At 36.6% G+C, this 134,010-nt stretch overlaps 4 protein-coding genes across 8 annotated transcripts; 2 read left to right on the top strand and 2 right to left on the bottom strand.

Moving 5' to 3' along the window:
- The first annotated feature begins 59,266 nt into the window (after nucleotides 1-59,266).
- On the top strand, nucleotides 59,267-64,974 carry LOC104611017 (cytochrome C oxidase biogenesis Cmc1-like protein). 3 transcript variants are annotated; one of them, XM_088891101.1, is made up of 2 exons: nucleotides 59,267-59,665; nucleotides 64,525-64,974. In XM_088891101.1, exon 1 carries the CDS (start codon nucleotides 59,283-59,285, stop codon nucleotides 59,604-59,606), a length of 324 nt encoding a protein of 107 aa, XP_088747227.1. In that variant the 5' UTR covers nucleotides 59,267-59,282; the 3' UTR covers nucleotides 59,607-59,665; nucleotides 64,525-64,974. The 3 variants fall into 3 exon arrangements, with proteins under 3 accessions (XP_088747227.1, XP_088747228.1, XP_019055576.2); XM_088891102.1 differs by having other exon boundaries at nucleotides 64,528-64,973; XM_019200031.2 differs by lacking the exon at nucleotides 64,525-64,974 and adding an exon at nucleotides 60,095-60,250.
- Nucleotides 64,975-67,941: 2,967 nt separating this feature from the next.
- On the bottom strand, nucleotides 67,942-71,624 carry LOC104610993 (uncharacterized). Of its 2 annotated transcripts, none has more exons than XM_010277882.3 (6): nucleotides 71,258-71,624; nucleotides 70,482-70,706; nucleotides 70,222-70,398; nucleotides 69,887-70,111; nucleotides 69,558-69,686; nucleotides 67,942-68,399 (listed from the first exon to the last, which is right to left on the bottom strand). In XM_010277882.3, the coding sequence occupies exons 1-6, from the start codon at nucleotides 71,303-71,305 to the stop codon at nucleotides 68,166-68,168; spliced, it is 1,038 nt and encodes a 345-aa protein (XP_010276184.1). In that variant the 5' UTR covers nucleotides 71,306-71,624; the 3' UTR covers nucleotides 67,942-68,165. The 2 variants fall into 2 exon arrangements, with proteins under 2 accessions (XP_010276184.1, XP_088747030.1); XM_088890904.1 differs by lacking the exon at nucleotides 71,258-71,624 and adding an exon at nucleotides 70,835-70,985.
- Nucleotides 71,625-83,224: 11,600 nt separating this feature from the next.
- On the top strand, nucleotides 83,225-84,650 carry EXL7 (EXORDIUM like 7). The gene has a single exon (XM_010277880.2). The coding sequence runs from the start codon at nucleotides 83,354-83,356 to the stop codon at nucleotides 84,350-84,352; it is 999 nt and encodes a 332-aa protein (XP_010276182.1). The 5' UTR covers nucleotides 83,225-83,353; the 3' UTR covers nucleotides 84,353-84,650.
- A 789-nt stretch (nucleotides 84,651-85,439) lies between these two features.
- LOC104610991 (alpha 1,4-glycosyltransferase family protein) lies at nucleotides 85,440-132,455 on the bottom strand. 2 transcript variants are annotated; one of them, XM_010277879.3, is made up of 5 exons: nucleotides 130,229-132,452; nucleotides 116,285-116,434; nucleotides 113,119-113,253; nucleotides 88,391-88,585; nucleotides 85,440-86,396 (listed from the first exon to the last, which is right to left on the bottom strand). In XM_010277879.3, the coding sequence occupies exons 1-5, from the start codon at nucleotides 131,800-131,802 to the stop codon at nucleotides 86,210-86,212; spliced, it is 2,241 nt and encodes a 746-aa protein (XP_010276181.1). In that variant the 5' UTR covers nucleotides 131,803-132,452; the 3' UTR covers nucleotides 85,440-86,209. The 2 variants fall into 2 exon arrangements, with proteins under 2 accessions (XP_010276181.1, XP_088747426.1); XM_088891300.1 differs by lacking the exon at nucleotides 116,285-116,434 and having other exon boundaries at nucleotides 130,229-132,455.
- Nucleotides 132,456-134,010: the final 1,555 nt, after the last annotated feature.

Genomic DNA, 134,010 nt, shown 5'->3' with positions numbered 1-134,010 from the left:
TGCTATGTCTACCTATAACATTTTGGCTTGATTAATACAAATTGGTAATGATGAGAGATATTTTTCTACCTGAAACATTTTGGGTTGATCAATTCAAATTGTTATTTTTACATGAAACTTCAATTCTATATTTCAACTATAAATGTAATGATCAATCTCACAAATGCATTTTTCTAGCTGAAATAGCTCTCAAATCATATGGCAATGCATATATCTCACCAATTTGGTATTTATCAACCCAAAACATTTTATGTAGAGAAAACATCAATGTGGTATCAAAGACCTAAGCGCTCATTAATGGATTTTTGTTTGGTAAAGTGTTCATTAATGGCCAAGCCTAGACATTTAGCATTAACCAAAATCTTATTCGGGTCATAACCAACCCTAATCCTACCCCACTTCTATGTAGGGACTAGGGATGACAATAGGTAAAGTACTTGTAAAAATTGCTCTTCCCATTCCCAAACCCACTTAAGTAGTATTGATCCCAAATTTGTTTAACTTTTTCTCCAAACTTTCCTAACCTGTTCCATCCCAAACCCATCATGACCTGTTTCACCCAATTCAAATTTAGTTACCTTAATTAATGCCCATTAAACTCATCACCCATAATTGTCTCTATTTAACACTCATGATTACCATAATTAACTCCACAACACCACTTGTAACAATATTAATTAACTCTATTAAATATTTCAATCTTGTAGTAAACTCAATTAATTTCATTTAAGTTTATCTAAAACTACTCATATAAAATTAATGCATTGTTGAAAAAAGACAAAGAAAATTTACTTCCAATTACTAAGGTTTGAACCTTAGTTATTCATTGAGAATACTAATGGTTGTGAAATGTTAAGTGCGTAGCTATATCAAATATTTCCTCAATTGAAAAAAGACTTAATAACAAACTCATTGAGATCAATGATGATCCAAGACACAAAAGAGCAACTATATGAAATGATAACTTGAACTCTCTCCAAGAAAGAAGCTATGCTACAATGGACAAATAAAAGAAGAAGAAGAAGAAGAAGAAGAAGACATCAGGCTTTAGAGTTTTTAACTTATTTTATTTCTTTTAGGACTTGATGTAAGCATTTGCAAAATGTAAAACAACAAGTTTATTATCTTGGACCTATCTCGATATTACCAAAACCTTAGAGACCAATGGTTTAGATGAAAAGATGGCTACGCTTTCCTTAGACTTTAAATTGAGCTTAATTGTGAAAATTCCAAGTGTGGAGGCCTAAATAGTTGATTCCTAAACCTTAGGAGTCGTCCACCTAATGTTTTTAATGTTGGACACAGTCATTAGTAGACTACCCATAAGGTAGTAATCGACTACTTGTAATAGGCGAAATTGGTGTCACAAAGTAGTAAACTACTTGTGACAACTAAGGTTGGTGTTACATTAGCTCTAGCCTATAGTTGACTAATGAAAAGGTAGTATTTGACTAAATCTATCAGCCAAAAACTAGGTGCATATGGAGTAGTTGACTACCAAGAGGTAGTAGTTGAATACAAGAGAAAAAAGATTCTCTATAGCATGTACTAATCGCCTATTTGAACCTAGCATCCGACTACCTACTAACAATATTGAAGCAATCGACTACTTGGTCATGCTAGTCAACTACTACACAAAGAACATGAAGATTTTTAACCATTTAAAGTATCAATGGCTCTTCCCTCTTTCGGTAATCATTCAACTATGTTAGGAATAAATTCTAAACATTTCTAAGAATAGTTTAATCCCTTCTCAATAGCTCTATAATGAAAACAAGCTCTCTAAGCATGATTCACGCTATATATACATAAGTTTGAGATGAAAATTTCAAGAAAATGTATTGTGCTAAAAAAATTCTAAGTGAAAAAGAAAGCAACAATAATAGAGCAACTTGGTTTGAAGAGATTTTGAGTTAAAAGAGTTTTATCCTCAGAGAAAAGTTCGAAAATGCTATTTTTGTCTTTTGTGTCTTATTGATTCTCTCCAAGATTCTCTAGTCTCTTCAAGTGCATTGACCCATATTTGTTTGTGCTCATTCTTGCATTTGAATAATTTTATTTGTATTTGCATATCAGCCTTTGTAAAGGCATTATATTGTGATTTACCTGCATATCTGATTAACTAGTGGGTTTCTAGTTGATACTTCTTGAGTGTTTAAGAATTGAACACTATAAAGGTTGGGATAGCACCCATGAGTCTATCTGATTAAAGGTCTTATTGGGACTTGGAAGGTCTAACCATCGTAAAGGTCTTGTTGGCACCTATAAAGTCTAAATGTTGTAAAGGTCTTGTTGGCACCTGGAAATTCAACTAGTTTAAACGTTTTGCCGGCACAAGGGAAGTCCAGGTAGTTTAGTGAAAAATCTCAAGTGGTGTGTCTAAAGAGAGGATGTAGGCCTAGGTTGGCCAATCTCTATAAATCTTGTGTGTCTTTATATTCTTTCAATTGTTCTTTTAAATTTATTGTTAATCATTCTACACACTTCTATCTTATCACACAAACATTTCACATTATTGCTCTTTGTCATCATTGTTTAGTATTTAAGTTTTAGAAGGCATTAGTTGAGAGGAATCCTTATGGCTGCAGTTGGAAACAATGTAAATACAAATTTACACCGAGGATTTTAACATCGATTAGTTTATTTGCATGTAAATGGGAACTAGATTGTTGGGCCCATTTACACTCTTCATGTTTGGTAGAAGTGATATAAATCAAACGTTACCCGACCCCTATTGAGACCAAGCAAACCAATGGCAGCGATGAATAGGCCCATCAAGAGTGATGCTGTTAATGCCCTCGAGTTGCCAAACGTTGTGGTTTCTATGGCAAAGTCACTAATGGTGTATGACCCATCTCCATATGAAACTTGGTGGATGTAGGACTTGTTTCGACAAGCTGACAACCTAGTGGAGGCATTGCTCGGAGTTGTAGGACAGAGGAGAGTACAAAGAACACAAAGATGGTTTGGTGGTGGTATGCTCTTTTGGATGAAGGATTTGAAAAGCTTCTAGGTTGAATGAGAGAAAGAGCAACGCATGTGGAAGGAATTAAAGCCCTAGTGGAGAAATCAAAATCCCTAAGAAAATCCCAATCTAGAGATCATGAAGGGCATCAAGCCACTGAAACAACTTAAGCTCTCAGTTCTTGCTAAAAAATCCCCTATCACCAACTTCCTATAAGTAACCGTGTCGATTCATCCCGCTTTACTTGATAGCTTTCTTGTAACCCCCCATCCTGTCTCTTGCTCTACCTCAACCATACTTATTTGATCACACTAAACAAATCGATTATTCTTCACTATTCTTGAAGAGCTTGATCGACAATCTATAGAGGATGCCATTCAGTGCTGTAAGTAACATGTTTCAGGACAACAATCTGTGGCTGATCTTTGAAGAAAAGGAAACTCATGTAAGTTTATTTTGATTGTTTTTGCTTGTTGCCATTTGCATTTGTGGGTGACCATCTATTGATTTTTTGTCTGCTCATTTAGGAGTCTTGATTCATCTCCTAGAAAGAGCAACATAGGAGAAGGAAGCAAAAATTAACGGGGTTGTAAGCGGTGACAAAGGGTAGGCTCACGGTGTTGCAGGTCTAAACAAGCGTTGTAAAGAAGATAGAGACGTTAACTGGTTCTGAGACTTTTTACTTCGTTTTTATTGATGTGTTTTTTCACTTCGATTATCGATGTAAAATTCCACATATGTGGATTTTTACATCAATTTGCGGTATTTATTTACACTCCATCCAAACAGTTGTAAAATCAGGCAAGAGTGTAATGTTACACCAGTCCGGTATTCACACCGCAAACAAATGCAGCCTATAGAACCCAATTCACCCCCTCTTATGTTAGGCTACCTAGGCAATAATTACATCAAATCCTTCTAAGTACAAGCTTGAGAAAATCAAGTGACAAAGACCAAATGATAGTTCTCTCAACATTACATCCAAATTTAGCCCTATGATGAGCTACAATGTTACTTGCATGTACAGTATGGGAGATCAAGGTTTGGTGAAAACCTCTTACCAGTGTCCTACAACCAGAAATGATTAAGTTCAAATGCTAAGTAACCTCATAGTGAGGATCCAAGAGGAGGTTGACAATGTGTAGCATATCTCCCTCGATAGAAACTCTTCTTATGCCCAGGACTCTAGCCATAATCAAACCAGCTCTAAATGCTTTTCCTCAACATTTTTAGTTATACATTTAAGATTTTTTTTTTTGTAGTTGGTTTCATAAGAGAACATAATTTTGCTACAATGACATGTCACCATTATTTATTAGACTTGGTATATTTTAAACTTTGTAACCTTCTATGCGATTATATTAATGAGATTAAATAATATTAGGGAAAATTCTAGATTAATACCCTGTACTTTAGGGGTATTCTTAGTTTAGTACTAGAACTTCAAAACGTGCCACTATAGTGCCTAAGGTTCCAAAAATTGCCTAGTTTAGTCCAAAAGCGGACATTAAGTGACATGTGAAACGACAAAAATGCCCTTCAAATATCATCTAATTTTCTTTATCTACCACTCTAGTATAAAACTATTGTACATAGCTTCCATCAGAGCTAGGATCAGTGGTCACCTCTCTCACCACATAACCCTCCAATGGTTCTCAAGCCAAAGGTCCGCGTCGTTTGTTGGAAAAGGTCATTGTCTATTGCACCCTTCCCCGACACTCCTGCCTTTTTCTCATGGTTTCTTAGCCACCTTCGATAGATGTTTCTTTTCAGAGGCATGTCAAATTCCAATCAATGCTTTATAGTCCCGTACATGCATGGCGTCCGCTCTCTTGGCCAGCCATAATGAAACATGTTAGGGTATGGGATGCCTTTAATTTCCACTACTGTCCCCACTCACTTAATTTCTGATTTTCATCCATCGATCTAAGAAGAGAAGCAAGACCGTTCCTTGTCATTTGTATCCTCTCTCTCTCTCTCTCTCGCTTTGTTGCTTTGTATAAAACAAAACCAGAAAAGAGAAAGGGAAAACTTCTCTTATGAGATGATGATGTCTTTTGGAGCTTCTGTTTTTAGCTATCCGGTGGATTAAAAATGAAAGATTAAGAACAAGAAGGAAGAAGTTAGAACCATATGATGATGTCTTTGGCTCTCGATTCATAATGATGTATTTCCCCTCCCACAATCTGATTTATATTTTTATGTAGCAAAGGTGCATGGGATCCTATTTCCTCAGGCATCATTTGGGGATCTACCATTGATACTTATAGCTGCTTAGAATTTTGCACAATTGAATATGATAAAGGTCTGTCACCAACAAACATACTCTCTAAGGTTGTTTCATTGGTGGAAGGAAGGACTAAGAAGGTGTTAAGCCCAGATTTAGGTAATTCGGCTGGATATCCTATTTTTTTTTTCAAAAGCCCCAAAGATGAAATTGGATCAAATTCCATATGGGTGGTTTTCATTTGATATTCAACCAACTGTAAGTCAACTTGGTCCATATCTAGAACCACGCTCCTCTTCCTCATGTAGATGTTCAATCTAAGAAGATGGTGTCCCTTGATCAACAGGTTAATTTTTAGCTCCCATGAGGTCTTTTTATCCTTGGAGTCTACTTCCCTTGATTAACAGGTGTAAAGTGGCAGTGGGATTGTAGAAATCTCCTATAGTTAGGGGTGTCCATAGTTCGGTTAACCGAACCATGGGAAATTTTTGCAAACCGAACTGGTACCATCGGTTTTTCCATTTCTCCAAACTGAATTGAACCAATACCACTAGTTAATCGATCCGTCAGTTTTGGTTTTTGACCGGTTTGGTTCTTCGTTTTTTCGGTTTTTTATATTTATAATATATTATATAAATATATGTATAATATTATATTATAAATAATAAATGATATATAATATATTATAAATATTATAAAAATATATAATATATTTATAAATAGATTATTATAAATACAATATATGTATATATTTATATATATAATGAATATACATTTATATATAATATATAGTAAATATGTGACATATATTAAAAATATATATAAAATATACATATACATATATATATTTTTTTAATATATATCGATCGGCTTGGTTAACCGCTGGTTTTTTTGTAGGTTAATCGAAAAATGAACCAGTCCTTCGGTTTTTCAAAAATACCAAACTGGAACCGAACTAATCGGTTCGGTTTTTCGGTTTTTCATGGACACCCCTACCTATAGCCCAAAACCAGAGACCTTTAAGTATTGCCTATCTCCTTCTTCCAATGCTCCTGGTTCTGCTAAATCGTCACCTAAGCCTTATTCCTTTGGCATCTACTCCCCTTGCTCTTCGGACATTAAAACGTTGAGGTCATTGAGGGACACAACAAAATGTTGAGGTCATTAAGGGATGCAGCAAACGAGATGCAACCCTTCAACAGTGTCTATTTTGGTTCAATCTTACTGTAGAAGATAATGAATAGTATTTCTTTTGAAGAGTAGTTTTGACATTTTTAAAAGTTTTAAGCCACACATGTCATCATGTGATATAGATAACTGACGGACTGTTAATGACATGGACTAAATTGATAGTTTTTTAGCGTTTAGGTACTACAGTGAGTCAGTGGCACATATTGAAGTCGGGTACTAAATTGATACTACCCCTAATATACAGGGTACTAATCTGGAATTTTCCCATAATATTACTTTGCTAACCTATGGACGTATGTTTTAATTATTCTACCATTTGCCAATGTTTGGGTATCGGGTAACCCGAAGGTTGCAAAACCCAAACCTTATAGGGTTTTGATGTTTGATTAAAAGATAAAACCTAATCAACTATAATAAGTGGGCTAATGACATTGATACGTGTCCAATAATTTTAACCCTAAGGTCACAAAACCCAAACCAATACCAAACAACCCTAAAAGATAAAACCTTATCAACTATAATAAAGGGGGTTAATAATTTTTCCATACCTTCTTCTATGTTTAGTTAAAAGATCACACCTAACCAACTATAATAAGGGGGTTAATAATCCATTTGACCTAATTCATTTTAATTTCATGCAACTTTAATCATACTTGTAATTTAAAAGAGAAATTTTAAAAGATTAGTTGGGATGGTATTTTCCATTCATGAGCCCAAATCCTAGCTCACAAGTTCTTGTTTAGAAGTTTAAGTTATAACTCAACTAATAACTCGAGATCAATTGTGTTATTTCAATAATTTTTTAGATTATATATATACATATACATACATATTGCCATTTTTTGAAACAACCAATGAGATGCAATTTCCCACAACCTAAATAATCTCTTCTCCTAAAATTTCTCCTAAACTAGCTCCCCCACTATTCCCCACTTTCTTCAAAATTAGCTCTAATTCCTATTTATCTCTAAAATTATCACTAATTTAGAAGATATTTTCTCTCCTAAATTACCTCTAATTCCTATTTATCCTCTCCCCTACTTTTTATCTATATCTATCTAAAGAAAGTTTGGCTTAAAAAATTTAAGAATTATTTAAATATTATAACAAAATTTTATAATAACTTTACAATATTTATTAAAAATACAAAAAATAATTTTAAATTTTTACAAAATATATCACGAAATTATGTACTAACAATTTAAATTATATTTTTCTGGATTATCAATTTAAAAGTTTTTCAAATATTTAATAATATGTAATAGCTTTAAATAAATTAAATTAAAATAACAAAAAAATTTAAATATTTATCATAACTAGATTTTCAATAGTCAAAATAACGGAATTATGTAATTAATTTAAAAAATTTATTTAAAGTAGAAAAACAATTATTACATAATATTGATATTACTAATAAATTAATATATTACAAAATTAATATTGAAATTATGTAATAATTGTATAAATTATGATTTCATGGATAATTAAATTCAATAAATAATTAATATTTTAAAATTTAAATATTTTACATATTATTTGAGTATTTAAATAAATAAGTATTTTACATAACAAGATATTTAACATAAATAGGTTTTAAATAGTTAGAATAAATAAATTATGCCATAAATTAAAAAAAACTGAAAAGTAGAAAAATAATTATAACTTAATGTTGAAATTAATAATAATTTAATATTTTTACATAATATTGTAAATAACTAATTTCTCTTATATCAAGTAATAATTTGAGAAAATAACTTTCAAAAAAATTAATATTTATTAATAATAATTTTAAACTCTGAATCTGTATTTATTTTTTAATTATATATACTAAAATTATTATTTATTGCATTTCAGTAATTATTTATTGTTTTTGTGATAAATTTATTTTCAATGATTATGTATAAATTTATTTTGTTTTGTTATTTAACAAAATACTTTCAATAATGATTGGAGATTAAACTACTATCATTGAATTTTTTAAATTTAATTTATTGTACTTATTGTATTTATTATATTTATTTTATTTTTTGTATAACTTATTGATTAATTAATATTTATTAGAGATTAAACTATTGTTATTTATCGGAGATAAGACTATTAATTTAGATAAAATTATGAGTGTTCAAGAGTTGGTTCGGTCCGGCCGTAGGCTATTTGGCCAACCAAATTGACTTGGTCATGTTGGGGAGTTGGTGATTGGTCAACTGAAACTGGTTGACCTTTTGTGAAAACCAACCCACTCAAGTTGTACCGGTTTGGGTCGATTTTCACAAAAAGTCAGTTGGTTCAAAAGATTTAAACTTAAAAATTAAATTTATTTTTAAAAATTATAGTGCAATAATTAAAAAATAAATTTAAAATTAGATTTATGCATGGTTAGGTTGTTTGATTTTGGTCGGTTTATAAATGGCCAAAGTGAAATTGTTACAACTTGGTCGAATTGGGAAAATTTTGAACCAAAGCCGACCTAAAATACTTGAAAACCGACCAACTCGGGTCGAGTTGATTGTGTTGGTTGGTTTCATAAGTTTGATGAATAAACCTAAGTGAAATTTATAATTATTATTTTTGTATTATAAAAAAAATTATTAAAAGTAGTATATAAAATATGAATAATTATTAATTATTTAAAAAGTTGAAAATATAAAGAAATTGTATACTCTTATTTGTTTCTATTAGGGTCATTAACTAGAACACACCTTATAGTTTTACATATTTACTTAAACCTACCTTATAGTTTTCATTTTACTAAAACATCCCATATATTTTACAACTTATGTTCTTAATCAACCTTTCATTAAGGAGTGTTTGTTTTTCCATTAGGCCCATGACTTTTTATTCCAAAAATACCCTTAACACTTTTTTATACAAAAAATAAAATTGGCCAAATATAGCTAATAGAGTGGTTGCTCGTGTCTTTTTAAGGGCAAGAATGGTATTTTTATTTCTATTTTCTTTTGATTAAATTTATTTAAAAGAACATTAGGGTCAACACTGTCATTTTCTACTATCATCTAATGGAAGATTGATTAAATCCGGTGCAAATTATAAGTGGTGTTTTAGTAAAATGCTAAGTATATGGTAGATTTTAGTAAATTCATGAAAATATAAGGTTATTTTAATAAATAATAGTTTCTATTATTTATCTTTCACTCAATAAATTTCGTGCATCGCACGGGTCCCCACTAGTTAAAAATATTAAAATCTTAAAGAGACATGAATGTCTTCAAAATTTTCATTATGCCAATCATTAGTCTTGAATTTCTCTTGAGGAAGCATTTAGTAATGAGCTTTAACATGCTAAATAGGTAATCTATCAAATATACCTACAACATATGTAAAATATCTATATTTTGTAATAGAAGCTATTACTATTTTACAATTAAATTTGGACTAGTTGAATTAGTGCCAAAACATATAGTCTAGATTATTAAAAGCATCTTATATATATATATATATATATATATATATATATATATATATATATATATATATATATATATGTATGTATGTGTGTATATATAACGTATAGTAAATGGAATCCCCACGTACAAATCATAAAGTGCGTGTGCGAATCTATGAAGTCATATTGCACGCATTACTCTATCCACTCGTGCGGCTCAAGTTTCACACAGTAACTTCTCTCTCACTCACTCTCTCTCTCTCTCTCTCTCTCTCTCCATCTTTGTCTTGGCAAAGCTTCTGTTTCGCCCCCATCTTTCTATTCTTCTCCCTCTTTTTTCTACATTTTTAGGGTTTTTTACATGGTTTAAAAAAAACCCAAAAATGGAACCATTCTGGCCACTGGTTTCTAGGTCGATGGTTCGACCAACCGGTTCGAACAGACGGCCCGTTCTGACAACAAAAATTAAAAAAAATAAAAAAAAATGACCAAAACCATTGAACAGGTAGATGATTCAACCACCGGGGTCAATGGGTCATTGATTGATTCAATAGTTTTGGGGTAAGGACCAAAATTGGGGTAAAATGGAACCGGTTGCCTGGATGATTCCCAGGCCGAATGGTCCGACTATCCAGGTCAACGACGATTAAAAAACCATGGTTTTTTATGCTTTTGGATTTTCACTATACAAAGGTTTCTTCTGCTATGGGCTTTATTCGAGCATGTGTGGTTTGATAAAGGTATGTTCCTTTTTTTTTCATATTTTGCTAATATTTTTTTGTTTGGTTTTTTTCTTCAAGATCCTCCAAAATGGTCTAGGGTTTACCACCATTTTATTTCTTCTCTTTTGTTTTTTCCTTGGGTTTTCTTGTGCAATGTTTTTTTTTAATTTTCTTACAAGGTGGTATGCTCTGTCTCTTTCTTTGATTGCATGTGTGTTTAGCTCCATCTCAAAGTGGAACTTTGGACTCGATTTTCTGATTTTTTTCCTTGGTTTTTCCAGTTTGGTGGATTTACCGCCATTTTTTTTCTGTGTTTAAGGTCATTTTGGATTTATCTTTCAAGGTTTTGGAATCCTTCGCAAAGTCAACCCTTCCATGACTATGACTACAAAGTTATTTCGTCTAATTATTGACATTTAGAAAAAACGACCCGGAAACAAAACCGTTCTAGCCACCAGTTTCTAGGTTGACGGTTCGACCGTCTGGTTCGAACGGACAACCCATTCTGACAACAAAAGTTAAAAAAATAAGAAAAAATAATTAAAAATAAAATGGCTAAAAACTGTTGAACGGGTCAATGGTTTAACCACCTGGGTCAACGGGCCATTGACCGATTCAACGGTTTTTGGCCAGGGATCAGGGTTGGGGTAAAATGGAACTGGTTACCTAGACGGTTCCTAAGCCACACGGTCCTACCGTCCCGGTCAACTAGGTGTTTTCGATGTGAAACAAATGACAACTATGAAGTAGAACTCAGAACTATCACTATATGATCGTGTTCTTTTATATGAGAAGCTTTGCTGAAACAATATAGAAAAACTGAGCACATGATGATCTCTTTTAAGTCTTTATATGAGTTTCAAGTCTTGAGTACTTATAATTGCAAGTTTCTTACTACAAAGCAGGGGCCCCTCCACTAGTTAAAAATATTAAAAGAATGGGAACATGCATTAAAGCTACATTAAACCATATAAGAAATAATTAAGGTCGATTGGTTAACTTAACTAATTATTTCTTATCAAGAATGCCATGAAGGAAGGCATTGTCAATATCTGGGAAGCCATGCAGACATGATTAGGGTATCTGGGATCAACGAACCCTTTCGGCTGATTCACATAAATATTCTCGTCAAGAATGCCATGAAGGAAGGCATTGTCAATATCTAGTTAATGAACTGGCCAGTTCTGCGCAAGAGCAATGGAGAGGATTGTTTGTACGGTTACCGGTTTGACAACTGGACTAAAGGTATCAAAGTATTCTAGACCAAGGACTTGGTTAAAGCCTTGAGCAACCAGACGGGCTTTATTGCGATCAATGGTTCGATCTACCTTCTTCTTTATTTTGTATATCCACTTAGTTCCAACTATGTTCATGAAGGGATCATAGGGAACCAAGTACCAAGTGTCATTTTTAATGAGGGCCTGGTATTCTTTTTGCATAGCCAGTTGCCAGTTAGGGGAGTTGGCAGCTTGGTTAAAATTTTTAGGTTCTTAGTCCTGTAGGAGAGTAAGAAGAGCAGACGGGATTGGATACCTTGTCGCAAGTTGGGACTAAGGAAGGGTCCTGTCAATGGACCGCGTACGCATAGAATGAGTGTGTACCGGTTGAGGAACTGGTGCTGTAGAATTTAGTAAGTCTTGCATACTTTGATACCTTTGTGGCTGATCAGAGGAGGATTGTTCCAAAGGTCCTAAGTCCGAAGAGATATTCGCTGAAGTGGAGCTGGATGATGGTGCAGATGGAGGCTGCGACGAAGGAGGTATCGACGGTGCTGCAGGTTGCAGAGGTGTAGGTCCTGAAATGATAATTCATGGGGAAGCAGGAGTTGTTCTTGGCGGTGCTTCAGAAATTCCTGGAAATAAGGTTTCATCAAATACCACATTGCGAGCTATAAAAATATGCCCTGAAGGAACATGGAGACACCTGTACCCTTTGTGAGAGGTACTGTAGCCAATAAAAATGCACTAAAGTGACCAAAATTGAAACTTATTCTTGTTGTAGGGTTGCAGAAAGGGATAACAGACACACCCAAAACAACGCAATAGAGAGTAATCATGATCTGTTTGAAAGAGTTTCTCATGAGGGGACATACCATGCAATACTTCTGTTGGCAGTCGATTTATCAAAAAAACTACAGTTTCTACCACATCAGCCTAGAAGGAGAAGGGGAGCTTGAAGGAGGCCAGTAGAGATAAAGCAAATTCAACAATATGTCTGTGCTTCCGTTCAACTGATCCGTTCTGTTCGTGTTATGGGGGCACGCCAATTGATGTACGATGCCTTGCAAATCTAAGTATCGGGAAAGAGAGCGATACTCTCCTCCCCAATCGGACTAAATGACTTTTATTTTGGCATTGAGCAGAACCTCTACATGTCTCTTAAATTTAATAAATAAATCACAACCATCTAATTTTTGAGCCATAGGATACACCCAAGAAAATTTTGAAAAATGATCCATAAAAATAAAATAATAAGAAAATCCATTATTCGACTTAACGGGAGCATGTCCCCATACATCTAAAAAAATTAAATCTAATGGACGCTTGGACTGAGAACTGGGCGACTTCAAGGGCATTCTGTGACTCTAGCCCATTTGACAGGACTCACAAACAGACTCATTAACACTAGATCTAATAAATCGAAGACCAAACTTGGAAATAACTTTCCGTACATTTCGCATAGTTGCATGACCAAGGCGATGATGCCAACCACGAAGTTAGGTACATTCTCCAAGAAGTGCTTCAGGTGTGATTGTGGATGACGCAGGAAAACTGTATAACCCATCTCTACTGTCCCCTCGAAAGAGGATTCTCCCCGTATAATCCTTCACATAGCAACAGTCACGATGAAACTCAAAAAACAAATCATTTTCCTTTGTAAATCGACTGACAGAAAGTAAATTCTTGTAGATAGAAAGAACATGATAGATATCTTTCAAAGAGAAAGCATGCCGATTAAAAATCATAGAAGAAGATCCTGTATGATGAATATTCAAACCTTGACCGTTGCCGACCTTCACTTGATCTGGTCCAGTATACTCAATATGATTTTGCAGATTATCTAAATCTGGGGTCATGTGATGAATAGCCCTAAAGTCCAGGTACCAATTGGGATCAAAATTATTTTCATATTGATTCTGGGGTGTATTTACCCCTCCATGAAATGCAAAAGGATCATTGCAAGAATTATCAGAAAAACGAAAGGCATATTTTTTTTTTCTACATTGCAAGGCACTGTGCCCAAATTTATTACAGATCTGGCAAGTGACATTATTTTTACCTCCACGTTCACCAGAAAATTGTTCAGATTGATTTTGAAAGGATTGGTGATTATATTGTGGAGCACCATGTCCACGCCCCTTACCTCTATTGTTGTTGAAGTTTGGAGAGAACTGTTGTGGGGGCTTCTGAAAATTAGTTTTCTTAGGAGGGACACCAGTCAGATTTGCACTTCGAGTGTCTGATGCAAGAGCTAGGTCTTCAAGCCAGATCTCATGGTTCGGAAGTGCTCCCATAATATCAGCAATGCTGAGATCTGCTACATCTGGGAGATTGGTAAGTGCTGTAACCACCGACTCATATTTACTCCCTAAGCCAGACAAAATGTGAAGTACCAGTTCGGACTTGAGCATTGGTTTAGATATTGTAAAAAGACTATCAGCAATGGATTTTGCTCACTGTATATAGGCAGAAATAGAAAGATACCCTTTTTAAGATTTTGCAGTTGTCTTCGCAACTACAGTACCCTGGATCGTGAGTGTGTAAAATAACTGTGAGCAAAAGAAGTCCATACCTCAGATGATGTCAATAGACCTACCACTTGCACCATAACTCCTTCAGTGAGAGAGGAAATTAGCCAACTCAACCCAAGTTGATCAATGTCTGCCCATTTTTCAAATTCAGGGTTCACAATCATCCCTGTAATGGGATTGGGTATAACTTCAGGCGGTGGCTTCTTCTTCCCTTCTACGAGTTCCAATAGATGGTGGTGTTGATGGATGGGAAGGAACTGAACACGCCACAGTAGGTAGTTGTTGCTTCCTAATTTGATAGGAAGATAATGAGTGATGTTCTGGATTGAAGGGAGCGCACTACTCGACGTTGGGACATTGTTGGACGTTGTTGGGCTGCTACCATGTGTGCCTGTCTCTGACGACATGGCTTTGATACCAAGTTAAATAAGAAAAACAGAAATAAAATAATAGAGATATTGAGAAATTGATTTGATTAACTTGTATATACTAGGGTCGGATTAACCCAATTTATAGTTACAGTGGTTGAGTTAATGTGGAACTATACAAGTATAAGAGATAAAGCTTATCTGGGTTAGTTTAGGTTTATCTAGGATAACTCTTATCTAGAGATGGTATTAGGATTATCCCAATTTATTATCTTGAGATAGGATTAAGAGAACCTAGATAGTTAGGTTTTCTTGATGGGCCTGGAGATTTACATAGACGTGCATGGGCCCATGGACGTCTAAGTTATTAGCTTTTAAGTTTGAGTATATTAACTTAGTTAAAGAGAACTATTAATATTGCTAATCCTTGGGAGGTCCGAGGTAAATTACATGGTAGCATACTTTTCACTAGATAACAATCAACAAAGGGAGCTACAAATACCTTCCCTATGGCTACTATAATGTGAATGCTCAAATCCACTAAACTCTCTCTCTCTCTCTCTGTAAAACGAAGATGTCTGCCTATCATTTTATGTGATTACAGGGTAACTTTTTTGTACCTTGTCCATCTGTTTGTATATTGATATCTTTTAAATTTGTTGAATATATTATGTTTTCATTTTCATTTGTTTAAATTTCATCTCTTAAATAAATATATATATTTTTTAATTTTAAATATTAGTTATTTTGGTCATACATGCCTGTGCATAGGAATTAACAGATTTAACAAGCTTTATTAATAGTAATATTAACAAAATTTGATTATTTAACATTGATATTAATAGTAAATTTGACACTAGGGACAGGGTAGGGATGGAGTAGAGTATCTTGACTATGGGGCAAGAAGAGGGATGGGGTGCCCCGCCTTGAACCCACCCCGTTGTCATTCCTATATAATTGTTAATTATTAGTGAAATTAATAAAAACGTTAGTTTTTTAAATTATTTTTATTTATTTAAAGTTAATCAAAATTTTCTTTAAAAATAATAGAAATAATAACAATTATTAAAATTACTACAAATTATTAATAAAACTAAAATTATTAAAAAATATTTATTCATATTAAATTAACAATAATTATTTTTTGTAAATCAACATTAAATGAAAAATACAATTATTAAAATTTTAAATATTAACAATAACTTTGAATACTTTTAATTAATTAACAACAAATTTTGATTATTAATTAATAGTAAATAAAATTATTAAATCTTTTAGATTTTTAATGCATCGCACAGGTCCCCGCTAGTAAATAAGTAAAATAACAAAAAATAAACAACAAATTTTCCAATCATAAGGTGAAAGAGATGCTTTCCCCATTGGCTAAATGGAATAACTGTTGACATACTTCTTTATTGAATGGAAAAACACGTACTCATATTACTCTTACTCTGTCTTTTTTCTTTGTATAACTGGACATATCTTCTCTCCTTCTATGACTACTTCCCCTCTCTTCCTTCTTCCCACTCTCTCGTCTATCTTTCACTCACCTCTTTCCGTCTCTCTCTCCCTCCCTCTTTTCCCCCTCCTTCCTCTCTCTTGAACTCTTTCCCCCTCATCCCTCTCTCCTTCTTTGTTATTTATTTATTTATTTACTTTTTTATAGATTTTCCTCTTTTCTGTTATGGCTTTGTCCACCTTAGTCCCCGTGGTGGTAGCAGTGGAGACGGTGGCAGCAGACGACGGTGGCAATGTCAATAGGGCTTCAAGTTTGGCCTCTTTGCATAGTTCTTGGTGGTTGCTTCCAACTTTTTTTATTTTCAATTTTTTGTTTTTGTTTTTCTCTGCGGTGTATTCAAGTTCTTTTCTATTTTGAAAAATGTGATTTGTGCACCACTTGGAGGGTTGCACATCTTGCAGCAGCGGTCTCGAAACCATACCACCACCGGCGGTCCTCTCCATACCATCCCCATCGGCAATCGTTTCCTTGTCACCCTCACCCACTCAAGAGGTGTCAATTGAAGGGATTTGGTCCAACCCGATCCAGTCCAATGTAAGTCCACTTATAAATGAACTGGACCCAATCCAGTCTAAATCCAATACAGATCAAATCCAATCCAATTCATTAAATTGTAATTGGATTGGATTGGATCCAATCCAATTCGAATGAAATATCAAAAACTATACAAAAGCACTTTTAGCATTGAAAAAACACTTTTGTCAAAGTACTTTGATAAAAATATTTTCATAAAAGTGCTTTTACAAAAGCACTTATTTGAAAGTATTTCTGAAAAAGTGCTTTTGTAAAAGTATTATAAAAGTATTTTTATAAAAGCACTTTTCAAAATGTACTTCTATAGACTTTTATAAAACTACTTTCGTAGAAGTGTTTTTATAAAAGTACTTTCAAAAAATACTCTGGAAATGTGCTTTTGTAAAAGTACTTTTTTGAACGTACTTTTGTAAAAGCACTTTTCGAAAAGTACTTCCATAGACTTTTACAAAAGTATTTTTGTAGAAGTGCTATTGTAAAAGTACTTTCATAGAAGTGTTTTTATAAAAGTACTTTTGTAAAAGTGCTTTAATAAAAGTGATTTTCTAAAAGTGCTTCCATAAAAGTGCTTTTGTAAAAGTGCTTTTATGAAAGTACTTCTATAAAAGTGCTTTCATAAAAGTACTTCTATAAATTTTTTTTTTGTAAAAGTGCTTTCGTGTAAAAGAGCTTTTATAAAAGTGCTTTCGTGTAAAAGTACTTTTGTAAAAGTGCTTTTATTAAAGTGATTTTGTGAAAGTGCTTTTTATAAAACTACTTCTGTAAAAGTGCTTTCATAAAGTACTTTTGTAAAAGTATTTTTATAAAAGTGCTTTCGCATAAAAGTACTTTTATAAAAGTGTTTTTATAAAAATATTTTCGTAAAAGTGCTTTCGTAAATACTTCCATCAAAGTGATTTTATGTTGTTTTCAATTTTGATTGATTTCAAATTGGACAAGGATTTGACCTCATGACCAGATTATTGGAAATTTGGTTTGTCTATTTCAAACCGATAAGAATATGGACCAATTTATTTGGGATGGCCCAATCCAATAATTATAATGGAACATCCAAATCCAATTTGATAAGGTTTGGATCGGATTGGATCCACACCAAAACGGGTCGATTGACACCCCTAATATCAAGACTGTTCCCGTCACCTTGCTTCTCCTTTCTCCATTACCCCAACCTTGCATTCTCCTTGACTCTCTTTCTTCTTCTCCATCCCACAACTCCCAATTTGCCACCTCAGCACCCTCTCTCTTCATTCCTCTCCATTCCCATTAGGTTCCTTATCTCCCCTCACAACTCATGTCTCTCACTTTCTATAACAACCTAATTTCTCTCTTTAATTATTTCAATATATGTTTTATCATCTCCTTCACTTCTATCTCTAATTCCCCTCTATTATTCTCTTCAGTTCCCCATAAAAACAACACCATAATTTGTTAAGATTTGGTTTTCCAAATCAAACAATATTTATACCTATAAATGTGACTTCAAGCAAAGAGAGGGGAATAAGGGGATTTTGATGTTTCCTATATATTTATGGCATCTTGCATTATTGTTAAATAATCTATTCTTAAATAATAATAATCTATTCTTAAATAATCCATTAGTTATGAAAATTATTAACAATTTCTGGAAAATATTCAACCAAAAATTATGAAATAATTATTTCAGAAATAACCCATTAATTAACAAATATAAAATAATTTAATAATCGACCAAAAATGAATAAGCAAACCATTGTTCAATAATCTTTGCTTATTAGATACTGTTAAAAATTTCAAAGTTTAGCACAATTTACATTAATCATTGTAATTTAATAAATTTTCATTAAATTCTTACAATTAAAATTTATTGATAAAAGATATTACTAATTAGTGTAATTTATTAATTTCTATAAAATCAATAATTATAGCTAACAATTATCAAATAATTTAGGGAAACTCTTTAACTAATAATCCATAATCATTTTTTAAATAAGTATTAAAATATTAAGAAATTAATCTATGAAAAAAATTCTCCAAAACCATTTAAATAATAATCCATTATTATAATTCAACTAAATAATTATTACAAAATTTAGGAAAACTAAATTAGGAAATTAATCTATCAGAAATTGTTTCATAATTATTTAAATAACAACCCATTAATATTATTATTATTATTATTATTTCAATAAATAATTTAGGAAAATTGTTAAGTCTATCCACTTTGATCTAGACCACTTGGTTGACTTCGACCATACTTAGTTTTACATTAATTTACAACAAATGGTTTACTTTTGATTAAAAAATAATGTAACTTACTATAATTGCATTTACTTTGATTAATAGTAAACATTTTAGGCTTAAAAAGTAAATATTTTACATTAATTTATTGTTATTGTAAATAATTGATTTACTATACATTACTATTAATCAATAACAATTTCAATAATATTTCAGAAATTATCATAAAATATTGTAATTTATTGTTATTTAATTTACTGTTAGTTAATTAGTTATAGAAAATTATTAGAATCGTAAGGATGACAATTTTCCCAGTAAAACCGGGGCCCTATCCTGCCCCACCCCGAACGAGGCAAGTTTTCTCAAATCTTAAAGGGGAAAGGGGCAGAGACAGTGTGGGGACAGGGAAAATACTTTTGCCCCAAATTGGGGATGGGGTTTGCATATAATTCCCCGAACCCGATGGTAAATTAGTAAAATATCCATATATTTAATATTGATTTTTAAAATATATCTAACTTTTCCTTATATTCTTATAGTCCTAGGATTCCATAATTTCATTTATAAAATACCCCCAAATTGTCATAATCCAATTCCTAAAATATCCCCAAATTTCCATTATCCTATTCGTAAAATATCCATAAATTAGATTTTTCTATGTGGTTGCCTCAAGGTGGGAAAATTTTGGGGATTCCCGACCCCCGACGAGGAATGGGTGTCTCGCCCCGAACCCGCCCCACCACTAGGGTCAAGTGGGGATGGAGTAGTGTCTTGATTTACAGGGCGAGGGACAAGGAGAGGGGTGCCCCATCCTGTGCATCGCACGGCCCCTACTAGTATTACATAGGACTTGCACCTTTCATGGTGGGGCGTGGCTCATAAATTTATTACTGAGGTGAAATATTATCATAGGTTCCACAGCCAAACATCCATCACATTCAGCTAATCCAAACTAATCAATAGATAGGTTCTGGACTGTATCAGGGTATACCTGGAGTATAAGAACTCATACTCCAGAAATCACAGGACAAGCATAAGCAAGCAGCATCAGATCGATCGGAAGTATACCATGGACCGCTGTTCCCCACAGAAATCACAGAATTGACCCATGTTTTAATATTTCCCTTCTCTGCATGCAATCGAATATGACCAACCAAGGGAAAGGCTGCAGGTTATTTGCAGTCCAAAATTAACATTCCTGCTGCTCAGGAGAAATGCATTTGTTAGTAATAACTTGTGATTATATTATTTTGAATGAACTTCATTTATTCCTTTAATTTCTGTGTTTTCTATGAAGTAGTAAGTAGTGACCAGATGTTTGTGGTTCTTCACAAAAGTAGTATTGCTGCAAATTAAATATTGTTCTACTTTATACTTGAAGATTTTGTATTCTATTGGGGGTATAGGATTTACATACAAAATGGTTGTACAAGCATGTCCACATTGTCCATCAGGAGAAAGTATATAGCCATTTCTTGTAATCAAAATATTCGACAAATCTTCATCTTAGTTGTTGTTCTATCAGTGTAGTTTGGAGCCTGTTTATTTAATTTATCCTCACCGACTACTTTATACTAATTAAACCTGGAAACTACTCATCAACTACTTGTATATACTTGGATTGGTAAAATTCTTGCAGCCTCCATTAATTGTGTAAATATAGTAGTTTATTTGTGGACTTTCTTTTCATTTCTACCTTATTTGACATTTTATATATGTTTGTTGATTCTGGTACATGCAAGATAATGTGATCATCTTGCTTTTGATTTTGGAAATTGGTATGCATTAATTTGATATGCACCTTGTGTGCTTATTGATCTGTAATCAATGTATGTATGTGTGAATGCCATTTAGATGCAAAGGAAAGACTATATTTGTTCTTTGAACAATCAGTGGTAAGTAACAAAAATTTAAGTAGGAATGGAAATGGTTCAATAACTCATTTGATGTTATAAGCCCAGTAGACAATTTTTTACCCTCAGATGTGGATGAGTCCATTATAAATGGACCAGGTCCAATCCAATCCAATCCAAAGAATATTTTGGATCATTTTGGACCGGTCCATTTCAATGTATGGACCGACCATCCAATCTGTTCAATTTCGTTTTGATTTAGATTGATTTCAACCCATTAATACCTATATTTTTATCTTATATCAATGGACCAGATATTGGCTTAATCCAACCCAATCCGATATAAATTTATTATGAACAGACCAGGTCCAATCCAATCTAAACTAGCACCCAAATCATGGTAGTAGAAAAGGATAACAACAGCACTCCTTAGATGATTCAGCTAATTTGAGAGAAAATTTAATTAGAAAATGAAACACCAAGGTCTTAAATTTGTTTATTCAGAAATATCTACTCTCATGGAAAATAGATATTTTCATAACTATGCATGGGAGGTTGTAGGGGAATTGTATTTTGTATTGCTACTAGTTTTATAGTATTTGGTTGCAAAGGGAATGTGAGAAAGATAAGAAATGAAAGAAGAAAGAGATAAAGAAACACTATATGGGAAAAATCACTTTTAGTGGCAACCAAAACTACCACTAAAAGTCCTCAAAACTGTCGATACAAGTTCTACCGGTAGTCGTCAAACTGTCACTAAAATAGGTGTCGCTAAAGGTTCTAGCGGTAGTTTTGGCGATTGTTGGAACAACTCAAAAAACTGCCACTACAAATACGAATTTAGTGGCAGTTGCTAAAGGCCTATGCTGACTACCGCTATATGTTTGGCTCTAAACATCATATAGCGGCAGCCGGATTTTTAAAAATCTCTATTCTAGATAACACTAATTTATATTTTTCCCTACCAAAATAATCTGAAATTTAATCCAAAATTTAAATAACCTGTAATTGTAATGGTCCATTGTATTGGACCATTATAAATTTGAACAAATTGGATAGTTCAGACATTGAATTCGACCGGTCCAAAATGGTCTAAAGGATTCATTGAATTGATTCGGACCTGGTCCATTTGTAATGAATTTACATTGGACTAGATCGGATTGGACCAAATCTAGTCCAATTGACACCCCTATCCACAAGGACACATCTTGAAATCCTCAAGTCAGCGGAAAAATTTGCACTCATTGTGTTTGCTTTGCCAATTATGACTGGTAGGGTTGTTCATGGGTCGGGTTGGGTTAGTTTACTAGTTTTTTTTCAATTGACCTGACCTAGTCGGGTTACCTAAAGATTAAACCGAAACTGACCCTCTATTAACCAAAACTGACGTGATTGGTTTGGGTCGGTTATTTCAGCTTTAAATATATCTATGCCTCTCTCTCTCTCTCTCTCTCTCTCTCTCTCTCTATATATATATATATATATCAGAAATATACATATTATATATAATATTTCAGTGAGAATATATTTATAGATAACTCGGTTCGGTTCAGTTTATCCATCTTTCCAATCCAAAATCAACCGGTGGTGAAGAAAAATCAGCCAATTCGAATTGGGTTGGGTCGGATTGGTTGATTTGGACGGTTTGAATTTATTTATCAACAGCGCTAATGGTAGGAGAAGCTACCTCATTTTCTCTGATATTCGTCACTTCGATTCTAAGTTATGGCTTTATTGTGGGCTTTGTCTGATTATTTTAACCCATTTGTCTTGCTTTTCATGAGTAATCGACACCCTGAAGGTTTCTGGTCGACTTCCTAGTTGTTAGTTGACTACCTTAGCTACTAGCCGATTTTGTTCTTAAACCCATCGACTAATGACTCACATGGGATGACTTCAGTTGTTAGTCGACTGGGTTCTAAGATTATTTATCATATCAGATATGTGTTAAGATTCTTGATACTTGTGATGATGTTTGACAAAGCCTAATAACTTGTGTAATTTGGATCTTTGCTTTGGAGCCCATTTGACTATTGGATCATCAGGGTTTCTTTTGAAATAGCAATATAATGTCTAGTATGACCCGATTTACAACAATAAGACAACTTTGTCAGTCTTCGAAGTTGAGGATTTTGCAAATTTGATTTTGTAAAACCTATTATTTTGAAGACAGATGTAGCTACGCTTTTACTTTTGTGTTTCTAAGGTTGTGTTTGGTTGTAATGAAAATAAATTTGTACTGATGCAAAATCATGGCAGTGTAAATGATTTGAGTGTAAATTCTGACCTATTTTTGTTTTAAATTTTAGTTTATTTTGTTTGATTGCAGTATAAATAAAGTAAATTAAGACATGAAACAGAATAAAGTAAAATCCAAAACAAAAATTAAACAAGAATTTGCGTTTTTTATATTTGCACTCCCATGCATTTATATTAATGTAAATAACTTTACACTGCAACCAAACACAACCTAAAAGGTAATTTAAACCTCTAAAGAGCTTGGGAGACTTTTTATCCTTACTAAGATGACCCCTAAACACTGAAGATGTATTAATCTTTTTATTTCTATGAGTAAGGGATGTCCTAGAGGTTTATTTTTAAGTTCTTGACAAAGATTTTGTAATTCAGTTCATAAAAAAACTTTGTAATCCTTCCTTGCTTTAAATTCAATCAAATTAGTGACAATGATTTGGGTCAAAATTCAAATACGAGGCAAAACTTTCTCACCCAAGTAACCCTTTTTCTTTCTCTTTCTTTCCTCCTCCTTCTTCTTCTTCTTCTTTCAGTCACATCTCATGGGTGAAAAGAGACCCAATCAGTTCATCCATCTACATAGATCTTAGGCACCATTAAGCGTATAGGATTAGGGTTTCTTCTTCTTTGCAAAAAACTAAATAGAAAGAAGAAGAATCGGCTATCTGTTGAACTTAAGAGATTAGAGTTTGGGTCAAAATTCAAATACGAGGCAAAACTTTCTTACCCAAGTAGCCTTTTTTCTTTCTTTCTTTTCTCCTCCTCCTCCTCCTTCTTTCAGTCACATCTCATAGGTGAAAAGAGACCCAATCAGCTCATCCATCTACATAGATCTTAGGCACCCTTAAGCGTCTAGGATTAGGGTTTCTTCTTCTTTGCAAAAAACTAAATAGAAAGAAGAATCGGCTATCTGTCGAACTTAAGAGAGTAGAGTTTTAGGTTTTATTAGATTTCCAGTTTTGTAGCTTTTGTGAAAATTACGGCTACACTTTTCTAAGTGCTTAAATATAACAAGCTCAATCATGTTTCCTGATCCAATTCGATTTGAAAATCTGCTAAGAGATATCCAAATCCGATGCAATTGGATCATATTTGAATCCAATTTGGATCAGGATATATTTCATTTGGACCCTTATTCACATAGGAACATGATGTGGAAGCTCGATCGCGACCTATGATTTTTAAGTTTATGATCCAGTAGTGAAGACCTGGTCAAGTGTGACCAAGAGAGATAATTTAAAATTTTAATAATCATTAACGATTAAAAGAGTTAATTTATAGAGAACTGGGTCACACATCGAACTCGGAAAATGGATGGGTTCACTGATTGCAAAAAATATAATTATATTCTTCTTTGGCATATATTCTTGTATTCTGGTTTTAATTTTTTGTAATATAAAAAATTATGATTTAAGGCCCAAAAATGCATTGTTTTAGAAAAAAATAGTGGGGTGGCACTTTTATAATCACTTTATCCAAAATAAAAAAAGCTCACTCCAATTGAACAATCAAGCACAAAGCTATGGCCTCTAGAAGTTTGCATTTATGTCTAAAAAAACTTCAGAAAACCAACCAAGCCAGACTAGTTCACTAATTTTCCACTTGGACCAATTGAGTTGACAAATTTTGCTTGTTTTTAACACATTTATGTTTTAGGGGTATGGTCGACCAGCTAGGGGCCTGGGTGGTTCAATTGGTCTGACCAGTTAGTCCATCCGGTTTTCTAAACACATTGCAAATTAAGAAAAATTAATTGAGTCAAATTCATAACTATACAAGAAGGATCTTCACATAGACTTGGAAATGTTCTAAAGTGACTCTTTAGAATCTATAAAAAGGTGTAAGTCAAGACATTTCTACACATATATTTTTTTCTCTACACTTTATCTCTTAAACTGAATTACTAATGTCTTATAAAAGGTTTCCTAAAGGCTATGTTTGGTTTGAAAGAAAAGGTAGGGAAAGGAAGGGAAAGGTTGTTGAACTGAGTGGCCAGATGCCCTCGATTCAAAACAACCTTGGTTTATGGACAAATCCTACGGCCGATGGCATAGTCTACATCAATGGGTAAATATCTTTGACTAGTCTCCCTTTTCTAGGTCTATTTACATTTTATCAAACTAAAGCCATGTCAGCAAGACTCTTGCTTGGTGTGGTCACAGTTTGGCAAGGTAGTTGAAAAAACTGGGCAACTAATCCTACCTTGTGGGATACTTGTCCCTTGAACCAAGAGGCAGAAAGAGTCCAGGGGGATTAGAAGAATCTAGGATAAGAAGGGGTCTTCCCCTTGTCTATAATTTTTTGTATCGTTGAGTGATGGATGCCCCATTATAAATGTGGGCTTGCAATTCAACTCTAATACACAATTTTCATTCTAAGAAAACCCCTGTCTCGAACTGCCTCCTTGGGTCATATTCATTTCCTCTGGTTTTTCATATTGCAGGACTTGTACAAGTGTCAACCCACTGATGTCAGATTTTTATTAGTTTTTGTGTATTTGCAGGGATTAGCGAGTTTGACCTCTGAGAAAATTAGTAGGGTGCAGGTTGCAGGACTTGTACAAGTGTCAACCCACTGATGTTAGATTTTTATTAGTTTTTGTGTATTTGCAGGGATTAGCGAGTTTGACCTCTGAGAAAATTAGTAGGGTGCAGGTTGCAGGGTGCTACAGTGGTATCAGATATGGGTTCTAGCTGAATATAATAGACCCTGCTACACCATATCGAGGCTCCCCATTTAAACCCTCTTTCTTTTCATTTTTCGTTTGCCCTAGAAACGAAAGATCAGTTCAGTTGCCTTCCCTCTTAGGACAGCGATAGAGAGTTTTGATCGTGCTTCTTCTCTAATCTATGAAGCAAACCAGTGAATCCAACTTCGAAATCTGAGCATATCTCTTCCTTCTTCTTAGATCAGTAGAAATCGAATAGAGTTTTCACCAAATGCAGGTTGCAAGGTGCTACAGTGGTATCAGAGCTAGGTTCTAGCTGAATATAATAGACCATGTTACACCATATCGAGGCTCCCCATTGTTAGACAATGTATGCCCTTAGCTCCAATCAGTTTGATGTACATTATGACATGTATTGTAAATGAATAAAGTACATATTTGATTCATGTTTTATTGGTGTGTTTCTGTGTAATACCCTTAAACTTGACACTTATGAGACTCGTGTTAATTTAGAATCTTCACAGCCATTGAATAGATTTGGGGAGATTTATCTTGCCAAGGTTGACACTGATGTGCTGCCAAGTTGGTTGGGGTGGCTTGTCTCAGCTACTAGTGTGAGACCTGAGGTACATGTAGTGTGGGTTTGTTTGAATCCCTGAACCGGACCAAATTCTAGTATTGCCCTGGACCTTGGAGATAGATGGGCAAAACTAGAATATTACACCTAACTCCTAGACTTGATTATTGTACTGCACTAGGTGTCGGATTGGGCTGTCTTTGATATGCCAATCAGTGAGATCCTTAGAGGGGGTCAAAACCTGGGTATGTTGGGACATTTCGAGAATTCACCTGAGTGGGTGATCATAGTGATAGGATCAGCCCCTTTGTCAGACAAAGTGAGTGATCAAGGAATGCACTCTCTTTGATGGAAACCTAAATTGTTGGCAGTTGATTTCAAACTTGTTGAAATTTGTTTTTGTAAAATATATTTATATAGAGATATACATACATACATACACATATATATATATATATATATATATATATATATATATATATTTCACAAAATGTTTGCAAAAGGTTTTAATTCCCAAGATCCATGTGAGTAGAGAGTGCAACATTGTACCTTGTAGCTGAGGGAGAGGTCCTCTCTTGTCGGGTAGTGTTTGATCATTATGGGCTGAGAGGTTAAGTGTAAGACTATTTAGGGATAATAAACTTGATGGGCTAACCTCACATCTGCCCACAATCTATCGGCCTTCATAAGATGGTTGGAACCAACGACCATTTAGTGTAAATGTTGGGCCCATTAAGAGCCCATACTGATGGACTCAGGGGTTCACTGTATCTAGCAGTAAATTAGGCTAGCCCTTGTAACAAAGTCTAGGCTACACCATGTGGCATATGTGGAGATCAATGATAGGGTCCCATGCCATACAAAGAGAGCCAAGCTAACTAGCATTAAAAGGAAGTGAGCCTGAAAGCTTAATGGGCGTGAAGCCTATTTCGAAATGGGTTAATTGGATTAATTAAATAGGGGGTGAATCTGGGTATGGATCAGTAGATAAGGATAAGAGGATAAGTCTTATCCACTTAAAGAATCCAGATCCAAATAGAGATTTGGATTAGAAAACTTATAATTTGATTAGGAGTAGCTAATATTGATTTGTAGATAAAATAAGGGATTATCCTTATTACTTAAAGAGTTCATATCCAAATAAAGATTTGGATCAAGAAACTCCTAATCAGATTAGGAGATTAACACTATATGGTGTATATAAAGGAGGAGGGCGAACTGGAATACACACACACACAGTTCTATTGCTTTTAGCTTCCAGTTCTCTCTCTCTCTCTCTTTCTCTCTCTACTTTTCCTGCCCTACCCTGTTTGATCTCCACCTCTTGGAGTGATCAAGATTGGATATTGATATTGTTTCTTGGTGGAAGAAACAATTTTGAAACTATGCTCACTACCCTATTCGATTCTTGTTGAAGAATCTGAGGTTCTTGCTGAATAAGCACTTGCTAATCCTGCCTCACCCTAAGCCGTGTCATCTTAAGTAGAGGAAGGATTTGACACCCTCTTTAGGTGTGAACACCTACGTTGGGATGAGCTTTTTGCGTAGATTTCGTATCAGGTATTCCTCTCACTAATCTTGGTTTCAGATTTGGTCTGGTTTGTTTCAAGAACGAACATTGAAAAATGATGTTTTTCTAAATCAGGGAATAGGATTCCTGGATGGGAGAAAGAAATTTTTGAAATTTTGCACAGCCACCTTGCATGGTTCGGCCATCCATATGATGGATCTCCCATCCCTTCACCCATTTAAACCCTCTTTCTTCTCATTTTTCGTTTGCCTTAGAAACGAAAGATCAGTTCGGCTGCCTTCCCTCTTTAGACGGCAACAGAGAGTTCTTTCCTCCTTTCAGATCATCATTTGAAGCAGATCTACAACAAAGAGTTTTGCTCATGGTTCTTCTCTAATCTATGAAGCAAACCAATGAATCTAAATTTGAAATCCGAGCATATCTTTTCCTTCTTCTTCTCAGATTAGTAGATTCGAACAGAGTTTTCAACAAACGCAGGTGCAAATCGGAAACCCCCTTTATTCTTCGAAGCAATCGAATAGTTTTTTTTTCTCTCTATTTAAACATTGAAAAGATCTGAACATATCTGCAACTCCGAACCAAACACAGAGTTTGGATCAGATTTGAGGAAGCACTTTCGAATCAGAGCGGATCTCGTATAGAAGCATTTTCAAATCAGAGCAGACCTGTTGATTGGTGCACCCCTATTCTTCTTAACTTGGTGAGCTGTTTCTAGTTCTCCAATTATTTCAGCTATAAATCATTTATGTGATAAAATAAAATAAATTTTTTTTGAAAAACAAAATTTGGATTATTTTTCTCTGTTTTATTTGCTTGTTATTGCATGAGGATTGAACGTGAGATGGTGTGACTGGTTGAAATACCGTCAACAGTGGGAGAAAACTGACAACAACTAGCAATAGTCGTGGTCTGGCAAAACCAGAGCTAAGTACTCCTATTTCCTATTCAGATTACATTTTTTATTATTTGCATATTGAATATTGCTAGTAAGGCAGTAGCTGCAGAATTAAGTAGAACTGAAAAACATAATGGAACTAATTATCCAATTTGGAAAAGGAGGATTAGACACATACTTGCTCAAGACTATTTGGACTACATATTAGATGATGTGGTTCCTCCAGATCCTAGTGAAAATGCTACTCTTGTTGAAACTAGAAACTATAACAAGTGTGAAAAGGATAATAAAACAGTTCATTCTACTATTCTAACATTTATGGAACCTGATATTGAAATGTTATTTGAAGAACATAAATATGCAAAAAATATGTTTGATGTTGTTACTGAAACTTATGGGAAGGTTACTAAATCTTATATTCAGTTATTGATAGAAAAAATTTATGGTTTTGTAATGAAAGAAGATGCTCCTATTGTTGAAAATGTTAACAAAATGATAGTAATAGCTAAAGAATTAGCAGTTGTAGGAAATTCCATCCCAGACAAAGTACAAGTGTTTACAATTCTACATAGTTTTCCAAAATCTTGAGAACAAGTAGTGATATCATTTAACCACTCTGGCCAAAACATCACTATGCAGAATCTCCCTTTGTTACTTGCTGTTGAGGCTGAGAGAAGAAATAAAAAGAATAATTCTCAAGCCTTAGTTACTAAATCCACTCCATCTGAACCAACTAAATCAGATGAGAAGCCTAAACCTAAATTTTAGAAGGGAAAAGGAAAATGGTTCAAAAAGACTAATTTTAATAAAGGAAAGAAGAAAGTGATTTGTTTCAACTGTGGTGCTCCGGGACACACCAAATATAATTGCTCTAAAAAGAAACAAAATCTTGGTATTAACACCAAGGACATAATTTGTGTGGTTTCAAAGTCGTTCATAGCGGATTCTGACTCGAGCTCTTGGTGGATGGATTCTAGATCATCTCAACATGTTGCAAGATCCAAAGAAGCTTTCCTTAACATGAAAGAGATGCAACCAGGCCAGCATAAATTATTTATGGGAAACAACTCTTATTGTGATGTCCTAGAGGCGGAGACTGAAAATTTCTGTAAAAGAGGAGACCAATTTTATTCTATCTGATACTTTGTATGTTCCTAGTCTTAGGAAGAATCTTATTTCTATACATCGTCTTGATGAAAAGGGGGTTTGAAGTCCATTTTAGGAGTGGGAAAGTATCCATAGGGAAACATGGGAGAATTCTTTTGTGGGGAACTAGAGAAGATGGCTTGTATCAATTGAATGTTAATAATAAGATTGTCAATGCTTCTGTTTATATTGATTGTGTTCTTTTTGTTTGCTTAGATTCATACAAATGACGTTTAAGACTTAGCCATGTAAATAGGGACAAATTAAAAAGGATGTGTGACAAGGACTTGTTACCAAAAATGAATATAGACTTTAAGACATGTGAACCTTGTTTAAGGGGAAAAATGCATAGAAAACCATTTGGAAAGGCTAAATAATCTGAAGAAATTTTAGAAATAATACATTCTAATGTTTGTGGACCAATTATGTGAAAACCCATAGGAAGATGGAATACTTTGTAACCTTTATAGATGATTACTCAAGATATGGTTTATCTATTTGCTAAATAAAAAATCAGAAGTCTTAGAAAAATTCAAAGAGTTTAAAAACTTAGTTGAAAATTAAGTAGAAAATAAAATAAAAATACTTAGAAGTGATAGGGGTGGAGAATACACATTTGAATTGTTTAATGATAATTGTTTAAAAAATGGAATCTTACATTAGTTGACTATCTCTTACACACCCCAACAAAATGGGGTAGCTGAAAGGAGAAATAAAATCCTCCTAGATATGACAAGGTCCATGCTAAGCCATTCAAACATGGGAAATCATTTTTGGGGGGAAGAAATAGCCATAACAGTCTATATTTTAAATAGAGTCCCAACAAAAATCAATAAACTAGCTCCCTATGAACTTTGGACAAGAAGAAAACCTAGTCTTACAAATTTGAAAATTTGGGGATCCTCTGCTTTTGTATGGATATCGAATCAACTTAGAAATAAGTTAGACTCCAAAAGCTTTATAGCAATTTTCATAGGATACTTTGAAACATCCAAGGGATATAGATTTGTGAGACACAAATCTGATGGATCAATTGAACTAGTTGAAAGTAGGGATGCTGAATTCATAGAAGATGAAGTTGACCCAAATGATCCAAAGAAATTAGTTGACATCTTTGAAATAGAAAAAGAAAAGGCTGTTGATAGTCCTAACACTAGTGAACCACCTAAAGTTGATACAATCGCTAGAATTCAAAGAGAAAGAGTTACCTCTAGTAGATACAAAGACTTTTATACTTTCCAAACTGACTGCGTAATTGATTATGAAACCGATCCTTTAAATTTTACTGAAGCAATGACTTCTATTGGTCATGAAAAATGGAAAACAACCATGGATGAAGAATTTGATTCAATGGTTAGAAATCAGGTGTGGGATTTAATTGAACCACCTAAGGGTAGGAAAATTATAGGCTATAAATGGATACTTAAAAGGAAATTAAAATCAGATGGGTCCATTGAAAAGTACAAAGCTAGATTGGTAGCTAAGGGCTACACACAAAAAGAGGGAGTTGACTTTGAAGAAACATATTCTCCAGTTGCTAAATTCACTTCTATTAGATATTTACTTGTTTTAGTAGCTTATTTTGATTGAGAACTATTCCAAATGGATGTAAAAATTGTCTTTTTAAATGGAGAACTTAATGAAGAAATTTATATGCAACAGTTAGAAGGATATGTAATAAAGGGACAAGAAGGAAAAGTATACAAATTAAAAAGGTCCTTGTATGGATTAAAACAATCTCCACCTATGTGGTATTATACTTTTCACAATGCAATCACAAAACTTGGTTTTGTTCCTAATACTTTTGATCACTGTGTTTATGTCCTAAATAGTGGGAGTTCCATTGTGCTGTTATCTCTCTATGTGGATAATACCTTGATTGTTGGAAATGATATGTTTTAATAGAAAAGACAAAGAGTTTCTTAAACTCTCAATTTGAAATGAAAGACTTAGGTGATGCTTCTTTTGTTCTTGGAATAAAGATAGAGAGAGATAGGAAAATAAGAACTCTAACCCTATCACAAGAAAGATACATAGACTCCATCCTTAAGAAATTTAGAATGGATGAATGCAAACTGGGTGACATTCCAATAATTATGGGAACAAAACTAACAAAAGAATTGTGCCCATCAAATGAACAAGAAAAGGGAGAAATGTCTAAGAAACCTTATGCTCAAGCTATAGGCAGCCTTATGTATGTCATGCTCTGTATTCGACCTAACTTAAGTTTTGTTGTTAGCTTGGTTAGCAGATTTCAAAGTAACCCAGGATTGTCTCATTGGAATGCAATAAAAAGAATTTTTAGATATCTCCAGGGAACTAAAAATACTAAGCTAACATACTCTTGTGGTGAATTGGAACTAGTAGGATATAGCGATGCTGACTTTGCAGGAGATGTTGATGATAGAAAATCAACAACTGGCTATGTCTTTCTCTTAGGAGGAGGAGCAATTTCGTGGGCCAGCAAAAAACAAGGTTGTGTTGCTAAGTTTACAATGGAAGCAGAGTTCATTGCATGCAGTAATGCAGCCTCTGAAGGTGTATGGATTAGAAGGTTCATAGAAGAACTTAAGGTGGGAAGCCTGAACTGTGACTCAACTCTTATTTACAATGACAATAAAGCTACCATTCAAACCATAAAAAACAGGGAAATTAGCCCCAAGGGAAGATATATAGAGCTTCAATACAGGTATTTATTTGATACCTACCAAAGGAAAGAGATCCGGGTAGAGTATGTGCCTTCTAGGGATATGCTAGCTAACCCCTTTACTAAGGCAATTACAGGTGAAACTTCAAAAGGCATAAACTAAATATGGGTCTTAAATGCTAGTTATGATCTCGGACATAAATGGCCAAGTGTGAGATGTTAATCTGAGTGGCCAAATGCTCTCGATTTAGAATAACCTTGGTGTATAGACAAATCTTACGGCCGATGGCATAGCCTACACCAATGGGTAAATATTTTTGACTAGTCTCCCTTTTCTAGGCCTATTTACATTTAATCAACTAAAGACATGTGGTCAAAATTTGGCAAGGTAGTTGAGAAAACTAGGCAACTAATCCTACCTTGTGGGACACTTGTCCCTTGAACCAAGAGCCAAAAAGAGTCCAAGAGGATTAGAAGAATCTCCGATAACAAGGGGTCTTCCCCTTATCTATAATTTTTTGTACGGTTGAGTGATGGATGCCCCATTATAAATATGGGCTTCCAATTCAACTCTGATACACAATTTTCATTCTAAGAAAACCCCTGTCTCGAACTGCCTCCTTGGGTCATATTCATTTCCTCTGATTTTTCATATCGGAGGACCTGTACAAGTGTCAGCCCAGTGATGTCAGATTTTTATCAGTTTTTGTGTATTTGCAGGGATAAGCGAGTTTGAGTTCTGAGAAAATTAGTAGGATGCAGGTTGCAGGGTGCTTCAGATTTGCATGCTGCTAAAAAGTTAAGGAAACCCATAGATCCCTACCTTTTCCTTCAAATCAAACATAGCCCTAGCCTGAAGGTTCTTCAACTTTCCAGGTTATAAAGACAATATCTTTAGATACACCAAAGAGTGTAAATGAACCGCACGAACTGAACTCGTTAGAACTCAACTCAGGGGTGCAATACCTAACTCGTGAGCCTAATCTAGCTTATAATTAATAAGTATTTTATTTATAACATTTAATTTGTAATATTAATTTATTTTGTGGATTGTAATATTAATTTATTTATAACAACAACCCCCTCGATTTCGACAACAAAGACCAGAGGGGTGGGTTTGTTGTAGCATTGAATCGGCCGCAACCACCCTCTCGATATATTCACTTGTCGCATCAAATTAACCAGCGACCACCCTCTTGATTTTGGGTTTGGCAACCAAATACAAAGTTTCGTCGCTGTAACTGGTAAGTGGTAAACATTATTAATTTAGGTTGATTTCAGAGTTTGAATTCAACACAACTTTAGGCTTTATTTGGTACGTAGGAGTACACAGAGTGTAGGTTCAGTTCTGAAGGAGTACAGATACAAATATATATATATATATATATATATATATATATATATTATATGTATTTGCACTGTTTTTATTTGTATTTGTTATCTTTCAAATTATCCATATTTGTATTTTTTTGGACATAAATTATCCTTTGGGCTCAGTTTAGAAGGGGTACAAATATAAATATGTACAGTATAAATACATACAAAATAATATTAAATACAAGGTTTTGTGTTCTACATATTTGTATTTGCACTCCTTTCAAATGGAGCCTTAGCTTCAGTTTGGAAATAGTAGAAATGCAAATATGTACAACATAAATACAAACAAAATATTACAAAATATAAGGTTTTGCACTCTATATATTTGCATTTGTACTCCTTCCAAAATCAGCCTTAGGTGCATTTGGAATTGGTGTAAAATGTATGCCATCAGTGTAAAAATACACCGATGATGTTTTACACCGAACCGGGAGGAAGTGATCATTACACTTTGAAAAGCATGATGTGAAAAGTGTAATGTTTTACATTGATTTTATCAATGTAGTATTTACATCGCTAATCGATGCAAAACTTTATGTTTGATGAGGTTTTACATCGATTCACAACATAAAATTCCACTCCATCCAAATGCCGACAAATCTAAACCAAAGTGGAGTCTTACATCGATCTTCATTTACACTCCATCCAAATGCCGATAAAACCAAACCGGCATAAACTTTTACATTGCTCTTGATTTACATCCCTTCGTTGCCTTAATCACTAAATTTCTTGGGGACAAACGTGTACTTTGACAAAACACCATAGTTAAAATATTTAATATTATAATTTTCTATAATTTTCATTAAACATATATTACCCCTTAATCACTGAATTTATTGGGGACAAATGTGTACTTAGACAAAAGAAACATATCCCTACCTTCCCATTAAAGTCATTTAGATGGCACCTCATCCTCCCATTGAAATTCACCCAATCAAAAAGAAACATACCCTTACCTTCACATACCATTGTAAATGTAAATTTTCCTCCCATTCAAAGGGAACAAAATTTACAAATAGATAAATTAATTATAAATATATGATAAGAAATAATAATTAAAGGGAACAAATCTAAATATAATAAATTATGTATCATTATAATATTTACTTTTTTTGAGGAATTCCACTAAAACATGGCACCCCTTTTTAAATTGGCTCTATTAATTGAAATAAAAGGGTTGTTAAAAAGTAATTCCAATCCAATGCAATTGGACTTCATAAATAAGGAATTTTTTTTCAAGTCCCATATTTAAGGTGTTAACTCTCGTTCTCTATGGTTATAACCTTTATTTGAGGTATTTTCACTTCTCACTAATAAATTATACTAATTGAATTACTATCTAATAATTTTAACAATACAAAACTTATGCATTTAAAATTTACATGAAAATGAAACCATCATTCAATTTAGATGGCAAGTAGTTAAATCATTGGATTAAATGGGTCAACCCATGGTGTCATAGTTAAATAATAAAAAATAAAAACAAATAAAATTATAAAACAAAAGTGAAATTTTTAAAACATTTCTAATATTTTATGCTTATCATATTAAAAACTATGTATGATAAATAAGAAGAATTATTTATTAATGATAGAAATGAACTACAGAATTTAAAAACCACATAAAAAAATACCATTTTCCTATTAAAGTAGTGGATTAATGGTTCAACCCAAAGTTCAAAATATCGATACAAGACGATATGCCAATAGGGCATATTGGCATGTATCGGTACTGTTTTTTTTGTTTTTTATTTTTATTTTTTTGGATTTGGTTCAGAGGGGCCGGTTTAAGGCCAATCTACCCCATGAACCACTCGCTGACCTGAAACACTCCTTGTAGAGGCATAACGGGAAGGCCCCGATACGTATCAAAATTTTGAACCTTGGTTCAACCTTTTAGGTCAATTAGTCAAATAAGTGAAATAAAAATTTTAAAAAAGATAAAAACATAGAATAGAAAGTTAAACTAACTCATAAAGAAAACGTTTCTCAAGAGAATATTTGAATAAAAAAACATGTATTTATCATGCCAAAGAAAAGTGTGATAAATAAAGTTATTTTTTCTTAATGGTGGAAATAGAATAGAATGTTAAACTAACTCATAAAGAAAGCTATTTTCTACCTAAGTAGTGGTCAACAGTCCACAGGGGTCTACTTAGGTGAACCAAACTCGAGCTTGGATTGACTTAGATTACATTTAAGACAATTTAGGCTTGGATTTTTGGTCCTTGGGTTGGTGGGCCCAAACATTTAGAATTTCTTGTTTTATTTTTTGTGTTGGGTCTGAACCTAGCCGTTAGGTAGCATGAGTTAGTTTAGTGACATGAGCCCAGGCCCTAGTCCAAGCCTAACCCAAGTGCATCAAATTCTAGTGCAATTAGGCCTAGATTGGATAGATTAGGCTTAGGCTCGAGCCTTAGACCCAATTCTTAGGGTTGGGTTTGGGTTAAGCTTAAATTAGGTTTAACACGTATGCCCAACTTGATATGGATGCAAATAAATTGTTAACCACAAATTACCATAGTTAATGAATAATTTAAATTATAATTGTTGTTATTTAAATGCTATAAAATTGTTTTATAGAAATTAAAATAACAATAATTATAATTTAATTATCATTGACAATTAATTAAATTGTTAAGTAATTATGGTCATTATTGTTGAAAATTATCATAATTTATGTAAATTTATGTTACTTAATTAGTTAGCAAACTATTTTAAAAAGTAATTTAATAGTAAATTATCATATTTATTGAATTATTTGAGATACTACTAAGTTAGCAAATTTACTATAATTTTGTTAAGTAAATTACTGAATTATTGAAGTAAAATATAAAAGTAATTAAAATAATTTTCACATTTATTTAATTATTTACTTAATTAGGTAAAATAACTTCATAGTAATTAAAATAATAATAATTAAGTTCAACCTAGGCCCAACCCTTAGAATTGGACTTAAGGCCCAAGCTCAAGGTCAAGTCAAATATGTCTAAGCTGAGCCCAACCCACACTAAAATTTGATGCACTCAGGTTGGGCTCGGACCAAGGCCGCTAGGCTTAGGTTAGTCAATAAGCACACACTAAAACATTTAGTACCACAACCAACCCAAGGGCTTGGCCTAGGCTTGACCCCAAAAATTAAGAATGCCCAAACATTTAGTACCACAACCAATCCAAGCCCAACCCATGTAAATTTGTGGGTTGGGTCAGTCCAGATTCGGGTTGGGCTTGCTCAGGTAGTCAGGTTGCATGGGTCCATTAGTTTCATGCCAATTAATCTATCTATATATATAATTGAAAGAGGAAAGAAGGGAGATGAGGGATCCTCTCACCACAGAGCTTAAACATGCCTCTTCTTCTTCTCCTTTCTCACACATGTTTAGATTTTTTAAAATTTAATCACTAGAAATATAACAATCAAAATTAAAATTGTCATGGGTGTTTATTGTCTCTCATAAAATCTATATTTATTCTCTAATAAGGTCATTCTTAAATCTCTCTCTCTCTCTCTCTCTCTCTCTTAACAATCAATGTCTGTAACATCTCCCCTCCCCATTAAATCTTTCCTAAACCCTTTTTGGCTCTTTTTTAATAAAGTACAGGTATAAATTTGATGGATTGGGTTAGTTTAAGGGCCAACCTAAATATGAACTCTAGCTTAGATACAAAGTTCCAAACTAATGTCTAAACCCAAATTTAGTCACCCAATATATAGGGTGAACCAATCTTCTTATTGTACAAGTCTAAAGAAATCTTTGCTTTTTTCCAATATTGAAATTGTTTTTTAACTTGGCTTTCGATCTCATGCTAAGCACACTTTTTGGCATTATAGGGCTACACACAACAGGGGTAGTCTAACTCCCAAATCCTTACCCCCAACCTTAGGGGCAGTGAGACTTGATCTCAGGTCTCCACTACAAGTAGCTAGAGAACCTATCAACTAAGCCGCCATCAGTTGATTTTCTTGCTAAGCAATCCATTTGTGTAGGTCTCATAATATATAAGCTATATAAAAAGAAACAAGTTTGAAGATCAATAACTAAAAAAGAAAAGAAAATTATTTTTTTCTAATATTTTATGTAAAGAATTAGAAATATATAAAAACGTTACTGAATCATTGTTTATTTCAAATTTTCTCTTAAAAATTACATTTTAAATAGTGTCCATGAATTGCAGGGGTCACCATTAGTATGTTAAACAACAATTGTAAGTGCAAATTTTTTAACAAATTTGTGCTTTAAGTAACCTATTTAATTAGGTAACTTATTTATATGGTTAAGCTATCCTAACTGACTTAATTAGGTAGCATAATTATTAATTGTTATTACTAATAAAACTTTAAAGGTTATAATTTTAATCCATTTAAGTTATATTTTAAAAATTATAGAAATTGTAAAAATTAATTCGATCTTGTTAATAATAATAATAAGGATAAAATATAAAAACCTCCCCTAAAGTTTTTGACAATCATAAAAACCTCCCCTCTGTTTTTATTTTAACAAATATCTCCCTTGTAATTTTGAAAAAATCAACAAAAACTTACCTTTTGTCACTGATCTGGATGGAAATCATCTGAATGTTATTCAAAATATGCTAAAATGTCAAAAACTATGCCCCCATTCAATTAACAACACTTTTTACAAGTCTTTTTTTGAAGCAAAAGACCACAACATTTTGGCGCCATTGCTCAGAATATTTCATTCACCAGAGAATGTTTTTCGTTTTCGGGAACTATTCTTCATCGACAACTATTCTTTATTGACAAGTGTTCAGTATCGAAGCCCATTTACTCTGTTCGTTCTCTGAAAAGTGAAGAGCGATGGTGCTACTAAGAATAGTTTAGATGCTCTTAATTTCTTCGTCTAACATGAATTCCAATGATGTGGGGGGTTGTACAGAGACTTAATTAGCCATCAATCATGCCGCCATTAATGTTTACGGAGGGAGATAGCACAAATGATGCCTATAGATCGAGAATGCCTCTGCAGTCATGCGACTAGCCTCAACAGCTACGCGACGGATGGCTATGGGGAGTTCACGGCAGATGAAACGACCCCAGGAGGACTAAAGTCTGAGGTGTAAGGGGCGCGCGGAAGGGGCGCGCGGAAGCAACACCAATCAAAATCATATCAACAACAACAGGGTTCAGGATGTGGTGGTGGTGGTGGAGATGATGGACTACGCATATACCCAGCCAACGATGATGGTGGAGTCGCAGGACGGCAGGAGGATTAGAGCGAGAAGAGAATCAGGACCATGTTCACTGCATTTGTAGTTGTCCATCCGTGTACTTGTCATTAGTTCTACGGTGGCCGAAGCTGGGGAGGTTTCAATGAAATATATATATATATATATATATATATTGAACCACTATTATTCTTGAATCAATCATTAAATTGATTCGTGTCAAGCTATTTTATTCTGACCAAGATTCTATCTTTTGCAGCAAATACTCAACTATTTCACATACACACTTGTAAGGACCTATGCCTGTGAAAGAGCATTTGTAAAATCGTGAAAGTGTTGTTAATCGAATGACGGTATTTTTGACATTTCAATATATTTTGAAGGATGCCCTCGTGATTAATCAGGGGTCTTATATTTTTCTTTTGGGTCAATGATGAGAGGGAGGCATTTGTCAGTTTCTTCAAAACTCGATCCAAGGGAGGTGTTTGTTAAAATGAAACTAAAGGGGAGGTTTTTATATTTTACTCTAATAATAATAATAATAATAATTTATAGTAATTTTATTAATTAAAAATCCAATTAAATTACTAATATTATATATATAATTAATTTATAATAGAATTAGTTTTATAAATAGAAATAATAAAAAATAGTAACCTTAAAAAATTAGTTTTTCTATGAGAAACTTATTAATTTTTAAACTAATTTTTTTTTAAATAATTACATTAATAAAAATAAGTGTGAAATGATAGTTATTTTTATTGATGTTGGATATAGAATATAAAATGTAAAACTGACCCAAAATGAAATAAAATAGTTTAATCTTTTAGGTCATATGTGTCAACCCTTGATCTATGATCTCATAGCTAAATAAAAATTAAAAAAATTATATGAAAATATGAAAAATATAAAAAATATAAAAAAATTGTCAACCCTTGATCTAATATTTTATATTAATCATATTAAAAATTAAACACAATAAACAAAAATTGTTTTCAATGATGGAAATAAAATACGAAATTTAAATCTAATTGACAAGTGAAATTGCTTTCCTATTTGGTGGTAGATCAACAATTCAATCTTTTAGGTCAAATGTGTTAGCCCGTGATGTCACTATAAAATAATAAAAAATTAAAATAAGATAAAAACAAAAATTTAATATAAATTATGTGGAAAATGTTTGGGCATATCTAATATTTTATATTAATTATCCATATTAAAGACCGATAAGTGTGACAAAGGTAATTGATTTTATTGATGATAGAAATAAAATACAAATTTAAAACCAACCCAAAAAAAGGAGTTATTTTCCTATTTGGTGGTGAGTCAAGAATTTAACTTTTGGGTCAAATGTGTTAACCCTTGATGTCATAATTAAATTATAAAAATTAAAAATTATGAAAACATACAAAAGTATAAAAAAATACAAAATAAGTTTTAGAAAATATTTGGACACATCCGTAGTATCATGTATTCATCATATAAAACAAAAATAAGTGTAACAAATAACTATTTTTTATAAACATAAAAATATAAAAAAATGTAAAAAATTTTAGGAACATATCATTTACTATCATCATCATAAAAATTTGCCACATGCAATGCACATGCACACTTACTAGTAAATATAAATATATCAAATGCAAAACCTTCTATTTTATATTATTATGTATGTCTTTGTCGTATACATATTTGTATTTGTACTCCTTCAGCCACAAATTCCTAGGTCAGCTACATTCATTGGCATTCGACTTAAACTTTCAATTTCTTAATCACATACTTGTAGAGGTTATTTTAAATGGTTGCTAGAGGAAAAACAAAGAATCATTTTTGACTTACCATATCAGATGAATCAAAGGCATTACATTGGAAGATAAATTTACAATACAAATTAGGGTTATGACATCATGGGTCAACTCATTTAACCTCGACAGTTGAGCTGTTGACCCGAGAACCAGAGGGAAAAATGATTCCATTTCCTAATCAATTTTTGAAACATTGGTTTTGATGTAACCGTTTTTGGTCACATACCAATTTTTTTTTTCGTGATGTATCAATTTTTGGCTAAGTACTTCGTCATTTAACCTGCTCCCAGGTGACCTGTGACTCAGAGGATGATAGAGCTCCCTGGTGGCGAACTACCTGATGGTGAGCTACTTGGTGGAAAACTCCCAAGTGGTGAGATACTTGGTGACGAGCTCCCTAGTGGTGAGCTACTTGGTGGCAAACTCCCTGGTGGTGAGCTACTTGGTGACGAGCTCCCTGGTGGTGAGCTACTTGGTGACAAGCTCCCTAGTGGTGAGCTACCTTGATGAGTTGTTGGGTGCTTTGCCTTGGTGGCGAGCCTCCTAGTGTAGTGCAACCCGACTGCCCTCTGCATGAGATGATCTACTCCTCTTTATAGACGGCGTGAGCCGATGAACCTAGGAGAACTGAATCAGAGGACCCGGGGGTGTTTACCCGATGGGGCCACTCCAATGCTTAAGTTGGCACTCTGATAGTAGAGAGCTTGAAGATGATATTAGAGAAATGTGAGAGCTAGAGAGCAGGGGTTACCTCCATTTTTCCTTTTTTTCCCCTCTTGGGGCTCAGAGCTCTTATATAGCGGTTTTCTGACAAATCTGGCGTAACCACCTCTAATTCTCTATCGTAGCCGTTACTTGCCAGTGCTGAGCTGGTGGGTGCAGGTAACCGTTGCAAAGTACGACCCTACCAGACAAGGGACATCTCTCAGGGCTGGCAGGCACGATGCCGCCTAGCGAGAGACGTGGGTGCAGGTCTCCAGATTTGGCAGGTACGGTTGTTAGGTAGGAAATCTTCCTGCGATATGCCGAGCTCCTCTGCAACAAGCTACCTTGCACCGAGCTACTTTTCACCGAGCTTCTTTTCACCGAGCTGCCGGTAATGTGCCGAGGTGCTTCTACCCGAGCTGTTCGTAAGATGCCAGGCTGCCTGTGGTGAGCTGCCTGTAGCTAGCTCGAGCTGTCTAATTGTCAAGAGGCTGCACTTAGTTGGCATGAGGTGCCAGGTGTCATAATTTCACTAGAGGGCCAAATCCGCCCTCATCATTTGCCCCCCACTCCCGAGCTGAGAGTAACTCGGCGAAGGGAGTAGGTTTCTCCTTTTGGCCCGTAAGTCGATGAGCTAGTAAGTGTTGATCCAATTTATTAGGCTCTGGGAGCTGCCTATAAGATGAGGAGGTCTCCGCCAGTTCAAAATTGTAGCCCTTAGGCTCTGGGGGCAACTTATAGTCCACCTTTGCTGATTTTGCCCATGTTGAAGAAGCGACTAGGTTTTAAGTAGTAATGTGGCCCATAGGCTTTGGGAGCGACTCGTAGTCCACTCTTCTTGACTTTGCCCATGCCGAAGAGGCGACTAGGTCTTAAGCAGTTTTGTTGTCCATGCCATAGAGGCGACTGGGTTTTTCAACAGCAATGTGGCCCGTAGGCTTTGGGAGCGACTCGTAGTCCACTCTTCTTGACTTTGCCCATGCCGAAGAGGTGACTGGGACTTATGTGGTGCCGAGGTCTCTGCCTATGAGGTGTCAGGCTGACCGGGTGCCGAGCTACCTGTGAGGTGCCGAGCTGCCTATGCAGTATCGGGCTGATCGGGTGCCGAGCTACCTGTGAGGTGTCGAGCTGCCTGTGTGGTGTCGGGCTGACCGGGTGCCGAGCTACCTGTGAGGTGTCGAGCTGACCAGATGCCGAGCTACCTGTGAGGTGCCGAGCTGCCTGTGTAGTGTCGGGCTGACCGGGTTCCGAGCTACCTGTGAGGTGCCGAGCTGCCAGTGCAGTGTCGGGCTGACCGGGTGCCGAGCTGACCAGGTGGGTGCCTTAGAGTTATGATTGCGCTGCATCAGCCTCATAATGCCAGTCACCCACTCTTACAAGAAGCTACTAGGAGCTCGACCTTCGGGGGCAGCACTACTAACTTTAGATCACTAGCTCACGCGGGAGCCTTGGAAGGCTCGACTGACAAGGGCGCCCATGTAGTCTGTTGGTCGCCAACTCCCGTGGAAGCCGCAAAGAGCTCGACTTTGTAGGGGGGACCTCACAAAGAGGACTGACGAGGTTTTATCTGAATTGAAAGTAAAGTTGGTAGAGCTGCTTAGTCTGTTAGCTCCCTGCATAGTCTTTGAGTTCATAAAAAATGGAAACTATAATGCGAGAGCTTCAGTTTCTAAAAAGTGAGGACTTAGCTTTCCGAGAGAAGATGACTTAGCTTTTTGTAGGATGAGAACTTAGCTTTTGTAGGATGAGAACTTAGCTTTTGTAGGATGAGAACTTAGCTTTTTGTAGCGTGTTCCCACAGACGGCGCCAATTGATGTAACCATTTCTAGTCACGTACCAATTTTTCTTTTCGTGATGTATCAGTTTTTGGCTAAGTACTTCATCATTTGACCTGATCCCAGGTGGCCTGTGACTCAGAGGATGATGGAGCTCCCTGGTGGCGAATTGCCTGGTGGTGAGCTACTTGGTGACGAGCTCCCTACTGGTGAGCTACTTGGTGACGAGCTCCCTGGTGGTGAGCTACTTGGTAACGAGCTCCCTGGTGGTGAGCTACTTGGTGGCAAACTCCCTGGTGGTGAGCTACTTGGTGACGAGCTCCCTAGTGGTGAGCTACCTTGATGAGCTGCTAGGTGCGCTACCTTGGTGGCGAGCCTCCGAGTGTAGTGCAACCTGACTGCCCTCTACATGAGATGATCTCCTCCTCTTTGTAGATGGCAGGAGCCAATGAACCTGCGAGAACTGAATCAGAGGACCAGGGGGTGTTTACCCGACGGGGCCACTCTGGTGCTTAAGTTAGCATTCTGATAGTAGAGAGCTTGAAGATGATATTAGAGAAATGAGAGAGCTAGAGAGCAAGGGTTACCTCCATTTTTCCTCCTTTTCCCTTCTGGGGGGTCGGAGCTCTTATATAGCGATGTTCTGATAGATCTGGCGTAACCGCCTCTGATTCTCTACCGTAGCCTTTACTTGCCAGGGCTGAGTTGGTGGGCACAGGTAACCGTTGCAGAGTACGACCCTGCCATACAAGGGACATCTCTCAGGGCTAGCAGGCACGATGCCGCTGGTGAGAGACATGGGCGCAGGTCTCCAGATTTGGCAGGTATGGTTGTTAGGTAGGAAATCTTCCTGCGATACGCCGAGCAGCTCTGCAACGAGCTACATTGCATTGAGCTACTTTTCACCGAGCTGTCGGTAATGTGCCGAGGTGCATCTACTCGAGCTGTTCGTGAGATGCCAGGCTGCCTGTGGCGAGCTGCCTGTAAGTGGCGAGCTACCTATGCCGAGCTGCCTGCAAGTGGTGAGCTGCCTGTAGGTGATGAGCTGCCTATGCTGGTGAAAGAGCACTTGTAAAATCGTGAAAGTGTTGTTAATCGAATGAGGGTATTTTTGACATTTCACTATATTTTGAATGATGCCCTCGTGATTAATCAGGGGTAATTTTGTAATTTTTTATATTTTTCGTTTGGGTCAATGACAGGAGGGAGGTTTTTGTCAGTTTTTTCAAAACTCGATCCAAGGGAGGTGTTTGTTAAAATGAAACTAAAGGGGAGGTTTTTATATTTTACTCTAATAATAATAATAATAATTTATAGTAATTGTATTAATTGAAAATCCAATTAAATTACTAATATTATATATATAATTAGTTTTATAAATAGAAATAATAAAAAATAGTAACCTTAAAAAATTAGTTTTTTTATGAGAAACTTATTAATTTTGAAACTAAATTTTGTTTAAAATAATTACATTAATTAAAATAAGTGTGAAATGATAGTTATTTTTATTGATGTTGGATATAGAATATAAAATGTAAAACTGACCCAAAATGAAATAAAATAGTTTAATCTTTCAGGTCATATCTGTCAACCCTTGATCTATGATCTCATAGTTAAATAAAAATTAAAAAAATATATAAAAAATATAAAAATTTTGTAGAAAACATTTAGACATATCTCTAATATTTTATATTAATCATATTAAAAATTAAACACAATAAACAAAAATTGTTTTCAATGATGGAAATAAAATACGAAATTTAAATCTAATTGACAAGTGAAATTGTTTTCCTATTTGGTGGTAGATCAACAATTCAATCTTTTAGGTCAAATGTGTTAGCCCGTGACGTCACTATAAAATAATAAAAAAATTAAAATAAGATAAAAACAAAAATTTAATATAAATTATGTGGAAAATGTTTGGGCATATCTAATATTTTATATTAATTATCCATATTAAAGACTGATAAGTGTGACAAAGGTAATTGATTTTATTGATGATAGAAATAAAATACAAATTAAAAACCAACCCAAAAAAAGGAGTTATTTTCCTATTTGGTGGTGAGTCAAGAATTTAACTTTTGGGTCAAATGTGTTAACCCTTGATGTCATAATTAAATTATAAAAATTAAAAATTATGAAAACATACAAAAGTATAAAAAAATACAAAATAAGTTTTAGAAAATATTTGGACACATCCGTAGTATCATGTATTCATCATATAAAACAAAAATAAGTGTAACAAATAACTATTTTTTATAGACATAAAAATATAAAAAAATGTAAAAAATTTTAGAAACATATCATTTACTATCATCATCATAAAAATTTGCCACATGCAATGCACATGCACACTTACTAGTAAATATAAATATATCGAATGCGAAACCTTCTATTTTATATTATTATGTATGTCTTTGCCGTATACATATTTGTATTTGTACTCCTTCATCCACAAATTCCTAGGTCAGCTACATTCATTGGCATTCTACTTAAACTTTCAATTTCTTAATCATATACTTGTAGAGGTTATTTTAAATGGTTGCTAGAGGAAAAACAAAGAATCATTTTTGTCTTACCATATCAGATGAATCAAAGGCATTACATTGGAAGATAAATTTACAAAACAAATTAGGGTTATGACATCATGGGTCAACTCATTTAACCTCGACAGTTGAGCTGTTGACCCGAGAACCAGAGGGAAAAATGATTCCATTTCCTAATCAATTTTTGGAACATTGGTTTCAAGCTCCGAATTTTTTAGATAAGTCGAACTCATAAGTAAATAACCCAATAACCGATTCAACTCGGCTCGGTCACAGCCCTAGATACGCCTTAGAGCTTCACCTTTATTTTCTATTACTACATTTCCAAAATTTCTTAAGGGGCAAAAGCTATCGGAGATGATGATCCATTGGGTTGCTGCATGGCACAAATTAACAAGGGGAAAATGGGCTGGTAGCTTGGATTTCCACTCACCGTGGGCCTTAAATAGGCATTGTTTATCCTCTAGGCTTGGACCTTAATCCATGAACTAAACTTACTGCTCTGAGCAAAGATAGACAAATGTTGACTGTTGTGTAGAGACTAGAGAGTTAGTATTGAGTTCACATCAGCACCCCACAGCACATTCCAATCATGTATTGGGAACATCTCTCAATAACATGTACAGAAGATGTTTCCAATGCACACTGAGATGTGCATGTGAGGCGTTGAAGTAATATTAGAAGGTGGAAAAGCTAATCCATGATTGAAGTAGGTGTTGGAGTATTGATCTACTAAACCAGATTTTCTCAAAAACTAGATAAGGTAAAGGTTATCGTTGGTATCCATTTTACCTAGTTTGATAGGGTGGACAAGTTAATCTGTAAACACCACCTTCATGGCCGAGTTCTTGATAAAACCTTGTATCACATGGTGAAGAGGTTGGAAGTTGAGAAGATGGAAAAATCCATGCCATCTCATCCTCTTTGCTATAGAACCATTGGAAACAAATATGGAGGATATGGGCACCCCTCACCGTCGAGAACTTCCTTTGGAGGGCATGTAATGGAGAGTTAATAGTGAACAAAAATCTTTTTGAAGAAGGTGGTGACATTAGAAGATCGTTATAGGTGCCCGGGAACAAAGGAAACCATGGCCCCTTTTATTTTTTGGTAGTTGAGACAATTTGATTTAGAAGCTCTATCTCTAAAGGCTGCAACTTGGGTTGGGTTGGCCTGAATCCAATCCTAATTTAACTCGAAAAAGTCGGGTTGATGCTCGGGTTAGGGTTAAGATTGAAATTCATGAACCCAAGGGATTAATCCTAACCCAACCTGAATCTGATTCTATAGTATACGTCATATATAAATATATGTTATATATATAATATATCATACATTGATTTTTTTAAATGCATGATAGTTGTATAGCCCCCATCACATACTATCATGTATTTCTTTTAAATTAATCACTTCACTTAAAAACTAAAACTTTAATAACATATTTTATGTTTTTTTTTGAATATTTTATTCTTCATATCCTCTCTCTTGTACAAGGTGCCAGCCAGCTGGTTGGTAATTAAGGTCTCCTGCTGGTCATAGCAGAGACTTAGGATCGAATCCCACTTGCACTTGGGTTGGGGGATGGGCTACCCCCTATTGTGTAGCCCTTCATAACATATCAAAAAAAAAAGGATCCTCTCTCTTTTTTGCTACCCATAAAAGATCTATCATAAGTCATAACTCAAAATAAATTATAGTCATTTTAAAAGCTTATAATTTTTCTGAATTTTGTACTAAGAAAACCAATAAAAATGTTAACAAACAAATACTACTGAAAATTGATATATGTAGTGAAAGTTGAATTAAGATTGAGATTTAGAAGTTTTATGAGATTTTAAGGGATGGGAAGAAGGTTAAGTTGGGCCCAACCAGAGCCCATCGATCCCAACCCGAAGTTGATTTCGGATTGGTTTGGATTGGGTTAGGGTTGAAGGAATTTAGTTTGGGTTATGGTTAGGGCTGGGTAAGTCAGGTTGGGTTAGGGTTGGCCTCAACCCAACCTAACCCGGCCCGACTTGCAGCCTTTCTATCTCAGCCTACCCCCCCCCAAGTTCAAGGTTTTGATGAGTGGATTCAATTTTGGCATGGTTCTAAAAATTGGGCCGAAAATAGAACTGTTTTGGCCATTGGCTCCTATGTCAAATGGTCCGACCGTATGGTCCAAACCCAGGTTAGACGGTTTTGAGGTCCAAAACTGGACCCAAACTCATGACTGGTTCCCAGGTCAATCGGTCCAACCATCTGATCCAGTCCAGTTTTCAAAACCATGTATTGTGATATCTTGCACCAAAGAGCTCAGGTCACATTGTGTGCTTTCCTTAAAAGGCCTTGATTTTCTAGCATATTGGGATTTTGGAAGACAAGATCTATCTAGTCCACATATGTAATGTAGTGAGTGAAAGTGAAAACATAGTAAAGTAATTGATTTCACTACAAACCCAAGATCTGGGTGTATCTGATTATTTTTAATTTTCTATAAATTATATTTGCAAGAGGCTAACTCATTTATTCTATATTGAAGATCAAGTCCAAAAATCCTCGACCACACACTAACCGGCAGACCAAGTTGATTCTACTAATAAAAGTCGCATTGCTCATTTTGCTTGTTGTTTTATAGCACTCAATTTTGGATTTATTGGGCACTTGATAGCGTAGATCAAATTTATTGGAAAATAAATTTCCTAGCAATAATTGCAACCACAAAAAGAACATTCATCTCAATATTTATTAAATTTTTATTTCATTTTATTTTCTATTAAATGAACATAATCATTTTTGCTACATTGCCATTGAAGCAACAAAAGTTTAATTGGAAAAATACATTTGATGTTGGAAAACTAATACTTGAGGAATTCTTCATACAAATTCAAGTAATATCAAATCACTTTTGGCATCTCTCATTCCTCATTATATGGTAAATTGTTGTAATCACAATCAACTCAACTACACAATAAAATGTTTCTTTGAATTTGAAAGATGAGTCCAACATATGTCACATGCAATATTTTAAAAATTGACCTAAAGGCCCAACCTTTTTGCCTTTGGGTCACAAGTCATGGATTCGACCATCTAGGTAAAGTGGTGCCACACCATCATGCCATATATATATATATATATATATCAGTACTAAATAATATGCACTTATATTATATTTAATTTATATTTTTTATTTCAGTTTTTAATTTTTTATTTGTAACAAATAAAAAATGCTAAAATTTATGACTTGATGCCAAAAAAAAAAGATTTTTTTGGGCAAAAATAACTGGGCAAAATGACTTTAGGGACACATAGGTCTCAAGGTTTTCTAAAATCAAAAGAAAGATCATCCCAATCAAACATCCAAGCGCAAAGTTATGGCTCCTATAAATTTGCAAATACATTGAGTGTGCAACCCGTGACCTGGTGACAAGGTTGGAGTCAATAGTTTTTGACCAAAAGACAAGTTTTATGAGAATCAAACTTAAGATCATGGCAATGTAACGGTTTAAACAATTCAATTGTCCAGGTCAATAATAGGTGGAAGTCAAGTTAGGCAGGATCGAGTTAGGCTTTTGTTAAAATTTGAATGGACCTAACCTTGAAGGTCCAAGCTTTAAACAATGTAAAATGCTAACTCAAACAAACCCGAGTAGAACCCTGCCAACGACTTGAAAATACTAGTCATATGTGGAGTTTCATTATGTTTAGACAATCAACAACCACTTTCTTTTATCTTGTAATTTAGTTTGCCCTTTTGCATTGTCAAATTTTTGTTTCTTATGTGGTGTCAATTTTACATATATAGCATTTTCCTGGATCTTATGCAACAATGTTGATATCATAGTTTTAAGACCCAGACCAAACCAGACGATCAAACCGGTCAACCTGGGAACTGTAAGGCATTTTGGAATTTAAGAACCCCGATTTTTATTTTTTAATTTTTTGAGAAACTGATAGAACCGGTCAGAACTCAATAGAACTGTTGAAAACCGGCCATGTTTCAATGACCCAACTAGTTTTCATGACCTGCCTGGGTCACTAAATGGTTACAAATTTTAAAATGTTGTTAGGGCTTAGTTTGGGAGGAATACAAATGCAAATATGTAGAGTGTAAAACTTTATACTTTATATTATTTTATATGTATTTATGCTGTACATATTTGCATTTGTACTCTTTCCAAACTGAGCCAAAGGTGATTTGACCTTAGGTCATTTGACCTTAGGTCTTCTTAATTACATTAATTAGCCTTTAACCACCAATACATTTGTTTTTGTGCTTAATTTTGCCTCTTTTAATACATATACTAATTAATACGTGTATATTTTGAAAAAAATGCAAACCAAAAGATTTGAACCCTCGTCATTAATATAAAAAATACAACACTTTGACCATCTAGACACCACTTAAAAAAATTATTTTTATTTACAAAATCTATAGTATATATTTTTTATGCGATTTGCATTGAAACCGTGTTATCTGTGACCTGATAAGCATTTCGGTTTTATGTCCAGTTTGAGTCTTAAAACATAGGTTGATATTTCTTTTAACCCATCTTGCACAATAAGGTTAGAGATATAAGCAATATACCTAACATAAAATAGCTCACCATACAATGGTAACAAACACCGAACACAAAGTCAATTCTTAAGCTCTCTAACCATAACATTGTTGTTAGAGGCATTGTCAATTGTAATAGAACATATTTTCCTAGAAAAGCAAAATTGCTTTTAAGGGTGGATGGTGGATTCATACCTCCCTTGTTTTTAGTCAAAATTTTTGAATGTTTGATGAGGTGTAGCTTTAAATTTACTGTGAAAAGGTGATTGTACCTACAATTTAATAAGAGTCCATGTTCTTTCATTTTTCTATATTCCAAGTAAATAATTTTTCCATCAAAAAATTCATGCAAAGTATTTTTTTTTTCATGGAGACGCTCATCAATTGCCATAGATGTGACAATTTTCTCCTTTGACTGTTGTTTGGTAGTGATTTTAATATTGCACTCTATTTCGATTTTGTAGACGTTTGGTAGAGATGTAAATAAATTTTGTCAATCAATGGAAAACTACAAAAATGTCAAATTTTACATAAAAATCAATGGAAAGTTTATATCAATTTTATCAATGTAAAGTTTTCCTCTTCCCCTTCTAGGTTGACTCCCAAAGTTCCCGTATGTACATCACCACCACTAGCTCTTTTGCTAGAGAATGGTTGTTCAAGATAAAAAAAAAAGTGAGCTAAAAAAAATAGAAGCACTCTATCGACATATCCTGAACACTCCTCCGACTGAACGTGAACATTCGTCGTTTGTGGCCTAGAATCTATTTTAAAAGGTGAAGACAAACTATTAAAGTATATATACATACATACATACATACATACACACACACACACACACACACACACACATATATATATATATATATATATATATATATATATATTATAATACCATGAATACTACCCAAATGCATGCATGTACATAGCTAGTTAATTATTTACAACAAGAAAATGGAAATGGAAATAGAAGTGTCTTTACCTAGTTGTTACATTAAATATGTAGCAATTTACATAGCTTTTTGTACAGGAGTTCATCTTTTGGTTTTGTCTTTATAAGTTTTTGGTTAACTACTTGAAGTACACTTCATTAGAACAAAGAAATGTAGCTCTGCACTTCTTTGATGTTATTTCTGGTTTAACTATTTTGCAATATTTTCTTGTTGATTTATGTATCTCTACAACTTCTTTGATGGCATTAGCTAGTTGAGCTTCCTCTAAAATATTATTGTTGAATTATGTTTCTGATCATCCCCTTGATTGATGCTCATTGTTTAGCTTCAAAAGATGGAGGGAACTTCTAAACATTATACTCATGTATATATTAGAAATCCAATCCATCCTTTTTCATTCTTGACAATCTTGTGAGACTAGTTTATTTATTTTGTATTACTTTTGTGTTGTTGTTGGAGACTTGGATGAGATATAGTGCCTAGTCAAGAGTCACAATTTTAGTTTCTTCAAAAATATCATGATTTCAACTTTGAGATATATGAAAAAAAAAACATTTATATTAATGGCATAGAGAAAGGGGCCAAGTCGCCAACCATCATAAAGCATTTGTATTGAGAACATCTGTTTAAATAATAAGATGATCTAATTGGGATTTTCAAGTTGTGCTTGGCAATGGGAGAGTCTTCAATAGAGTATCGCAACAAGTCTTGAATTGCTGCCAAGTATAGGAAAGAGAATTAGAGAAGGCATTGTTGGGTAGACACATCTACTTAGAAGCTTAATGCAATATGGGGGCATTAGGGGTGCAACATGGGTGTGCCCAACCCGAGCCAAAACTGACTCAACCCAAACTTTTACACGGGCTAGGCTTGGGTTTTTGGTCCTTAGAGTGGTCTAGCCAAGCTCTTAGGTAGCTTGAATCCAGCCCGACCTTGAAGGTTGTGATGATACAATGTGAAAATCCAGGAACTCTTGCGAAGTTTGGACACAGGGCCCAAATTTCTTCAACAGCCCAAAGTGGAGGCTATTTTCTATCACAACTAGAATTGCTAATAATCAAGAGAGTGTTATGCTGAGAGGGAGAGATGTTCTCAGTAGTTCAAGTGCACTCCTCAATATTTTGGGTTCTATTTATAGACCCTTTTATGACTGTTGGGTTTGTTCCAATGGATAGGAACTTCTCATAAATCTCTCTAAACAGTTGGGATTAGCCTCCACTGGGATGAGACACTTGTCCCTAGTTGTTGAGACATTTTCTCAACCAACTACTCTAGTGGACCAAGTTTAAAAGAGTTAAGTCAAAACAAATTTTATTTTATAGGAAAATAATAAATAATAATAATAATAATAATTGAAAGAGGTGTCGATTGTATGTGCATGCTGGTTCACATAAAGCAAATACTCCATCGATCATGTAGTTATTCCCATTGGCCTACGAATAGTCCTACACGTCAAGGATGATATATATCAAGGGCCATAAGCCACTCGGTCTAACAGAATGTATACATATTTGCATAATTGTATGTATACATTATAATTTTAGAACAGGTTTATTAACCATCCTGAGCTGAACCCGTGTGCATCACATTACATACGGGCTAGGTTGGGGTTGGGATAATCAGGCTTGACCTTGGACTTGGTTTGAGCTCAGACCTTAGGCCCAAATCTTAAGGTTGGGCATGGGCTGACCATAAACCTGGCCCAACTTACACCCCTAGAGGATGTTATATTAATTTTGGCACCAAAGCTACTATTCTTCCTAAATACAATGCCAGAATCTTAGTGCAAATGGAGACAACATAGAAGACCTTACCGAGGGGAAGATAAGAATGTGCAATTTAGAATTGGAAGCATTTTTAAGTTTCTCTAGTGTTACTTCATTTTAACTATTGTTTTAATTTGTTAAAGTTGAAACATAAATTTCAAATGAGTCTACTCTCTCTCTCTCTCTCTCTCAATAAACAATCCTCTTCCTTCTTCTTCGTCAGCCATTAATTAGAGGGATCAACAAGGGAGATAATTCTTACCCTACCTATTCATTCTCTCAGCACAAGTTGTCTCGTTTGCCATTAATCAGACTTTTAATGATGGTGGAATGCATGGATTAAAAATTAGCCATGAGGCTCTCATCCTCTCACATCTCCGAAAGTCAATATTACCAATTGTATCCACATATGAGATATCATGTCTAGCTGCAATGAAGCATCAGACCAATTTATTAACTACAACAAGTTGGAGATAACCTTCAATTCCAGTACTCCTAAACCCTTCAAGAGGTATCTCAACAAAATCTTATGCATTCCAAAAAGTAATTCCTCTTCCAACTACCTAGGGATCCCATCCTGCCTGGGTAGGGCTAAATCAGAGGTCTTTCAAAACTTGTTGATAGAGTTTCTTTGAAGATGGGTGGTTGGAAGAAGTCCATTCTCAGTTAGGTTGATAAGAAAACATTTATAAAGGTCGTTGTCTCAGCCATTCCGACCTAATATAATGACCCAATTCTGGGTCCCAGACCGAGCATCCCATCAGCTTAATAGTAAATGCCAAACTTTTCATTGGAGAAATTCATCCAACCCCAATGGGATCCATTGGGTAAGCTAGAATAAAGCTTGTAAAGGCAAGTTCTTGGAAGTTTGGTTTATGGGAATAGGGGTCTAGAATTGGAATCGGAATGAGCTATTTCGATTTCAACTGTTCGATTGAGCAGAATCGGAATTCCATTCCCATTCCTGCTGGAATGGAATTCCCCCATTTGAGGGAATGGCCATTTCCTGCCCCTTCCTTGGGAATGAAATCTCATTCCTCCTTATTTTAATTTTCATTCTCATTCTTGTCCAAACCAAACAGACTATGAGAATGGACCATTCCGATTCCGATTCCAGAGGATTTCGATTCCGATTCCAACTATAAACCAAGCAGACCCTTAATATAGCCTTGCTGGCAAAAACTATGTAATGCTCTATTCGAAGCCAAAACTCCATCTGGGCCAAGATGTTAAAAGCCAAGTATGCCCACACCTCTACCATTGATGTTGCCCCAAGCAACAGACCCTCTTCGGGATGGAGGAGCCTATGCAAAGGGTTCAAACTCATCAAGAAAGGTTATTTTTGGAGAATTGGGGAAGGAAGCATGGTTAACATTTGGAATGATCCATGGATTCCCACAATCCTTAGTCATTGAATTCTCACTCAAAAACCAGAGGGAGAGCTTGTTGAGTTGGTTAAAAATCTTATCATTCATGATCAAGAGAAGTGGAACCTTAATCATATAAGGGAGCTCATTGAAGGTTTTGAGGTAAATGCCATCAAAGCCATTCCTCTAAGTATTTATGCTTGGCTAGATATACCTATCTAGGGCTTTCACAAAAGTGGGAATTATATAGTCAGATCTGACTACCGTTTGGATTAGAGTTCTGCAAATGATAATAATGGTACTCAGTCCTATCTCTACTCCACCTTCTAGAAGTAAATTTGGAGTCTAAGGCTGCATTTGGCATTCTTTATTTTAATGACTTATCTCCTTTTTGCAATTAAAAATTCAGTGTTCATAAAGGTATTTTAATCATACCACTCTAGAGATCTATAATTTCATTTTGAGATATTAATCAAATGATCTAGCCATGAGGAAGGCACTAGTAAAGATGGGCATTCCCACTAATCACCTTTGTCCCTAATATGGGGAAGAAACAAAAGACAATATGACATCCTCCTACATTGCTAATTTAGCTGGGTTGTTTGGCTTGGGTACCCCCTTTCTCTCTACTTCGATGATTTGCCAACCTTAAGCATAATAGATTGGGTGGACTCCTGGTTTCGTCTCATTGCTCTACCATTAGCCTCTTATCAATTATTAGTTGTCCTTAGCTGGGGAATTTGGAAAGCCCGAAATGAATTTTTATTCCATGGCTCTTCAAGAAGTCCCAAAGAAGTGATCAGATTCAAACTTCACATCCTTTATGAGATTGGCAACTTAGAGACCCCCTCTCTACTTGTCAAAGTTTGATACCCAACATCATGGTAGAGACCTCCTGAGGCTTGTCTTAAGGTTAATTACAATGCTAGTTTGAACGCTTCCACTTGTTAGGACCAATGTCCTTATCCAAGATGGAGAAAATTGGGTATAGGTTAAAAATTCAAATTGTAAATGAGTTAAGCTTAAAACCTTCCCCCAAAACTGAAACTAACCCTTTTGTTAGTTTAACAGGCAACGGAATAAGTGTTAGTCAATGGATTCAACAATTAATCAAGGCTCTCTTTGGCAAGTCTTTTTGAAAGATTTTTTGGGCTTTTATAAGCCCGATAAATAAAAAATGGTCATTTTCTGTTTGGTTACTAAAAGCCCACTAGACCAAAAGGCAGGATCCCAAGAAAGACCCTAAAAGATCAAAATGGTCTGGATTTGAGTAGCTCCAAGCCAAGCTTATGGTCTAGTTAGGCTACTTATCTTTTAGATACTTTTAACAAAAATTTAACTCAAAGAAATTCTCTGAGCAATTGAGAAGCATCGACACATGTATGCTCTCCTCCTCCTCCTCCTCCTTCTTCTTCACAATTACTAATCGTACTTGCTATTCACTATGTTCATGTTCTTCACCGTGTTCTCCTTTCTCATCAATGTTTGTCGTTCTTCATCATGTTCATGTATAATCAATAGACATCTCTCATTTTTTTTCCAAATTCCACTGGTGCATTAGGGTTTGAACTGGTATTGATGCATGCATATCTAGCATAATGAATTTATCAGAATGTAAATTTTGATCTGTATCTTTCAATGATTAACTTTACCACTGAATGTGGATATGTAGCTACAAAAATCAAATAAATGGTGTAATAGCAAATTATACAGGAGTTAGCATTTAAATAGATATATAACAATAATCATAAATAACTACTTGAAAGTAAATAACAATTGAAAATAAATGTGACAAAGAAATAAACAAGTTGCTATGAGGTTAGTGGTAATGCAATTAAATAAAGAGTAAGCAATAAATGTAAATAACTGCAAAATGTAAGTGGTAGTTGAAAGTAAAGAAATGTAAATGGCAGTTGCTAAGAAGAGTGTGCATGTTTGTGCAGTTGAAGATAAAGAACCATCCATAACAGAATAATTGAAAATTGGTCCAATTATTTAAAAATAATCAACTTGAGATTCAAGCAGTTGCAAAGTTTCTATTGGAATCTCAGGGACAAAATAACTGCTAAAAGTAAATAATACAATTAAACAACAAATAGAATAATGAAAGTAAACAACGGTAAATATAAAGTAGTTAAATAAAAGGTTAGAAGTTAGTGAAAGTTACTAAGCAATAAAATACTTAAACCACTGAACTAGTAAGTTAGTGCAATTAGTAATGTTAGTAGCACAAGAACCATACCAAGAACTCTATATCTTATAGATCAAAAGAAGATAAACTGAATAAAGTGCAATATCCACAAGATAATCACATCTTCAAGTTTTTTGTAGTTAGAAAGAGTTGTTAGTAATGTTAATAACAAAGTAATTGCAGAAACTTGAAACAAAACAAATAAAGATGAAGTAAATAAAGCATAGTACCCTAAGCCACCCATAAGGATTTCAACTAATTAGTTGGACTTACAAGCCCTAGCAAAGTCTTACAACCAACAGGATTTGCAAGTGCCTACAATATCTTAACTAGTAAGACTTGTGGGTGCTTGCAATACCTTTAGGGCTATCATCAGGTCGGGTGTGAGCCGAAACTAGCTAGAATTGGAACCGACCCAACATCAAATGTTGAGGACTTGGACCCAGAACCGGACCCAATAGGGTCCATAATTTTTGGACGTAGAACCAAATTGATCAGTTTTTAGGACCATTAGGCCTAACCCGACAGACCCGATTATAATAAATAAAAAATAAATATTTATGTTTAATATGTATTAAATATTCTATATATTCTATATTATATTATATGTATAGTATATATGTAATTTATTTATTTAATATTATATATATATATCTGGTTGGGTCTAAATCGGTTTGGGATTAGGTGGAAACGGTTTTGAATCGATAGTAATCGGGACCCTATATCAAGACCTAGAACCGAATCATTGTTTCCAATTCGTCGAACTAGAATCAGCCCAATTGGTTCAGATCAATCGAGTCAGACCTAACCCTTTTGACATCCCTAAATACCTTACACATCAGGATTTGCAAGTGCTTGCAATACCTAACAATTGGGATTTTGGGTGCCAACAAGACATTGGTGGTGTATATATATATATATATATATCTGGTTGGGTCTAAATCGGTTTGGGATTAGGTGGAAATGGTTTTGAATCAATAGTAATCGGGACCCTATATCAAGACCTAGAACCGAATCATTGTTTCCAATTCGTGGAACTAGAATCGACCCAATTGGTTCGGATCAGTCGAGTCAGACCTAACCCTTTTGACATCCCTAAATACCTTACACATCAGGATTTGCAAGTGCTTGCAATACCTAACAATTGGGATTTTGGGTGCCAACAAGACATTGGTGGTGCTCAAACTAGAATAACTACTTGCTCTCAAGATAATACAAATATAACACAAGGTAAGTTACAATAAGCTAGAGACCTCTAAATATGTAGATGTAGTAATATACAACTCAAATATACTCAATTGCATGAATTTGTCTTTAGATTCTCAATTCAATGAAGGGATCCACGATAGATAAGTGAGATTGTACAAGCTTGAAGGCTTCTCAACTTTTTTTCACCACTAAAATTATAAAAGCTCAAGAATCTCTTCAACAAATGACTTTCTAACTTGCTCTCTCTAAAAACCACTATGAACTATTTACAATGGTAGCATAAGTTGTTTTTTGTCATACTTGGTTTGGATCAAGCTAAACACCTCAATTTATGGATGATTTGAGAGGAAGTGGCCATTTTTTAATTGTTAGAGGGATTTTCCATTCTTATAGAAATGATTCAAATTTGCTCTAACATGGTAGAAAACTTACTAAAGATAGCAATAATCATTTAAGCCTTCAAACAGTCAAATTTCTTTAAAGTAGTCAACAACCAAAGTTTTGGTAGTTGTCCACTAGATCAAGGAAATAATCTTTTTTCCCTTTTAATTGGTTAAGTGATTGGTTCCTCCTATCAATTGATTGATATCAACTTAAACTTAGTCCGTCTAGGTTAGTTGACTATACATTTTTGGGTACTTGACTTTTCAAAAACAAGACATTTTTATGCCTTGGTTATCACATGTAGTTGACTCTACCTTTTGGGGTAGTTGATTATCTCTCACAATCTTGGCAAAACATGTATCAAATTCAAAGTTAGTCATTTATATATTTATAGGTAGCCGACTATGTCTCATAGTTAAGCATATCATGTCTCGATTGTCACAGTTAGTTGACTATACTATAGAGCTTGGGCAATCATGTGTGAACAATCATGCCTTAAGATTGCAATCACTTATTCAAATGTAGGAAATCCTGGTTGCTTAAACTGAGTTTAGTATTGTTGGGCATCATAGCCCATATATTATGTATATATATTTTATATGTATTTATATATATATATATATATATATATATTATATTATATAATATACAATATATTATATAATAATATATAGTATATAATATATTAATAAAATAAACAATCGTTTTTAATTTTATTATACTGATTTATTTAACTATTGTATATATTAAAATTCATATAAAATTAAAATTTTAAATTTTTATTTTAATTTTTTAAATAAATAATTTGACCCAATTCATAACCCGACCTAACCCAAAACTTGGCCCACGAACTAGCCCGACCCATGGCACAACACAGCATAGGCCTACATGGCTTGAACCGTGAACCGTGAACCGTGAACCGTATAGGCCTACATGGCACAACACAGCATACGCCTCTCTAGTTATATAAACTTGCTCCGTGTTTCAGCGAGTCGGCAGCACTCAGCAGACGTATGTTTGAGATCTTTGTGGCGGGTGTGGGGCTCACCATGTCACAGACGCAGGGAGACGAAACCATGAGCGTGGCCGGGTGCGAGCGACTTCACCGTGCGTTGTGCGAGTGTCACCGGCGAGTCCCGCCGGGGCCACCACGAGAGGTGGCCTGCCGCCACCTGAATCGCTCGCTCGCTGACTGTCTCGTTTCGCTCGTATGCCCGGCCGAGTCGGAGGCCGTTCGCAGCCTCTGCTCAAGCAGCGGAACATCGCTCAAGCGCTCTCAGTGTCAACAAGCCCAACTTGCTCTCTCTGTCTGTCTCTCATCTCATCAGAATCCATGAATCCTAACGCTGACATTCTCCCGCGTATCTCTCCCTGTTCACTGACAAAATCCGTATTGGTATGCTTTCTTCAACTCAAATAGTGTATTTTTCCTGGTTAGTTTCTGGTTTTAATTAGACTTGTTTCTTGATTTTTGGACAATGAACTATGATAGGTTCTTTTATCTTCCTCCTTTTTTTTTCTTTTTTTTTTGTTGGTTTGAAAGTCGAATTTTGAATACTCTTTTGCTTGAGAATCTCAGCCAATCTATACAAAGGGAAGATCTTTATCTGTTAAATCATCTAAATTCTTCTGTTAAATCATCTAAATTCTTCTAGGTAATGACAAGGAGAAACTGACTTCTGTTTTTCTAGTAATTGTTTGATTCTGTTGAATGTGGTTTGGAATTAAATCGTTGAATGGTTTTCAATGTTGACTTAATTTTCCCAATTAGTGTCCTCTTTCTGTTGGCATTTTGAATTGAAATTGCATCTCCACATGTTTTCAGGATATATTCTATTTACTTTTGATATTGCTGGAGAGGGCATCAAAATTTGTCAGTTCCCGGAGCATTCTTGTAATTTTATTGTGATATTGGTATATATGCCCTAATTGTAAACCTTGATCGTTTTCCCCGAAATAATAGTCCATGGTGATTGTCAGAGATGATAGAGAAAAAGTATATGAGCAAATTTTTGGTATCTGATGCATTAATGGATTGAAACCATGCAATACTGTGGATGTATGACCAACAATTAGGCAAGAATTGGCTTTTGCCTCTTCACTCCTCAGCTTTTCTTGCTTGTTCCTTTCATGGTTATGCTTCTGTTATCTGAAGTTCATTTTGTTACTTCCTGTCTAAATTATAAGTGCCAAAACTTTCCCCGATTAGCTTGACTTTAGGGGGCGTTCTTTTTTCAGATTTTGAGAGGGGGGAAAGTTGGTCAATGGAATTTTGGTTTCCATTGACCAAGAATCCCATGTTCTTTTTTCAGATTTATGTGGGGACCAGGGAAAAGTTTATTTTCCTGGTTATCACATACCTGGGTAGGTGATACCCTCCTAGGTGGGTAAATAACTTTCCCACCTAGGGAGAAAGTTGCCAACACTTGAATGGGACAAAAATGCCCCTTTTAATAATAGATTTGTATGGCTAAAATGGTCATTGCCTTATTTACATGAGAAATAAAAGAACATGGGTAAACGCACTTACCTAGGTAAGTGTTTCCCAGGAAAAACTTACCCAGGTAATTGCATTTACCTAGGTAAGTAACTTACCAAAAAGCGAACGGGGCCTTAGAGTCAATTTGAAAGTTATGTAATTGCCAATTCATAAAATAAAAGTTATTTAATTGCTTATCCAACAAGCTTGGGATCATGTGATTTGGACATGAATTGAATGAGTTATGGCTATTTTGTGGACAACCTATGAGTTTATGATGGGATTTTCCATTTTTTGGAATTTTAATATTGTATTTGATAGTTGTTAATTTTAGAAGCTGATTTCTTATGAGAAATTTGTATTAAACTTGTATTGAGTCAAACTGTCTACTTTTAGAACGTGTTTAGGAGTTTTAATATGTATTGAAATCATTCCACTTTTAGGTATATGTTGGAAAGTGATTAGAAGTCTTTGTACTAAGGAAATAAGTCTACATGGAACCCATAATATTGCTATAAAGGAGTACCGTTTCAGTGTAGACCTATGTGTAATGCTTTGGGTTTGGGTTAGGTTGCCCAAGGTCTCAACTCTAATAAGACCTGAAGTTAAAGTTGGGTTCATAAATCTCAACCCTAAACCTAAGCCAACCTTCAACCCACCCCAACCTTTTTGGATTGAGTTCGGGTTAACTCAGTTCAAGCTGCACCTCTATTGATTTTAGTTTCAAGCACTGTCAGCATGTTATGGCTTACTTGGAGTGCCATACCAAGTGCCAAATTGTCTGCACAGATACTAGACCTATTAAATTAGATGTGTTGCTTAAAACTGTGCTATTACTGAACCAGCTCTTTCCGTGACTGGTCCTAATATGGATGAACTTCCCACTGATTTTCCAGTTTTCAAGGAAGTACCGAGTTACATGGCCATGGGTCCATGACAAAACTTCTGACCTTTTGGTACCAAATCTAATTTATGAACTCACCTTTGAGATGACTGCATTTGCTTACTGATGGCTATTTTGAGAAACTTCTTGTTCTTTGCAGTCATCTATTGGATATTTGGATAAACCTTCTTAATCCCAGCCATTAGAGCCATTTGTCTCATCTACTTGTTTAGGGGTGGCAACGAGCCGAGCTTTTCACGAGATGCTCGAGCTCAACTCGTGAGAAGCTCGGCTCGGCTCGGTTTCAACCGAGCTCAAGCCCAATTCATTGGCTTGATTATGAAACGAGTCGAGCTCAAGTATAGAAAATAATATATATATAATAAAAATATTATAATTTTTAATTATTATAATTCTTAATTTTTTAAATATCAAATAAAAAATATTTTTATATATAATTTTTTACTTTTATAAAATATATTTTTCTCAAAATCGAGCTCGAGCTTATGAATTTTTTACTTGAACCGAGCTCGAGCTCAACGTTCTGGCTTGAACCGGGCTCGAGCTTGAGCTCGAGCCTTGTAGAGCAGTCTCGAGCCGTTCTCGAGCCTCGTACTATTCGGCTCGGCTCGGCTTGAATCCACTTCTATACCTGTTGGAGTTCTGTACATATGGCTGGTTCAGTTTACTTTGTAATGAAAAATTTATTTGTTTTATCCACTGATTGTGCCTGGATAAAGCAACCTTGCATGCAACTCTTCCTTGGTGGAGATCCATTTTATGAACTTTTTAAAGATGATGCAGCAGCACTTGCTTGGTTAGATCAATTTAGAAGTCCAAAAAATAGCTAAAAGATATAAAAGGAAGAAGAAAGGCCTTGAAAAATGTCTCTTGGCATCATTCCCATTTTGTAGGAGTTTTGGGTAGGTCCTACTATTGGTACTACCATATCTGCTCCCTAGGCATGTCTAGACATGTTAGGCAATGCAATCAGTTGATAAAAGCTCTTAGCCATGTAAAAGATATTTGAAACCTCCTTTTTTAGGTATTTTTTTTTGCTTCTTATATTTTCAATAGTTTAGGGTAGTGCAATTTTTGATTGGTAGATAGGTCAAGAGTGGTTTGGACACATCTCTAATATTTTTTATTAATCATATTAAAGAAAAAGAAGTGTGATAAAGAAGAATTGTTTTTATTGATGATGGAAATGAAATACAAAATTTAAAGATGACCCAAAATTGAACTTTGTATTTTTGACTTTGTGAACAAAATTTATTGATGATGCAAAAACCATGAATTGGACTTTGTGAAAACATGCTGCACTTATCCATGAACTCTGCTTTTTTCCTCTCTCTTGTTTCATGCATTACAAATTAATATCTGAGAATGAGCACCTCCCATTCTCCCAAGACAGGTTAGGGCACTAAGGTGTGCTACTTTCTGAAAACCCAAGTGCAGCCTATAATTCTTTCTTTGTATCAACCACAATAAATTACTTTAGAGGCTGAATAGGAGCAAAAAGCTGATGACCCAGTTGTCAAAATGGTCACTTGGCACCCCTCCAAATAGGTGGCAGAGGATCAAACCCGCTGAATTGCATGCTCCTGGTATGGCCAATTGGCCAGTGGGCCTCATGTGCACCCTGTTCTGCCCCATAGAATAGGAGCAAAATTCCTAAAAGAGAACTAAAATATCTGCTATGAAAAACATGAGAAGTATATTCACTTCAAGCTCCATTGACAGATGACTAATGAGACCTTGGTACTATGTATGTTTAAATACAGCTGGAATTCTGTTGGCAAATACGGAACAATAGCTGGATTATGCAGGTACCATTAGTGGGGTGCAATGCTGAATTGCTGCATTAGAGGTTAGGGGTGATCATTTCTAGCCCAGCCCACAAATTTCCGGGCTTGGTCCGAGATTGTGTTCAGGTCAGACCTGGAAAATGCATAGGCATTTGGTCCAAAAGCCCAGCCTGGCCCATCCTGACCCATGATCATCACTAGACCTGGTATCCAATCTCGGCAGATTGAGCCAAAACAGGACTTAATCCACTGTACCATATCGGAAGGGAAGTTCATAGGCCAATGGTTTTTTTTACCATTCATGGAAGAAGGTTCAATGTTAATCTGTGCCAAGCGCTGGGCATTCTGTAAAAGAATTTCAGGTCATCATGGACTCTTTTGATATCACATCAAAACTGCTGTTGCTTCCTACCCTACTAATGATATCACAGGAAAAACGAAAAAGATGTTTTGATGTCTCCAAGTTGGACAAGTGTCCCAAACTTGTGCTTCAATTATTCTTTTTCTAATGATGGCCAAGTAGAATTTTTCCAAAGGTACATCTTTCTTGCTCAATATGACATTGGCTTGCTTGTCTTCTAAGGCTAAGCAAAAAAAAGATAAGCACATATTGTGTATTTACACAAAACCTCCTGTTTACATCTTCCTTTTTGTGATTTTAGAGATCCATAGAGGACAAAGGCTGGTAATACTAGCACCACTTTTGAATTTACTCTCGGTTCTGAGTTTGACCTTTATTTTCAGTCTATGGCAACAGGCTCCAATTCTTGAGTTCAATCATCCTGGACCATGTGTGGCTCATGAATTTATTAAAATTTTAAATCCAGGATGTTCATTCCAGAAGCAATATGATTCAGAAATTCATTATTAATCTTTAAAACCGCTTGGTTGAGACTTATTATTTATCTTTTTAGGAATAAGTTATTAAGTTGTGTGAACTCCTTAATATGGATAAAATTGAAATGGGTTGATTTCTACACCCTTGAATTTTTTATTAATCAAATGGCTCCTCACTCCCATGCTGAACAAGCTTGTTTGACTTGCAATAGTTTCATAAAAAATCACTCATGACCTCTTGGGTGCAGCAGCCACTTACAAACCTCTTTGAGAGGGACCACAAATTTCTTGCATTGATGGTTGACAACAATGGGTGGGCGACTGATTCTCCCAAAGGTTGGTTATAGCTTCCGGCTAGGCACCAATATGGGCAAGGTTCAAAATATGATACGGCGTATCACCCTGTATTGTTACTTTTTTTTTTTTTTTTGAATCTGGTTCAGGGTCGGTTTAAGGCTGGTCTATCTCTTGAATCATTCGTCGACCCGAAACACCTCCTGTAGGGGCGTATTGGGAAGGCTCTGATACGATACGTATCGATTGATATGGGCCGATACGTGATGATATTTTAAATCTTGAATATAATAGCTCAGATCTCCTATCCACACTTGTTCACAGGACACTATAGCTGTACATTGGGAATATTTTTCGTATTTACATGTTATCATTTATGGGGATATGTTTTTAATGCAAGGTTCAAAATATTGGTGCACCCGATAGAGGTGTATCGAGCAGTATCAGTAGTTTTTTTTTTTTGTTTTTTTAGTTTTTTTTAAATTCGGTTCAGAGGGACCGGTTTAAGGTTTATTTACCCTCTAAACCAATCGAAATCTCAAAACATCCCCTAGAGGTAAGGCTGCAATCGAATATATTCGATTAAATATTCAATGAGCTTGAGTTCAACTTGAAAGCTGGAAAATAAATATATTTGTATATTTTATAATCTATATGTGTGTGTGTGTTAATCGAGCCAAGCTCGAGGGCTTTTGAGTCAAACTTTTTATTGGTCGAGCTCGAGCTCGAACAACTAATCGATCTTACGAGCTTACCCCAAGGTTTGATTAGAGCTCTACTCAATTGCAGCCCTACCTAGAGGGGCATCTCGGAAAGCCCCCGATACAATATGTATCGGCCGATACGTATTGAAATTTCAAATCTTGTCTCAATCTACAGCTGTAGTGTGCTGTAGGTAGATCTGGATTCCCAATATGGCAATGTTTACACTGCAAATTCTCTATTGACACCGTAAGTTAGTCAGTCTTTTCATCAAAAGCAGCACGTGCATCCTACCAATTCAGATCTGCCACTCAGGCCTCCCCATATGATACTACAGCTGTACATTGGGAATATCTCTCCATGAATGGTAACATGCAAAACATAAGAGATGTTCTGAGGCCTGGATAGGGTTCTTGTGGGTAGCAAGGTAGGAGATCCGAACTCAAACCCTACATGTGCAAAAATAATTTCCTCACCTACATACAGCCTGAGAAATTGAGAATCTTGAAGCTCACTGAGATGGTGTAGAGTTGCATCCAATCGGATATAGGTGGATCCAATATTTGAATTCGAATTGGATTTTATCCAACAGATTTATATTGGCATTAGATTGAAGCGAATTGAAATTGCAATTGGTATAGTAAATTGAAAATAATCAAAACATTATATTTTATTGATAAAATGAACTTAAAAATGACATTCATATTGTATCAATTGAAAATTACTTGTATGGAATTTGAACCCGTGACAATTTAGTAGAAAACAGCATTCAAACCGACCTCACTGATAGATATAATATAAACTTACTTAGGTATTTATCATCATCAGCAGCATAGTCATTCAAGACCTATCCCAACTATGGGCATGTGTTATGCACGCATGAAATTAAAAGGTAAAGATATAAGTTGATATTATATTTAAATTTTAGGCATGCACAAAAACCAAAGATGTTTGCATGATCAAGTAAAAATTAGACATACTACAATGTTTTGGGTATGCATCCATCGGTACAGTACTACAGTGCTTGGAGGGAGGCTTGCATCTTTCATTGAAAGACCCAATTATTTTTCAAAAATATTGGTTTTAATCTGCTTCAATCCATCTGTGAGACTCTAATCTAAGAAAGTTGTTATTTGGTAAAAAAAATGGTGTTTGATATCATTTAATTGAGACAATCAAAAACAGTTGTTGAACTCTTGTAAGTTGTAAAGGATCTACTATGTCATTAAGGATCCATTTAGGAGGGTTCCAGCATTGATTGAGCTGTGTTAAATCTGTTGACTGAGCCATTTTGAAGAGGCTACCAAAACTAGTTTCACTGGAAAGCTGATTTCTCAGTTAAATGTTTTTGGGCTTTTTGGGTTTTCACCAAACAAAACTTCATGGCCTTCCATGTAGGACCAACCTACCCTGCAACGCCAGAAGCCATAATAACCCTCACAAATGGGAAGAAATAAAGATGTACATTTTCTTCTTCTTCCCTTTTGATGTGCCTGTGCTAATGATATAACAAATAATTGAGATGCTGAAGGCCCTAGTTGAGTGAGGATTTTTAGAACAAATTACAATTCATAAGTATTAATGATTCATCTGGTGAAGGTTTGCCTCCAAGACCTTTGGAAGGAAAATGGTTTAGATAGAACCGCTCACTATTAATATTAAGGTTGGGAATTCATGTTTAGAGCTGCTCTTGCGTTGGAATAGAATCCCTTGATGTCGTCTTTGATTGGACATAAGTTACTGAAGCATGTATTTCCAAATCCTTATTCTGAACCACTTATCTTCTCTAGTTGGTGGAATCCTCCACCCTCCAAGACTCCCCTCATCTAATGGACACAAAACGGCAAAAACTGAATTTGAGAGAACCAATTCCATTTCCAGCCATGAGATGCACCAGTCCAAACTAGGGGATATCATTTCCAGCCCGACTCTGCCCAGTCTAGAAATTTTAAGGCTTGGGCCTACGTTTTGTGTTCAGGCCCAGCCCGACTCTGCCCAGTCTAGAAATTTTAAGGCTTGGGCCTACGTTTTGTGTTCAGGCCCAGCCCGACTCTGCCCAGTCTAGAAATTTTAAGGCTTGGGCCTACGTTTTGTGTTCAGGCCCAGCCCGACTCTGCCCAGTCTAGAAATTTTAAGGCTTGGGCCTACGTTTTGTGTTCAGGCCCAGCCCGATCCCAGTCTGCATTTGGCCTAGAAATTTTAGGTCCTAGCCTGGGCCCAACAATTCAAGTCTGGCCCAGCCAAACCCATAATATATTAAATTTATACTTATGTATGTTTTGTGTCACATCATGTACATAATTAGAATAAAACCATGATGTTAGAAAGGCATGATAGTGGATGAGCTTTGACCATTTAAAGCCCCCTGTGAATTTTGATGAATACCACCTGATTGGTTATCACTTTTATGATACTAGTTGATTGATTATAAGTTTTTTTGGTATCATAGTCGATGTAAAATGACACGTGATCATATATAACATTTTATATTTAGATAAATTATACCATATGTTTTATATGTCATAAATATAAAATATTATATATTTTATAAAGTTTAATCAGTGGCTAGGCTCAAAACCCGGCCAGGCCTGACCCAGCCCATGATCACCCTTGGTCTAAACGCAGGAATGCGTATATTGAAAAGTGGAGCAATGGATGGGAGGATATCCTTGAAAGTAATCACATGGCACCTTTGAGTTTCAAATTTTATGAACTAAACAAAAACATGTAGGATCTGTCGATATTCCATGACCAATCTTTCTGCAATAGTAGAAAAGATGACTGCCCAATAAATAGATAGCTAAAAGACAACTTAAGCTTTGACATTTGGAGCTGTTTATTTTGGCACCTTTTAACAGGACATCACATACAACTTGGGAATAAAATGAGCTTTCTAAGTAGAGAATCTCTCTCTATCATGAGGAGAAGAATAATCTATGTTAGGACCAACAGGAATTACCCCAAGCGGATTGATGGTTGGATGGCTTCCATAATAATGCCGCTTGATGTGTTCCATGTTAACTGTGCTACTCATGCCAGGAATTTGGAAAATGTCTTTGGTGTAGTTGAACAGATTTGGATACTCACGTAGCATCTTCTTGTTGCACTTGAAATGGACAACATACACCTGTAGTTCAGAAAATTTGTGTTATTTAGACCACACAACAATCTGATGAAGGAAGCATTTTAAAACTTGAAAGTTTTATCATAAGCCTATTAAATTCAACTTTTATGAAAGACAAGTTATCTAGTTAAGGGCTATTGCTTGGTGTAATGGTAAAATCTTGGGCTGGAAAGTGTGAGAGCCTGAGAGCAGTCATTTTGTGCAAAAGAAAAAAGCCAAAGGTTAGGACTGTATCCAGTCTGCCTGCTATCAAGACCCCAGATAGCCGGGACCAACATTGGGTCTTTTCTTAAAGACAAGTTATCTGGTTACTTTGAATGATCTACTTCTCAGTAAGGTGAGGGGTCTAAAAATTCCCACAAGCAATGAGTCTTTGTAATCATACTTGTAACTTTGTGAGGGCCAAAAACGCAGTCTTTATGCATTGTACTCTTGCAAGCAAGGATTTGATGTTTGTAGTCAGGTTATTTTTATTCACTAAAGGTACTACTTAAAACACATAGATCCTTTAAGTTTCCCATAATCTTTGATAGATTTGGGTTAATAATCTATTCTTTGATGAATAGGTCTCAACTCTGCATCACATCATTAAAAAAGATTAGTCCAGCTACATATTATGTTCAATCAAGGGTGAACTATTACTAAACAGTTGATAGAACTGCTAATTATCCAACTGTAGCTTCCTGAACCTAGGTTGTTACTAATAGCATCTTCAAAACTAAAGTTTCAAGTTTTGAGGACATTCTGTCAGAATAAGGCCTAAGGTGGTTACTGATAACACCATCTTCATCAGATTTGGATAGATGAATTGATGAAGGTTTCTCACTTTTTTTATGGAGAAGCAGTTGAACTATTGCAGCAAAAGGTCATGAATGGGATGTTCTTTCTTGAAGGGATTCTTTTTCCTAGTCTTTCCTTGTACTGGATGATGATTTTAAAGCATTGGGCACTGCATGTGTTTTGCAGCCTTTAGATTTCTTCTACTTAACTATAAAAATTTTAAAAGTACAACCATATTAAGCTGTCCTATTGATCATAACATTTCAAGGTTCAAGCAAGTCCTACACTTGGACAATTAGTTGTACATGATATTATGTGTATCTGCATAACATCGACTACTATTCAAACTAAACATGTATCAGCCTTTCAAATAATTCGTACCTCATCAAACCTTATAAGAGTGACAAACAGACGAATATCAGCTTCAGTCAGCATATTCCCACAGATATACCGCTGCTTACTGAGTGTCTCCTCACATTTGTCCAAAGCCTGGTATAAATTTCTTATAGCCTGCACAAATGAAGGAAAATCATTGCATAGTCTTACAAAGATGACAAAGATTGAATAATCTTCTGAAAGTCATTGAACGTTGAATGCAGCCCCCAGCTGGGTGACAAAAGAAACAAGTAGATTAGAGATTGACTCCTATAATGGAGATAAATTGGTGATCTTAGTACAGTATTAGCATAAGTTAATTAAGCAGTCATTACCTCTTCATATGGCTCTTGCTTCTTTGCAAACCCACACTTATAAACACCATTATTTATCCCATTATATACCCATTCATTAACCTCATCAATCTGGGATTGCAAGTGAGGAGGATAAAGATCCAAAGCTGCATTCTCTGCTATATCATTAAATTCAGAATTAAACATGTGGATTATCTCCGAACTCTCATTGTTAACAATCGTCTTAAGTTTCTTATCCCATAAAACCTGTCACAGAGCACGACATTATCAGTTATAAGTTATCACACAACTGTTAAACATGGAAACCAAGAAAATAATTACAGAAAATGAAGAATCACGGAAAAGTCAATACAGACAGGCACAGTATATTTTCCAATGTAGTTTGCACTAGCAATTTCATAGAGTTCTCTGATACTTCTTGCTCCATTGAGTGGGTCGGGTTCAGCACCTGGTTCCTCCTCGCTCGAAGTGGGGAAGACCCAGCCCATATGCTCATCAGTCTCTTTTGTTCTTTGCCATTTGGGTTTGACTGCCTGTAATACTCAATGAACATCATATGTAATGGATGATGATAACAGCTCCAAGCACACAAGAAGGAATTCCAGAGATACTCTACCGTGAAACTAATTGCTTTTTCAAGGCCCTTAAGCTTCAAGAATGAAAGGCATCTGGATGCCCAAGGACAAGCATATGAAATGTAGAGATGATATCTTCCGGATTCTGCAGGAAAAGGAGATGCTGGATCTCTTGAAATGAAATTGCGGAATGTTGATGGAGTTCGGACAAAAGCACCAGAAATGGACATCTCATCTAGTGCCGACCGAGCCATTTGAAGAGTATGCTGGGAAACCCAAATACCAGTAAGTCTTAGCTCTAATACTTAGTCTATCAATTTACCATGATAAAATAACTAATCACATTCGTTTTAGGGAAAAAAAAAGTTTAGAAAGGGGAAAAAAGAACCCTAACCTCACGTTGGTTTTTCTGTTTAATCATACGTCTAATTCTACATATTGCATTATTTCCCCCCTAATAGGAGGAGATTCTTTGGTTACAAAATCAAAATTCAGTTTAAATAACCCATATGAAGAAAGATTGTTCTCAAAGGATCCACCATCTCTGAAGAAAACACCCAAGTAACCCAATTCTTTTCCTTCCAATTCTGATCCATACCCTTTAATCTCCAAACTTCTACCCCTATCACCATCTCCACTGAGATACTATTCTTCCAACTATACACGATTCTTCACCAGAACTATTTCAATTCCATTCCAAAAGAGAGGACTTATTGTAAATTGAGAAGTATAAAGACAAGAAAAAACAATGTAATGAATCAAACACAAAAGAAAAATCAGAACTAGTGAGAAAAAGAGAGAGGGAGAGCTATTTTACCTTGAAATGAGACGGGAGTATCTGAGATCCGGAGAAGAAAGAGATCATCTATTGGTTGCTTTTTTATTCTTGGTAAGCCTCTGATCTCAGCGCAAACTCCATTATAATTGGTGGTCCGGAATTAAACCAAAAAGTCAAATTCATGACTTTTCCAACAAATTTTGAACTGCTCTCTGCAGCTGACATCATATCTTTCGCTTTAATCATCGCCCGCGTGTTAAGATAAAACTCAAAGACGTGCAAAGACTGACAACGTTACAGGCGGCGCAGATGGGGTACCGCGCAGTGATGCACCCCTGCCGCCGGCGGCCATTCCCCCTTTCTTCTCTCATCAAGTTTAACGGCCAACAACAGACGATGTAACTGTAAATAAAATCGCATCGCGCCCCACATCCGAGTTCAAATCAGCCCCAGAAAATTGCCCCCACAACGTCTCCAAGCACATCCCCGCCGTCTATCGAGAACATCTCCCAATGATAACATAATCATTTCTAGAATTATCATGGGAAGCCCAATACACGACGGGAATGTGCCGCGGGAGGTTGTAAGGGGCAATCTTGTGGGGGGTTGATTCTCATTTGAGAGAATTTATTTATTTTGCAGTTTTTCTTATTTTCTTTTTTCTTTTGTTATAAAAATATAAAATAATAATCATTACTTATTTTGGTGTTTTTTCAAAATAATTACTAGTAAGAATCGCACGGGATTTACTAAATGAAAGCTAAATAATAGAAAAAGGTCATTTATTAAAATACCCTTTATATTTTTATGGATTTACTAAAATCTACTATATATAGTTAAAATTTTACTAAAACACCACTTATAATTTGCAATGGATTTAATCAACCTTCCATTAGATGACAGTGGAAAATGACAGTGTTGACCCTAATGTTCATTTAAATAAATTTAATCAAAAGAAAATAAAAATAAAAATACCATTTTTGCCCTTTATAAGACACGTTCAATCACTCTATTGGCTATATTTGGTTAATTTTGCTTTTTGTACAAAAAAAGTGTTAAGGGTATTTTTGGAATAAAAAATCATGGGCCTAATGGAAAAACAAACACTCCTTAGTGAAAGATTGAATAAGTAAATAAGTTGTAAAATATATGGGATGTTTTAATAAAATGAAAACTATAAGATAGGTTTAAGTAAATATGTAAAACTATAGAGTGTGTTCTAGTAAATGACCCTAATAGAATCACATAAGAGTAGACAATTGTTTTATATTTTCAAATTTTTAAATTCATATTTTATATATTATTTTTAATAAATTTTTTTATAATACAAAAATAAAAATAATTAATTTCAGTTAGGTTTATTCATCAAATTGATGAAACTGACCAACCCGATCAACTCAACCCGAGTTGGTCGATTTTCTAGTATTTTAGTTGGGCTTTGGTTCAAAACTTCCCTAATTCGACCAAGTTGGATCAATTTCACTTTGGCCATTTGTAAACCAACCAAAATCGAACGACCTAACCATGGATATATATTAATATTTTATATTTTAAATATAATTTTTAAAATAGAAAAGTGAAAAATTTCCCATATTTCTTAGTCTAAAATGTTTTATATCATAAATTTAATTTTTAAATTTATTTTTAATAATTGCACTATAATTTTTAAAATTAAATTTAATTTTTAAGTTTAAATCTTTTGGACCAATTAATCAAACCAAAAAACCGACCCAAACACAAACAACTTGAGTGGATCGGTTTTCACAAAAGGTCAGTCGGTTTCAAAGATAAGTTAGGAGATAAAATAGGAATTGGCGATGATTTAGGAGAAAGTGGGGAGGTAGCTTAGGATAAATTTTAGGAGAAGAGATTGTTGGGGAAGGAAAGTGTCTCATTGGTTCTTTAAAAAAATGACATGGAACAAAAAAATAAAAATTCAGAAAAAGGAGAAAATTTTTTGACAGATTTCTATATATATATATATAAATAAATAAATAAAATACCATCTATATATGTATATAGATGGTATTTATTTATTTTATTTATTTTATCTTTATTGAAAGCAAATGCAAATTAACTTTGTAGTAACTAATATGCAAAAAGTAAATGCTGATAATACTAAAAATTATTGAAAAGTACACATATGCAAAAATTATTGAATAATAATGAAAAAAACACCAAAACTTAATTAAAAATCCAAAAATTCTGAAAAAACTTAAAGCTTAATTAAAATACTAAAAATAATTAAAAAAATAAATTATTTGTATTTTATTGCAAAAAATTAAATAATAATGAAAAAAATAATGTATTTTAATTATTAATAGTAATATAATTAACAATAATTATCTTTAAACTATAATTAACAGCAATTATAATTTAAGCTATGAATAGTAGAAAATTACATTTAATTACCAAAATGTTATATTTAATTACCACATTTAATTAGTTTTAGCAATATTTTCTGAAAATATGATAATTTCCAGAAATTACTGTATTTTAAATAAGTATAGTAATTTAATAATTATAATATTTTAGTAATTAACAATAAAAAGTAACAAATCATTTACAACTTAACCTAACCTGATTAGATCTATAAATTTGCAAGATCAAGCAACTACTTTCTTTTGAATTAGTTCTAGCTGAGATATGCACCATGCCCACATATTATCAAAGATATTCAGATTCGAAGTCTAATCAAGTATCAAACTTTTGGACTCCAATGATGGCTTTACCAAATAGGGCCAAAGCTAAACAACCCCTAATAAGCTCAACTTGGAAGTTATATGCATATATGGTAAATATTATTATATAATTTTTAAATAACAAATTTTATATTAATATATATATATATATATAAATGTTATATATTTTTTATATTTGACTAGAATTAAATACAAATTTTAATTTATAAAAAATCATAGTTTTATAATTAACATAGGCATCTTTATCAATGGAAAATGTGCAAGGTCAAGCCCAAACCCGACCCAACCATCAGGCCTAGATCTTGAGCCCGAGCCCAGCCCAGCCCTTATATAAAGCTCGAAGCTCAAGCCCAAACTCGAAGCCTGATCTATACACAAAATGTCTTATTTTCAGAATACTTTTATAAACTATTATTATATTAATTTAGTAATAATTTAATAAATTGATTTATATTTCCTAATAGTAAATTTATTTTTATTAATAATTTAAGAAGTATATATATATAACATAAGTACTTCTTTATATATGTAATAGTATTGGGCTAGACTTATTTGACAAAGTCCGAGCTCGAGCCCATGGGCCTGAAGTTTGGTCCAAGCCTAAATATGTCTAATTATATATATATAAACAATTGTATACGTAAAAAATCATATGAAATAAAAAATTAAACATCTTTTTCTTTTTTTTAAATGGACCTCTCATAGCTTGGCCCGATATGCAGCTTGGCCTGGCCCAAGGCCATGGACCAGCCTAGCCCAAGGCATGATACGGGCCCGTGTGGGCTCAGACCATGGGTCGTGCCAAACCGACCCCCCAAATTATCCCAAGGGAGGGAGGCATGGCCTGGGACTCCTCGTGGGCCAGCATGGCATGGCTCGCACTTTGTGTGGGGCACATGAGAGTCGTGTCATGCCGGCCCAACACTTTATTAGAATTGCAGAGATGACAATTTTCCTTGTAAAATTGGCGCCATACCTTGCCCCGCCCCGAACAGGGGCTAGTTTTCTCAAATCTTAAAAGGGGACGAAGTAGAGACAGGGTAGGGACAAGGAAAATATTTTTGCCCCAAATTAGGGATGTGATTTGCATATATTTGTCCGAACCCGATGGTAAATTAGTAAAATATCCATAAATTTAATATTGATTTTTAAAATATCTCTAAGTTTTTCTCATATTCTTATAATCGTAGGATCCCATAATTTCATTTATAAAATAACCCCAAGTTGTCATAATCCAATTCTTAAAATACCCCCAAATTCCCATAATCCTTTTTGTAAAATATCCATAAATTAGATTTTGTTAAGTGGTTGCTTCAGGTGGGAAAAATTTGGGAATTCCCCATCCCTAACAGGGGAATAGGTGCCTCACCCCGAACCCGCCCCACCACTGGGGTTGGGGCAGGGATAGAGTAGAGTATCTTGACTTACGGGAGCGAGAGACAAGGAGGGATGCCCCATCTTGTGCATCGCACGGCCCCCTTCTCGTATGAATTAAATTAAAATATTAACAAAAATCCTTTCCTTGCTTCAAAGGTTACGTTTACAACCGCTTTTGCAGACTTCATTCTCTTCTTGGTTGTTGCCAATGCAGTCTTAGCTTTGGCATGGCGTGAAGAAACCGAGCTGAAAGGGTCATTTTGAGCTTTACCCCCTCAGCCTAGGTTTTGTGTTTAGGCATGGCTTGGGCCTGAGGCCATGTTAGGCCCACAAATTTTTAGGCCGAACCATAGCCCAATACTTTAGGCAAATCCAGGCCCGATCCAGGATACTAATATAGTGTATAAAATATAAAATATAATGATATATTTATAGCATAAAATTTGTAGGCTCGGAATCAGGCTCTTCTCGATTGGGACCCATGTTGGCCTAGCCTTGTGCTTATGTTTCAGGCTTGAAACCCAGGCCAGTTCGGCCTGGGCTTGGCCTGTTGCCCTTATAAATGGTGGCCCATGATCACCCCTAAACATAGGGGCTGGGGGTATGAGTATAATTTACCTGCAAGAGTTTATAGTAAATCTATGGGAATCAATAATTGGAAAATTTGCTTAAACCTCCCTCCCTTGGGATTTTTAAACTTCCCTTGTTCTTTGACCTCCCCAAAAAATTCCCTGAATTTTGGGGTAAATATTCTCATAGACTCTTTCCATTACTATGCCATCAGTAACCTAACATAAATTGCTGATGTCATGGTTTTAAAATTATGAAAATATCTATCCAAAATTCAATATTTTTTTATGTTTTTCTATTTTTCTGTACATTCCTCCTTTTCTTTGTTTGCAATTTTCTGTATTTTGTCATATTTTCTCAAAATTTTGTTGTATTTTTTGTTTTTTGTCTTGCAATTTCCAGTGTTTTCTGTATTTCTCATTTTTTCCTTGTTATACTTTATGAAAATTTCTGTTTCTGTATTTTCTTTTATTTTCCTTTTTTCTTCATTTTTTGTGCATTTTCTATAATTTATGCAATTCCTATTTTTTCTTTAGTTTTTGTGTTTTTTGTGTTGTACTAACAAATGTGCATGGTTTTGCACATTGCAATTTTAGATGATGATGATGACAATATTAATAATATGTTTCCAATTTTTTTATATTTCTATGTGTACAAAGTAATTCTTATTTATGATACTTATCTTTAGTTTAATATGATGAATATATGATATTAAAAATGTTCCCAAATATTTTTTACAAAGTTTTTATAATTTTTGTGTTTTTAATCTTTATTATTTAATTATGATGTTAAGGGTTGACATATTTTATCTAAAAATTTTATAATTGTTTCACCTTTTGGTGGCAATTCAACCATTCAAGCTTCTTTTATTTACCAAAAAAAAAGTTTGAATGGTTGATTTGCCACCAAAATGTAAAACAATTTCATCTTTGGATTCCATATTTTATTTCCATCATTAATAAAAATAATTCTTATTTATCTCACTTATTTTTCTTTAATATGACTACCATGTGATAAATAATTCTTATTTATCTCACTTATTTTTCTTTAATATGATTACCATGTGCTCAAATGTTTTCTACAAATTTTTTGTATTTTTTCATATTTTTTGTTTGTGATTTTATTTTTAATTTTTTATTATTTAATTATGATATCAATGGTTGTTGACACATTTGACCCAAAAGGTTGAACAATTTACCTACCATAAAATAGGAAAATAATTTCATTTTAGGATTAATTTTAAATTTTATATTTCATTTCCATCATCAATTAAAACAATTCTTGTTCATAACTTATTTTTCTTTGATATGATTAACCTATTGACCTCCATTAAAAATGGAGGCAATTTCATTTTTTAGTTGCTTTAAATTTTTTATTTCATTTTCATGTCAATAAAAACAATTTTTATTGATCACATTTCTTTATTAATATGATCAGTAAAAAAATATTAGAGATGTGCCCAGTTTTTTATATATTTTTTATTTTTTTGTACTTATTTTGATTTTAAAAATTGTATTATTTAACATCATGGGTTGACCCATTACTTAGGTTGTTGAATTTCTTACCTACCATGAGGATAGAAGAATGGTTTTGTTTTTGGGTTAGTTTTAAATGAATATGGGATTTATATTGTTAAAATTATTAGATATAGATCTAACTTAAATATAAGACTTAATCATGAAGTGAAAAATAGTAGTTCAAATTACATTTTCTATCATTCCAATTAGAGAGGGACCAAATTCAAAAATAACGATATTTTAATCAAGAAAAGAATTCAATGAAAAATAATGGGAGTTGATGCCTTAACCATAAGAGTTTAATGAGAGGAAATTGAAGGAACTGAGAAGTAATAGTTCAAAATATATCTTTGGCCCTCACAATTAACGGGGGACAAAATTCAAAAGTAAGGGTATTTTAATCAAACAAAAGTTCCACATTTATACTTTTAATGGTATCATAGGCATAACTTTTTATCAACACTTTGCAAGATGGCCTCATAAATGGGGTATAAGGTAGTGGTAATCATGGGCTGGGCCAGGCCAGGCTTAGGCTGCATTTGGCATTCCTTATTTTAAAGACTTATCTCATTTTTGCAATTAAAATGCCCCTATGAACACTGAACTTTTAACTACAAAAGGGAGAAAAGTCCTTAAAATAAGGAATGCCAAATGCAGCCTTAGTATCTATTTAAGGGCTACAGCCCAAGCCCAGACTGATTTCCATGACAATGCCTGGTTTTAGCATTTTAACTTTTAACACCATGTCCACTTCCCCTGAATTCAGGATACATTCCAGAAGGTCACACCACCACACTGAAGAATGATAGATGAAATGAGTAACTTCTCTGTACTAGGAGTTGGACTTTGGATCTCCTGCACACGAGAACTCTGCCCACGCCTACCCACAATACACTACCCCCCGTGAATTGGGAACATCTCCCCCTGCATAATACTATGCAGAGGATAAGATGTTCTCCATGTGTGGCTGCGATAAATGTGGGCAGAGTTTTCGTGGGTAGGAGATCCGGACTCTATGAATTGAGGGTGTCCAACTTCTTTGTTCATTGAGGAAAATCCCGTTTCCACACTATAATAGATCATTGTAGAAATCCCATGTTCCAACCATCGCCAATAGTTCATTGAACACCACGTTGGAACACATCTCTACACTTACAACAAACCTGTCCAAATAGAAGAAGCACTATATTTGGATTGTAACCAATGTTTTAAAAATCAACCTAGAACCGGAACTACTTTGGCCGCTGGTTTTTGGGTCAGCGGTTCCACCGTCCGCTTTGAACAAATGACCCATTGCAACTTAAAAAATAAAAAATAATTAAAACAAAAAACAACCAAAAAAACATTGTTCAGGTCGAACAGATCAACAGTTTGACCAGCCAAATCTGTGGGTCACCGATTAAACCAATGGTTTTTGGCAAAAGGCCCAGTCAGAGGTGAAACGGAACTGATTGCCTGAACGGTAGGTAGCCAAATGGTCATATGACCATCCATGTTAACTTTGGTTCAAAAACCATGATTGTAACTACCAAAAGTAGAGTCATGTGACCATTCTCAAATGGAAATATAAGAAGTTATTAGGGGTGTTTCAGTAGTACATAAACAAAGAGGTGTCCTAGTAAATGACTTATATAATATTTTGATCATTTTTAGTTTGATTTATTTATAAATTGAATATCCAACAATCCAAATTTTGTTGGAATCTAATATAAATTAAACGAATAAATCAGATTTGAATTCAAATATAAACAAACCAAATTTGGATTTACCAAATTCAATTCAATCCATTTGTAGCCCTAATTGAACAAATGTAACAAAAATGTAAGAAAAGGAAGGGAAAGATGGGAAATACCTATACAAACCAAGTATTAACTGAAAGCAATAGGTATTGAATGGGATGTGAAACCAATAATAACTTTTCACGCCAGTAATAAAATACATGAGACGCACAACCTTTTGGTTTCTCACTACGGACCGTATATATATCGTTACCATTGGTTCCACAACTTATTAAACAACTATCACATCCAATGATACAACTAATCAGAATTCCTCACAAATAGTGACTAAAGGCGCAGGAATCATACCCCGTTTGGGGGCCTCACAACTTGCCATCAATCCTGGACTGCAATCATCAGACCTCCACCTTGAACATTAACTTAGCTGAAAATCAGCTGAAAAATTCTTATCCAAAATTATTATACTGTATCATATCCCACTAGAGAATTAAACATGTGAAAATGTCATGTCATTTAGAAAATATCAGATGATTCATCAAAAAAAAGAACGGAAAACTATTAGATGATACATAGACATTTGATCATGGTGATTTTTGGTGTAAGCCCTCCATTTGGTGGGACCAATTTAATGATGGGTTCAGATCATCTCATTATCTACCACGTGGTGAGTTATGATGGCCCTAGACTATAATTAGCTCTCTTGTTTATCAAACCCCTTGATGAAATAAAAATATGGTACGAACATTCACTTGAAGTTTCCTTCTTTTGAGCCCCATCCCGGGATCCCTGTCACTTAAAAAAGAGATTATTTTTTACATACACACCCTTATAGTTTCATGTATTCATTAAAACTTATTTATAGTTTGTATATTATTAATATATCCTTATAATTTGCAATCATTTTATTTATCACTGTTTTTCTTAGGGCCCTTTTTTTGGATTTTGAGAGAAGGAAATTGGTCAATAGAATTTTGGTTCCCTGGGTATTAATTATCCGGGTAAGTGATATTTATCTCCCAGGTCGATAAATAGCGTTCCCACTTAGGGGGAAGGTTGCCAATACTTAGATGAGACAAAATTACCTATTTAAATAATGATTCTTTATAGCTAAAATGGTTAATTTCTTATTTACCTAGAAAATAAAAGAACATGAGTAAATATACTTACCCGAGTAAGTAACTTCCCGAAAAGCAAACTTAGATGGAAATAGGAAGTGATGTATTTAACCCTAACATTCATTCAAAAAAATATGTGCCTATGCCCTAGGCCCATGCCCCTTCACATTTTCTACTCGTTTTAACTTTTAAGAGGTTATATCATCATTTTAGTAATATACAAACTATAGGATAGGTTTTAATAAATATGTGAAACTATAGGCGTATCTAAGTAAACGACCTTAAGAAAAAGAACTTGGCGGTGCAAATTGACAGCTCCTGGACCATGTTTGGACTGAAAAAATAAAAAAATAAAAAAATAAAAAAGGGCTTGAGCCCCATCCCATAGAGGTTGGTGTTTGGGATGGACTTAGGCTGCATGTTGGTCTTTGGCAGTACATGTTAGGCCCAACTTGGGCCCACCCTAGAAAGTACTTTCTGTCAAGCTTTGATTTGTCCCTTCACGCGTTAAAAAGCCATAAATGTGTAAACATAAGCTATATTAAGTTAATAATATTTACTAAATGAACCTACAATCCTACCTTCCTAGTTCACTGGTTTCAAAAATGGTTCTTCTTAATATTCTGTAGGGCCCACTATGTGATCCAATGTTGGGCCCACAATTATATACTTGATGTACGCTATAAGATGCACTAGTGGGTTTTGTCCTTTGCCAAAATATTAACCTTGATCAGACAATTCTGGCCATCTGATTTATATTGAGATGGGGCCAAGTATAGAAAATGGTCTGTTTTGACAACACCTTTAACAACTTTTGAGTGTCATTCATTCATTTCAACTTTCAGGTGTAGTTTGGTTTCATCTAGCAGTTCTACTTGACAAAACAAAAAGTGATGAAGTCATACAAGGTTTTGGTAAGATAACTAAGAGCAGATGCCTTATGCCCATGCACATAAGTTGATTTGTGTCATTTAATTCAACTGTCCTTTCTGCTTCACAATCTAAGAATGGATGAAAATACAATCATGGTAAATATTCTAAGAACCCAGAAAATCTTGTACACCATTTATTTCTCAAAAAACCAGCTGATTAAGGCAAATGACAGATAGATAGAATCCAGCTAGTGATAGTAAATGCTGTCCTAATTGTAGAATATGTGTTGTGTTAGAATTTAAAGACAAGAAATATACTCAAAAGTAAGCAGAACAACCCTAACCCCAATCTCAATCAATTGATGAACTACATCCTGATGGCGACGTGGGATTGCAAATCTTTTGGTAAACATTGCCTTTTTCCATTTGAAAGTGCAATGGCATCTAGCTCTTTAATTTACAGTAACCCTTGGCTAGCTTAAACAAGAGCAGATGATGACATTGATACCCCTGTTAATGCATGTTACTTTTGAAACCCTCACAAAAAGAAAAAAAAATTCTAAGTACAATGTATCCATTCATTTATTAATATTCCAACAAACCAGATTTTAATCTCTCTTTTCTGTCCTATTCATGGGTATCAATATGGACAGATGAAACAATCAAGAGAAGTTAGAGAGAGAGAGGTTATTATCCACAAATAAATGTTTTATCAGTCTGGCTTTTTTATTAACTATCAAACATTTTGTGTTCAATCTTCTTAACTAATAGCCTTAAGTACCTGTCTGAAGATTATTTTGATCATTAGGTAACCGACCTAGCTAGATTCACCTAAGGTTTTTCTTCTGTGTTTTTTTTTTTATATGTGGCGAGGGTGGAAGATGCTCTGTCTACCACAAGCACTTCATCTATTACTTTAATTTCATGGAAGGATCTTTCCACTAATATGATTTCTATCACTTTTGGAACAAAGAAAGACAAGCAACCTCAGAAGTCAAAGATTGAGAAAAGGAAGACTGTTAGTCTAAAAGGGAGAAAAAATGAAAAAGGAATCACATGCTTGCTTTACTAGAAGACACACCCATCATTCGTTTTCATTCAAATTGACTCTCATGCACTCATTTCATCATGTTTCCAGCTATTCAACATTCACAAGTTGGTCAAGGGATCACGGATTCACAGTTTGCCTAAACCATGCTAACCTGGGTTAAGAATTTTAATATTAAATAAACAAATCAAATCAAAACTGGTCCAATCTTCTTGGGTTTTCCCTTCCAAGTTGTAACATAGAGTAGCAGAGTTCTCCATTCCAATCTGATTTCATGTACACAGACCGGCCTAACCTTAGCTGCCAAGGGTCTAGTACAACTGGATGGACCAATCTGGCTTTTGTAACTATGATGATTTATATGTTAAGATGTTGAAGTACCCTCTCCACCACTCCATATATAGAAAACAAGAGCATATACTGAAATTACTGGAAATTATGAGTGGTCAGATGTTATTATTAGTAGACCATCTCGTATTCATAAGAAGCAATTATGAAGAGGGAATAGGTAAAAGTATTCCAGTGTAAATGGGTAAGAGCTCCACCAAAGAAGCCCCACTATTCAAGCGTTCAGTCAGAATATTTGCTTAAAATACCATTTTATGTAATAAAATAATTCATTCTTAAATTGAAATACCAATCCGTTTTATAAAATTAGATTTGGATCAAATGCAAATTTAGAGACTCTCTACTCCATCAGTTAGTCTCACTTGATGATCACAACCATCTATCTTTCCCTACCGTTTTATAAAATCTTTTTTGCCACCCAAATGAAAGGTTTGATTTTATAGCTTGACGACCAATTGGGTTGATTTTAACTTGGGATTTTCATTCTGATGCACCAATGGCTACCGGTGTATACCATGAGAAAATCATCTTGCCATTCTTTTTATTTATTTACTTTTTTTGAAAAAATATCTACGAAGGAAAAATTATAATAATCTATCAGAAGGTTAGTTAGCCTCACATGTAAAATTAAATCTCTCTCTCTCTCCATAATTGACAGTTGACAGTAGGAATAAGACATTGCAATCATTTTAAAAATGACAATGATGCACATGAAATCGTGTAAGCATGCAAGCCATTGTCTTCCAAGAGAAAATAAAGTAGGAGATTCTCTCTCCAACCCAATGCTCAAGGCTTCCTTTATATCTTCAACTACCAAAGCAAAACTAGGAGAGCTTTAGAAACTAAGATGGACAACCCATATTTCTGTCTTCTCCTCTTGTTAGCATTCTCTTGTTTCTCCACCAGGGTCCTCTCATGGCGCCATGACCAGCAATACAATGAAGGCAAGAACTATGAAGGTTCCTCCGACCTCATAAACCTAGAGTACCACATGGGTCCTGTCCTGGCTTCCCCCATCAAGCTCTATATCATATGGTATGGCCATTGGAACCCAAACCACCAAGCCATCATAAGAGACTTTCTTGTTTCACTCTCCACTTCCTCTTCTTTCCCCTCTGCTGCAGATTGGTGGCGCACTGTCCGCCTCTACACCGATCAAACAGGCGCAAACATCACCGGAAATATTGTCCTCTCAGGCGAGTACAATGATTATATATACTCCCATGGTACCACCCTGAGTCGCTTGGCGATGCAATCCATCATCAGGACAGCCGTGACCGCCTACGGTGGGATACCTCTCAATCCTTACAGTGGCCTCTACTTGGTGTTGACATCCTCAGATGTCCGGGTGGAAGATTTCTGTAGGGCAGTCTGTGGCTTCCACTATTTCACCTTTCCGGCCATTGTTGGTGTCACTGTGCCATATGCATGGGTTGGGTACAGTGGTACCCAATGTCCAGGGATGTGTGCATACCCATTTGCCTGGCCCAACTATTCAGGCAGGCCACCGAGCAATGGGGCCAACAACATAATGGGAGCTCCAAATGGAGATGTGGGTGTGGATGGAATGATCAGTGTCATTGCACATGAGCTTGCAGAAGTGTCAAGTAACCCACTTGTGAATGCATGGTATGCCGGTGATGACCCTACAGCTCCTACCGAGATTGCTGATTTATGTGTCGGTGTGTATGGCTCTGGAGGGGGTGGAGGATATGCCGGCAAGGTCTACAGGGACAACTGGGGCAATGGGTACAATTTGAATGGTGTGAGAGGAAGGAAGTTCCTGGTGCAATGGGTATGGAACCCTGTCAGAAAGAGATGCTTTGGGCCCAATGCCATGGATTAGAAATTAGGTAAGCTGATTGTATTGGTTCTGGATGCATAAGCATCCTATAAACTAGAATATCCTACCTTCTGTTCATCTGTCTTTCTCATCAACTTTCAGAAAGCATGGATCACAAGGAGTCAAAAGAGATGGATTTGGGGATTGTTCAGACTTCAGAGGGATGGGCTCTTACTCTTTTAGCCTTTTTCTTAGTATGTCTTGTACAAAAAGTCTCTTCTGTGTTCTTGGTTTTATTAGTAAAAATGTTCAAAGGTTAATAGTTCATAAATGACAGATCAGTTCATTTTATTGTTTGAAACCTGTAGTTGTTTGCAAGTTGCAATGCCATCAATCATCAGTCATCACGATAATACCTTAGCCCCAGAAAAAACAACTTTTGATTTCAATTATTGATCCCATTTGTAAATCACCTCTTAACCCTTGAGGGTGAAAATTACTTGAATTTGGATGGCTAGGAGATTAAAAAAGTTCATTGTATTTGGCTTTCTCACTCCTCTCTTCCCTACTGTCGGTCTTGATGATTTTATCTTGTATGAGTTTTCAAGATCGTTTAATGACCCAGAACTATAAACCCTACACCTTGAGGATTTCTAAACCGCTCATGATTTAATGATGAAAGTGCTTATACTTCATAAATGAGCATCTGGCCACGAGCTGATGATCAAGTATAACAAAAGCTCCAACACCATCATTATCACCACATGACTGGAACTTGCCTTGTCTGACGACATTGTTCGTCCTTGTGAGTATACATCATAGCCTGCAGGCTGATGATCTGGATTGAATTGTCAGCAACAAGGTTCTAAATACTGGGCATATCTGGCAGTACGGTCCCTTTTTTATTTTTTTCATAACCGATTCAGGATGGTCAATTTAAGGCTCCTCCACCTCCTGAACTGGTCAGAAACCCAATACATCCTCTGTAGGGACATATCAGGGTGCTCCCCAATACGATATGTATCAGTCGATACGTGTCCATACTTTGAACCTTGGCAGCACCGCAGCAGTATATATATCGTTGATGATTATCGTTCAAAGTTGGTAATACTCCTTGCATCCTTGTAAAAATAACTCTAGGACCATCAAATAATAATAATAATAATAATGGATCAATATATCCTTGAATTTCCAAGGGAATGTCGACTTACACTGATTTTCACTTGATAAATCACACGTAATAAAATGAATTGGTCCAGTTAACATACACAAACAGTTCCAAAGCTGCACCTGAATCCTTTGCAATTAATCATGATCTTTTCACTATCGTTTGCTGAACAACAAAATGGTGAATAAGTGCTTCAACGTTGCTGAAGAAGCATCGGCAATGGGAAATTTCATTTTGGGATTCAAAACTCTTGGGGAGTGGGTAACCAAACGAGTCACATCTCTATAACATCTCACCTTCAAGAAACACAATACATAAACCATATTTTACAGTCCGCTTTCTCACCCACACAACTCATCTTCTAAAAGTACAATATATAAAATTATGAATCCATATTCTACAGTCTTCCCCACTTTTGGTGCTCAGCTTAAACAACTAAAATCTACACTTGAACTTGCTCCACGCACTTCCACAGTACCTCTGAACATAATTTCTTGTAGCGGCATACAACTTCTGCAATATATCAAACTCAAAATAAGTACAGAACTGTACATTTGATGAATGATGGCTTCCACGTTTTCAGTTCAAAACCCAAACCAGGAGTGCCTTTGCAATTCCTTGTAAGCTGACCGGTAAAATGGATAATTTGGAAACAGGGAACTCTCACTTGGGCTATTTTTAATTGATCATTTGAAAATATCTGGCAAGTAAATGCTGGACCAGATATTGCAAATGACATCTTCTCATACAGTTCATAACACATCAAAGCAACGAAGACAGTAGCAGTTAAGAAGTTTTGCTGCAACACTCTCAGGTTCTGGAACAAGAGCAGATGTTAAGCTGTTCCAGAAATGGAATGTAAATGATTCGTTCAGAATCTTTCTGAAGAAGACGTCCTGTTGGGCTCTCTCAGCCTCATCAGAAGGAGCTGTGAAATATCTGCTAGGGGCAGAAAGAAAGGGAATCAGAAAGATTAAAAAAGATCATGCAATGTGCAACAGACTGTCTACACACAAGGATCAATAAGTGTAGGAAGCAAGCCTTTCCTTCTTCAACCAAATAGGAAACCTATTTTTGGTTATTATTTTAAAATTAATTTATTATTATTGAATAATTAATACGTTAGTATTTTATTATTACTTTAATTATATTATATTAATATTTTATCTGTACTTAATTATTATTATTATGATTATTATTAAATAAATAATATCTTTGCTTTTTATTATAAATTTATTAATATTTTATTATGGTATTATTATTTTATGAATATTTTACTAATATTTTGTTATTATTTTAATTATTAATATACTCTTATTTTATTGTAATATTATTATTACTTCCGTAATAGTTTATTATTTAATTATTAATGTTTTATTATTACTTTAATTATAATATATTAATATTTTATTTTACTTAATTATTATTGTTAAATAAATAATACCTTTGCTTTTTATTATTAATTTATTAATATTTTATTATAGTACTATTATTTTGTTACTATTTTACTAATATTTTGTTAATAATTTATTATTTTATTATTAATATATTATTAGTTTTATTATATCATTATCTTGTTAATGATTTGACAATATTTTATTATTTCATTAATATTAGGATTTGGGGGTTTTTTGTAATGAGTTCTTTACAAATGGTAGGAATCGGAGGCCATTCCCATTCCAATTCCAGGCACCTATTCCTGGAAACTAAATGGACCCTTAAAGAAAATTGCCGCCAAGTGTCATCCATATCTGTTGATTTGCATGGAATTTCGCAAGGCCTGAGCACACTATTTGATCTAAGTGGCACTTTTCTTTTTCTATGTAATTACTTCTTGCATGTATAGTCAATATATTTTTTGTAGAGTCCCTCTAGCCTAATATGCTTTATTTAGAAAACAAAAACACGCTCACAAAACGCAATTACTCCATAAAGCATGAACGCAAATGAATTCAACTTTCCTTCATTCATTTGTCCCAATATCAAGGCAAAAGAATAGTTTTATAAGTTAAAAAAGTATAGGGTAGAACACTGTTTACCATAAAAGCAAAATGTCACTAGATCCTAATAGTAAGAGATCATTAAACAAAGCTAAGAAACTATGGTTACAGACAAGAATATGTTATGAAGTTGCCCTGTAAGCCTTAAAATTAAGAGAATGAATTAAAGCAAAATTTAAACTCATAGAAAATGTAAATGGTTGTAATAGATCAATCAAATAATCTATTACAAAGGCAAAAACTTACGTGTTTGAAATGAATATTTAGCTAGCTTAAAGTGGTAATAATGTTAGGCAGGCAATAACCTTGTAACTCTACATAACTACAATAGTCACCAACTTATGTTATAATACTAACTCTTATATTCTACATAGTGCTGGTAGTGTTCACTAGGAAATATGTCAATTCCAGCAAAATTTCATGTTGCTACCTATGGAAGTTGAAGTGGAAATGTGTTGTGGAAACGATCTCTTGTACTCCACATAATGCTGGTAGTTTCATAGGGGAATATGTTGATTCTGGTAAAATTTTGTATCGCTACCCATAGAAATGGAAATGTCGTGGAAATAATAGGGACATTAGGGACATTTTAAACCACTAGAATAAGGCATAAACCTTTGATATAGGTTATGTAAGATTTTCATGTCCCCTTACTGCTAATTTTTGCAAAATTTCTCCCTCTCAAGTCCCATGTTTCAAATAAGTAAAATTAATAAAGAAATGTCCCATTGTGCTAAATGCAAACTAAATGTTTCTTGTCAATTTCCACTTTCAAAGCATATGGTCCAAAAAGCTCATGTAATAATAATATAAATGCATATTGACATGAATATAAAATGATAGATGGATATGTATAAATGCAATGAGAGAAGAGAGAGAGAGAGAGAGAGAGAGAGAGAGAGAGAGAGAGAGATCTGATTGAGGAAAAATTACCTTATGATATTCTGATGACTTATTGGGAAGAATACAAAAGATTGTTGCTTTTTTAGCTCAATCGGTTTACCAGAATTATCCCATTTGCTTAGAAACTTCTTACCCACTCTTGTCAGTAGGTCAGCCCCATTCCATCTCAACTGAGCATCATCATATGTTGAATAGAACTCTTTCAGGCACTCCATTATGAAAGGACTGCATGTAGAACAAATGTTAGATATAGAAATATCAAACATGACCCAAAAAAGCAAATCAACTCCATTATGCAAGGCTTACATGGAAATAAAGGTGGCAAATTTCAGCCAGGGCCAACCCAATCTACATGGTTATTTGGCCAGCCAAGCGGCCTAATATACTGAGCCAGGTCTAAGTTTCTCATTTGACCTAGCTCAGCTAATGTAGTTCAACTCTGTACAGAAATAGTATATTGACCTAGCGACCTAATATACTGAGCCAGGTCTAAGTTTCACATTAGCTCAGCTAATGTAGTTTCATATTTGACCTAGCTAAGCTACCAAAACATATGAAAGGAGGAAGAATTAATAGCTGCACCAAGATTTGGAAGTCAATAGTTTTCACCAAAGCTTTATCCTGGTCATGAATACATCACCCAGGTTCAGGTCCATAAGCTGTGACAATTGTCCTATGAAGATTCACTCACTATGGCTCCGGTGGGTTCCCTTAACCAAGCCACTGCCTAAAAGTCGCTGGCTCATTCTTCAACAGGCATGCAGTCAAATCCCTGGGCTCCTCCCTATGTTTCCTTTTATGCTAGCTAGAAAGTTTCTGTTTGTGGTTACACAGTTTAGCAGCTTTCTATGTCATTTAGGAAACTATCAAGCAATTACTATTTTGAAGAGCTTCTATTTTTATGCTTCCTATTTTCTGGTTTCTATTTTTGAAGTCTTGATAGTTTCTAAGTTCTGCAATTCTATCTGCGATTGTAGAATTTCTATATGTCAAGAAAAGAGTTCTATAAATGCTCATAATTCTGTTCAGAGAAGGAGCTCAATGAATAAATGAATTAAGTTCTCTTCTTTCAACATTCAGTCTACTATATTCTTGAGTGAAGTCGGGTAAAGGTAGAGCTGGAGAAGTCACAGCCTTTTTGCGGTCTTCAAAGGCTTTCTCAGCACTATGGTTCCACTTGAAGGAATTCTTTTTTAAGAGACATGCATGTAAGGGGTTCAACTAGATTCCCATAATCCCTAATAACTGGCAGCAGTACCTGGTTAACCCCAAGAAGCCCTCGAGTCCCTTGAGGGTAGTGGGTCGGGCCCAATTTAGCACACAAGCTATTTTTTCCGAGTCAGTTTGCACCTGTCCCCCTGATCAGTGTTTTAAAAGGCACGCCTAGGTGCAGAGGTGAGGCACTTTCCAGGCTGGACACCTTGCCCAGGATAAGGCGCACAACCATTGGACAGGCGCTCACCTTTGCGCCTAGGCGTGTGCCTCAGCCTAGGCGATAGGCGGCCCAGGTGAGCACCTGGATGATGTCTAAACACTCCGACCTAAACAAACTTTAAAAATATATTAAAAAATAAAAAATATATATATACAAAATAGGAAACTTGGGAGAAAAGGAAGCTGAATCGACAGGGGTCTTTGCCAAAACAACCAAAAGAAAAAAAAAAAAAAGGAAGTCTGGAGGGAAGAGTTCCTTCATCCAAAAGTTAAGACTCCAAACCAGACTACCAGAGGAAGCTGAAGCTCATCCAGATCTAGTTCAAGCTTAAGTTCGTCCAACCCTGAATCGAACAGAGCTACAGGTATCAGGTATTATATGTTTTTTCTTCTTCTTCTTCTTCCTGCGGCAGTCCAGGCTGAGGAAACAGGGGCTCCGGCCCATTTTTTTTCAGTTGTTATCATAAAAACAGGGCAGGGGCTCTGCCCCATTTTTTTAGCTTTTCTCATTAAAACAGGGGCTCTGCCCCATTGTTTTTCAGTTGTTATCATAAAAACAGGGGATCCACCCCCTTTTTTTTCAGTTTTTCTCATTAAAACAGGGGCTCCACCCCATTGTTTTTTAGTTTTTATCATTAAAACTGCCCTTTCTTTTTTGGTCCATAGCCATGCGGGGACAATGTTTATAGAGAGCATTGATGCTTCAAGTGAAGTAAAAACAGTTGAGAGGTTATTTATATTGCTTGACAAGATGGTAGAAAGAATTGGTGAGAAAAATGTTCTCCAAGTTATTACTGACAACACATCAAATTATGTCCTAGCCGATGAGTTTTATACATTGTTATTATTTCTATTTAGCTTTCTTTTAGTCTTTTGACATGTTAGAATCACATTTCTTAATTCTTATTTCATGAATTGTTTTCTTGTATTATTAGGGAAGTTTTTGATGGCTAAGCATCCTCATCTAACATGTGGACACCGTGTGCTGCCCATTATTTGGTCTTGATATTGGAAGACATTGGGAAGTTGCCTACTGTGAATAGAACAATTGAGAGGGCAATTGCACTTATGGGGTATATCTATAACCATCCTGGTTTATTGAACCTGATAAGGAAGTTCACAAATCAGAGAGAATTGATTAGGCTAGCAAAACGGGTTTTTGCTTTCTCACATTGCGGAGCATATACAAACAAAAGAAGAATTTGAGATATTTGTTTAACTCAAAGGAAGGGAATGATAGCAAATGGATAAAAGAAGTAAAAGGGAAAAGAATAGGGGAGACAATCATAATGCCCACATTTTGGAATAATGTCATTTTTACTCTTAAAGTGTGTGGCCCTCTTGTTCGTGTATTAAGGTTGGTGGATCGTGAAAACAAGCCTTCCATGGGTTATATTTATGATGCTATGGACCGAGCAAAGGAGGCCATTGACAAGGTATTTGGTGGAAAGAAAGAAAAATATGAAAGACATTTTTGAAATTATTAATAAGAGGTGGGAATGCTAACTCCACCAACCATTGCATGCAGCTGATTATTTTTTGAACCCCCAATTTTATTATGATGATCAAGAGAGAATTGAAACAGATGAAGAGGTTATGACAGGGCTTTTTAAAGTAATCGAGATGCTTGAGAAGGAAAAGAACAAGAGAAGTGTAATCACTGATGAAATATCCAAGTACAAGAATGCAGAAGGCATTTTTTGTTTTGATATGGCTATTTCCCTAAGGAAGATTAAAGCACCAGGTAAATAACATTGATTTAATAATTAATATAATATTTGATTCTCTTAATATTTTTAGTTAGTCTAATGATCACTAATTCAGTTAATATTTATATTTTTTAGCTGATTGGTGGACCATATTTGGTGCTTCTACCCCGAATCTACAAAAGATTGCAGTGAAAGTTCTAAGTTTGACATGTAATGCATCGGGGTGTGAGCGAAATTGGAGCGTATTTGAGCATGTATGCCAAACTACTACACTAGAATACGTCCATTTTTTTTTTGGATAAACTATCTTAAGTTTACACATTTAATTTTTTGAATTAACAAATTCATACTAAGGAAACAAATCGGTTGGATCAGAAGCGATTGAATGACTTGGTATTTTTTAAGTTCAACCAGATGCTTAAAGAAAGTTTTGACTCATGTAGCACCAATGACCCCATATCATTAAAAGATATAGATGAGAGTAATGAATGGTTAATGGGGGAGGTAGGACGTGATGAGGATGGTGCAGAAGCTGATTTGGTGTTTGATGATGATACACTAACATGAGGAGATGTTGCTCATGCTTCTGGAGTTGAAGAGCCACTAAGGTATACAAGGTCTAGACCTTCAACTTCACAAGCAAGAGCAACAAAATCTAGTGGAAAAAAGACCAAGACAGCTTCAATTGGTAGATGAAGAAGAGGAAGAAGAAGTTGATGTTAAAGTTGAAGTTGAAGAAGAAATGGAAGAGGATTTTGATGACTACAAGTTAGATGACAATGAAGATGAAGTTGAACTTCCAAGTGAAGATGAAGAGGATGCTGATTGAGTCTTGAAGAATATCTGAAACCATAGACTTTTTTTTTATATAGAAAATTGTCTGACTTTTGTTTTGTAGAAAACTGTCTATGACTCTCTGTCTTCTTTTGAAAGAAAATTGTCTGTCTCTTTTTTTGAAAGAAAATTGCCATGATAGTATGACTATGACATGACTCTAACTCTGTGATTGTTCATTGTATTGCATTAATGGCTTGTAGCTTGCTTGAAGTCTTGAACTTAATGTTGATTGGTCATTGGTGAGTACTTGAGAACTTGATTATTTCAGATTTTTGTTGTTATTTGACATATTAATAGGTTGTTTGTTAATCACTTAATTTAATTTTAAGTTTAGGAATATGTCTTTTAATTATAGCCTTCAATTTTTTCATTTGTTCTTGATTTTTCAAAAAATTGTGCGACTTGCCTCAAAAAGGCGCACGCCTCGCCTCTCGCCTTGTGCCTTTCACTTTTAAAACACTACCCCTGATATAATATGACCCAGGTACTATATTTGAGTTTGCCCAAATGAAGACTTAGAAAGCTTAACAAAGAGCTGATGTTGTTTGAGTAGCATAAGTGTGTGCCTCAGGTGTTAAATATGTAGAATAACTGTCATAACTTGGATGAGATTTAGCAATTAGATAACACATTAACTAGAGGAGATGCAAAGTTAGGGCGGAATCAAAGCAAGGATAAAATCCAAATGAGCAAGAAGCATATCTCACCAAGCATGGATGTTTCTCTGCAGAAGGATCAATCGATCGAAAGGTTAGCCGAAATCAAGAAGTGTGGCTATGGGGAAAAAGAATATGTTGAAAGAGAATCGTCAAGTGGAAGTCTGGAGATACCTAGAGTGATGACGGAGAGTGTTGACAGACAAATCACAGGAGCGAAAACTCTGGAAATTATTGCACAATTAAGTGGTAAGATTGCTCAGATTCTCATTGTCTTCCATGTTCTCCTCCTGTTTCAACGGGTTGGGGTGGCTCTGGTAGGGAATAGGATTTGAGTGATGGGGGGCTTGATGGTGTGGATGAAGGAGGGTGGAGTCTAAAGAGAAAAAGAGCGGAGGATGATCAACAGAGGGTTTATAATAGAAAGAGAACATCAGTAGTACAAGGAGCTTTAGGGGAAAAGGTTGAAAGGAAAGATTCGGATGAGCAAGAGGAAGAAGAAGGAAGAGAGTAAGGGGGTGAGGAGACTGTGGGGAATGAAGCTATATAGGTTTCGGGGGAAGAGAACACTGAGAAAAGGACGGTGGGTATTCATCAACTAGTGGAGGTAGAGATTGGGAGGTCTCTTGGCCTCTTCTTTCTAGGGGGGAAGGGGTGGTAAGTAAGGCAATTGAACAATTTGAAAGAAGTGGAAGGGAAGAAAATAACAAAAAGAAATCAGTTGGGGAAGGGGATGATGAGATATGGGAGGAAGGAGAAGGAAGGGAAGAAGAAATTTCTAATGAGGAGTGAAGGGAGGTCGGGGGAAGAATTGATAAGAAAGGGGGAGAAGGCTGAAAATTTAAGATGGAGATACCTTGGCACGTCAAAGGATCTGAGAGAAGAAAGACAAAGGAGGTCTAATTGGTTGCAGGTCTTCTTGGTCGATTAGGCAAGCCTGACAATTAATCAAGAGGATCGTTGGGGTCATCCTTTGGAAGTTTGGGACTCAATTTGTAATTGGGATAATTATTTTGTTTTGCCTTTGGGTGAATTGTAATGCTTGAGTTTGTTTATAGGTGTTGCCTTAACACATGCTAGGTTGTATCACCTTTTTCTTTTTAGTGAATTTTACTTTGACTTATAAAAAAAATGCTTTTGGACAGCTCAAAGGTTATGAAATTGAGTGAACTTCTGCTGTCAGTTTCAGAGGTTATGAAATTGTATCACCTTGTGGCCCATAACCCTCGTGGTCTGATGGGAGGAAGCACCGGTTAGGGACTGGAGAGAGATTTCATGGTAATCAACCACATAACCATCTCCAGCCACAGCTAGCTCAACATCCAAACCAATCTAGTCTGATTCCTCATCCAATTCATCCACTTGAAGGAGGTATACGTGTTGGGTTTAGCAATGGTGTCCCAGTGCAAATTTCTGATCACAGGTGCAACATAGGCCTTTTTCTTGTCAGGCTTGCATTTCGGTCCATGGTAATCTCTTAAAGGGTAAGGGGCCAAGCCCATTTGATTTGGTCTAAACAGGTAACCCTAGGGGGCAAGTTCTTGAGTATGCGCTTGTGGGTGGATTCAACTTCTTAAGATGGTTCAACCTCTCCTCATGAAGTTTGGCCAACCCAATCATTGCCAAGACCAAGGTGGGCTACAATATCTTGACCTCCAATCGTTTTCTTCCCTAAATCCACTCACAGAACACCCGACAAGGGCTTTTTCTGGTACCCATGGACCCTGGTCACAAGTCTCTCAAATTTGACTTGATATTCCCTAATTGTGGCATTTTATCTGAGCTTATACAGGGCTTTGTCAAAGTCCTCAAATCCAGAGGGACCAAACCGAGTACACTATGCTTCTGAGAAATCCAACCATGTCATCTGAGAGTGGAATTCATTGAGCCCTCGCAATCAAATAGTAGAATTTGGACACTCATTCCCTCGGGTTCCTATTCCTGTGCCTCTTTCTTCAAGGCCCTTTTATCCCCCTCTCCTGTTGGATTGTCTTTTCCTGTTAAAGAAGTGTGGTGTCGACCTATTCCCCAAAGGTTGGGTGTTTCTATTGGGAAGCCTTTCTGGAAAGAGTTAATACAGGGGTTCTACTTCAAAGAAAAAGGCCCAATTGCCGCTTGTCTCCTCACTGGTGTGTTCTTTGTAAATCTAATGGTGAGTCTAGATATCACTTATTAATTTCTTGCCAGTTTGTTAAAGTCATCTGGGAATGGTGTACTTCTATATTTGGTTGCAGGTGGACACCCCCTTCGGATGTGCAAAGCTTATTTACTTCCATGCCCAACTGGCCAACCAAAAGGGCCAAGATCATGTGGAAATGTGATAGAGCTGCAGTGTGCTGGACTATCTGCGAGGAGAGAAACTTGAGGATATTTTCTGATAAGGAGAGAAGCTTGGAAGTAATCCTGGAAATTATCCACATTAGGGTGATTCACTGGTTAAATACTTTGGAGTTGTTTGCAGTATTCTCAGTTGATGAGATGGCTAGAAAGTGGAAGGAGATTGCGGAGTTAGGCTCAATCAAGAAGACCTCAATTTCCTGTTGGACACCTCCACCTCGGGTTTACCAAATTGAATTTTGATGGCAGCAGCATGGGTAATCCAGGGCCCTCTGGAGTTGGGGGAGTCATACGGGATGAAAATGGGAACCTATTAGTTATGTACTCTGGCCCAATCGGGGTGGGAGATTCCTTGAGGGCTGAGATCCTAGGAGCTCTTGAAGGGATTCAAAGGGCCAAGGAAATGAATTTCAAAAAATTGATCATAGAAGGTGATTCAGAAATTGTAGTAAATTGGCTAAAAGATGACAGCTCTTCACTTTGGAAATACAGCAATGAAAAGAGAAAATTCAAGTGGCTCACCAAGGATATTAATTTCACTGGCTGACGGTCTAGCTAGGCAAGGAGTGAACAAAAGCTCAATGTTTAGGGCTGTTTTGTAATTGTTTCATGAATTCGAATTTATAGGGTATTTGGGAGTTAAGATTTTTTAGCTCCTCCTTTGTAATTCAGCTTTTCCATCTTATTAATAAAATTCACTGTTATTGATCAAAAAAAAAAAAGGATAGCTTCTCCATTGAGAAAGACTGAAGCCATCAAAACTCATTGAGTTGCAGGGACTTCAAGAAATTCAAAATATCTCTCAGCTTGATACAACCAGGGTATGATCCTTGAATACGTGGGGAAGATGAGTTTGCCAATCCAACCAGTGAAGTTGCCGTTCCTATGAACACTTCCATCGACTAAGCTTTCAACATCGTTTTCCCTTTGCATGGCCGGTAACATCTTCGAGGGAGCCCTTACGCCTAAAATGGTTTACAGAGAAGAAGAGAGCTGGAAGAAATCACAAATCTACCTTCGTCCATTCATGCCAGGAAATTTTATGCTCTGTTACAACTGCACATGAGTCATAACAGACTACTACTGGTGTGGCCTTCTAAAGTAAACATATATGAGAGGAGGAACAAAACTCATGATCTTCCTTTGATTGGCTGAGTAGGTCTATGCATGGGAAGTGCCCTATTCAACTTTATGGGCCTGGGCTGAGGGCTTCATGCTGAGCAGGTTCTTATCAAAACACTTTTGTTTTAGATTGTCTAAAGCATGCAATATGATGCCAAGGGTTGCAAATATGCTTTCCTATCCTAGGAATGTGTAGAGAACACTGATGTGGGCCCCACAGCTATGGTCCCACTGTGTTCGTAGGGTAGAATGTGTTCTAGTCATCCTAGGGTTAGCTGGTGGTCAATCGGTTATTTCAGTTATTTATTTCAGTTTTATTTTGTTCTATTTGTTATGTAAATACTAAGGGAAGATCTGTCCTTTCCATGTAATGAGCATAACCTATAAATACTAAATAGAAGTGGCGGTGGCAGAACATTCAGATTTTGTCCCTCCTTTCAACCCTTTGTGTTATACAGTTCTCTCTTCTCTTTCTCTTCTCTTCTCTACATTTTCCTTCTATTTTCGAACCTGAAATCTATTAGGGTTCAAGGCTGATAGCAGTCTTGAACTTCTACTTAGTATCAAAGCAAGGTTAGGGTTTCTCATGTGAGTCTAGTCCAACCGACCACATGAGAACCATCTAGGGTTGGAAGCTGAGAAAGTAGAGTTCGTTGACTGATTCTTGGAGATCGCCAGAGGGTTTAGCAGCTGTTGAAGACTTGCCACAGTTGCAAAGTGTTGGTGATCAGGGAGAATCAGAGAAAGCTAGGGTTCGGGTAACCTTGGAAGGCAGCGAACAACATTCTCTTGTAAGTTATTTTATTTTCTAAGAGAAGTACTATCAGAGAAGATAGGTTGGACCTATCTAGAAAGGGCGGCCAAACCATTCTAGGGTTATCTTCTTTCTATTCTCTAGGGTTGATATTGATCTTGCGGCAAACCCTACTAATCTTGCTGCAAACCCTACTACTGGGCCAAGCCTTGTGATCTACCTGTGAAGCTCTTCTTAAGTTTTTTTCTCAGCATTCATCAGTTTTAGGGTTTCATATTAACCCTACTACAAGTCTTATCTATACGGTACTGCTTGGAATGTGCGACTGAGAATTTTTTTTAAGGACTGATTAAAACCCTAATTCTGGTTCAGCATATCAGAGCTTTTAAGGGGTGAAAACTGTACGGACTGTTGCAGTTGTGTTTGCTAATTGGTTTCAGATCAGACTTATACTGGTTTCATGCACATATACCGTGAATACAGATTAGTTCTATACGGATTTTTTATTGTGATTGATAGTTCAAGTGCTGTTCTTCGACTGTAGTAACCCTAATTTTTGAGACTACTGGTTCTTGAACGAAATGGAGTTTAAAAATCAGGCAGAAGGCAGTTTTGGGAACAGCAGTTCTAGTAGTGTTTCTAAGACAGGTTTTCAGATTACAACCGTAAGATTTGATGGATCAAACTATTTGGAATGGGCCCAATCAGCCATGATGGCTATTGGGCGAAAGGGGTAAATTAGGGTATCTCTTGTGAGATGTGAAAGAACCTTCCAAGGGAGACCCCATGTATACCAAGTGGGTCCAAGAAAACTACTTGGTTATGACATGGCTGTGTAATTCTATGCAGCCTCATATCAGCCGAAATTACCAGTGGACAAAGACAGTCAAGGAGATATGGGATGTTATGAAAGAAACTTATTCCCAACCCCTTAATGTTGCCAGAGCTTATGAATTGAAATGTGAAGTGAACACTCTTAAACAAGGAGAGAAACAGGTTTCGGACTACTTCTCTACCTTGAAGTCCCTGTGGCATGAGATTGATCACTTAGAGACTCTTGAGTGGGAGAGTCCCAAAGATGCACAGACCCATAGAAAGCAAGTCGAGACTAACAAGGTGTTTGAGTTTCTGGCAGGTCTGAATTCAGAGTATGATATTGTGCGGCAACAGATTGACCAGAGATAGTGTGACTCTCTCCCAGGCATACTCCTTAGTGCATAGTGAAGAAACCAAGAGGAAAGTCATGATGCAACCTCAGCCTCTTACACCAGCCCTTGTAGCTGTTAAACCCAAATCAGGAGGTGATTCAGAAAGGGACAGGAAGAAGGAAGATAAAAGAGATGTGGTATGTGAGCATTGTAAGAAACCCAACACACAAAAGAAACATGTTGGAAACTGCATCCTCATTTGGTCCCGACAAAATTGAGAAGCAAGAAGGGTAATGCTCATGTGGCCGTGAACACTGATTCAGCATCCCCGTCTGGCACAAGAGGCACACCTTTAGAGGCCCTAGTTGCAGTTCGGGCTGCTTTAATACAGTTGGAAAAGGAAGTTGGGAACTCAGCTCAACCACCGCAGTCACCATCAACCCCTGCCACATCTGCTTTCGCACATTCAGGTACTCGAGCCTCAACCTACCATGCCTCAGTTCCAGGTACTACTGAACGATGTTGGGTAATAGATTCAAGTGCATCCGACCATATGACTAGCTTGCCTTCATTGTTTACCACTTATCATTTGTCTTCTGGTAGGGATAAAGTATCTATTGTTGATGGTTCTCTTGTCCCCATTTCTGGCAAGGGTGACATCAAGCTATCGGATACTATCTCCTTGTCCTCTGTCTTGCATGTTCCTAAGCTTGATACTAACCTTCTTTCAATCAATAGTATTACCAAACATATGAACTGCTCAGTAACTTTCTTCCCTGACCGATGTGTTTTTCAGGACTTGGAGACGAAGAAGGTGATTGGGACTGGCCGTGATACGGATGGGATCTATCTGCTCGGGGAGAGTTCTCGTCGGGAAGAGTTAGTGGATAAGAAGTCACTTGTTTCTCAGATTGTGAGTCCAGTTATGCTTTGGCATAACCAATTGGGTCATTTGTCTTTCCGGTCCTTAAAGAGTCTGTTTCCTACTTTGTTTGAGTCTGTTGAGTTGTCACAGTTGAAATGTGAAAGTTGTGAGTTTGCTAAGCATTGTAGAAAATCTTATTCATTGAGTAATAAAAGGAGTAATAGTTCTTTTGATATTGTGCATATTGATGTTTGGGGGCCATATCACATCCCTTCTATGGGTGGGTACAGATATTTTTTGTTATTTGTTGATGACCATACTCAGTTTTCTTGGCTTTATCTTATGCGTTCACGAGATGAGGTTCCCGCCCTGACCCAAAACTTCCACCAAATGATCCTAACCTAGTTTGATGCCAAGATCAAAGTTCTTAGATCTGATAATGCAAAGGAATACTTTGCTAAGCCATTGGCATCTTACCTTCTTAATCATGGGGTTATCCACCAGAGCACTTGCCCTTACACCTCAGCAGAATGGGGTTGCAAAAAAGAAGAATAGGCACATCTTGGAGGTGGCTAGAAGTATTATGTTTACCTCCAATGTCCCTATTCACTTCTGGGGTGAGCTATCCTTACGGCGGTATATCTTATTAATAGGGTTCCTTCCCGGGTTCTTGATATGAAATCTCCTTTTTCCCTTCTATACCCAAATGAGGAGTTGTTTACTGTTCCCCTTAAAACATTTGGTTGTACCTGTTTTGTTCAGCTTCTCGGACCCCATCACTCCAAGTTCGAACCAAGAGCCTCCAAATGCATCTTTCTTGGTTATGCACAAACTCAAAAGGGTTATTGCTGCTATGATCCTGTCTCAGGGAAGAAGTTTGTCTGGATGTCACTTTCTTTGAGGAGACACCTTATTATTCTCGGGTTTCTCCTTAGGGGGAGAGCAGTGAGAGTGGGGATTTGGGTCATTTTCTTCAGGGGGAGCGCAATGAGGGTAGGGTTAATACTTTTGGGGTTGTTCCCTTACCTATTCCATTGGGTGATGAGGGCTGCAATAGTGAGGGTGGTCAGAGGGATCAGGAGTTGAGAGTCTATCACAGGCGATGCAGGCAGGTTGATCCCAGTCATCAGCAGTCCAGGCCAACTCCAACCTCTTCTACGGCTCCAAGTCCAGGTATTATAGTCCCAGGGCCCACAGAGACTCCTTCCACTGTTGCCACTTCACCTCCTGTAGACGACCTTGACCTTCCCATTGTCGTCCGTAAAGGGAAACGGCATTGCACCACATCTACAGCCCACTGCATTTCCCAGTTTTTATCCTATGATCGCCTATCTCCCTCCTACAGGTCCTATCTTACTTCCGTTGCCAATGTCCCTATTCCAAGAACAATGCAAGAAGCCCTATCAGTCCCGGAGTGGAAAGGTGCAATGCAAGTTGAAATAGATGCCCTGTTGAAAAATAATACCTGGGAACTAGTTGATCTGCCCAAAGGAAAGAAACTAGTTGGATGCAGATGGGTATTTACTGTGAAGCACAATGCGGATGGTTCCATTGAAAGGTACAAAGCTCGGCTACTTGCAAAAGGGTTCACCCAGACTTATGGTATAGATTACTTGGAGACCTTTGCCCCGGTAGCCAAGATGACCACCATTCGAGTTCTATTATCTCTTGCAGCAAGTCACACTTGGCCTTTGTACCAAATGAACGTTAAAAATGCTTTTCTGAATGGAGACCTGCAGGAAGAGGTTTACATGCGGTTGCCTCCTGGATTCTATGATACAGAGACAGGTAAGAAGGTCTGCCGGCTCAATAAGGCATTGTATGGTTTGAAGCAATCACCTAGAGCTTGGTTTGATAGATTCAGACTAGCCCTTGGGAAGTTCGGTTATGTACAGGCCTAGTCAGATCATACACTGTTCATCAAGAGGGTGGAGTCCTCTCTGATACTACTTGCAGTATATGTTGATGATATTGTGGTGACAGGAAATGATAGCCATGAGATTGAGTCCCTCAAATAGCTCCTTCATCAAGAGTTTGAGGTGAAAGATCTTGGTGCACTACGGTATTTTTTGGGTATTGAGGTTGCTAGATCTAAACAGGGGATCTTTGTCTCTTAGAGGAAATATGTTCTAGATCTGTTGGCGGAAACTGGAAAGTTAGGTGTCAAGCCTACGGATACACCCATTGAACAGAACCACAAGATTAGTGCAGAGAGTGGGGAGCCTCTTGAAGACAAAGTTATGTTCTAGCGATTAGTGGGAAAACTCCTATATCTCTGCCTCACTCGACCAGATATCAGTTATGCAGTTAGTGTTGTTAGCCAGTACATGCATTCTCGTAGAATCACGCATCTTCTTGCAATAGAAAGAATATTAGCATACTTGAAGAGATGCCTGGGTAGAGGTATACTGTTCAAGAACAATGACCACATGAAGGTGGAGGTCTATACGGATGTCGATTGGGTTGGGAGTGTTGATGACAGAAGGTCTACCTCTGGATATTGTGCCCTTGTGGGAGGTAACCTTGTCTCTTGGAGGAGTAAAATACAGAGTGTTGTCTCCCGATCTAGTGCTGAAGCTGAATACAGGTCAATGGCTAACGGAGTGGCTGAAATTCTATGGCTGAGATCACTACTTGAGGAGTTGGGTATTGAGTATGAGAAGCCCCTGATGTTGTATTGTGATAATCAAACGGCTATTAATATAGCACACAATCCGGTGCAGCATGACAGAACTAAACATATTGAAGTTGACCGGCATTTTGTACGAAAGAGGGTCTCATCACAAGAAGTGTGTCTCCCGTACATCACATCCAACATGCAGCTAGCAGATAGCCTCACCAAAGCTATACCGAGGAAGAAGCTAGAGGCGGATCTATCCAAGTTGGGAATGATAAACGTTTATTCCCAACTTGAGGGGGAGTGTAGAGAACACTGATGTGGGCCCCACAGCTATGGTCCCACTGTGTTCGTAGGGTAGAATGTATTCTAGTCATCCTAGGGTTAGCTGGTGGTCAGTCGGTTATTTCAGTTTTATTTTGTTCTATTTGTTATGTAAATAATAAGAGCAGATCTGTCTTTTCCATGTAATGAGCATAACCTATAAATACTAAATAGAAGTGGCAGCGGCAGAACATTCAGATTCTGTCCCTCCTTTCAACCCTTTGTGTTCTACAGTTCTCTCTTCTCTTTCTCTTCTCTTCTCTACATTTTCCTTCTATTTTCGAACCTGAAATCTATTAGGGTTCAAGGCTGATAGCAGTCTTGAACTTCTACTGAATGTAATTGCTGTTTTGGAATGTATTACTTGATTCCAATGTGAGTATGTTGCAACCCGGACAGGTATAATGTGGTTTCAGTGTAATTGAGATTTTTCTCTCCTTCCTTCAATCATTAATAGGCAATCTAATAAAGATAAAGGAGGAAGATAGAAATCCATAGCCCTCATGTCAAGGATAGGAGTTAAGCACTAGCAGAACTAACCACTCCTACAAGCCTAGAAAATCCCACAACCGCGATTCTTAACATCTTAGAGAAGAGATAACCCCTGATCCAGAAGAACAATCATGAAGGATAAGCATGACCCTATTCACCTAGGAGGAGGGTATAGATCTTAAACCATGATCACTACACTGACTATCACATAACAATAAAGGGGCATGGAAACCTCTGGTTAAAACAAAAATTGATAGCAGACATATCTAACAAGAGAAATCATATTGTTAGATCTTAAACCATGATTACCTAGGAGGAGGATATAAATCTTAAATCATGATCCACAACAGAGACTATCACATAACAATAAAGGGACATGGAAACCTCTGATTAAAACCCAAATCAATAACAGACATATCTAACAAGAGAAATCATATAGAAGTCCACAAGGATTTGAAGTTGAAATTCAAAAATCAAAGCCCCGCCAATTAGGCCCCCTTTTGCCTCTGATGTCATATATAACATGCAGATCCTCTTTGAGACAATATAGAAATTACAATACATCTGCCATCCTGAAAAAAAAAGCATTCAGAAAACAATCAACAACTCCTCAGGTACTGCTCCTTTGTGAAGGCAAAAATGATTCAGTGTTTCACAAAGAGAAGAAAATATATTCAATTTCCCTAACCAAAAACAAGTAGTCACCAAAATACATCCTCCAAGGGGGTACAAGGGTTGGGTAACCAATGAGAAACCAAGATCTATTAAAATCATCTTTTCCCACTCAGAAAACCTCTAGAGGTCTCACCAATGATGAAGAACACTTCCAAGCTCCACGTATGTAGCAGTAAGCCAAGTTTGATGGACCAATTCTTGTGACAGCAGACATGTTGGTTTCTATTGGGAAGGCAAAACAAGACTTCAAACATTGAGCTGTTTAGAGCTGGATTCCTCCACATGGAGTCACCAAGCTCAACCTTGATCAGTGTTCCATTGGGAACCCAGAACCAAAGGGTTCAAGAGGAGCTTTCATACAACAGAAAGGCAAGATCATTGTAGTTTTCTGGAGATCTGATTTGAGTTGAGATATATAGGCCCTAGTGCATCAGCTCAGGCTGATAATTCTTTGGGTCCAAGCAGAGTTAAGATGAAAGGGGGTTCAGCAAATGATTATTGGCTAGATGGTGCTCATCAAAAACCGAAAAACCAAACTGAGGAAACCGAACAGAAAAATCCAATTGACCGAACCAGTTGGTTCAGTTTTCAGTTAACCGAACCAACTGATATATATATATATCCCTCGATTTCCACCCAACATTCAAATGTTTAATATATCTAATACTTTTTTTAATAGCATAGTAAATAATTTTTTGAGACAATGTAAAGTAAGAACATTTTTTGAAGATAAATAAAAAACAAATATATTAGTCAAAGTAAAATTACAAGAAGGTAATAAGACATCACCCACCTAGGGCTGGCAATCTTGACCCCAATTCATTTGACCCACCCAACCCACCCACCTTGGAACCCACCCAATCTATTGGTGGGTCAATATGAGTCGAGTAACCCATTAGGGTCAGTGGAAAAGGGTCAAGGTGGGTTGGGTCGAGGGTACCCATTAGGGTCAAGATGGGTTGATTCTTTCATGTTCAAGAAGCGCATTCTTCTCAAAAACTGCTGTCAAAACTATGTCCTTTTCCGCTTCTACAGCTATAGATTTATCCACATGGGACAAACTGTCCTTTTCCTGAACCTGCACACACCCTCCAGACTCTTCTTCCACTTCATAAACGCCTTCCCAGCAAAATCCTCAACACCCCCCCCTACAAAAAAAATCCCAGTGTTTTGTTCACCTCCACCTCTATGTTAATAACCTTTTCTAAGTAAGATTTTCTTTCAATGGCATGTGTTTCATCCAACATAACCGCATCTTCACTTTCCCAACCTTCATCAATAGGTTTCGTTCTATAATTCTTTTTTCTCTGGTATACCCTTGTTTCTTTATCCCCAGTCCATTCCAATTCAACCCTTCTATCCACTCCTTTATCCAAACCATCCTTTTCCAGTTACTTTCCTAATCAATCCTTCTCCTACATTTCCATCCATCCTAACGTCCCTCTCCACCTTTTCCTCTTCTTCTTCCTCCAGCCTCTTTTTATTATCTTCTCCTCCCTTGTCGACAACAGAAACAGAGTCAAAATTCAAATCCTCACAAACCTAAAGTTGCCCACTACCAAATCATGTAACTTGCCCATGTCCTCATCTATTGGCTTCTCGAATCTGACCTCCTCAGCTCCCTGAGAATTGTCTGACATAAGTCTGTTAACATTCATCCCCCATTCCTCTTGCCGAGCTCTAATTGAGGACGATGAAAGACCAGACGGACTGTCCATACACTCACCTTCCCTGTCAATTAGGAAATTATCTAGGGGCCCATAGGCTTCGTTTCTAGTCAAAGTGTTACAAACAAAAGGCCCAGTTTTATTTCCCTGCCCAACATCTTTGGGCCTCAATGACATGGGTCCAATCATAACACTAATACTTCCTCCCACATGATCACTTAAGCCAACTCATGAATTGGTTTCAAAAATTTTGGGTCCCACTTCCTCCAACGATTCATTTCCTGGTTCAAGAGCAAAAGACTTTTGAGTTCCCTCATTAAAATGGCTTGAGCTTTTTGACTTAACCTGGCCATAACTTTTAAACCCATCCACCACCTGACATGAACAGCCCTGACTTGAAACGCTTGTGGGATTTGGCAACTGACACCCTTCTTTTTTATTTCTTGACGGTTCAACTTCCTCTAAATGTGAAAGTTTGCAGAGCTCCCACCTGTCCTCTCTCCTAGTGCCAAGTGTGTTGAAGCCTGCCAACTCATCATCTCAACCTTCAGACCCTCCTTCCATAGAGCTGCCTCCATAGAAGAAAGCAACCACACTTTGAAGCTCAATCCATCAATGAACAACTCAACCATCCTGGGGATTTCTTCGGCCTTCACACCCAGTAAATCTATGGTTGCCGCCCTAAGGTCTCTAGTGTTGTTTGAAGAAGACAGAACACCTCCACAACGCCGCAATCAGCTTGGAGGTTGTCTCATTCCATACATGGAATGGAAGACCTATCACTTTTATCCTAGGGTTCTCAACCGAAGAAATCAAATTTGAACCAGGGCACCACTTTTCTATGACAACTGTGCCTTGATTAGTTTCCAGTTGCATCACTGCTAACTCATCAGTCACCCAAGATATCCATCATAGCTTTGTTTGAAAGGAAAGGAGTTTGAAGTAAGGTACTTTTCGGCTTTAACTCTTCTTCACCCTATCACCTATTTCACCCCCGTCTTCTATTTTCTTTGATGCAGTCACCACAAAACGTCTTTCCCAAGCTTCCTTAACGCTTCCAACCGCAACATTTGCAGCACCTTTTTTACAAACCAATGACACTTGGTTCTCTTCCTGTTCCCTTTCCTCCAAATCTATGACTTCATTCCCCTTGTCTGACTTCTCTTTTCTTTCTACATCCTCCTCTCGGCAAAGATACCCATGTTGAAATTCAACTCCAACCTTCTGTCTTCCTACCTTCAGGAAAACACACCATAGCCTTCTTACCCTTCCCAAAATATTCAATTAAAGTGACAAATCTCCCCTTAATATTGGTTTTTCGTTCAGCAACATATTTTTTCTCTTCCCTAGTTATCGAGCTACCCCAAAAAACTTCTTTTCTTGTCTCCATCGCCCAATCTAAAACACCTTTGAACCAATGGACAACATAGTCCCCAAGGTAAACAGAAGCTAGATATTGTTCTCTGATCTTCAGCATAGGCTTACCTCTCAATCTTGTCTCCTCCAAAATAAACACCTTTGCCTCTACCTGAAGATTCTGCTTCCATCTTGTAACATAGGTTGGGCACAACCAAGTTGCAGACCTAACAGGGGCTTTCAAGCCTGGATTTTCAAGCAAGTGGTTGAAAACCAACCTAGATTCCTTAGATGAATTTAGGGAGACAAGGTTAATCATTGACCGGAGGGTCTAGAAAACAGTATAGGAAATATCTGGTGAACATTTTTAATCACATATTTGCAGACCATTTGAACAAAACCTGCATGAAAACAACACAAGAATCATTTCGATCGGAAAAAAAAAGCAACACGAGAATCATAATTCAAGTGTTAAACCCCCAGGATCACCAACTGATGGGTAGTAAAACTGCCCTGCCAGCACTATACCCCCCCCCCCTACTTCACAAAAAGATTTTTATATACAAAAAGGGAACTGAAATCTATATTCTTAAAGTACAAATGGCCCATAAGACAGGAATGAATTTTTCCCAAAAATTTCTGAAAAAAAGAATCTCCTGCCATAAGAACCATAACACCACCGCTGGGACTATGTTCCAGATCAGTTTCCAGTTTTCCTCTTTTTCTCAGACCTTCCACCCTCCAACCTCTTATAAACTGTGCTACCGATCCAGGACTACAGCTTTGCAACTCAAAAGGTTGAGCTACTCTGGACCACATCTCAAAAGAAAACGGCGATGTAACAGCAGATGATCTGCTGTTTCTGAGTGGCCTTCACAAAGAACACAATCTGTTGAGTCCAACAGCATGCCCTTCCGCAGGAGATTATCCCTGATTAGGATTTTGTTTAAATAAGCAGTCCAGACAAAAAAAAGGGAATTTTTGAGGGAACATTCTTGCACCAAATAATGTTGGCAGGAACTAACTGCTCTTCTCTATTAGTAATACAATACCCTAACAAAACCTCTCTCTCGTACCTGTTCAGTCTTATATACACTTCACAAACTGTCATGTCAAAACAATCAAAAAAGTAAACTGTTTTACATGCCTAATACCCTAACCTCTCTCTAGTCTCATTCATCATAACCTACCCCTCTGTAGTCTTTAACTTTTAAGGCTTTAACATTAACCCAGGGTGTGAAAATATGGAATATAAATGTGTTATGTCATTCTTTGTCAACTTCCATTTCTTCTCATCGTTAGACTCCCCCCTGTACATTGTTCTTCCTATATTTCAGTCATATGATCGTTGGTTTTCATCAAAACCCCTATTTGCTGGCTAAGAATGAAAGTTGGAGATTTGATCAGATTTAGATGGAAACTGAAGGGGAACTTGCAGGTGTTTGAAAGTGAGGAAGATTTTTCAGTTTCTTTAGTGAAATGTATCACTGATTTATCACACAAGTTTGTCCAAAAAAGAGGGGTGTTAACTGTGAAGGAAACGATGCCCTTGTTATATCGTTTGCAACTGCAAGTATCACCCTTGTCTCAAAATGAAAAATCAAATCATTTGTTGGTAACTTTCTTGGCTCCTAGGTAAGTCATTGGTTTTCTTTTCTTGTTTTTCTTCCAATATAAAAAAAAAAAAAAAAAAAAAAAAAAACGTAAAAACTGCGAAACAAATCAATCAGCCGGTTAATTGTTTGACTGTTAACTGGTCAATTTGATTCGGTTTCGGTTTGGTACTTTTCAAAAAACAGAGCTTCCAGTTCAGTTTCAACTATATGCTCGGTTAACTGAACTGTGAGCACCCCTAGATATAAATGGATCCATGGGCACCTGGTCACTGTCACAAAATCAGCAAGGCTAGATGGCATCCTGAGTGAATTTCTCATTCTGATCTGTGTCATTTATTAGCCAATCCATTGGCAGCTTGCCAAAGGGATTATCTTTTATCTTGGGCTAACTAATGGTACTTTGGGTTAAGATAGCCTTTTGAGTTGATAGTCAGTCCCCTTATGAAATGAGGTTTATCTTAGTCTAATTTCCCTAGTTATTTTTAGCTTTTATATTTTTTGGAGGATTGGGTTTTTTTTTTTTTTTGGGGGGGGGGAGGCTTTGATGATTGTACTTAGGGGTGTCAATGGACCGGTTTTGGGTTGGATTCCGTCCAAATCAAAATCTATTTGGACGGATTGAATGGACCAATAAGACATATTGAAATTGGACAGACCAATATGACATATTGGATTGGACCCGGTCTGTCCATAATGAATTTATATTGGATTGAGCCAATATCTAGCCCATTGATAGAAGATAAGAACATAGGTGTCAATGGACCAGGTTTGAATTGAAACCAATCTAAATTAACAGGAATTTGAACAGATTGGACAGTCCCTGGACCGGTCCAAAATAGTCCAAAATATTCATTGAACTGGATTGGACCAGGTCCATTTGTAATGGACTCACATTGGACTGGACCGGATTGGACCAAATCCAGTCCAATTGACACCCCATGTACTCCATTCTGCTCACTATAAAAAAAATTAAAAATTAAAAAAATTAAAAAAAAACATAAGCACACACCATGCTCCTCTTTCCTTTGCTTTTTGAAAGTTCTAAGGTGTAAAACAGCCCAAAACACAAATTCTAAGTGCAAAAAACCAATTTAACCCAGTTAAACTGTGGAACAGGTTTCACACCATATAGACAAAACGATTTGCCAATCCCAGATCGAATTGGGGAGTAGACCATGAAGTTTCAGACCCAAAAACAAGGAGAGAAGATTACCCGATGCAAAATCCAACCACATGTGCAGTTGGTCACTATGGTGTTCATGCCTCAAACTGCAACCTGCTCTCAATCCCAACAAGCAGCTGTAAGTGGCATAGCTTGTCTCAACCAATGGATATTCTATGACAACCCAGACCAGCTTCTCAACTATTGAGGAGCAAACCAAACTCCAATGATGACTGATTAAATTAGTTAAGGAATGAAAATAGATTGATTCTAACACCTCAAATCATTTGAATGGAAAAGCTATACTTTTGGGAATTGCACAAAGGAGATTACTCTCACTAATGGCTGAACTGCAATGGGTGAAATAGGAGTAACTAGGGATCTGAGACAAGGATGGGAATCTGAGAGCACTCTACTCAGGACCGATGGGGAATGGAGACTCTTTAAGGGCTGAACTGTATGCAGTCCTACAAGGTGTACAGATTGCAAGAGACATACGGGTGGAGTGTTTGGTGATAGAAGGGGACTCCAAGGTGGTGGTGGGTTAGCTTAGAGATACAGATTCAGTGATCTGGTGCTATAGAAATGAATTGAAGAAGTTCAAATGGGCAACACAACATATGAATTTAATCATACAATGGGTGGGAAGGGAAGCTAATTCATTTGCTGATTGTTTAGCCAAACAAGGAGTAACTAGGGATCAGTTGTATTGGGCCCATTTGTAATCTTTGTGCTGTTTCTTTTCTTTTAAGGGGTGAGGCTGCACCTCATGCCTCCCGTTGGGATGTAAGAGTCTCTATCTTTTGTTGATAATGAATTTATTTATCAAAAAAAAAAAAAAACTGCAATGGTTGAAAAAGAATATCAGATCATCTGGTTAAGGTCTTAAATAGATTCCCAAAGCTTCACAAGCTTGCTTATTCGATACCCAAAGCAATTAGGAAAGTCTAATAGCAGCTTCCCAAATCGACAGGAAATCTCTCTACACACTAGAGAGTTTCTATTGTGCTAGGACTTTCCCAGTTTAGCTCTTCCTGAATTAGAACTTCCTACTTCCCAGTTTACATGTGGTAGGTTTCCTTCTCATAAGTGTGTCAGCCTTGTCAGAACAAGCTACCCAAATTCACTAGTTGAGAACATTTAGTCTGCATACCAATTATGGTTGTCTTTAACCATTATTATGATTTTTTTTTTATCAATCCATTATTATGATTATCATAATTCTATAATGTAGATCAAGGGATAATTCACAGAAACATACCTAATAACACATGTAACCATACAAGAAACTGAGCCTTTATTCATAATAAAAGCAGTTTACATCAACTATTGTCTCCTGAGGGCATACACTGCCTAATACTTTTACAAATCATTTTTCAGTTACTGATCAAAAAAAAAAAAAAAGGATATAAGTTGAGTCTATGCTCAAGCATATCAAACCTTATAGCACTTTCAGCTATACCCAAGTCCCAAAGGCTTTCACACTTGAAGAAAAAATAAAGAGAAAAGGACATTTACCAAATCAAACAACACAATGTAATGAGAAATCCATCCTCTAATATCCAATCTTCAACAAGTTCTCTTCTACTTCATTCTGAGAAGAAAAGAAAAAAAAGCTACCAAGCACTTTCAGAGGAAGAACTCTCTTTCTTAAACGTATTCATCAAGTACATTCACCACTAATATGTTTCTTAAGAAGACTACCTTCTCCCCTTACTTAACTCACCCTTCTAATGCTTCAACTCTTTGCATCTTGATGTAAGACTAATAATTCTAATATGGAGACTGTGGGAAGACTAAGGGCCTTTTCTCCCCTTCCTTCTTCAGGTGGCGGATAAAAAGGGGAAGGATAATGTGGAGAGGACTAAGGGCTGCAGTATGTTGGACACTGTGGGAAGAAAGTGAAAAATGGTAGGATCCATCGTATGGACGCCAAAAAGGTTGCGGAATGGGTGGGCGAATTTCAAAAAAAAAATTTCCTACCTTCTTCCAACTAGGAATCATATTCCCTAAATTTAGAATACAATATTCAAGGATCCTATTTGAACCATAATCGAACCAGATCTGAACCAAAAGACAAGGGAGGAATTATACATGATCCAGAGAAGCAGTATCTCCCAAAGTTGGTGTTTACGCCCAAAGAGGACACCAAGATTCGCTCCTGCTGAAGATAACACAGCAATATGTGGAACGGAACCAGCAAAGTGCGTCCCACACGCTGAATCCTTCAAAAAAATCCTCTAGAAACACTGAGCACCGAACCTTTTCAGTTCTTTGATATCAAGAACTGATTTCTTGATTTCTTTTCTTCAAAGATCGAATCTTTTTAGAGAATGGCGCCAGTTGGAGGAGAATTCCTGAGATGAAGATGGCGAAGAGTGCTTCTCTTCTCTCTGGAGTGTGTATGAGATCCTATCTCAATTCGCAGGATGATTTCTTGCTCAAAAACCCTATGATCGAATTCAGTTGTTTCTCTCTTAGGGTTTCTCCTCTTTTTCTTCTTGATTAAGAAATCTCCTAATTAGGAGTTATCCCAATCCAAATCAACATCTAGATAGGGGATGATCTTAATCCTATCTGCAGATTAGGTTAGATAACTTTTGATCTTATCAGGAGATTACCATATTCAAAACTGATTTGAATTTGGTCTCCTAGAGTGGATTAGGTTAAAGGCCCAATCCTTTTGCTAACCTTAATCTCAGATCCGCCCCTTTAAGTGGGTGATCATATCAGCCCAGTTCGAAATGGGCTTTTGGTCCATTAAATAATCAGTGCTTAATTAGTTTCCAATTTGCTGCCCAGTTGGGCTTCTTTGTATGGCGTGGGACCCAAGCATTGATCTACACACCAGCCACATGGGTTCGACCCAGCCTTTATTACAAGGCCTAGCCGAATTCACTGAGAAGCCCAATGAACCCCTGAGCCCATCATATGGACCCTATGGGCCTAACACTTACATTAAGTGGTCCTTGGGCCAAGCCATCTTATAAAAACCCAAGGACTGTGAGCAAGTGCAAGATTAGCCCATCAGGTATTATCCTAAATGGCCTTACACTTAACCTCTCAGCCCATAATGATCAAGTACTACCCGACAAGAGAGGACCTCTCCCTCGGCAGCAAGGAACAGTGTTGCACTCTCCACTCACATGGATTCCGGGAATTAAAACCATTTGCAAACATTTTGAAACCGTATATATATATATATATATATATATATATATATATATATCAAGTATAAATTTTTGCAAAACAAAATTCCAACGATTGAAATCAACTGCCGACAGTTTGGTTTCCATCAGAGAGAGTGCATTCCCGATCATTACATTTGTCCGACCAAGGGGCTGATCCTGTCACTATGATCACCCACTCAGATGAATTCTCAGACTGCCCCAACATGCCCAGGTTTTGACCCCCGCTAAGGATCTCACTGATTGGCATATCAAAGACAGCCCGATCCGACACCTAGTGAAGTATCATAATCGAGTCTAGGGGTCAGATGTAACTTTCCAGTTTTGCCCATCTATCTCTAAGGTCCAGGGCAATACTGGAAATCTGGTCCGGTTCAAGGATTCGAGTAATCCCATACTGCACGTGCCTTGGGTCTTACCCTGGTGGCCGAGACAAGCCATCCCAACACTTAGCGGCACACCAGTATCAGCCTTGGCAGGATAAATCTCCCCAGATTTACAGGATAAAACTAACACCTGTAAAGGTTAAATTTCTTTCTCTTGCACTTAGAGAGTTAGAGTTTGAAATTCATAGAGAACTGAGTTCATTAGAGATTAAGCTTCAATGAAGTCAATCAAAGACACTAGTCAGTGGCAACATGAAATTCATAGACAAACTGGAAATAAAAGTTACATAAAAAATGAAACCAATCTATGTTAATGGACACAAATAACATAATTAGCAATGCGAGCAAGTCAGCAACTAAATACCCAACCAAAATCGTGTTGTCTAAACTCGACAAGTAAGCAGCTGATGTACCTATGCTTTCTAAATGCCATCAGTGCACCATTGAGAGAACTTCCATCCACCTGATCCTCCATGCCAATAGAATTATTAAATGAAGACAAACGCTTCAACACCACAACATCAGAATCAATATAGAGTCCTCCATATCTGGGCAATGCAAGAAAGCAAATGTAAATATTCAAATTCAAAACAGAGCAGAGGAAAATCTTGACAAATGCAAATGCAAGTGAAGCCTTTTTATCAGACATGTAAAGCAAATTAAAACAAATAATAAACCAGAAAACATATCAAATTTGACATGACAAAATTTAGTATTTAACGCAATGGACTTCTTCCAAGTTCTCCACAAGTACAAAATGCGGGTCATGGATCTCCAAAAATAATAATTTAAATGTATAGCCTATTCAGTGCTAGTTAGCTGGTTAAGATCCCTAGTCTGAGGCCCAGTTCAACCCAAAATCAAGCCCAGCCCGAGGTAAGTTTGTCTAATTGTTTTGGAAAGATTTCTGGTGTGGAGGTAATCTTCTGAAAGACGATTTCCCAGAACCATTTATTGTAGCAGTGGACAAGGAAGCAAAGGTAGCAGACTATTTGCAGATCAACAGTGGAAATTGTGTTTGGAACCCCCTTTTTATAAGAGCTCTAAATGATTGGGAAATTGATCCGTTTGCTCATTTGCTGCAAAATCTTTGTAGTACTAATATTGATCCTAATAGGGAAGAAGATCAATAGTTTCCTATGAAACTAATCTGTTGCAAGCATACTCCTTCAAAATTTGCTTTTTTCTTGTGGTCAGCCTATTCAAATAAGATTCTGACTAAGGATAACCTTTTCAAGAGAGTAGTGGGAATTGATTCTTCGGATTGTGCTCTTTGTAACAGGATGTAGGAGACGGTTGATCACTTGTTTTTACATTGTAAATTCTCTTATAGCATCTAGGTGAAAGTACACAGTCTGTTTGCTTACAAGAGTTGTCTGGTATCAGTGGAGAGTTTCTTGAAAGGGTGGCAGTTACAAGGTCTGAGTAAAAGAGTGTTAATGTTGACTGTGTAGGGGTATTTTAGTCTTTATGTTTTAAGTTGCTGATGTGTAAAGTTCTGTTAGTACTTGTGTCCCTCACTTAAGTAGGGGCAAAGGTGTCCTTTTATGATTTAATAGAAACATATAAATAGATCTAGCTGACTAGAGAGAGACTGATTTTCTCTCTTGTTCGAACCAGACTTCTCTCCTTTATTTTCTTCTCCTCTTCTTCTTCTTCCTCTTCTCCTCTTTCTCTTATTTCTATAGTCATTATTCTAACAGAATTCAAAGGCAGATTGGATTATAATAAAGAGGAAAGGTTATTTGGCAAATGACCCCTGGAGTTGTGTAGTGGTCTTTATGGCAAGAGAGAAATTCCAAAATTTTTCAGAAAAAGGGCAGTCAAGAGGTGGCTGTTTGGAATAAATTTGTGGGCAAAATGTTTTCTTGGTCATCAGCTCAGTTTAACTTAATCAGTTCAAGTTTAGTTCCTTTTTTGATTATGTAAATCCTTTTGTAAATGCTGATGGGATAGTGGCTTAGCTTTTTGTTTGGTTCTCCCTGTTACAGCCTATAGTTGTACAGGGTTTCTGTTTTATATTTTAATGAAATCCATACTTTACCTATTCTCAAAAAAAAAAAAGTTTGTCTACTTGTTTTTGGTGTATCTTTTACTTTTATAGATTACATAGTACAACACATTACAGTTTAATAAGTTGCAACCATATTACAACACCATCTAAATAAAAGGCCATTTTTTTGATAAATACACTTACCCATGTATTTCCTATCTACCTTTAGGATACCGGTGAAAGTGGCAAACCAGCTAGACAAGATTATGAGGGACTTCCTTCAGGAGCCAAGAGACACCAAAAAAACCACCTAGTGAAGTGGGAAGTGGCTTCTAGAAGTAGAGATGAAGGAGGCCTAGGAATAGGAGATTGCCGTTGGAACAGGATAAACTTTGGCATAGAGTGATTATTAGTATTCATGGATTGGCAAACAATGGTTGGGATGCAGGACTCAACCCTAGGGCATCCAATGCTCTCCTTGGAAAGCTATTCATGGTATGCATCTTTATTCTTCTTAATATAAAAGATTTTTTATTAAAAATAAAGAAAAAGTGAGATCCCCCCTTCCTCTTCATCCTCCTCCTAACCCTCCTCCTCTTAAGGAGGCGTAAAGGGAGGCTTACGCCTCTTGCGTTCTGAACTACGCCTCACGCCTCTAGGTAGTGAAACGCCTCGCATCACGCCTCTAGGTAGTGAAACGCCTCGCGTCACGCCTCCGCGTTTTAAAACATTGATTACAGCTGAGCCCAGTATAAAGTATCCCTATTTGTCCCTCATTTTGCAAGAAAATCAGCCAAAGAACAGAATACGGATTTTGCAGCCATCCCACCACGGCACCACCACCTTAGAATCTCCTTCTACTATCAAATTTACCAAGCTAAGATGGTGAGCAATCTGGATTGTATTGCAACAAGTAGTTCAGCCCTAGTAGAGTTTCCTTCCCCCACCAATCCTGAGAAAAGTGCCAAGATATTCCCCTCCTTGTCTCCCACCACCCCTCCCCTACACCAGACAGGCCTGGATTTCCTTAACTACTTCCATCAAAATTCAATTTTAAGTACTCTTCTAGAGGGGGTGCCCAAACTAGATATGTTCTATCCTTCTGAAAACTGCAACTGGCCAGCACCCTCCAGTTTCTCCAAATATCGTCAAAGGAAAACTGGTGAAAAACAGTCCACAGTTTTTAACCAATGTGGTTCCCAGATAGATTTGTTAATGGGTCGGGCTTCAGGCTCGATTTTACACTGTGTTGGCTTGAGCTTCGAGCCAGGCCTATTAGAATTTTTGACAAAAGCCAAGCCCAAGCCCAGCCTATGAAGAGGTCTATTCCCAGCTATCTGGGGTCTTGGGAGGGATAGACTGGGTAAGGTCCTGAGCTTTGGCATTTTCTCACACAAAGTGTCCACTGTCAGACTCAAACATGTTGGAACACCATCTAAATGGTATATCTTATACATAATACAATATAGATGTATGGACAGATTATACATGAAATATCCTGGGGACAACACTTGCTAAAAAACAGTACTTTTCTCAACTATAGTGAAATATTAAAAAGACTATTTTTAAGTGATAAGAAAGATTACTTATACAGAGCAGCCAGACGAATAAGCTCACTGTAGTGGATAGAATAAAATTTTGTCTTTCTCCATTCAAACCAGACTGATGCAAATACATGGGTGGGAGTATTTTTCAGCAGTTCATCAAGATTTGGCATGGCAACGGCAACTTTGAATCTGGACGATAGAAAGCAAATATGTCGTTATCCATCCATGTCATAAGCTTCTACAATGTAAGCATACATAAGAACAAAAATGACCTTTTCAGCAAAAAGCATATAAAAACCGTTGCATGTTGAAATAGAAAAAAAAAATAACATGGATTTTCATACTCTAGAGATAATAGTTTTTCTTTACCACATTTTCTGTTTGTATATAGGCTTTAAAGACAGAAAACCTCATGAAGAATGACCTTAGTACAGTTCCTAACATTAAGAAGTAACTTTTCCATGGAATGATAACACAAGTTTCTATTGAGGTAAGGAGAAAAAAGCAAATAATAAAAATATGAGAGGGGGACTCCATGCCTGAGATACATCTTTGAAGCTTAGTTGTATATCTTAGGATAGGTCATGTTTTTCAGCCTTCGGCTGTGTATGCCTCCCCCGGCCCCTTCCTAGAAATGCTGGGTCCTTTTTCCACTATTAGTAAATACTCTTTGATTATTGTTGCTGATTAAAATACACACACAGTACCATAAATATGTATGAGGTGACAGTCGGAAGATTAGGGATGGGTATGGATTATTGCAAGGAATTGAAGCAGGGAACTTCTCTGGATGGTATCAATGAAAATAAGTCAAAGACCTCCCTTGAAGATGCACTCACTGGCAAAAAATGGAAAAACAAGTATTAGTAGACATTTAAAGGGCCCAAAAAATCATCATCTGGTCCATATTACTAAGATTTTCTCTAGATTTAAAAGTGGAATTTGTGGGTCTTGTCCTTGTAAAAAAATTAAAAAGGTTTATATAGAAGGACAATAATCATCATCATTTTTTGATAGTAAACAGAAAAGAAAATTTATTAAGAAATAAGAGAAAGAGTACAAGCAAGGTGATAATGAATGACCCACCAAATGCAAAACCTCATGCAATTGACAAATGACAACTCCCTACAACTTATGATACTATGCTTCAGCTTAGGCCAGCCAGAAGTGTTCCCCGACCATTCATCTTTTCCGGTGGTTTGAAGAGGAAACTCTTTACCTCTCTTATTTGCCTTCTTTGTTTTTTCACCTTCTTGATGGCCTGACCCCAAATAATCCCCTTTAATTTGGGAAAAAAGCATTTGACACCTTAGCTGTTTGATGGTTGCTCTGGCTCTTGAACCTTCTTACTGCATTAGAAATCTCCCCATGAGCCTTTGAATCCAAAGGATTATCATTTCTCCTTTCTAACTCCAAGACCACATTCTTCTCAAAGAGCTGATCTGCCACCACCTCATTATCTTCTTTAAGGCCATCCCCATCCAAGTAGTGAAGTAAAACTGAAACACTACTCAATTCAGCCTCTCTGAGACTCCTATTTCCCAGATTCCATGCATAGTCTGAAATTGAGCTAGAAGGTAATAAAAAGGAAGACACAAGCTCATCCTTAAAGATAGAAAGTTAAAAAGGGAGGGAAATTGTTCCTTCAACAGGAGGTCACCCAACCACACATATTCCCATAATTTGGCAAGGTTACCCAAGCATAGGTTGTATCTGACAAAGGGAAGGAAAACTAGAAGTATATCATAGATTGATTTCCATGGTGAAGCTCTTGTTGCCCTGTTCCACAGTCCAGCATCCCATCCATTAGCTGAAAGCCCATGAATGCTAATAATCACCTTTGCCCATAATTTGTCCTTTTCAGCTGGCAGTCTCCATCACCATTTCCCTAAAAGAGCCACGTTTCTCTTCTGGATACTTCCAATACCAAGACCTCCAAATTTCTTACTCCTACTCACCACCTCCCACCTAACCCTATGATCCTTCTCCTCACCAGGCTCCTACAAAAAGTCCCTCATTAGTTTTTCCAATTTTCCACTCACAGGCAAGTTAGCCAAAGTAGACCTAATCAATGTAATTCTTCCCCTCAAAGACAAATAGCTTTTCTTCCAAGATGCTAGCCTTTTAGAAATCTTTCCATCAATGGGTTCCATGAATTAGCACATCTTGGATTATCACACAAAGAAAGCCCCAAATAGATCAAAGGCCATTGTGCCACCCCACAACATAAGATTTTAGCAATATCAGATATCTCCCTCTGATCCATGTTGATCCCTATAGCACAACTTTTATCAAGATTCAAGATTCACCTTTAAGCTTGACAATCTCTCAAATAATTGAACCACCAGTTTCAAATTCTGTGTCCACCTCCTATCTCCCCCTTCACGGAACAAGATAGTATCATCAGCAAACTATAAATGGGTGATTGGCACTCTCTCTCTACCCATTCTCCAGCCCTTCACCAAATTACTAGAATCCACCCAAGAGATTAGTCTTCCAATAACATCAGCAATCAAAATGAAAAAGAAACAAGAGAGAGGGTCCCCTTGTCTAAGCCCCCCAAGAGACTGGAAATGATCAACAACTTTCCCATTCACCAAAATAGAATAGTGACAAGTTCTTATACACACCCTTAATCCATTTATACCATCCATCAGAAAACCCAAAACTCCTCAAGACCTCTAAGAGGCAATCCCAATCCACCAAATCGTAAGCCTTCTCAAGATCAAGTTTAAAAATGAAGCCTTTTTTTCCCATCTTCTTCATTTCTTCAACACTTTCATTAGCACTAAGAATCTAATCAATGATTTGTTTGTCTTTAACAAAAGTCCCTTGATTTGGGGAAACAATAAAAAGGAGAACATGCCTTATTCTATAAGAAAGCACCCTTGCAATAATTTTGTAGAGGCTATTCATCAAGCTGATGGGTCTGAAATCCTTAGGGTAAACAACATCATCCTTCTTTGGAATTAAAGCAATGAATGTGGAGTTTAAACCAGGATTAATCACACCTCTCCTGAAAAATTCATTGAAAACTCCTTGGATATCATTTTTTAGGATCTTCCAACAATCTTGAAAAAAATGACATTGTGAAACCATCTGGCCCAAGAACTTATGATCTATCCATAGAAAAAATTGCTTCTCTGATCTCTTCCAAATCAAAACTCCTTTCTTTTTTATCAATAACTTTGAAATTTTCATTAATTAGAAAACTTTAGAATACATTAGGATACAACAAGAAGCTGTGAAAGGAATCATCTAAGTAAGCTGACCCCGGACAAAATTACAAATGTGCCCAAAACATATATGTTCTTTGAACCCCTTGCTTTGCTAAGCTATCTACCAAACTGTTGGCAGATCTCCTAACCCATCCCACCTAGATTGACATGTTCCTTGACATCCATTTAAATCTTCTGAAGTCATTCTTCAACTTCCAAGTCACCCCTTCCCCTTTCTGCAACCATTTTATCACCGTTTTTCAGTCTCCCTCAATGATCAGTCTGTTAATACCCAACTCTTTAGCCCTCTCAACCCCATATGCTGCAGCTAGAAACTCTGCCCCTGCCACATCACCCTCCTCCACAGGATTGGAGTACAGAGCAATAATGAGTCCATTTTCATCTCTAATGGCCCCCCCAATGCCTGAAGGGCCTGGGTTACCCACACAACTCCCATCAAAGTTCAGCTTCTTCCAACCATCTGTTGGAGGAGACCAAGCCTCAAAAAACTGTTGTCTCGTAGATGATGAGGCAGCAACAAGTCCCCAAACCCTGAAAAAGTCTTCGATCTTAAAAACTGAAAATAGCTTCAAGCTTCTGACCCAATGTGCCACCCTCAATGTTATTGTTTCAACTAAAACTTCCTTGCATTTTTCTTTTCCTTCAAATATTCTATCATTTCTTTCCTCCCAGACGGTCCAAAGTATTGCTGCTCTAGTGCACCTCCACATAATCCTACCCCTCCTTTTCATGCCACTGATACCATTAGGGCTGAACAAGCCTTCCACCCTATCAGGAGGGGACCACCTGCACCCAAAAAGGGAAGTAAATCAATTCCAAGCAAAACTGACAAAATGGCAAGATATTAAAAGGTGGAAAGTAGTCTCACCACTCAACTTACACAGGACACACCAGTTAGGGGACAAGCACCAATTTGGTCTTTTCCTTTGAAGTACATCAAAGGTATTAATACAACCATGAAATACTTCCCAACAAAAAGCACTAGTTTTAGGAGGAGTAGGAGGGCACCAAATTTCTTTGATTGGGAAAGGAAGAGAAGATTGTGTGGCAACCAACGAATGAAAAAGGGATTTACAAGAAAACGACCCGTTAGAATTAGGACCCCAAATTCTAGAATCTGACCCACCTTCCCCCAAGAATATTGAATTCAGCAAACCTAACAGCTCAGACACTGCAAGAAGTTCAGACTCTCTAAGGTTCCTGTTAAATCCAAAGTTCCAATTCAACCCTGGAAGGTGAGATGGTTGACTTAGGAAACCTGAAATAGGCTTACCCTTGAACCCGGACAAATCACACAAAGAAGGAAATTTCTTACCCAAAGGAGTATCCCCAATCCACACATCCTCCCAAAATCTGATTTTACTACCAGAAGACAAGTCATACCTGATATGATTTAGGAATGTAGGGAGGAGAACATCATGGATGGCCTTCCAGGGAGCAGCCAAGGTAGCCCTACGAAGACATCGAGCATCCCATCTGTTACTCGACATGCCATGAATGCTTGCAACCACTTTGTGCCATAATTTCTCATTTTCATTTGGAAACCTCCAAAGCCACTTCTTAAGATCTTCTGATAATCTCGACCACTCTAACCCATCCAATCATACCCTTCCCCTTAAAGGCCTTCTAAAGATAGATTTAAAGTGGTCCACAAAAGCCCTTTTTTTTTGAGAAAAGCACATGGCAAAGGGAAAAAGCCCCTGGAGATTACACAAAAGCCTTTTCAATCTCGCTTTGTTGGGTGATGATGATACTGTAGAGAAGATGGGCCGAATGGCCCATAGACTGTCATTTCATGTTATGTTATGTTTCTCTCTGTTGTGGGCCTTATTCTGGGCCCATACTCTGTAATGTTCTGTTTTTGTATTTTCCTGCCCACTCAAGGGCCTCTCTATAATTTGTCAAAGATTAACTTATTAATAAGATGTTTAGAGTTTTAGAGAGAGGTTAAGTTCGAACCTCTTACCCTCTAACACTCATTGCCGCCAGCTCCCTCTTCTCTTCCTCTCTTGTTTGTTTATTTTCTGGTTTGCATCTAATCTCAAACAGTCCCATACATCAAGTGGACTGTTTTTCAACTTGGTATCAGAGCGGGCCATTGCTTGGCGTGTCCCTCATGTGGTTCTAGTTCAGCCAACTGCATGAGAAGGTTCTAGGGCTGAAAGTTTACAGTGGAGGGTGCCCAAGTTTCTATACACTTGGAGAAGGGTTCGACGACCAGAAAGAATCAGAGAGCAAGTTGTTTGGCCTAATTTGAAATCAGAGAAAAAGAATTTCAAAGTTATCTCAGAGAACAAGTGTTCGGCCTGGTTTATAGTTTAAACCAGAGACTCTCTTACTGTAAGTTTTTTCTCAGTCCTTTGCTGGGTTATTTTTTTGTTGTTTGGGAGGACTATTAAAGCATTCAAAGCCCACCTCCATTCGTTGTTCGGCCCACTGTTGCTGGACTGATTCTACTCAGAAATTTCTGGGTTGTTTTGGAAGTGCTATTCAGCTAATTATTGGACTGCCAAGCTGCTGAAACTAATCTAAACTAAGTGGTACTAGTCTCATCTTCATCCCAGCCTCTTCTTGGACCTATACTGAACACTTTGAAGTGGTTTCTTCTAGTTAACAGTAGGCTGTTAACTACTGCACACTGAGTGTTCGACAAAAGATCTCTTAAGGACTGTGGCCTTTTTTTCTTCTCTTTGGGACAACGGCTGTTGGGAACCTGAAATACCTTGTGATTGGAGGTTTGTTGGGTGTCCTTTGAAGGCTGAAATAGTATAGAAAGAACTACCACCGAACTGGACTGTCACAGTTATCAAGATTGAACTGATTCTGTGAACTAGTTGTTGTTGCCTATTCAGCTCAACTAAACTCATCAAGACCCCCAATACTTTGGGAAACCTATTAAAAATCCTAATTGGAGCCTTTACATGATGGATTTCTCAAGCCTTGAAAATAAGAATGCTGCTGAATATGGACAGATTTTGGGAACCCCAACCGATTCTATGCTAGCTGTAACTACAGTTAAGCTTGATGGGACCAACTATTTGGCTTGGCCACAATCAGTGAAAATCCATATTTGTAGCAAAGGAAAATGGGGTTTTATTTCTGGGAGCAAGAAAGCTCCTCCAGAGGATGATCCATCTTATGAGAGATGGGTGCAAGAAAACTACATAGTGATTGGGTGGCTTGTGAAATCAATACAGCCACAGATTAGTCAGCATTATCTGTGGATGAACTCGGCTAAAGAAATCTGGGATAGTGTTGCAAAAACTTACTCCCAGAAGTTGAATGTTGCCAGAGCCTACAAACTGAGAAGTGATGTGAAGAATCTAAGACAGGGGGAGAAGTCACTTGCAGCATACTTCTCAGCCTTAAAATCTCTATGGCAAGAGATTGATTTGATAGAGGTTGTGACATGGGATACCCCTAAGGATGCTGAAACATACAGAAAATTGGTTGAAAAGAATACGGTCTTTGAGTTCTTGACAGGGCTGAATTTTGAATATGACATTACAAAGCAAAACATCTTGTCCAAGGAAGATGTTTCATTGTCTCAAGCATATGCTTTGGTCAACAGTGAAGAAAGTAGGAGGCAAGTGCAGGTTCAAGGAGTCAGTACCAATGATCATTTTGCAAATATGGGAACTAAACCCAAAGGGGTTACAGGAGCTCCCAGTGGCACAGGAAAGGAGGTGGTGTGTGAATATTGCAAGAAGCCGAAACACACCAAGGACAAGTGTTGGAAATTGCATCCCGGTCTTGTCCCTATCCAATTCCAAAAGAAGAATGATAGTAGAAAGACAGGAAGTGCACATGCAGCCACAAGTACAGATACAGAGGTTGAGTCTGCCAGTGCACAATTGGCAGCCATGAAAGCTGAATATGAGAAGTTTGGAAAGATGATCAGCCAGCTTGAAGGTGTAACTTCATCATCTAACCCTTATGGAAGTCCAGCCACCACCGCATTTGTTCACTCAGGTATAAGGGCTTCTGCTAACCATGCATCCACCTCAGGTAATCCCAAGACCCCTTGGATCATTGACTCAGGTGCTTCTGATCACATGACCAACATTTCCACTTTGTTTGTGTCATATGATTTGCTTCCTAGTCGTGACAAAATCACCTTAGCTGATAGTTCTCTTGCCCCTATTTCTGGCAAGGGAACTGTCAAGCCTACAAACTCTTTACTCTTATCTTCCACTCTTCATGTATCTAAGTTAAATACCAACTTATTATCTGTAAGTAGCTTGACCAAGTCATTGAATTGTTGTGTAACATTTTTCCCTTCTCACTGTGTGTTTCAGGACCTGAAGTCTCGGAAGGTGATTGGGAGTGGCCATGAAGCGAATGGAATATACTTGCTCGACACCCCTAGCCAATGCTTTGATCATCCCAAGAATGTTGCTTTTGGTTCTACTTCTTCAGAGTCTATCAGTCAAATTATGTTGAGTCATTGTCGGTTGGGTCATTTACCTTTTTCTGCTTTAAATCATTTGCTTCCCAAACTGTTTAAGGGAGTCAGTGTGTCCAGTCTCAATTGTGAGTCATGTCATTTGTCAAAGCATTGTAGAAAAAATGACCCTGTGAGCAATAAAAGATCTTCTTTTCCTTTTCATATTGTACACTCTAATGTGTGGGGGCCTTACCACTTATCCTCTATGGGGGGTTACAGATATTTTATCATGTTTATTGATGATTTTTCTAGATTCACTTGGATATACTTAATGAAATCTCGAGATGAAGTCCCGAGACTTGTGAGGCAATTTCATGAGTTTGTTTTAACTCAATTTGATACCAGAATTAAGGTTTTCAGATCTGACAATGCAAAAGAGTATTTTGAGAAAAGTTTATCCTTGTATCTCTCTGACATGGGGGTTATTCACCAAAGCTCCTGTGTTAGAACCCCTGAACAAAATGGAGTTGCTGAGAGGAAAAATAGACATATTGTTGAAGTTGCAAGGAGCCTTTTATTTGCCTCACATGTTCCCACAAGATTTTGGGGTGATGTTGTACTTACTGCTACCTATCTCATAAATCGTATGCCATCCAGGGTTTTAGGGTTTAAATCCCCCTTCAATCTTCTTCATCCAGACAAGGATCTCTTCCCAATTCCTCTTCGTGTGTTTGGCGATACCTGTTATGTTCACGATCCAAGTGTGCAGAGACATAAGTTTGAACCAAAAGCCCACAAATGCATCTTCCTTGGTTACTCCCCCACACAAAAGGGTTATTGTTGTTTTGATCCAAAGATTGGCACCCGACATGTCTCTATGGATGTTACCTTTGATGAACTTTCTCCTTTTTATGGTTCCTCTCAGGAAAGACATTGTCAACAGGGAGAGAGTTTGTCACAAGTTTTTGCTCTTCCCCTTCCTGTCCCAGTTGAGTCTCTTAACAAACCTGTATCCTCACCAAATGAATCAAAGGAGGATTAGCCACTTCATTCCTCTTGTCCTAGTGCTCCTATTTCTTTACCTCCTCGTCCTACCCATAATCCCAAAGTGTATCAAAGGCAGAGATCCAGGAATGAGCAAGTGGTTTCCCTTACAACAGAAGAGGCTCATACACTCCCAATCACAGATGAGATAACAGGTACTGCTTCAGCTCCCTTGGAATCATTCTTCCCAGATCTTGATGTCCCCATTGCTGTTAGGAAAGGAAAGCGGAAGTGTATTGCACACTGCATTTCCAAACACCTTTCTTATGACCTACTTTCCCCCTCATACTGTGCCTACCTCTCTTTAGTTGCTTCTAGCCCCATTCCTAGGTCTGTATCAGAAGCTCTTGGGATTCCAGAATGGAGAGATGCCATGCAGACTGAAATGGATGCTCTACATGAAAATGGTACTTGGGAGGTGGTGGATTTGCCTGAAGGGAAGGATCCAATTGGGTGCAAGTGAGTTTTTACCATTAAATACAGGGTTGATGGGATTGAGAGGTACAAGGTCAGACTTGTTGCAAAAGGCTACACACAGACATATGGGATTGACTATCTGGAGACTTTTGCCCCTGTTGCTAAGATGACATCTGTGAGGGTTCTTTTATCTCTGGCAGCTCACTTTGATTGGCCTCTCTATCAGTTAGATGTAAAGAATGCATTTCTGAATGGTGACTTACATGAGGAGGTCTACATGTGTCTTCCTCCAGGAATGTATGGGAAAGATATGCAAGGAAAGGTATGTTAACTGAAGAAATCTCTTTATGGCCTCAAGCAATCTCCTAGAGCCTGGTTTGAGAGATTTAGAGCTGCACTTGTTAAATTCAGCTATGTTCAGATACAATCAGATCATACTCTTTTTGTTAAGAAAAGTGGATCTCTAGCAGTGTATCTCATTGTGTATGTTGATGACATTATAGTGACTGGTGATGATGCCTCAAGCATTCTGGCCCTTAAGTCTTTCCTCCGTACAGAATTTGAGATTAAGGATCTGGGGGAGTTGAGATACTTCCTTGGCATAGAAGTTGCCAGATCCAAGGATGGGATTCTTATTTCCCAGAGGAAATATGTCCTTGATTTGTTGTCTGAAACTAGAAAAATGGGTGCAAGACCAGCTACAACTCCTATTGATATGAGTTACAAACTTTCAGCTTCGGATGGAACTTTGTTAGAAGACAAAGGGGTCTTTCAGAGACTTCTTGGGAAGCTTCTATACCTGTGCATGACTAGGCCAGATATTGCGTATGCTGTCAGTTGCATTAGCCAGTTCATGCATGCTCCTAGATATACCCATATGGCAGCAGCAGAACGGATTTTGTGCTATCTGAAAGGCATGAACAATTTTAGTATTATTATCTCCTTCCTTAATCCACTTATGCCTAATTTTTTTGTCTCCAACCAACCTCCTCCTTAAACAACACATCCTCCAACTTCTTCCTAAGGGACCATTACAAATCTTTATTTTCCACTCAAAAGGTTCCATTTTCTTCTTTAAGATCCAGCTCCTCAATTTGGCTTCAAGTCTCCCAAGCTGGTGGATATTCCATTCTTTTATTTTGGCTCTCAGATCCTTCAACTTCCTATGAAATAACATGCCCTTCCATTTAACCCTTAGCTGACTTCCTTCCCACCATTCCTTGACCTTCTCCAAAAAACCATTATGACGAGCCACATGTTTTCAAATCTGAACAGTGTAGGGTCACTCCCTCTAAAATCTTCCTTGGCAATGGAAATAGGCCAATGGTCCGAAGTCACCCTAGGTAAAACTCTCAAAGCCATACTTCCCCAATACACTTCTAGTCCAAAGTAAACAAAAATCTGTCCAACTTGGAGCATATTGGATTAGCTTGAAGATTGGACCAAGTGAACTTGTTCTTCCCACCATCGGATTTCCCTCGGTTGGCCTCTGATGATCCTCATCTACTTCCTCATTGGCTTCCTAGCTCACCAAATTATTTGGTTATGTCCCCCCCCCATCAACCTACTGTATCTCAACCATGTTCCTATTTCCACCCTTTGTCGCAAGATGCAAAGAGTAGAAAGTTCCTTTCGAAGTGTACTCCTTGGCAAATAACCTTCCAATAATCTTCATCCGCCTCGAAGCCTATACCATCCTCCTTACCAATGTCAATAGGGGACTCAACCTTAGAATCCGAATCTTCTTCAGAAAAGTTATCTTCAGCCCAATCATCATCACCATCGTCTTTTTCCTCCATGCAAGGTCTAACATACCTCAGATTACGACGTTCTTTTTCAGGTCTCCTATTTTTCTTCTCTGTCAATTGCTATCCAAGGAACTCGCTGCAACTTCCTTTTAACCCCTTGCTCGACCAGTGCTTACCATCGTCTTAGCTTGAGAAGATGATAGACCCATCTCACTATGTCCTAATGTAGTTGTTGGTCGACCCATGTGATGTTTTAAAATATCACATGACTCACTTAAATCGAGCTCGACCATCCCAAATGACACTTCATCCAGCTAATCCATCCGGCCTTTGATTGGTTCAAACTTGGGCGATGGCTGGTTCTTGGAGGATTTAAATTATTGTCGCCCAAGTAAGAGCCGACAAGGTTTTAAACTTTTTAACAACCTCCACAAAGCTTCCTTCCATTAAAGTTGTCTTCTTCCCAAAGCCCAACTGTTCAACTGCCTTGCCTGGAAACCAAAACCTCTCGGACCACTTCCTTCTTCCTTCCACGTGTACACCACCCTTCCACCTCATCATCATCTTTTACCCAATTGCATCCATTCTAGAGCGACGCTTCCACTTCCGTCGCCAGCCACACTTTGCGCCACTCACCATTGGAGAGAGCATCAACAGAACAAGGCACCTCCTCTGGCTTAATTCCAGCCACTCTGATTTTTGCAGCATACAGATTCGAGATGTTACAGCCAATCAACATACCACCCATCATTCTTGCTATATTGTCGAAGATGTCATCTTCCACAAACAGAATGGGAGACCTAGCAGCTTCGCCATGAAAAGACTGTTGTGAAAATCTCTACTATTACAGGAGGCATTCCATTCCTGTACCACAACCGGACCTAACTCAGTCTTGACCGAAACGGGAACCACCTTCTCCTCTCCCACATCCAGTAAGGCTTTCTTCTCATCAAAGGGTATCAGAGAAGCTTTGCACTTAATCTTAAATTTATCAATGACAGAGGTTAGAATCGTATTCCAATCCAAAACCTTCCTTTCTGCTGTGAGAACAAACCTCTGAGCCCACAATCCTTTCTCAGAATCCAACATAAGTTTTTGGGTTTTAGTTGAGCTTATTACAGAGAAATCCTGCTCCTTTTTCTCCTGCCCCTTACACTCTGTTTTCCTTGCATCCATACCAGCTTTGGTCTCTTCTTTTGTGGACTGACATCTCAGTCCTTCTGTCTCTGATAAGTGCTTCCCCTCAAAATTTTCTTTCACCAACAGGGAAACCTGCAATTTATCTGTTACCATCTTCCATCCCACGCCTTCCTTCCCCTCCGGAATGCATATTAACTGCTTTTTGTCCATGCCAAAAAAATTCTGAGATTGCCAAGAAACACTCTTTTCCCATTTCTTTTCAGTACCACCTCATATTTTCTCCTCAGAATCTCCAAGGTACACGTCCAGCCATTTTGCTTAACTGAGAAAGTTGCCCCGTCAAGAAAGCCTTTGAGCCAGAACGCTGCCCCTCCGATTAAGAAAACTGTAGCTCTGTTTCCTTCCCTAATATTTAATGTTGGTCAGTCTTTCCTTTTTCCTTCCTCGAACAGCAATCTCTTTGCCTCAATCCAATCTCCTCTCTCCATCTTGTCACTGGGCAGAACTCTCCGCTCTCCATAGATCCTTCCATGGTAATCATGTTGTTCCCTGCCATTTGCATGCATGTATAATACCATTACCCCTCCCATTCCTGAGGGATCAAGATTAGACAATGACCTACCACCAAGTCCAAGATTCAAGTCCTCTCTCATACCTTAGCATAGGTCATCATCATGGATGCAGTGGAAGATTGTAGAACCAATAGAAGATCTTTAAATAACCTGAGTGCTGATAGTCTGATACAATGGAATTCCCTTTGAACTAATGACCATTATGCTGCTAGAAAGAGGATTCTTTCTTTTAGGATGTTCAGATGTAAACATGCCTCTTTTTTTCTTTTTTTTTATGAGTAACAATGATTTCATTTCATCAATGGAAGTATTTCATGGGTATACAAATTTTTCTCACTCTAATATTGAGAAGAAGAACCAGAACCAAAACAAGTACAAAGCAGCCCCCTATAAGCTGACTAAAGAGATTTTCTGAATGCAGTTGACTACCCAGCAAATCCATATACCGGTACAAAGTACTAAGAGTTACTAGCAACCCCTTCACCCCAGAAAGGCTGCTAGCTAACGAGTTAGATGATCATGGAGCCCAGTTGAATGAGATGTTCATCCAAACAGCCAATGATCTTAAAACCAAAAATGTTTTTTTTTTTTATGTGTAGTGATGATTTGAGCTCATCCCTTATTTGAGAAAATAGGCACTATCCTAATGAATGGCTAAAAATATACTTGTTTTAAAGGCGAAAAGAAAACTAGTGCATTAACCTTTTACTTTTATAGATAAGAGTATCTTTTATCTTTTCTTTGGACACGTGCCCAGTTCATAAAAAATGAAATATGAGCAAGTCATCACCCTTTTCTACTTAGAACAAAGAAAGAAGGAAAGAATACCACAAAGCACTAACACTCCATTGTTGAGATCCTACATCCATTAGTGGTTTAGTTATATTATACTTCTTCAAAGTGCAAAGAACACTTTAGATTATGGAACAATAAGTATGGCTGCTGCATTCAGGAATCTTATTGTAGCATAATGTCTGACATTATGTTACAATAGGGAGGCCTTGTTTTGGGCTTGCTTGTAATTCTGTTTTGTTTAAAGGCTCATCATCTTTTTGGATGATGACAGTTGTACTCTTTAATTAATCAATGAAGTTACTGTTTCCTATCAAAAAAAAAAACATAATGTTTAGGTCATCATCGTCACACTAGCTTCTATAGAGCAAAATTAACTTACTCAGACAGTTCAAATTATATCTTAATTTAGTTCTCAAATATTCTGAAAAAATAATTGTGCTTTCCGGTGAGTGTATATGGTAAAAAACCAATATCTAGATTTTTTAAACTTTTACGGTACACTATATCTAGATCCATTTGGGAAAACATGGAAAATTGATGGCCTCCAGTTAAGATATACGCTACAAATCAAACAAACAGAAAATAAGTGGATAATGAATATCTTAATGGTGTAGAAACCAAAGGATGGTTTGAGAGCATACCCATCCTTTACAAAGCCTTTGAAGAAATCAAGCTCAATCGTTTCAGAAAAAACTACAACACAAGCATCTGGATGATGATAAAGAAGACTTTCAAGGCCTCGTTGATGCCGTACACTATACATCCATGGTGGGGAATTCCAAACCATAAAAACTTTCATTGAGCATTTACCTTTCCCAAAGAATTCATCCATGAAGTCGGAAAAAGATAGATAAGGATCTAAACCAGGAAAATAACCCCATCTCTTGCCATCAGCATATTTAGGACCTGATACCTCAGATTGAACCTGAGACACAGAATCAGGATTCTTCAAGAGGGTCTGTTGAACCAATTCACCCCTAGAAGAATTTTCAATGCCTTTTGTATAACCGTGTTGCAAAGGCCCCCTCCCAGTACTCTTATAGGATGAGAAACCTTGTTTTTTCACCATATCAGTATGTGAAGTTTCATTAACAATAGCCGCCTTCTTAGCTGAATTAAAAGACTCAGAAACATTAACAATGTTATTACTGTCGACATTAGCAGTCGAAGTGTCATCTAAAGTTCTACGTTCTGTCCTTTTGACCTCATTCTTTGTTCCTTCAGCATTTCCCTCCAATCCCTTTATCCCAACATTCACATTATTCCTCTTCCTAGCAGAAGAGTCATGACCATCTCCTACAACTTCAGAATCACGGGGCTTCTCCAAAATTCCCAATGGTTTTCTTACACCAAAGGGAATTTTCTTAAGCTCATTCCACATTACTTTCTGCATAAGCTTATCTCCCCTTGTTAGAACCGTTGATATCCCATCTGGGTCTTGCAGAAGGGGATTGTTCAACGGATTTAACAGCTCCAAATTCGACTTAAACATTCTATCCCGTCTCAAAAAGTCACCTTTTGCCTCAAACCAAGCTGCCCAACCCTCTCTCAATGGTGAAACCCTGTTACCCGCCTTCAACAACAATGCGTCTTCAATTCCGTTAATTTGATCCAGTTTACCCCGAATGTCCTCATCCAAAGGCTGATCGTCCGAAGCAAATACAATCTTACTCCGATCCTCCGAATCCAAACCAAAACTAGAATCAGAATAATCGTCCCACTGTTCATCAATCGAACGCCTATCGAACGCCCGCCTCGTCACTCCTAGAACATGATCCCAGTAATAACCAAACCTCTTATTTCTATTCCAATCCACACCCTCAGACTCCGATTCCTCTTCATCTACTCCTCTCAGAATCTCCTCTTCATTCGAAAGCTTAGACTGATCATCACTCTCTTCTTCCACAACATCCAGCTCATCGATCCGATCGTCATTTCCGTTACCGGCACCATCACCGTCTACATCTTCTAGTAACGGATTGGCAACGAGTTCATCGAGGTCGTTGGAGGAATCTTGTGAGAAATCTAGATTTGGAACAGAAGGAAATCCTAACCCTAATCTTGAAGAGGAGAATGGGCGTACCTGGGACCGTCGGTCAAAGCTGAGTCGACTGTAAAGAACTGAGACCGAGAGGAGGAGAAGGAGCGCAGCGATGATGGTGCAGAGCTGAGCACCGTAACGGGGGCGTCTCCGGTTCCGGAAGGTTCTAAACATTTTTCGGTTACGGAAGGGCGAAGAGTTTCGGATATCTCGTTAGCGGCAATGGTGGCATCAGAGAGACATAGAGGAAGAGGGGAGTGAGACTTGCTAAGGTGCTTGGTTTATCGAAGGCTGGGAGTACGCAAGAACAACGTATAAATTTCTGCTTTCCTGTGAAAATGCCCCCAAGAACACTTCGAATATCCGGCCAATTGCCCCATTTGAAAAAACCTCATTTGTTGAGAAGAGACTCTATCATTCTTCCCTTTCACAGTTGCGGCAGCACACCATCAACCGACGAACCAGAGATCCCGAACAAGAGATCATTCCAAAGGTTTTGTGAGAAGGAACTCCATCAGTCTTGCTTACCATCAAGCAACAAAAATGGTTTTACTTGTAGGTGTCATCTCTGACGACCGTGAAGAACTAGAAATCTCGAAACAGAGATCTCAAACTAGAGACCATTCCCAATTGGCGAACCCTACTTACCATCAACCAAGCAAACAGATGATCTCAAACTAGATCATCTCTGATGACCGTGACCGTAAACGTGAAGAACCAGAGATCATTCTCAAGGATATTTGCGACCCCGATATCTTAAACCAGACCGGAGATCGAAACTGATCCAATTATCTGACTTCAGAATCCGACACCGCTCTAAATTTTGGGTAGTGTCAAGTTAGTATCCGAAATTTTAAAAGTGTCAAGTTAGTCCCTCCCGTTAATCGACCATAAGTTATTTAATGAAAATGTAAAAATTACCCTTTAAGAAGATATTATTCATTGTATTTTACCTTAGGACTTAACCAGTTATTTTCAAAGAAAAAAAAATATGAAATATTATAGCAGAAGCAATAACCTGAAACAAAGAAATAATTAGACAATAATGTGTTGCAAATCTTAAGATAGAAGACAATGACTTCATTAGTCTAAAATCTCAAACACCTCAACCGGTTCAGTCTCAAGGTAGAACTATAGAAGACAATGAACAGTGTCTTCTTTTGAAGGATAGTTTTGACATTTTCAATAGATAACCGATGGTCGGTTAACGACAGGGACCGACTTGACATTTTTTGAAAGTTTAGGTGCTGTAGTGACACATTTGAAAGTTCGGGTACTAACTTGACACTAGCCCCAAGCCCCTACTTCACTCCTCCACATGTTGGAGCCGATTAATGTATAGCTTACCAAAACAATAAATGAAAAAAAATGTAAAATTTGTTATATTTTAGTTGATTATTTTGAATTTTACATAATATAAAAATTCTAAAAATTTAAAATTTAAATTGATGCAGAAAAATAATATCAATATAGTTTAATGTTATTAGAGAGCAAAACCATTTTGTAAAACATATTAGCCAATTAATTTTAGAACCACCATAACTATCCTACAAACAAATCAACAAAAAATAGATGATCCAAAATTATAAAAAAAAAAGTAATAAAATAAAAATGTCAATATCCATATAATAATATTATAGCTTATTTTGGGCTAGGGATTATTTTCCTCATGATTTTCAAAACCGGACCGGATTGGACGATCAAACCAGAAAAACTGGGAAATTGGTTCCGTTTTACCCCAAACCGTTATTTTGCCAACGTTGATCTGGTCAGCAAACTACTAACTCAAGTAGTCGAACCATTCAACGGTTTTGGTCGTTTTTAATTTTTTTATTATTTTTGTCAAAATGGGCCATTCGTTCAGTTCGAACAGTCGGATCGTTCGACCCAGGAACCAGACCCCTGATCGTTCATTATCTAGTTCGATTTTAAAAATCTTGATTTTCCTTGAAAAGTTATTAAATCTCATCCTTCCATCTTTCCCTTCCAACCCCCCCCCCCCCCCCCCCCCCGCCCCCTTCAATTATATATGCATGGTAAAATTTCTCAGTGCATATCATATGTTTGTTAAGTTACTTGATTTCACTCAATGTATTGTTTTAAAAGACTTAGCCCAACCCAACCTCGACTCATGATCACCTCTAGGTTTCCCCGCTTTACTAGGGATGCAAATGGATCAAATCATATTCAAATAAGGGTATATTCAAATCCGAACTAAAATTGTTCATGACAGATTTGATCCGATAGGATCTAATAGACAAGGATCTGAATTCGAATCCGATCAAATATGATAGGCAAGAATCTGAATTTGAATCCAATCGGGAATTCAACCCATAGGCCTGAAAACCCAAGCTTGGCATGGCTCGACTTATAGCCCTAATT

Source organism: Nelumbo nucifera, chromosome 7 (assembly GCF_055504915.1).
Source record: "Nelumbo nucifera cultivar China Antique chromosome 7, China Antique-T2T, whole genome shotgun sequence".
NCBI lineage: Eukaryota > Viridiplantae > Streptophyta > Magnoliopsida > Proteales > Nelumbonaceae > Nelumbo > Nelumbo nucifera.
The sequence above is the reverse complement of the archived record's forward strand: the minus strand, read 5'-3'. Positions and strand labels throughout refer to the sequence as shown.

What these genes read in the sequence shown, in the direction of transcription:
- LOC104610993 (XM_010277882.3), bottom strand. Translation starts at nt 71,305, where the DNA reads ATGATCTCTTTCTTCTCCGGATCTCAGATACTCCCGTCTCATTTCAAG. An exon ending in TACTCCCGTCTCATTTCAAG is followed by an intron (nt 70,707 to 71,257) that starts GTAAAATAGCTC and finishes TGGGTTTCCCAG; the next exon opens with CATACTCTTCAAATGGCTCG. An exon ending in CTCTTATAAGGTTTGATGAG is followed by an intron (nt 68,400 to 69,557) that starts GTACGAATTATT and finishes TCTGAACTACAG; the next exon opens with GTGTATGTTGTCCATTTCAA.
- LOC104611017 (XM_088891101.1), top strand. Translation starts at nt 59,283, where the DNA reads ATGTTTGAGATCTTTGTGGCGGGTGTGGGGCTCACCATGTCACAGACG.
- LOC104610991 (XM_010277879.3), bottom strand. Translation starts at nt 131,802, where the DNA reads ATGTTTAGAACCTTCCGGAACCGGAGACGCCCCCGTTACGGTGCTCAG. An exon ending in CGTCTGGCTGCTCTGTATAA is followed by an intron (nt 113,254 to 116,284) that starts GTAATCTTTCTT and finishes TGCATTGCCCAG; the next exon opens with ATATGGAGGACTCTATATTG. An exon ending in ATGGCATTTAGAAAGCATAG is followed by an intron (nt 88,586 to 113,118) that starts GTACATCAGCTG and finishes TTCTACATGCAG; the next exon opens with TCCTTTCATAATGGAGTGCC.
- EXL7 (XM_010277880.2), top strand. Translation starts at nt 83,354, where the DNA reads ATGGACAACCCATATTTCTGTCTTCTCCTCTTGTTAGCATTCTCTTGT.